General features: G+C 45.9%; 1 protein-coding gene and 2 long non-coding RNA genes across 4 annotated transcripts; 1 reads left to right on the top strand and 2 right to left on the bottom strand.

The window, feature by feature from the left end:
* Nucleotides 1-9,146: 9,146 nt before the first annotated feature.
* On the bottom strand, nucleotides 9,147-51,913 carry LOC142560857 (uncharacterized). Of its 2 annotated transcripts, none has more exons than XR_012823452.1 (3): nucleotides 51,816-51,913; nucleotides 20,650-20,868; nucleotides 9,147-10,886 (listed from the first exon to the last, which is right to left on the bottom strand). It is a non-coding gene; the product is annotated as an uncharacterized LOC142560857 (long non-coding RNA). The 2 variants fall into 2 exon arrangements; XR_012823451.1 differs by lacking the exon at nucleotides 51,816-51,913 and adding an exon at nucleotides 47,778-47,840.
* A 1,844-nt stretch (nucleotides 51,914-53,757) lies between these two features.
* On the bottom strand, nucleotides 53,758-80,094 carry LOC142560855 (uncharacterized). The gene is made up of 2 exons (XR_012823448.1): nucleotides 79,766-80,094; nucleotides 53,758-57,099 (listed from the first exon to the last, which is right to left on the bottom strand). It is a non-coding gene; the product is annotated as an uncharacterized LOC142560855 (long non-coding RNA).
* A 33,454-nt stretch (nucleotides 80,095-113,548) lies between these two features.
* On the top strand, nucleotides 113,549-113,941 carry LOC142559358 (uncharacterized). Its single transcript, XM_075670969.1, has one exon. The coding sequence runs from the start codon at nucleotides 113,549-113,551 to the stop codon at nucleotides 113,939-113,941; it is 393 nt and encodes a 130-aa protein (XP_075527084.1).
* The last annotated feature ends 10,646 nt before the right edge of the window (nucleotides 113,942-124,587 follow it).

Genomic DNA, 124,587 nt, shown 5'->3' with positions numbered 1-124,587 from the left:
ATATATGTGGCGAATGAAATACACGGTAAGTTACTGCGCGTTATATTATTCCGTAGGTAGCACTATCTAAATAAAGAAAGACAATCTCATAGCACAAAAAGTTAATCGCCGAGAGTTACTCCTAGGTCTAGAAACATGGACAGTACAAGAATAGTATTATCAATAAAGCGATCGCAAATATAAGCGCGAGAACAATGCTGCTGAACGCGATGGCCAGCAGTTTCGGCCGGCATGGACCAACCAACTTTGATCACAACACTGCGCAATTATTTTTCGTAAGCACGTTGAAGAGGCGGTGATGCTCCGGAAACTACAGATTGGCATATTCCTTCATGGCACCCTGCTGTAAGCCATGTATTCCACAAGCTAAAAGTACAATTGTGCCTTCTGCTCTTCGCCCATTACCATGTACCACGCAACACATGGTATAGAAGTGTGGGTGCCAGCCATCAAAGCCTCCAGTCACCATACCGACTGTCGAACAGTGGGAGGGCCAGCTGACAAATTCATTCTCGGAATACCGGCATCGGATGGTGAACGAGGTTTAACCATTTTAAGGTTCAACGCTACCTGAATAGGGACGCCGTCCACTTCGGATGATTGTACGGTGAGCCACCTTATATATATTGATCCTTGTCTTCTTTTCATCTCATCCGAACGAATGCGCCATCCCACTAAAGGTATAACAGAAATGAACATAGAGTTGGAATTCACTTGAAAGGAAAGAACCAGGTGAACCAGGTGTGTAGTGTAACCACGAAGCAGTTCGTGCCTATGCTCCTAATGTGAACGCCATCCAACAATACCAGTGCGAACTTGTCGATTATTCTGCCAAGTATTCTACAGGTCACACAGGAATGGCTCACACTTGCAGGTGATGCAATGCGCACGTAAATGCACATTGCCTTTTTTCCTTAACGACCGTTCATGCTATCATGCTCGCTCATTCACTCAAAGTGCAGTTTGACCTTTATAGGCCTTCCTACAAGGTAGCAATATTTCATATACAATGTCAATCGCTCATTTCACGTACTGTCTGCTCTGATTCTTTTGACATGCCATATTGTTTGGCAAGCAAGCGGCAGATGCGCGGGCACTGCTTAGCTAACTTGCGCACGCCGAGAGAACAAATGGTCTATTATACCTCTTTGCGACTTCATTAAGGCTGTGGGATAAATTGTGGACGTAATCCAGCAAAGCACATTTTCCTACATGGACCCCCGCCTGCTGTGGTTTGTATATCTGCAGGGAGGGTTACTGTGACCGCTTAAATGCCGAGCGACCCTGAAAAGAAACATGCGTTGTACGATCCAGTCCAGCCAGCTGCATATTCTTGGTAGTGGTAGACAGCCCTTTTCGTCACTTTTTTTAAGCGGCAGATAGAGTGGACGTTGAAGAACGATTTTACAGGTGATGCCCAAGAACCCTACAAAGGATGGGGTATTTTCTCGCGAAACACCTCAGCTTGTGTCTGCAAGGCTTGTCATTTTCGTTTCCTAGCTTGCTGCTAGCTTTGACGGAGAATGCAAGTCATCTGTTACTATGCAATACAGAGCAACTAAGATTTCTCGTTTTGCTAATGACTACAGAAAGCATTGTTTATAATGCCACGTTGGCATGGTGGCAAAGCAAGAGAACTTTGCTGCCAAAGCATGACATTAAGACGAAAGTTTTTGTTAGAACGGGCTACCAGAAATATCTGGTAAACTTTCGAAGATCGTCGATGGTATTAAATGTCATTTAGGGACCAAACACGTCGACATTTTCTTCATGACCTATAGTACGTCTTAGTGAAATTTCTGGTTTTAACTTAAGTTAAAGAATCAGCACTATCATTGGCCTCGCGCTCTCTATCTTCCTGGAGAAATATTCTTTCAGCATAGAATTGAAGACATCCTTCGAGAATGATCAGGTACCGAAAAGCGCATCTTGCGTCGAGGAATAACATCGTAACAGCGGTTAGCCGGTGAAAAGCCCTGAACAGAAAAACACATTTTGGGAGGTCAATTGCAACAGGTGCCTGTTTATGTGCGGGAAGACTTGGCTTAATAGGGAACTAGGTATAGACTTTAAAGCACAAGTGAAAAAGGTGTGTGGTTAGTCCTTTTAGGGGGCTAACTGCGCTGCCACAATCATTAATCCTTTTGTAGACTAACAGCACCAGATTTAGCAGTCCATGCTCATGCAGTTGTACCCCAATACACTAACGTTTAGTCTTGATTTGCACCTGACCAGACAAACAACTAGTCCAAAGAGATGCACCGAGAGGATAATCGATTTATTCCGAGCTCAGATGATCTGTTTATCTCCAAGGATGACAAGTTTATTTTTCGAAATTACGCCTTAAGGCCTGATGTCTAAATCAGGCATGCTTCAGGCATAAACAGCTTCACTGTCACATACGGGTTCAAGTACTGCCAAATACCCGTTGTCGTATGCATGGAGACTTGCATGCAATAAACCTTCAATATTTCCAGTACAACCCTCGTGTAAGCTTGGAAAGGTGGCAGCGCAAGAAAGACACGGACATATAGACGATATTACAAGGAAGAGTGTTGAACTTGCAACAACAATTTTGTGAATCATTGTCTAAGCTGGCCAGGTGTCAGTTTTTTTATGTTCAATGAGATAGCGTTCAAATGCAATTCCACTCGGCGCAAAGAAGGCACTCACATTGATGCATATACGGTCAAAAGCACGTGCATGCAGAAGCATCCGGCACTTCATTAGAAGTTTTAAATACTGGAACTTGCGCGTTCTTACTTGACCTTTTCTTCTACAAGAATAACTAGCCTATAAGCGCATACTTGAAATGTAGTGGCGTTGGGAGAGTAAGAAATTAAGGATTTCATTTTCTTGAGATGTGTTGGAGAAACAAGCAAACATATAGCGGACAGTCGTGGTTCTCCGCTCAGACAGTAAAAAGAGCGTGTGCGTTAACGACGTGACCTGATATATTACCTGATAACGGGGAACTCTTCACACGTCAGTGCGCCCTCCAGGTTAGAGGAATGTGGCGTTTTAGGAAAGAATTATCGTGTTGTGCCCCGCAGGAGTAATTTATTCGGGGCTATTAGTGCTACTGAAATACCAATTTTTGGCTCGTCGTTGGGCCAAGAGCCGCCTCGACCAAGAAAAGAGGGCAGCGGGGGAACACCGAAAGAATAATGAAAAACAAAGGTAAGTGTAGCATCAAGCTGCAAGGAATGCAGGCACAGTGCCTCGACAGCACATCAATTTTCGCAGCTCCAAGCTGGTGAGAACTCGACGTTGTTGGGAGCTTAAGGCGCCGTGAGTTACAAGAGAGGCTTGCTAAGCTACTCAAGCTCGCGTCCTTAAACAGTACAAGTATAGCGCGGAAGCCTGCAAAAAGCACCTCTCCGGCGTCTTCTAACAGGTTGCCCTCAAGAGTTATGACCCAAGACATTATTGGGAGGGTTAACAAATACAAGAATATAGTTGTTACCAAAATAAAATTGTTAACAACCACCAGTGAACACAAGCTATGTAGAAGGGCGCATAAAAGGATGAATTTCCCGCCCCCTGAACAATGCCTTCAAGGGACTGCTGTTTTATTGTGTCATAATCCAGTCAGCGAACTCATTGTTTACATCAGGGTTCTCCACATGTTCACGTGTCAAGGCAGGCATGTGAAGATCCTTGTTGGAAATATATCTACGTAATTAAGACGGACACAGGAAGGGAGACAGTGTAAAGATAAGACTCCACACCTGGAGATATAGATTATTGCGCTGCGTGGGTGTTTGCGAACGAATGCACCACACTTGACAGTATTTTGCATGCAGTCAGTCACATGTTTTTAATGTTTTCACTCGCAGCTATATCATCAATACTCGTTCGCGAACCACTTTGCGGTAAATTCCTGAGACTTCCGGCCTGCAATGAACGAATTCCACAGCAAATATCGCCTACCTGTGAGGGCATTTATGAATCCTGAAACACATTGGTCGGTGTATTATTGATATCAGAAAATAGTAATGTAATTTCATAATTCGGAAGCGGCTAGATATAATGGCAAATAGATAGCGTAGAAATCATTATTCATTTTATTTAATAAGACAGGAGACGCGTAAACGAGGTTTCGAAGGGAAATGAATGCAAACATCAACAATTTCAAGTACACTCGAGAAAATAGAGCCCCACGGCCCCACATTTCTGACTAGCTTGCATAATCAGTAGTGTGTTCCAGAAACACCCCATTCTAAATTTAGGAAACCGTACCGTAGCGAAGTCAGGAATGATATGGGGAGCATTTTCCAGTAGAATGCCTTCCACATACAGAATAAGGAAATCGATGCCCGTGGGCGACTGTGTTTACTAGTCAAACGACGCTGGATGGGGCACTGAATTTAACGTTGGAAGCTAGAGGTGCAAAAAGAACAAGAGACTCAGCATATCCAGGTAACAATACTTACCACTGCAACGGCAAAAGCGAGTGCCAGGGATTTCGCACATAAACGACATGTGCATGCAAATATAAACACCTACAGAGGTAATGTGCAGTGAATTTTGTAAATTGTTTGATTGAGGCAAGGGCGACATATGGACAAAGAGCGTCATCGATGTGCTAATGGGTTTTCAATGAATCATTTATGAAACGGAAAATTGCGATTTGAATGGTGCGTGTAGCATGGCTGTGAATAGGTCGTAAATCGGTCGTTGTAAATTGCGTAAAATATAGGAATATTAAACCAGTGACGATTACCAGAGATGCAAACTATGAATATAAATGTTTTCCTATGCAGAGATCATGTAATAAACCCTGTAGGTGAAAGTAGCACTACTGCCACATTAAAGCGCTTGAATGCAAGGCCCTGGAGACAGGTGCTAAACTTGATTTAAGGAATGCAGCAGCACCCTCTGGTAATAGACCATTATACGTAGCTTTTCCACTGATAATACGCAGTATTACAATGTCATTCGAAAATTTTAAACAGATTTGGTGTCGAATAAAGAGTTTATGCGAACTAATTGTGCTGGATGCAATGGGATGCGCTGTCGGTATGCTAAAGGAAAATTCTTTTACCTCTCAATTTCTATGTTTCGACACTCCACAAGGACGTGGGTGACGGTGAGGTTTTCGCTACATCTGCTACATGTAAGAAAAGTTCATCACCAGTCAACAAGAAGTTGTGTACTTCAGCAATACTTTTTGGGCGAGTGGGTAATCTTGAAACATCTGGGTAACAGCGCCAACAGATGACTACAGGAAGAGAGACATATACAGACAAGCACTGAATAATAACTGGTTTTATTGGCAAGAGTAGCACACCATATATATGCCACAATGAAGCAACCGAAATAAAGGGGGAACATACGTGAATGGTGATAGCGTGTCAACAACGCAGGGGCAATACAGCCAACCATGTGCAACAAAACGCAAACAATAATTTTACTTTCTGTTTGCAATCAGAACCCCCCCCCCCCCACAGCCGCATTCAGAAGATCAAATTCAGCATCAAAGAGAGCAAGGGAAGGAGTGCTAAAGTGGTACTTGCTACCTAATTTTCTAATATGGCAGGTTTCTAAACTGATGCGTGCGGTCTTGTCACTGCTCGTGCCGAGAATCCTCGTCTCTTTAAATTGGGCCACACAATCCGTACACTTGTTAACGTGTGCAACTAAATGTGCGTATTTATCATCAAGTTTTTTTCAGTATTGAGCGCATTCCCCTAAACGATCACTGACACGGCAATTTTTCGGTCTAAAATCCCGTTCTCTGAAGGACACGTTTGCTGTGGCTACAACCCACGGGCTAACATGGAGTTGCTGCCCTCTGGCTTGGCACACTCCAAGACAATCAAGAGAGGAATAGCGGTGTTGTGTATAGAAAAGCTTTCCAAAAATCATGTGAATGTCAGATTAAGCCCAGTTTTAATAATCAGGTAAGCCGTCTTTTGGCTGAACGTTTCCCTGTCTTGGTCTTGACTGCCGTTTCAGAAACCCTCTTTCAAAAATTCAAGCATGGATCATTAAGTACAACGGCTGAGGATCACCGGAATGTACCTAAGATTTGGGTGGTCCCTTACATCCATAAACCTTCCGACAATCTTAAGAAAGTGGCAAGTAGGCACAGCGTACCAAGTTATTTCGCTGCCCCAAATAGGCTGCGAAAGTTGCGTCCACGCATGTGCAACGCCGGGAAACGTGGAAGTCGAAAGAACCACTACCCGTCGGTTTGTTAAATTTTGCAATGGAGTAGTGTATTGTATTCCCATGTCATGTGGGATGCTTTACGTCGGCGAAACTTATCGCTGTGTCGATGACTGTTCAGGGGAACACGCGCAAAAATTGAAAAAAAAAACTAGATGATAAATACGCACGTTTAGTGGCGCACGTTAGCAAGTATACGGACTCTGTGGCCCGGTTTAAAGACATGGTGATTCTAGGTAAGAGCAGCGACAAGACCGCACGCATCAGCCTAGAAGCCTGCCACATAACAAAATTGGGTAGCAAGTGCCCCCCCCCCCCTTTAGCACTCCTTCCCTTGCTTTCTTTGATGCTGAATTCTATCTTCTTGATGCGGCTGTCGGGGGTTTCGGATTGCAAAGAAACAGAAAATTATTCTTTGCGTTTCGATGCGCATGCTTGGCTGTATTGCGCTTGCGTTGTTGACACGCTGTCACCCTTCACGTGTTTCCCCCTTCATTTCCATTGCTTCATTCTAGCATATATAAGGTGTGCTATCCTTGCTAATAAAAGCAGTTGTTATTCGGCGTTTGTGTGTGCGTGTCTCCCTTCTTGTGGTCGCCTGCGCTGTTACCCATACATTTCCAGAAGTTTGTTTACCGTATGTGTGCCCTATTCTTAGTCGTGAGAACAGAACATTGTTCTTTCGTGATTTTAATTTTGTTGGGGAAGTGCTTACTTGGGATTTATTAAGACGAAGTATATTCGAGGTTTGGGCACCCCACAACCATTGGCCAATACTATCTTATTTTTTCCCCAATGAAGAGAGAGCGTGATGAAGAGGAAAGGCAGGGAGGTTAACCAGATATCAGTCTCCGGTTTGCTATCCTACACTGCCCTCTATGCGCTTCCCCTCACGAACGCCAGAGCCACCAACTGGAACGCCATCGACATGGAGCACCGCACCGTAATTCGCCAACTTTACGGGCTTCCTCGCAACTCGCAAGTAGGAGCAACTCTCGCCGAAGCGGGAGACTGGCCGCCCTCACTTCGCGCACGGAAGCAAGCGATGAACCACATCGAGCGCCTTCAACGTTCGCCACAGGGACAACGCCTCGTTTGTCGCCTCCACACCCTCGAGGGCTCGGGCATGGGCCAGCGTGCCACCGAGTTCAGCGCACTCGTCGCGTCGACGCCGCAACTCCTACCACTGCCGGTATCGCCGCACGCCTCCGCGCTACTCGATGTAAACACCACGGTGCCAGGCGTCAAGTCCAAGCGTCAAACAGCTGTTTGTGCTATGCAGCAGGAAACGGCCGCACTGCTACACGAGCGCCTAGGGGGCCGGCTGCTCGTTTACACCGACGGCTCCGTGGCGAGTGATGGTTCTGGTGCTGCAGCGTGCACGGCGCCGGATATTTGCGCTACACGGCAGTGCCGCCTTCGTGCTGTGTGGTCGTCGACGGTGGCCGAGCTTGCTGCGATCGACCTAGCAGCTGATCTCCTGCTTCAACAGCGCAGTGTTGTTTCTGCCGCGATCCTTTCGGACTCGCGCGCGGCACTGTGTATGCTGGCTAAGGATTACCTTGGACCTCCATTGGTGCAGCGCGTCGGCTCAAAGCTCCGCCATCTCGTCAGCCAGGGCTGCGATTTGGCGTTGCAATGGGTTCCAGCGCACATCGGCCTGCAAGGGAACGAAGCCGCGGACGCTCTCGCAAAGCAGGCTCACTCCCTGCGCTTCCCCCTCGCTACCTCGGTCAGCGGCTTCGACGTGGCCAAAGCAACCATTCTGCGAACACTCCGTGCGCAGCACCCGGACCAGCGCGTAGCCGCGGGTGCGTCACTTCGGCTCCTCCCCCGCGTGGGCTTCTCCCGGGCGGACCGCTCTTTCCTGCTTCGCCTGCGCGTCGGCTGCTACAGGACGGCTGCTAGAACGCACAGGCTGCAGGGAATTGGCGACCCCGCGTGCAGCAACTGCGCCGATACGGAGACGCTCGACCACTTGCTACTTCGCTGCCCTGCCTTCGATGTGGAGCGCACGGACTTGTGTACAGTCTATCGGCGACTGGGACTGACTTACGATACGGCCACCGCGCTGCTATTCCCTGCAGCCCACTCGTCCATCGTTAAGCATGCTCTCTCGGCACTGCTAGAGTACTGCAATGCGACGCACTTGAGAGCGCGGCTGTGAGCCCCGCACTCACATTCTTTTTTTCCCCCCTCCCACGTTCGTCCAGTCTTTCTCTCCTTCATCCTTTTCTTCCCATTCCCCCTTCCCCGTGCAGTGCTGTTGAGGTGTCCTCCTGTGAGAGACAGTTACGGCGCTGCACTCATCTCTTCCGTTTCCTTTCCAAAAATCACTTCACACACACACACAGGATATTGGGTAGAGGGTTACAAACAGGACAGAGAAGAAAGCGTTGAAAAACCCAAAAAAGCACGCCCACACGGAGACACACACACACACACAAAAGACGTTCCAGTTAAAGACGTTCACAATGGCTGGTAGATCGCAAAAAGCGCAATAGCGCTTGCACGGCCTTCCTCTGTGACGTTAGGTCCTTTTGATGGTGTAGAATTATTTTTTCCGATAGCGGTTGGTCGACCGGCTGGTCAAGTTCGTGGCGAAGGCATTCGCTCTGTCGACTGTACTGCGAGCAGGCGCACAAAATATGGTCAATCGATTCTTCATGGCGGCAGTGGTCAACGCTTGGGGTATGGGTCGTCCGCATAGGCTGTCGTAAAGGCAACGCCCAACCACACTGGATGCAAAAGCGTGGGGTCTCCTCGGCGAAGCTGTGATCGCGCTCGAAAACATAATGTGGGGTCAAGGGAGTACAGTCGAGAATTTCTTAAATGTGGCTTATGCCATTGCGACATGGTGCACTGCCGAGCTAGCAGGCGGCGCTTCCGAGCTGCGTCAGTTCTAGAAAGTAGAATTTGTACGTGGTGCTCCTCATTATGGGCTGAAGGGGCTGCTTGAGCGGCCCCTTCATTGCTAATAATACCGCAGTGACCAGGAAGCCACTGAAAAGTTATCTGATGGCCTGCATCACTTAAATGGTGTAACGTCTCTGTAATGTGAAATATTAGCTGTTCGTGCGGTCTGCGTCGTAGAGGTGACAGTAGAGACTGCAGTGCCGTGTTTGAATCGCAGAATTTCGTCCACTAGTGTGGCATTTCATCAACAATGTAATGAAGGGCAGTAAAGAGTGCTGCGAGCTCTGCTGCCGTCGATGTTGTCACATGAGTTGTGCTAAATTTGATTGTTGAAAGTTTCACTGGTATCACGATTGCCCCCGCGAAGCTGTTTGGCAAGACAGATTCATCAGTGTAGATATGCGTAGAGTCACTGTAGTTCTCTTACGAAAATAGTAGGGTGAGCTGTTTAAGGGCTATTGATGATAGATCTGCTTTTTTAGTGATGCCAGGTATTCTGAGGTTCATTTTTGGCTGAGCAAAGCACCATGGAGGAATCCAAGGTCTCGCATCCGAAGGGAAACAAGCTGGCAAATATTCATCATGTGCGGTTATCGTTTGGCTCAATGATGCGCGTGGTCTGACCCCTGCTCGAGTGGCTAAGTGGTGACGAGGAGTCCTGCTTAGATGCCTTATATGGGTCCTGAGCACTTCAGTTTCAATGTGAGCCTTGACAAGGTGCTCTCTAGCGATTGCTATCGTAGGCATTGTTGATGCACTCTGAAGCAAGCCTAGACAGAGCCGGAGCGCTTGAGCCTGCACAATTTGTATTGTGCGTAGACTCGTTTTACCTGTGTTGGTTATTGCTCGCAAGCTGTATCACAGAAAGCCTAGAAAGAGCACCCTGTAGACATGTAACATGGCACTTGTCGACAGCGAAACACTCGAACAGAAGGCAGATGCCTGTCACCTGTTTTTTTCACGTATGATAAGTAAGGGCTCCATGACCAGTCCCTGTCGATTACGACACCTAGAAACTTGTACCATCAAACATGTGGTATTATTTGGCCATTTATCATTAAGCTGTAGTTTCCCACGAGTGTGCGCGTAAATGGCACTAGTGCGCATTTCTCGGAGGATATTTCCAGGGCTCGATTATTTCCGTATGAAAAGTTTTAAATCTATGGCAGAGACAGCTACAGAAGACTAAATATTTGCTAGCTGTGGATGTGGCGATTTCGTCAGCGAGTAAATTGCCCTCGATGCCTCTTTGTACGGGCACCCAGCATATTATGACAAGTTGATTGCATGTGTAAACAGCGTACGAGAGTGCATAACAATCAATTATTACAAGATATTTATGTTGTTCTAGCGTTACTAATGCCTTGGTAACGTTTAGAGTATCGGGAAATATATTTGTTTTGTCTAGTCGTTATTATTTGATGTGTTTCACACCTCATGATGGTGCATAGGATTCAGCCGTAAAGATGCTATTTTGCGCATGCAGAATGAAATACTCCGAAAAAAACGGGTTGACTGTTGCATAAAGCACGCTGGCTTGTGACTTTGATACATCTGTGTGAAACTGCGGGCAGCAGTACTTCAACCAAAGTTCAAGGAAGTGCATTCGAATATGCATCTCAGGAGCAAGCTTACTGACTTCAACAAACGATATGTCACATTACAACAGCCGCCATGGCCACGAAGGTGACAGCTTCGCTGGAAGCATTGGATGGTGTTCTAGATGAGGGACACAAATTTCTTCACAGAGATTCCTAACACGCACTGAGAAGGGCTCCCTGGCTGTGGGCCGATTACTGGAAAGTATGACACAAGACACAACGTTTACAATTGTGTAATGAGTGACACGTGTAATTGTTTATCTTTCATTGGGTGACCGCGTTTCACCGTCGAACAAATGTTATCGCTTAGAGCACCGCGTGTCAGTATGTATAGGAAGTTTCTGTAATGTCGTCGCTGATTCTTTCCGCTCTCTCTGGTCAACGAAATTTGTGTAGTCAGATTTGCATGTACACGTGACGCGAACTATGTAGTACTTCGTGGAAAACAAGTGGGCACCAATGATTTCTCTGGAGCCATCGATGTCTCATCTATAATAGCTGACGCTCTTCACCCGCTGATAACATACCGCCGATCGCCATCCGTGCTCCCCGCTGCCGCTATGCTTTGAGTGTAATTTGCTTTTGTAAGCACAAGCTCGCCCAATAAAAAGTTAGTTTCCCCATTCACAGATGCGCCGCTGTTTTATTCACCTTCACTGCTACGTGACACAAGGATGTTCAGGATTGGTGTTTACTTTCAGATAATATGTGAAGCTAGAATATGACCGCTGTAGGCCGAGTGACCACTCGTTTTATTCTATATAGATACTTTGTACAGCGCTTGTCCTGAAAGCACCGGTAGCTTGGCGGGTATCTAGATGGGTCTTTGATTTTGGTCTATGTTGTGCGCGACAGAATGTTTTAAGGGAATCGTTTTCAGGCAGTTTGCCCTCATTTATATGGGTTTGAGGATAAGGTGTGCTATAGTCTAGAATTATTCCCAAGAATTTATGTTCATTGCCCAAAGATAGTTCCTCACGATTGATCGTGAGATTTAGCACTGGTGTCACATCTCTTTTGTTTGAAAGGATTTACACGTACTTTACTGGACGTTGCTTGTAAACCCAGTTACAACAGCCCATTTATACAATTTGTTTAATGCAATCAGCACTTGTCGTTCGCAGATGGCAGTGTTACATGGTGTGAAACTTGCACATTATCTGTACATTATCGATATACACACAATAACACATGGGGCGTGGAATGGCTGCATACAGGAAGTTCATCTTTACAATATAGAGTGTGCAACTAAGCAAACCCCCTCGTGGCCCGCCAGTCTTAAGGGTGAATATTCTCTATAAAACAATGCTCACCCTTACACGAAACGTGTGATTGGACGGTTAGCTTTCGATCGTGCGTAACATATTTTGACTGACTCCCATCACGAAAAGATCTCGCAGCTTCCCGAACAGCCGTGCCCCCTGTCGGGTGCTTTCCCTAAATCTAGAAATATTGAAAGCAAAAATTGCCTATGTATAAACGCATCTCGGATGCTTCCCGCGATACGAACAAGGTGGTCTATTGTCAACCTACATTCTCGGAAGCGTCATTCTAAGGGGTCTAGTATTTTGCTATACTCTAGGAAACGGATTTGGCACCAGTTTACAATTTTTATGCAGTTCGCACAGACAGCTCGTTAGTGATTTTGGCATGTAGCTGCTGGCTAAGCACGGGTCTTTGCCTTCTTTAATCATCGGAATGACCATGGCTTCTTTCGTCTAGCACCGAGTAGACCCGGCCGTCCACATGACACTGAAAAAAAGCTGGAGTGTTTTCGGTGCTTCATAATGTAGCTATTTACCCATTTGATACCTAATGCGATTGCCACCTGGTGCTGAGTTGTTGAAATAAGTCAGAGATGCCTTAAGTTCAGCAAAGCCAAAATAAACGATTGGAAGCCTCACTCGATGAAACTGTTAAGGGGCTGCGTCTCTTCGCGTTCTTTGAACCTCATGAAATATTCTGTATAGTGCTATGGACTCTCTTACCACGTCGACCTGTTCTGCTACCCTGGGCATTTATTTGTTTAAAACTAATCAATTTTTCGGTAGTTGCACAGTCTCGAAGCCGTCATCAAGCTTATTTTTTTGTTTTTCCGTGCTTTTATTACGTTCTTCATTCCACCATAGGATACGACGCGTATTCGCCAGCGCATTAGTTTGACGGATGCGTTTTGTGGCAGCCTCCATTATAATGCCTTTTATATATGCCACAGCATCGTCTATATTAAAAGAGGCAATACCATCCCGCCTTAAATATGTTAGCTCTTCTAAAGATTCCCAGTTAGCTGAGTCAAACTTCTAGGCGGGAACATGTGGCGAGCATTCATCTTGTTTTGTTAAGCACAACATTATTGGGAAGTAGTCGCTTCCAAAGGGGTTCTTGAGAACAGACCACTTCAGGTACGGCATTAGTGTACTCGACACTACGCTTGAATATAGAGAGGAGTATGTGTTATAAACAGCACGTTGCCATTATCCCTAAAAGAAAGTGTATAACAGCGGTGTCCCACCAGTATTCATCTATGGGGCCGAAACCTGGAGGCTTACGAAAAGGATGATACTTAAATTGAGGACGACGCAACGAGCTCTGGAAAGAAGAATTATGGGTGTAACGTTAAGGAATAAGAATAGAGCAGATTGGGTGAGGGAAGAAACTAGAGTTAATGGCACCTTAGTTGAAATCAAGAAATTTAAATGGGCATGTGCAGGGCATGTTGTGAGGAGGGAAGATAACCGATGGTCATTAAGGGTTACGGATGGATACTAAGAGGAGGAAAGCGTAGCAGGGGGCTACAAAAAGTTAGGTAGGCGGATGAGATTAAGAAGTTTGCAGGGACAGCATGGCCACAATTCGCACATCACCGGGGTAGATTGAGAAGTATGGGAGAGGTCTTTGCCCTGCAGTGGGCGTCGCCAGGCCGATGATGATGATGTCTTATGTGCCACTCTATATTACTTTGGCTCTTTATTACTGATTACCGCCCACCAAAGCACAGAATCGTATAACTTTAACACGCGCCACGTGAGCACGACTTTCGCGAAATGCCTGGCGACCCGGAAGTAGAAAGCTGCAGTAATGACGTCAATATTGACGCTACACACAAGAAGGTGGCATGGTATTTATCCGGCTAATTACTGGAAACAGTTGCCTACCAGTTCAATTCTTGCGTAGCGTTCCGCTAAAGTTAATGCAATGAAGACCGAATATTTGGCTCGCCTGCCATTCCTTTTTGCATATTCTGGATAGCAGTATGGTTCAATGAATGATATTCTTTCACTTCGGAGAAATGTTGTCGCTTGGATTATGTCACTTGGAACAGGATGGTGTGCTGTAGTGAGATGGGGTTGGGTGTTGCGTTGCGGACATGCAGTATGCCAATCTTAATATAGCGGGCAGCAGCATCTCCAACAAATCTGCTTTGCTAGGGAGTCATTTCATGCTTATTCTTTCGATTACACGAGAGCCATATTATTTAGTGCATGCTTTGAGCTTGCTTGTGTTTTTTTGGAATTTTTGGATGTGTTTTGGATGATCGAAACACTGGCCCCGGTGTCCAGTTCCATCACTAGTGCCACGCTATTTACAAGAGCTTCGATTTTCATTGATTCCGGTCCGGCAGCAGAAAGAGACTACAATGTGTGTTCCTCACCTAGCCTAGGCTCTGTTTCGGGAAGGTTATTCATGTGTACGGCGCGGGAGCCTGTTCCATTCCTTCCGTTTACTGCAGGTGCATTGCATACCCTTGCGAGGTGGCGCTGCTGACCGCACTTGAAGCAGGTGGGGTTTCGGTGCCGGAAGCCCCACGTCTGGTGCTTCCTACTGCACCGGGTGCATCTTTGTTCCGTCTTCCCTTGTCGGTCGTTCCACGAAATTTGTCGACTATACCAAATCCGTAGACACGGGCGGGCTGTATATCATATGAGGCTCCTTTCTTGCGGCTTCTATCGCATTAACAAGTGTTCTTTTGTTTAGTTTTCAGGTGCAATTCAGCGCTTTCCAAAAGGCGGGTCTGCATTCTGGTGCCTTTATTTTTATATACAATTCGATCGTGCATTATCCGCTCACGCACTGCGCCAAAGTTGCATTCGTCTAGTAGCTTGTTAAGTGCAGCTACGTAGTTACTGACGGCCTCTCCTTCCTGCCTTTTCCTTTAGAAAAATGGAAGCTCGCGACGACTTCGGAATCTTTGGGCTCGAAGTGCGTGCCGAGGGCCACGAAGATAGCAGCGAGTGTCGCGTCAGTCGGCTTTGTAGGAGAAAGTAGATTCCGTAGCAGCGAGTACGGTGCTGCGCCGCAGCTTGTGAGAAATACCGCCTTCCTATTATCGTCGGCGACATCGTTCGCAGCGATGCTCGTGATATCACGCCCACTCACTTGTGCTTGTGTCGAAAGCTTTCAGCCTGCCCACAGACGACATCCTTGTTGAATCCAATGGCACGGGTGTTTTATGCCACGCAAAACTTGACAATTTTATCTCTCGTCGCCAGTTGTCGTGTTCTGACCAGATAGCGCACCTACGACTCTCGAAGCGAATGCTGACTGGCCTTCCCGGCAGGCAGCACGTTTAGTTAAATGGTTGTAAAAACTCGACCTCGTGGCGCTACACCAAACTGCCCAGGCCTCTGGCAAAAACATAACAGCTTGGTGGCGCAAACCACCACCCTCTTTCCAGGGGGACACTCATAGCATCAATCCATTTGTGAAAGTACGAGAGAGGAAATTGGTTGGCAGCTGGTGGGTTTCCCAGCATTGCAACGCACTTGCGCGCCCGGTATTTTAGAGGCCGCGCAGAGGCTTCGCAGTGGTGGCGCTAGATGGTGCCAAATGTTCTTATGGAAACAGGAAAGATGCGTCCTGCTGCCGCACACGCCTCATAGCTCGTTTCGACTGTGGCAAACCGTTGTGTTCCTATATTGTTTCACTGCTAACGCATTGCGGTCGACAGTCATCGCGAGATGGGGTCTGGCACAATCTTTGTTATCACTAATAAACAGATGAGTATTGAATATTTGTATAGGATTTAATGTTCGTGATAAGTATTTCGTGTAACTTCTAGAACTTATATCTTGTTACGCACTCGTGTAAGGAAAAAGGACAGTGATAAATGGTTTTTGATCTCAGTTGAAGGAGGATGAGGAAATAACTTTATTGCGCATCCTGCGAGTTGGTGGGGATGGCCAAAGGCCCGCCTAAGTGACGGCCAGGAGTTCGTGGGTCCTGGCGGCATCCTCGGCCCGCTGGACGGCCCATAGTTGATCCTCGAGGGCGGGGCTGAGCAGCGCGGCTTCCCAACGCCTGCGATGGCTGTTGTTAGAGGCCGCGTTCTCGTTATTTTTATGTATCCCTCGGCATTCACATAATATATGCTCCAGAGGGGCTCTGGATTCGCATGCGTTGTATTTGTCCGTTTGAGTTATATCCGGATATATGATGTGCAAGAGCGCAGGATTCGGATACGTCCTAGTTTGCAACTGCCTCCATGCGACAGACTGCTTTCTTGACAATTTAAGGTGAGGTCGCGGAAATATGCCCCTCTGTAACCTATAGCGTTTGGTGATGTCATTATATGTTGTCAGTCTGTCCTCCCACTCCCACTAATTTACTACACCATCACGTCCGAAGAGTGTCGTGGCGTCATTTGCGACTGCGGCTCGGTTCATAAGCCCTCGAGCCGCGTCGTGTGCCACCTCATTGTTGCCGTCCTCTGCGAGGGTGTAAGCGGGTGTCCGCGTGATGTACACCTTTCTTTTGCAATTTTGACCTCCTGCATGAAGACTGCATAGTGCCCCCGGGGAGATTCGGCCTTTGGCAATGTTTCTTATTGTCGTCTAAGAGTCGCTGACTATCACGGTTGCGTTAGCCTGAGCTACTGCGAGCGCTATGGCTACTTCTTCCGCTGTCTCATTACTTGCGGTGCGCATCGTCGCGCACGTCTTACACTGTTGCGCGCTATCGATTACGGCTGCCGTAAGCCCCCCGTCTGCGACTGTATTAAGCCGCGTCAACGAAGACTGCGTCCTTGTCGCTGCCGAATTTCTTTTGTATCTGCTTCGCTCTGTTCTCTCGTCTGTCCTTATTGTGTTCTGGATGCACGTTCTTTCGAATTGGGGGTATTACCATTGTTTCCTTCGTCTCTCTCGGGATGCCCACCTTCACACCTTGTTTTGTGAGGTAACCTATGTCTAGTCTCTCTTGTCTTAGAGAGGCGTTCATATTGTGCCGTACATGACGCTTCATAATGTTGTGGATGCCTAATTGTAGCAATGTCCGTGCTGGTACTGATCGGTAGCCCTATGGCTAGTTTGCATATTTTCCGAATGAGGCCTTCTAGTTTGATCTTTTCCGCGACCTGCCATTTCAAGTACGGCGCTACGTGTACTATTCTGCTTATTACAAAGGCCTGTATTAAACTGATCGTGTTTTTCTCTCTCATCCCGCTATGCTTGTTTGCTATCCTTCTCGTTAGCCTAATGATTTGCGCTACAGTTTCCTCCAGTCTTCTGAGGGTTTCTCCGTTGTTGCCCTTGGCTTAGATGAGGAGCCCGAATACCCTAATGCTGTTGACCTTGGGTATGGGTTTCCCGTCGGCCGTCTTTAACTGTGTCTCGTCTCTATTGGTGAGATCTTCCCTGTTGTTGCCTGGTTTGCGACCTCTGCGAGTCGGTCTGTATAGTAACAGCTCCGATTTCTCTGCCGAGCAGGTTAGCTCTGTCCTCTCTAGATATCGTTCGATTGTTTCGATCGCTGTTTCAAAGGTTTGTTCTATTTGCCCGTCACTTCCGTTTCTCACCCATAGGTTATATTGCCAGCGTATAAGGTATGATTGAGTCCCTGGATTTCTTGTAGCTAGGCTGCCAGCCAAGCTACAAGAAATCTCAGATGAACAATATTACAATTTAGCAAGTACATTACAGCCTCCCTCTGAGCGTCACACACACGTTCCTGCACCTAACCTCCGCATGGAATGGCAACGGTTCAAGCTCGTGAAGTTTCGATTTGGAAACCCTGTAGCGGGCAGTGAAACATGATACGCCCAACACGGGTGATCTTTCGCTTGGCTATCATGCATAGCAGTTCTCTGTGCTATGGTAACAGATTTCAATTAGTTTTTTAATATGCAATGTCTAATGACCATACATCCACAAAGTACTTCCCCTAGAACATAACTTACCATAGTGCTACCACGAGAACAATTTGCAGGAGTTCCCTTTGCAAATTATCCGTTTATTACCCGCGCTGCTTTCATCTCCCTGCGTTGATAGTTCTAGAGGAGCCGGCCGTGTCTCATTTACGAACTCTCGTTTAAGATCGGAAAGATCGCCAATTGACGCTTCCCACTCATGAGGGGTCACAAAGAAATCGTAAGGCGTCAAAAAAAAAAAACAGTTGGAGGTATCGCACATCGCATCGAGGGCTAGTGTTCAAGAGCCAATAAGAATCAATGACTAAAATAGATTCTGGAGTTGCGCGTGCTAACACAAAGATCTTCATACAGCCCACGCTGTAGTATGAGACTGAGATGTACTTTTAACAAGCTAAGGTTCTTAGATTTGCACCCATTGCACGGAACATGGGCGTTTTCCGCATTTCCTCTCCATAGAAATGAGTGTGCCGCGGCCAGGACTTAGTCCACTGCCCTCGAGGCTAACAAGGAGAAAGCGGAGCCGTATCTTAAAAACCACCTTATTTCTTAAGTTTAGTGGCAAATCATACTTTCAGCTTTCCGTCAAGACAACGAGTTTACTGACAAGCTGTCAAACATATGTATTTAGAGTATCGAGTTTCTTTAAACTCAACATACCACGATACCGTATATTCTTACCCTTAATTTTTGGAGCGGTCTTTCTTTGCCAGGGCCTTTTTTTCAACTCTTTTTTTACTATGGCCATCAGCAGGGCAACGCATAGAAGTGGGCCGGCAGAATTCCCTGCTTTTCAAAATAGTTTTTAATAAATTATCTCCCTTCCCTGAAGCCTTCTCCCATATAATATCCTTAAAGGTATTCCCGTCGCCCACTCGATAATACAATATTGACCTTAAATTCTTTCGCGAGTCCAATTTCTCAAATTAGCGAACGGTTGTATTATATCTAAGAATCACCGATAGATGTTATTGAACCAATTTATAGAAATTATCGACTCATTTTAACACACGGTAATTTCAAATTTTCACGCATAACGAAACACATCGTAACTTCCTTTCAATTCTTGAATAACTGGCCGTATTTTGTCATAACTATTGCACTGCGTTATCTGTAACGCATAACTTCTTTTCCTTTTCGTTTTCATGAGTGCTACACATTTTAGCCTAGTTTAAACTTAAGGTAACAACAAATTCCGTGGTGGACAGAGCTCTTTCGGCAAATAACTGTGTACAAGAATAAAAGCGCTGTTTAGGGTTTCCGTTCGATCAAACAATCGGCCCGAAAAAGGGAGGCGTTGTAAATATATAAAAGACAACAACACGAGCTAACGCAATTTTCATAAATCAGAAAGTTTTGTCACAATAATAACTCTTCAGAGCCAACGTTGTTACAGAAATTCAAATGGGGGATACCTTAAGTTACAATATCGCGCGGAAAGTGACGTTGTGTATACTGTGATTGGAGGGCAATATCCCTTCGTAGATTGGTTTGCGCGCAACAAGACCTCGGTAACGAATTGGTCACTTCGGGAATGGTTGTTCACTTTCTAATAGACGGGACCTATAGCGTTAAATATTCGCATGGTCAATGGCTAACGGATTTCTCGCCATTAAAATTTACCACTTAGTGCATAAATCTAGGAGTACAAGGCACATTATGTCTGCTGCCTTTTTTCCTAGTTGCAAGTGTATTCATTCAATTCTTTGCGGACGAAACATATCACTGGTTGATAACCATTAGTACTAAATGACTTCGTGTTTCTTGCCTTACACTTTAAGACAATGCATTTATTGCATGGGCCGTGGATATGGTGCTGGCATTTCGATCCGTATATTTTACATAATATTATGTGCTTAAGAGGAAGTTTAGCTCGGTGGCTCCTATGTAATTACTTCTAAAAGGAGCATTTGTATTTTCGGCAAACACTGCACCAAATTTGATAAGGTTATTTGAATTTACAAGAAACACTTAAAATCGAGTGACTGTTAGTTGCAAATTTCGGAGTTATGTAACTTTTTCCAAAAAAAAATGGCGAAAAGCGAAATTTTTCAGAAAAAGCAGCTACGAAGTTTTCAGCTATGTAACTAAGCAAGGAAAAATGATATCACAATTCTGTGAATTGCATTTGATGATACATCTAAAACGGACAAAATTGGTGTGTTGCACATTAATCTTTAAAAATCCGTCAATATGGAAATACAGCTTTCGGAGAAACTTTGTACACAACGTAACAAATTCACGTATGGTATAAATTCACATATCAAATTTGTCCGCTCTGAATGTTCTAATAGATTCCATTTGCATAAGCACTATATCTGTTCTTGATACAGAGCCATTATATCTTTAACTTCATGCTTCTGCTTCTTCCCAACTTTCGAATTCTTTAAAAATCTACCTAACAATATTCAGTTCCTCAATCAAATATCCGCTTCCAAACATTACTAAAATGTAGCTTTGTGTGTCAAATGCAACAAATTTTATTAAACTTAGGCGAGGCGTTATCTCAGAAAAGCGTTTTTGCTTTTTACGTCTATTGAATCGCTCGCATCAGAGTTAAGTCCGACCCCCCCCCCCCCTCTCCTGAAATGTCCTCTTACATAATCTCTATTTAGAACGAAACGAAAGTGTACCTATACTGAACTTTTTCGGTCGCATTTATTACTTGTGGTGCTGCTTGCACCTTTTTGCCCCGAGATTAAAGCAACGCGTTTGTAGCGATAATCTTGCCTGTATCAATATCTACGCCGAAGCAGTGAATACAAGTGAATTATTTTACTGGAAAAAATACGCAAAAAGTAAAGTTTTACGTACCTTGCGAATGGGCAGTATGCTTTCCATATGTGATCCTTTCTCAAAATTTCATACGTTTGCTCGGTTGATGCGGGTAAGGATTTTGGAGCCTTTTCGCAATCGAAGTTGTTGTAGATCTCGTAGTTGTTCGAGCAGTTGCATACACGCGTAAATGAGGACTCCCTCCTGGACTTGGCTCAGGAAGTGGAAATCCCAAGGAATATGTAGGACCTCCGTTTTCTATAGTGGACAGCGAGAAATCAGGTGTCACCAAAAGAGCCGAAATAATGAAGCTGCAGCCTTTCGGCATACTTGAGAAGCCGGCAGTTCTTGGTGATACTGTTCGGCTTGGCAAACTTTTATATTACTGTTAAGACAATAGATGGGCCAAGAAAAACTCTACGCTTTAGCCATTGTCTGTGGGCACAATGCTCGCGCTCGTGAAACCGTCATGGGATTATGCTTCACATAAAATTTGTTTCATTTCTGTTACATTAAAACCTGTCGGATCTAACGCAAGTTTGCATGAAAATGTCGAGTTGTAACACCGATGGCAGGAGATGGGGGTGATGGCGATTAAGCCTCGTGCTTAAAAAAGTTCTAGTAAGACTTCCCAGAAATAGAAGGAGTCTTACTGCGTGAACTGCTTTTCTTGGTGAATTACTTCACACAATTATATAACAAAAAATCATTCAAATGAAAGCAATCACGTCCAGGTGCATATGGTTGCCTTCCAAGACAGTTTAGGAGGTCTACAGAAAGCTATAGAATATGTTGCCTTCGGTTATCCTTAGTATCGTTTTTGACCTGTGTATAATCTTGGGTATTATAGGGAAACAAAGGTTCAGATGCACAATAGTCATGTTACTAGAAGCTGAACACGATCGAAGAAGTGCTACCAAAAAAGGTATATTTTAAAGGAAGACATGGGAAATGAATTCAAGAAGAAAAATTGCATGCGCGGAGGACTAGCGAAGGAGTATAAAAATTGACAAGATGAACAACACGCGGAAGGATGCATGGTGGACAGCTTCAAGTGAATTATCACTGCCCGGTGCGTCCTTTTAATAAATATCTTTCGCAAGTATGCGACACTCTATCGGCATAAATGATGTCCCCACGAAAAAGAACCCTACAGATTCGCCAGAACACCGTCTTTATTGATAGTTTTCTGTAATTATTATCTCTTTTATTTTGCAGCGGAGGTTAAAGGTCACTAACAGATTAATTACAAAATTGGAGGAAAGGAAAATAACTATGAAAAGAACTGTTTGAAGTCTTTTCATGCCCCGCACTCTTTTGAGCCGTCCTTCCCGTTATCCTAATATCAATCTTTTTTGTACCCGTTATGAATATTGTACTTTTGCGAATATGACTCACCCTAGTTTAAGTCAGCTCGCTAAGCATTAAAGAAGAGCGGCTATCTAAAACATTATTCTGATTGTGATATTACGCTATTCTGTAATCATTCCACTTGGTTTTTGCTATCTACTTGTGCTATTTTGTGGCGAGTTCTCGCTAAGGGCCCGCCATAGAAAGAGGGAAAGATAGAGGAAGGCAAATGATAGACAGGGAGGTTAACCAAAAATATATCTTGTTGGCTAAGATGTACTGGCGGTGTAAAGGTGTGAGAAAGATCAGCGAAAAGGGGGGAAAAGACAAAAAACGACAAATAGAACAATATAGTTCACCTTGAAATTTTTACTATAGGTATTCGTTAGTGCACTAGTCTATAACCTACGTTTACTGGCGACGTAACTGTGCCGGCTTTTTGTGCGTCCAACGCTACAAAACAAAATAAGTGCCGAAATCGATGCAGTTAGCGAGTTTTCTTAATTTTCGTTTACAAGACTAACTTTGTTTACGTAATGAGTTGATCACTGTGGCTACATATGTCGTGGCACGTCTATGTCGCCGTTACCTTGAGAGGCAATTTTTGTAAGCAGAAGCTAGAGCATTCTTACATGATACGTTCCTCACTGCGGTCCTCACAGCAATTAAGTGTTGGTAATTGCCTGATTTAAGCTCCGATTAACATTAAAGTAAAGCAAGTCGCAGGCACAGTAGATTAGGAAACAATATATTCAAAAGAAAGAGATGTATGGGACCAAAAATAAAGGGAAAGCGAGAAAACCACAATGCACAACAGCGCTGTAGTAGACTAGCAGGATTTCTTTTAAATAATACAAGCATCTCTATTTACTGTGTAACTCGCTGTGAGCCTGGTTGGTGTGTATTGAATATAACTCTTTCGTGCCTCTCTTGTATTTTCCTCGTAGAGTGTCTTCCGACCACTCTTTGGTTTTAACTTAATGCTGAGATTGTGCATGATCTTCCAATAAGTAAACCCAGAAATGAAGGGTTATTTTTTTGCCATTGTACACTATAAAACTGCTTTTCGGCAAGTAGTTCGCCTGGACTTTATGGGATATTGAAGAAAATAACTAAGCCATTTTCTATTGATGAAGTATTAGTGTTATTAAGCTATTTAATAAAAAGAAAAGCATAGTCGAGCTTGCATTATTTCATCTGCTCGCGCCAAAGTCCTAGTGGGCTTGTTATGTGGGCAGCCTTCACCGTGGTTAACGTAAACACGGTTATCGCTAAACGCGGTTAGCGCACATTGTTTAACTGCGCGAACAAACGAACCACAAAGACAGCGAGGGACAAGGACAGGCGCAGAATGCGCCCGTCCTTGTCCCTCGCTGTCTTTGTGGTTCGTTTGTTCGCGCAGTAAAACAATGTTCGCTAGTATCTACCAACTCGCCCAACAACAAGTTCTTCTAAACTACGCAGTTAGCGCAGTTAGGCAGGAAGCGAAATGGCGGTTAGGCCAGTAATTGCGGTTGCGTTGCGAACCGAGCTGGGTAATCTCGGTTTAGAGTAACGGACGTTTCCCAAACGGTGAAACGGCGCATGGTACGTTAATACATTACAGTATTATGATTCGCAGTTGTTTTAAAGCCGTGTGAATTGATATGACGTGGCCACGGATACCATTCTAATAATTCTGAAAGTTGATCTTGCTGCCATGGGCTGAATAATTTCTAATACCTCTAAACATAAACGTGCGCAGCGTAGCGAAAGAAAGTGCTGAGCTTGAGGCTACCTTTTTATTTTACGATCCACATGTCGTTGTCAATAACTGAGACTTGGCTGTGTGACGACATTGATAGCACGAGCGTAATTCCACGTTGTTATCAAGTATTCCGACGTGACAGGTCTTCCAAAGTGGGGGTTGTAGCTCTACTAGTCAAAGATACCATACCTGCATTTCTACTTCGGCAGATTGAAAATCACGAATGTATTGGCATAAACCTTCAATATTGGGAGCCATTTTTTTTCGTTATTTGTTGTTTATTGCGCACCTGAGTTGCCTACCCAATTGCAAAATGGACTTTATGAGCATATGTCAGCTTTTTCTCAGGATCAAAGACTTCTCATTGGCGACTTCAATCTACCTGGTGTTAACTGGGATTATGCTGCTGACCGTTATGATCAAAATGTTGCGACTTGAATGACATTATGCTAATTAATAACTTGCAATAAATTATGGCACAACATACGCGCTTACAAGGCGATGGTGAAACCATGCTCAATCTTATTTTTATTAGTCGCACTACTGAAATTTCACCACCTCTTTAGAAAAGGGTTTTTCGAATCATGAGCTTGTCTATTTATTATGTCCCATGAAACGTTGCGACACTGCCCTACATAAAACAGTGATTGTGAAGGACTTTTGTCGTGCAAGAAACGAAATTGTTTTGGACTACTTAGACTATTGTCTGAGCGATATTGATCGGGGTGACGTCACGGTGCTTTGGAATAAGCTCATGGATATGTGCCATTTCTGCCTGAATAATTTCATTCCAAACAAAGTTAAGAAGCACAGTGATCCTTGGATAACATGAGAAGTACTGAAGCTTAAACGAAAACCAAAGAGGCAAAAGTGACGTCATGCCCATCGCACTGAAATCCAGAACAGTCAAGAGGTTCTCAATCAGGCTGCATGCAAGGCTTAGCAACGGTATTTTCACTATAATCTGCTGGCTTTATGCAAAGTGCACGAGAAAAATTCTGGAACTATCTAGCCAGCAAAAAGAGAGCCATTGATTCCACTGTGCACAACGGCGTCACTGTCACAGAGAAGCGATGTATAGCGGTACATTTTAATCAGTTTTTTCACAACGTATTTTCAAATGTCCACAACCATCTACCCTTCAACCGTACCACTTGTTATTTCCACCCTGCTGTTGCATCGATGCCTGGTGTGGTTTCTATGCTGCTAAATTTAGAAAACAATATCATCACCAGGACCGCATAACATCCCATCGTCTTCTTGCGCCGCTTTACAGAGATGATTGCACGTTTTCTAGCGCGCATTTTTAGAGTGTATTCACCTTCTGCCACCCTTCCCAAAGATTGGCGATCGGCTCGGGTTGTATTGGTGCTTAAGAATGGGGAAATGACATTAATAACCAACTATCGACCGATCTCTCTTGCTTTATCTGCCTGCAAAATATTGAAAAATATTGTAGCTAACCGGATGAAATAATGTTAAAGTGACAACAGCACTCCCACACTGGTACATCATGACTTTATTAAGGGTTCTTCCGCCATCACTCAGTTGGCTTCAGTCATCCACAGGTTTGCTAGCATTCTTGATAAACCTGGTCGGATTGATGTAATATTCCAGAATTACAGAAAAGCATTTTGCAGAACATCTAATTTTAAAGCTCATCATTCAACCATGGCGCCGCCTACACCGCTCGTGCGTAGCAGACGAACTTTCGCAAACCGAATGCGCGCATAGCAAGGCTGTGTGCTTTAAGCGTTCGCTTTCTAGCTCCGAGTAACTCCACGTGCAGCATAGAATTTCTTTAAGGATGGTTCAAGAAATTCAGTGACGGCCGCTTTCTTTCCTGTTGTGATAACTATATTTAAAAAGGTATTTGAACGCGTGCTAAAGCTGTGCCGTGACGACTGCGAATGTGTCGCGCGCGCTGGAATTGGGTACGCAACATTTGTAAAGCTCGTGTCTCAAGCTCTTGTTGCGAATAGTTGCAAATAACACGTTTACGATCGAATGCCAAAACTCTGGCCTCCAGCAAGCCCTTAGTAGCCTCAATAATCCGCGCAGTCCTTACCATGTGAGTTCGCGGAGCGCATCAGCGATGACGTACAAAGGCTGACAGAGGTTTGAAAGAGCCTAATAACCCACAGTGTCGCCAACGTGCGTGCTTGCCAATCTTCTAAGCACCGGCAATGGCTCAGATGTGGGCGCTAGTGCTATTATGCTTCTTGTGCGTAAGATCGACAGAAATACCGCAGCCGATAATCGAGGCCCAGTACTAGAATAAATAAAAATAAATTTGTAGCATTCGTTTGAAGAAGCGGGAACGCGATAACAGCGCTTCACTCAGTCTCAAACAAGAGCATAATGGGCTTGAGTAAATTATTTCAGGTTAGCGACTTGTGACGAATAACGTTTCGTCGAACGGAAGAGGTAACGCTCGTCCGTTCACTAAGTGACGTACTTGTCGCGAACCGAGTTGTACCAAGGTGCATGCGTTCAGGACGGTTGCCTTCACTCCTAAAGAACCTTTACGGGATATCACTTCGTATAGTGAAGTGATCACTGCGGAAATAATTTCCGCCCTATGAAGCAGACTTGTGGTAAGTTAAATGATGTTTTAGAGAGGTTAAAATGATATGGAACAGCATTCAAGTTGCAAGTTCATTCTTTATTTTCTGCATTAATGCATTACTGGTTTGCTTTTGCAGTCACAAGTCACAGGAACTGCGGCTGAAAGATACAGAGGCCGTAGTAACCATATTCTTAGACAAATATACACCTATTGTGCTATATATTTGCCCCACAATAGTCGTCATCTATCTTGCTTGCGTTTCTTCTCTTCAAAACGCTCTGCTCAATGCTTTCCTGTCTAGAATGCTCTGACAGGCTGATAACGCGCACGCCTTTCGTGACATGGAAGTGCACGGCTTCCAGCGTTAAAGAAAGGAAATGCATACAAGACATATGACGATTATTCTTGTGTGGCAAGATGGAAAACAAAGGTTTAATTTTGTTTAGGATTGTAATACTGGAACCAATGAGCAAGCGAACAACTAAACGAGCGTTTGAATTGAACGAACGAGCAAGCGACTACATGAACGAGCGCGAAGGACGACTAGACCTGCCAGGCAATAAGCGGGCGACCGCACGTTTTCTTTGAGTGTGCTCCACTGCCACATCTTAAAAGTCGCACACTTTAAAGCTCTCGCGAATTAACAGGTACGTCTCAATGACCTTGATGCTGTCGCTCAGCGACGAATGCAACACGTAACAAGGTTTCGGGAGAACACGCATGCTTTTTAACGGTGCCTTTGTATTGCAAATCAGCCGTGCGACCGCCAGTGAGAAACGCAAATATATGAGGCAAACAAAGCTATTTAATCTAAAGAAGGCTCACAAGTAACCACAAAAGGCAGAGAGTTGCTTTCCCAATAGCAGATTTCATGATCGAGCCTGAAATTTTGTCAAAAGGAGAGTGTTCAGTTTTAAATGTTTCGTAATCGCGTCATCGCACACAGCCTCGCGTGCTTACGAATTTAAGCCGGTTGACGTACAAAACGACCAAGTACACGAAATACGACTAACACGACCACGTATTGCTTACATAAGCAAAGTATACACATCGCGTAGGAATTTCGTTAAAGCGTGCAGACAAATGACAACATCCTCAGTGAACTGCGCAATATCTACTAAGTTATAGCCCGCAACAAATCACGCAAGCCTGACACATACTACACTATGAGAGACTCACAACACGCATAGTCGTATGGCGGGTGTTGGTCCGATTTCCCTCCCGATCTGGTCAAGCAATGTATTCCTTCTTAACCCGTCGCGTTTAGGGACGATATCAAGAAGAGCATCTTGCCTTTGCTAAATCTATTCTGGCACTCGAGGGCGCAGCAAGTCATGGTCATAGAAAATAGCGTGAAGCCACGCCTCACTTTTCACAAAACTTACTTCAAGACGTTCGCAAATCAAAACAGCGCAAAAGAACAACGGTGCCAACATGCGCTCGTCGGCACTCCGTAGACGCTTTCCAAGCGAAAATTGCGCTTTAGAGCGACTGTAAACAAATGAAGCCGGTGCGAGGGCCCACGTGATGCCAATAGACCAGTAGCGACGCGGCGTCGGCCTCCGAAAGAGCGCGCGAGGAGGACGCGGCATTCTTGAAAGCGTGGCGCTACTTTACGAAGTTTTTTTTTTTTTTTAACAGAAGTAACTTAGGAGGTCCCATAGTCAAAGACTGGGGAGGGACCTCCAACAATAAATACATAGAAAGTATAGTTAATGTGGTTAACAACAGCAGTAGCAATCCTAGGAACAGAAAGTATTAACAAACAAAGTCGAGTCATAGTAATAACAACAAACTATAAACACGAAAAGCAGATCCAAGGAGTATTATTCGACACACAGAAGCGTAAAAAATATACAACACAATCACTTTCCCAAGAAGTGGTGACGAATTTTCCTCTTAAATAAATTAATGGAAGGAGATGATTTAATGGAGGGTGGAAGTGAATTCCATATTGATGTTGGCAAAAAGTTCGCAGTAAGTTTGCCGTAGTTAGTCCTTGGTTTCGGTAGGAGGTAGTTATTAATGGTGGGTTTGGTCTTTTGATATCAACCAAATTGGTAATTCTCCTCGACAATATTTATACGTCAGGGCACTAAGACAACATTTATTTAAATCCACTATGGACAAAATATTATATGTGCCGAGTAATGGCAGAGCACTACATGAAAAATGGCTGTAACTGATTATTCTCAAAGCTTGGTTTTGCGTGTGTTACAGGGGTGCCAAGTAAGTTGCGTAAGTATTAGCCCAAGAACAAATGCAGTAAGAGATGTGGCTGTGAATAAATGCGTAGTAGAGTGAAATTAATATACGTATTGGAAAATAGGGGGCGGATTTTATTAGTATTCTGATACCATATGCTGCTTTACGCGTTAATACGGATATGTGATTTGTAAACTTCAAATGATTGTCGAGTTCAACTCCAAGAAATGTTGCGTGGTCAACAGCCTGAAGCGAAGTCGGACCAATGTTAATGCATGGCTTCTCCTGTACACTTTTTTGCGGGGATGAAAAAATTACAAATTTCGATTTAGTAGCATTAATACTGAGCATATTATCTCGGCAGCAATTAACGATTTTAACCACGTCGGCATTAAGGAAAGCTATTAGCGATTCCAAGGAAGTGCTAGAAGAATAAATTGTTGTGTCGTCAGCGTATAAAATACAACTGGAATGTGTAATGTATTCTGGAAGGTCATTGATGTACACGAGGAATCAAATTGGTCGTAGTATTGAACCTTGTGGAACCCCTATGTTAGTTAGTTTGGCACGCGAATGTGTATCAGAAATAGAGATTATACGTTTTCGATCATGTAAATAACTGGGAATTAGGGAAAGTGCTGGACCACACACGCCAACAGCGTTTAGTTTAGCAAAAAGTATGTCATGTTATGAGGGGCCTTATGTTTTGATGCGCAAACACCGGATGTCTCAACGTAAACTCTAGAAGTCCTTAGGGAAACACCAGGTGTAGTGTCCCTCTATATGCTCCCAGAAGAAGCAGAGTTCCGCATACTTCCGACATTTTGTTGCAACGCTATGCGGTAAAGCCACTTACTGTGCGTGCAGGAGCTGAAGTTGTAACACTGTTGAATCTGGTTACGAGACTGGCGCTGCCGTGAGGGGCGGCGCAAAGGCATCTCTCGTGCATGTTGCAGTCAATCCAGAGCGAAAGCGCGCGCTTACGTCGCAAGTATTGAAAAGTCTAACTCGTCGTTGGATGTTCTAACAAATATTTTACATGTCCACCGGAAACCATTTTTTTCGCTTCTCGACGCGACCGTGCCTCCGTGACCAGCGAGAAGTTTCGTTAAGTAGTGTGTGCCAAATGAAGAGGGAGAGAGAGAGAATGATAAATGAAAGGAAATGAAGAGAGTGTTTGTTGACATCGTAGCGGCTACATGCGCCTGCCTCCAAAACATGCTTAGAATTTCTTTAATAGCATTAGAGCTCTACTGGAACAGAATGGAAACCAACGACTTGCCCTGAAATTTGTAGCCCGCACTTCATTGGCGATGTGACGCGAACGAACCTTGCATAACCGTCGTACGTGCCAACAATTTTCGCGCGCGCCTACCGCAAGGTCAATGCTACCGATGGAGACGGAGAGTCGCGCAATCAACGCGCGCACCATGTAAGTTCGTAGTGCGCGCGAACTTAGGTATTGCCGCGACATCGTTTGGAGCACTGCTCCAAGCGAGGTCCAGAAGAGAAAAATGCTCACAAAAGGATGAATCTTCGGGTCATATACAACGTGAACAATTCACTGAACCTGTACAATTCTTTTCATGCATGTCATGAACAGGTGTCTTGTCATGAACAAGAAAAACGTGCATGACACGTGTTCATCTCATATCATGTGACCCATCACGTTCATATCATCTGAAGCATGCATGCGATTTGTTTAATGTATGCCATCTCATTCGTCATAACTTGACATGCCATGCATGCATGTCATTCATGTTATGTATATCATACTTGTCACGTCCGCATTTCAGTTCAAGTGCATTCAGGCATGATGTCATTACGTGCATTACGTGCATGATGTCATGTCCCGTAAGTCATTCATCTCATGACATGTAGTTCATGTCACGTAGTGTAATTCATGAAATTGCATGTAATTTCACGCGTCTTACAAAAGCGGAAGACTTTGATTTGATGCATGGAAGGTAGCGGAAAGGTGGTATCGCGCCCGTGAAGTTGGCTTCTCTGCAGTGCGTCGGAACATTGGCTGCCATTGTAGACAACGTGATGACCATCGGTGAATAGCGATGAAAGGAAAAGGTAGGCTCAACACTGCTCCCTGTGGGAGCATATACAGCGACACTGGCTGGGGGTTCTAGACGTGTGTCCGGTACACTTGACATTTCATAAGCCAGGTGTAACAAAGACAAGCATATAAGGGAGACATGACTTGGCAGGCGAGACCGAGACATATATGACAAGAGGGACACTTAAGATTTCAAAAGCCAGGCATGCGAGGCATCCCAGTGGAAGACACAAGTGTGATTATGCCGCACCCTAGCAGACCCTCGTGTCAGTGACGACTAAAGGCGACCGCAGACTGAAGATATGCAAAGTCAAATTCGGGATAGAAACTCCCAACAGAGGAATTACCATATAGTTTGTAGCGTTCTTTCGAACTTGAATAACAAAATGTGTAGGATATACATGTACCACGTGTAGCGTATTCAATTTACTAAGCACAGGATTGCTTTTAAAACAACCTTACTGGGGTATTGTGTGAGACGGGGCTAGATGGTGTTCCATTACGATGTGCACAGCGCAGCCGACAAAGACGGCAATGGAAGGGCGAAGGTAAGCGCTTCTTCTCGTCATTCCTTTTTCGTCTTTGTCTGTCGGCCGCACTGTGGATATTGTAATTTTGCTGAGGGAGTTTTCATAGCGTAAGTCGTATATTTTGGAGTAGCTTAGTTCTTATTATGGCGGCCTTGGTTTCAAGGAGCAGAGTACAAGCAATTACAAAGAATGAAGAATGAAGCCCATCTGGTTGCAATGGGACATGGCGAAAGGTAGACAAATCCCGAGGTACTACGCCAACCAAAGTTACCTAACTTTGGTCGTCGTAGAGCAGCAGGTGTTGTCGGCCTTTCGCCATGTTCCATCCCGACCAGAACGGCTTCCGTCATTCCGACCATTCCGTCAAACCGTCAACTTGATTACCTTTCGTCAAGCGTAGGGCCAAACAATAAATTTACTTTGATCGGCGTAGTGCCCCGGGATTTGCGTACATTTAAACAATTAGAAAGAATGATGCCCACTATACTATTATCACCAAGTGGGTAGTTCTTGCACCAGTGTTCTCGGAATGAGGAATGATGCATTCTTTGCCTCATTCCATGATCTTTGCGATAGACAGGTAATTCCTGTCTCGTCGCACTTTGGACCTATTTTATCAGAGGAATAATTAACAGTGGTATCGATCCTCAGCCATCGCGCACACAAGCTCGAAGATCTAATCAATAGGCAAACATCGCACGGTTTCTCCTTTTGCTTCAAAGCCGATTACCCCTTAGGTGCTCTGGGACTAATGACCGTTATTCTTCTCTCTCTCTCTTATTATCCCTCTAACGCGTGCATCACGTTCCAGTTTCTCGAGTCTTTTCTTCGTGATAGCTCGTGCTTCGATAAGCTCTGCTAGACTTCACAGTCTCTAGTACATTCATCGAAGCAGCTATAGGCTACGTAGAAACTGCGCGATTTTGTACAGGTTGCGTGTAGCTCGAACAGGTTTTAACGTTTCATCGCTCGAGCGGAAATGCCATCGTCGTTTTAACATGTGTTACATGACATAGCCATAGACATGTGTGATTGTATTACATGTAGTCTTTGATGACGTCACAATCCGTGTTTCGTTCGCTTCCGGTTGTCCTGCACCTATGTAGAGCTCAGCAATCACCATGTCGTAAGCTTGAGTAGAAGGGCCGGAGGAGAAATCATCTGAGCGGCGTCACATGATCGTAGTCACCATCGTCTTACTACTGTTGTCCTATTCGCGCTAGGATCAGATATATAGCCGTTCGCCTTAAGCAAACACGTTTCTGCACCTGGTAATCCTTTGAAAGATAAAAGAAATCTGGTTAGCAATTTACCAACAAAGTGCTTCGAAGAAAATCGATTGCAACAGGTCGTGGGTCCGCCTTATTTATTTATTTATTTATTTATTTGCTGCCTTTCAGTGTCGGCACTGGAGATGAACGTATTCTATTGCATTTGTGTGTCTTGCTTTCATCTGTTTCACTGAATAATCGACATGCGATGGTCAGTGTTTCTCGCTGTTCGTGTGTCTGTAGCCCCATTGTCTGCGCTGTTGGCCTTGTTGAACCTAAAGAACCGCAGTCCAGAACTGCGAGGCAGATCTATTCGCGCCCATAGCCGTATGTGGTATACGTGTAAAAGATTCCCGCCTAATATATGGTAACGAGAACGATTATTGTTTTATGTGACCCTGCTTTCGTAAAAAAATCGCCTAATACATTTGATTATTTCGTCTCCCATTTGCTTATATGGGATGACTATCTTGAGTATAAACTATTATTCCTGCTATAATATTATTCCGCCGAAAGAAACTGCGGCTAAAGCTTCTGTATTAAATCTATCACAACAAAACTGGAATTGATGGGGAATTGTACATAAAACCGCAAAACTATATATCGGCACGCACTGACCACCAGTGCAAAATTAGAGAATGCCGGGCTCAGACGGGCCTGTATGTCAATTCCTTTTCTGTTAAAGCTATTGCTCAGTTGAATCGACTGTCATGTGGACCGGTGTGCTGTGTGAATCGAGATGTATTCTTTTAATGTTTGTAACCCGCCTGCTGTAACGCTTTCGGGCTAAGCGGGGATACGTAAATAAAGAAATAATAAAAAAAAGGTTGTAAAAGAAGTATCTCACCGGCATCTGCGTATACAAGTGGAGGGTCGTCAGCTTTCACGTCCGACGTCACGGCTCCAGCTATGAAGGCCTTTTTAACAAAAACATATTGTGTTTCGGCGCAATATCTACTTCGGATAAATGTCCATTTCGAAAGAGCAGTAACAAATAAAAAATTACCGACGATTACGTTACTTCCTAATGCGAAATTTGAGCGCAGCAAATAAGCTGTTTCACCTTTTCGATAGATTGAGGCAAAGAAATCGAGCAACCATGTATGCGCTATCACAGAATTTTTTTTTATATTTCCCGTTCTCCTGGATCATCTCGACGGCGGCGACGGTAAGCTTCTGCTTCGGCGGCACACACTTCTGGATTCTGACGGCGACGGCGCTGGGCCTCTGCTCTGGCAGCTCGTTTAGCAGCAGCAGCAGCAGCAGCAGACGGAGGACTTCCATCGGTCGTCTCGCTCATGGCTCAGAAAGAACTGGCAGATAATTTCGCAGTGGCGAACGGCAGCGGCAATTTCGGCTCGGGCGGTGCACATATACAGATCCGCCGCCACCGATCTGGCTCTCTGATTGCCACCGCACAGGGCGAACGGCAGCGGCAATTTCGGCTCGGGCGGTGCACATATACAGATCCGCCGCCACCGATCTGGCTCTCTGATTGCCATCGCACAGGGGTTGCATTGGAGGAGGAGCGAAGAAAGGAATTAAGTTCGAGCCGGCGCTTTGACAACCCGAGACTCGCAGGAAGAGGAGGGAGGGGGCGGCGTGTACACCCAGCGGCAAACGATGGGGGCAGAAGCGCGCGCAGCAAGCGGACAACACGATAAAGGGAGGAGGGAAGAGATAGCAGCGACTGACTGATGCCGCTGACGCCGATACAGGGGGGGGGGACCCTTTCCTCCTCTTTCTGCATGGCGGCGACGGTGTTCTATGCAGTCACGTTATCTTGACTCTCTAGCGGCGTCAGCGGCATCCAGCGGTATCAGTCGGTCGCTGCTAGCGCTGGGGGGATGAAAGGGGGGCGGAGCTGGTTACGAGGCCGACGACGACGCGAAACCCAGGAACGGACGCCAAAGAGCTGCGCTCTAAAAAAAAAACACGCAACCGCAGCGTGGAGGGGAGTGGAGGCGAATTGAATACAATCGCATGGTTGAACAACGTGGTTTCTTCAGCTTTCACAAGCGTAACGCAATGCCCTAAATAGGCATTGGCATTAGATTGTAGATTGTGCGATAATTTTCCTTGTTACTCCGTTTGCATGCTCTCTCTCCTGTCGTGCTCCACGCCGACGTCGCGGCAGTGAGGCACCATTGCTGCATTGTCAACCAGCAAGGACATTCAACAGTTTCCATGCATTTAGGAGCTGACGTTACATAGCAGATTTTCAAAGCTTTTATATGCTAAACGTAAAAGCAAGAGTAAGTTTAATGGCATCGTCTTTTGCTAGTTGCATAAAGGCAGATTTTGTCTTGGCGTTCTTTGGCCAAACCTCGCCCTTGCGTCATAAAACACCACACATCATCATCAGCATCATCATCATCATCATGAACGCGGATGAGGCCGCAATTGTAATGAACTGGTCAACGATGGCCAACTTGTTTTAGCTTTGACAGACGCATAGAAACGGAAAAGTGAACATGCTCACTAGAACTTGAGACACGTCGGTCTTAGCCAATTAGCCTTAGATAGGGCTCCTGAAGTTTGATGATGATAGTGATATGCAGTGCTTAATGGCGCAAGTGTCAAGTGTTGCCAAAGAGCGCCAAAGCATTGATGATGAGTACTCAATGGACTAATCGCTCATGTGACGTGGATCTATAGAGGACTAAAACTGAGAGCTGTAAATCGCTTAATATACATAAGGAATAAAAATATGGGAATGACTGAAGTGGGGTATGCTATAAGTCTAGGATGTGCAACAAGGGTATAATAGTGTTACATGCATAAAAATGGACAGGTTATTGTTGGTGATGAGTAGCACAACAGCCTCAGCGGGTCCCTTGATTACAAGGGCACGGAGGCATGCGCTATGACAAAGGTTAACACCCCAACCCTGGCCTCTCGCAAGAGGCCGTGCTACGAATTTCATGAACCGCTGAAGCTTTGCACGTAACAGCACTAATATAAGCAGACCCAGCAGATTGGAACGTTTGACTGCGCTCTCTTTTCTACTGCCATTGCACAGTTCTGGGCCGTTCGGTATAGGTCTCAGGTAATGTGCTCTTGTCTTCGAGCCTGCAGGCGGCGCAGGACTGGAAACGACTGACGCTGTTGCAGATGATGATAAGAAATGAAATAAAGTCTTGGAATAGGCAAATACCTCCCACCGTGCAATTCGGCGAGTGCCAGGTAACTTCGGCTCCAGTAAAGTGTAGTAGAATTTATTGTCATTGAAAATCTGTTTTTGAGTGTTATTAGCTTCGCTTGTGCTCATTGACCAGATGGACTGTCTGTGGTGTGATGAAAGTGGTGCATTGTCTTGGCTGTCATTTCCATGCCGAATAAAGAACTGCAGAGCAAACTTCGCGTTACTATTTTTTGTAGTAACGATGTACCAAAATCGGCAGACATTCAGAAGTCTCGATAGACGTAGCGCCCCCCTCTAGGAAATGCTAGCGTATGCCGATCACGTGCACTTCGTTTCAACTGCGTGCTGCTGAATTTCACACAAAAAGCGTATTTCACAAGTCTCGATTTAGACGCAGCCTAGGTTATGTGTATTATGATACGGTCTAAGAAATGTCAAGACAATTTCAGTGTAGAGAGATTGCTTGGCAGCGTCAAATGTAGGCACGTAGCAGAAACTTCCGGTCAAATTCAACATAGCACTGGCGCCCAGTGTCAATTCTTTGAGTGGGCCTTGTGGCGTAACCTTAACTCGGTTGGCTTCACAATTGAAAAAAAAAGCAAATCTGCATTCTGCTATTACCTTGCAGAATAAAAATGCGACTTTTTCGAATTCTATGCAGCTGTGATTTTCGGCACTGCAGCATCCATGTCGCTTGCACTGTCACTCTAAAGCTTTCCGAAAGTTCAGATCACTCTTTGTGTGGCAATATTGCTATGGTCACAAGGACCATGCAGGAGTACTATCTTGGACACTGTGAGAATTCGGGTCACTTTTGAATTTGCTATTTTATTAGTCCTGACTGACACAGGTAGGCTGCTGCAGCCTATCCGGCATATTTACAGAAAAACTGGTGCTGTTCCATAATTAAACAACGTGCCGAAATTTGGCATTCTACAGGAAAGCACCCCAGCGATAGAAAATATGGTCTCCCCTTTATGGCCAAAAATGCGGATCAGGAACGCCATTCTCCGCAGGTTCAGTGCTAGTGTGACTGAAGAAGGGGTGATCGTGAAAGTGGACGCGCTGCAATAAATGCCATTGAATGTTTTCTTTTTTTTATTTCCCTATTTACCCCAGTTCCCTATTTCGATTTACCACTGTCTGCCGAAGACATTTTTGGAGGGTGCCGGGGTGTTGCTCTAAGCGATGTGTGTCCAAGAGCTGGTTTGGATTGTGAGTCGGCTGCGCCTTTGCTGGTGCGTGTTTGTTAGTAGCTTGATTGGGCAATGTTCGCCGTAGCAGCATGTCGCGGGAACCCATGTCACTCATAGCTGCGGGGAAGAAAGGGGCCTTTGTCGCTTGGGTGTGTCCACATAGTAGTTGCTGTGCTTGTAAAACATACGTTGTAGCTGCCACATAAACAAGGGCTGACCCTTCGGTGAAGTATTATATTTCTCGAAGCATACTGAATGAATCAATACTTGATGTTTAATGGCGCAAGGGTCCGTTATAGCCAAAGAGCGCCGTGATAGTGTAAATGACCGCAGTGGACTGACTGGTTCTGTGAAGTTGATGTGACATGGCTGCAAAGGGGCCTAATAGAGTTGATGTAAATTGCATAAAATTTACGTGTAATAAAATTATGACAGTGACTAATGACGTGTGCTATAAACATTAAAATGCAATGCAAAAGAATGGTGCCATATACAAAATATGTGAGATGCTAAAATTGGCTAGAGCACTATTGCCTCACTAGAGACCTTGAAACACAAAAGCCTAGAGGCATATGCTATACACAGAAAACTATCATAGCGGCATCTTCTAGAAAGAGGGTGCGCTACGAATTTAATGGCCTTGTAACATGTACAATCGGCGTCAAATGAAAGTTGAACAGCGGAGCGCGTGGACCAAGCATAAGTGAAGATATAGTGCGCGCCGTCCAGTCATCACGATTGAAAGGCGCGCACATTCGGTTTGGCCGCACTGCGCGATCCCCCTCTAGTGACATAATGCCGCTTTTGTTCTGGTTCTTACATTTGAAAGGGAGAAAATGAAAAATAAAGCTAGAATATTGCAGTTTACGGCGAGTCTTATCGCACAGATCGCCGAAAGAACAAGCGCTGTCGGCGCGAACCGCGGTGCGCGTTGTGCAGTTTGCACCGTCATCGCAAGGTAGATTCACCCGCGCGGTTTGCAGCTTGCGCGCCACATTCGCTCTTTCGATCGGCAAACTTGCGCTGCGCGGTATCGCTGGCAGCCGCGACGGCGGCCGGCATGCCGAGCGCGTTTGGCCGTTTGACATGGTTTCACTCCCAAACCTTGCGCAGTGCGGCCAAACCGGATGTGCGCGGCTGTCAATGTTGATGACTGGACGGCGCGCACTATATCTTCACTTATGCTTGGTCCACGCGCTCCGCTGTTCAACTTTAATTTGACGCTGATAGTACCACAACATCATTCAATAATGCAACGAATGCATTGGTATAAAAACGCGGTTCTTATCCAAGAAACATAGCCGGATGCAGAGGGACGCAATGGCGGTATGCAAAAAGAAAATGTTTTCTCCTGTCTGTTTTGGCTTCCCGACACTACAGGAAGATGTGGAGGATGGTCAACCTGTCACCACATTCAACACAGGTTGGAGGCTTGTTTCCTGTCGTGAGAAAGTTCATCATCATCATCAGCCTGGTTACGCTTACTGCAGGGCAAACGCCTCTCCAGTACTTCTCCAACAACCCCGGTCATGTACTAATTATGGCCATGTTGTCCCTGCAACCTTCTTTATCTCATACGCCCACCTAACTTTCTGCCATCCCCTGCTACGCATCCCTTCCCTTGGAATCCAGTCCGTCACCCTTAATGACCATCGGTTATCTTACCTCCTCATTACATGTCCTACCCATGCCCCCCCCCCATTTCTTTTTCTTAATTTCAACTAAGATGTCATTAACTCGCGTTTGTTCTCTCACTCAATCTGCACTTTTCTTATCCCTTAACGTTACACCTATGGTTCTTCTTTCCATAGCTCGTTGCGTCGTCCTCAATTTAAGTAGAACTTTTTCGTAAGCCTTCAGGTTTCTGCCCCGTATGTGAGTACTGGTAAGACACAGCTGTTATACGCTTTTCTCCTGAGGGATAATGGCAACCTGCTCTTCATGATCTGACAATGCCTACCAAACGCACCCCAGCCGATTTTTATTCTTCTGATTATTTCAGTCTCATGATCCGGATCCGCCGTCACTACCTGCCCTAAGTAGATGTATTCCCTTACGACTTCCACTGCCTCGCTGCCTATTGTAAATTGCTGTTCCCTCCCGAGACTGTTAAGCATTACTTTAGTTTTCTGCAGATTAATTTTTAGACCCACTCTTCTGCTTTGCCTCTCCAGGTCAGTGAGCATGCATTGCAATTGGTACCCTGAGTTACTAGGGAAGGCAATATCAACAGCGAATCGCAAGTTACTGAGGTATTCTACATTAAATTTTATCCCCAATTCTTCCCAATCCAGGTCACTGAATAACTCCTGCAAACACGCTGTGAATAGCATTGGAGAGATCGTATCTCCCTGCCTGACGCCTTTCTTTATTGGGAATTTGTTGCTTTCTTTATGGAGGACTAGGGTGGCTGTGGAGTCGCTACAGAAATCTTTCAGTATTTTTACATACGGCTCGTCTACGCCCTGATTCCGTAAAGCCTCCGTGACTGCTAAGATTTCGACTGAATCAAACACTTTTTCGTAATCAATGAAAGCTATATATAAGTGTTGGTTATATTCCGCACATTTCTCTATGACCTGATTGATAGTGTGAATTTGATCTGCTGTTGAGTAGCCTTTACAGAATCCTGCCTGGTCGTTTGGTTTAAAGAAGTCTAATGTGTTGCAGATTCTATTTGCTATCACCTTAGCTAATATTTTGTAGGCAACGTACAGTAGGCTGTTCTGTCTATAATTTTTCAATTCTTTGGAGTCCCCTTCATAATGGTTTAGGATTATGTTAGCTTTCTTCCAAGGTTCCGGTACACTCGAAGTCATGAGGCATTGCGTTAAGAGGGTGGCCAGCTTTCTAGAACAAGCTGCCCACCATCCTTCAACGAATCTGTTGTTACCTGATCCTCCCAAGCTGCCTTCCTCCTTTGCATAGCTCCCAAGGCTTTCTTTACTTCTTCCGGCTCCGCGTCCACTTTCGCCTATCCAGCTAGCTGAAGAAGGTATTCATTATCTGTATATTGTTCTGTTGTGCAAACTCTACTAATAACTCTTCCCTGCTATTTCTAGAGCCCATGCCATGTCCCCCCACTGAGTTGTCTGCAGCCTGCTTCTTGCCTACCCTGGCATTGAAGTAGTCTATTAGCATAGTGTATTTCGTTTTGACTTTACCCATCGCCGATTCCATGTCTTCATAGAAGCTTTCGACTTCCTGGTCGTCATGACTGGATGTAGGGGCGTAGACCTGTATGGCCTTCAATTTCTACCTCTTGTTAAGTTACACGAGAAGGTCTGCCACCTTCTCGATAATGCTTTAGAATTCCTGTATAGTAATTAATCAGGAATCCGACTCGTAGTTCTCGTCTCTCCGCCTGCCCCGGTAGCACAGGACATACCCGCTTTTTAGCACTGTACATGCTTCTTTTGTCCTCGTAACTTTTACCAGCTATAGCCTTATAAATCAGGAATCGGATTCCTAGTTCTCGTCTTTCCGCCTGCCCAGGTAGCACACGACGTGCCCGCTTTTTAGCACTGTACATGCTTCTTTTGTCCTCGTAACTTCACTGAGCCCTATTATATCCCATTTACTGCCCTCTAATTCCTCCAATAGCACTGCTTAACTCGCCTCACTATATAACGTTCTAGCGTTAAATGTTGCCAGGTTCAGATTCCAATGGCGGCCTGCCCGAAACCAGGGATTCTTAGCACCCTCTGCTGCGTCGCAGGTCTGACCACCGCGGTGGTCAGTTACTTCGTAGCTGGGGGGGCTCAGGGTCGGGGTTTGATTGTTGTATTCATATAGGTATTATAGCCAAGTACTTCACCAGGGTAGGGTGGCCAATCCTGCTCGGGTGAGGGAGTGCGTTACCGGTTCTGGTCACCGGGATCAGGCCGCACTCCCGGCCTGTTTATGCAATTTTATCAACACGCGCAATTTTTTTAATGCGGCACTGGGATTTGCGGCACTGGGATTCCAACCACGGTCCTCTTGCACGCGAGGCAGATGCTCTACCTTGACTCCACCGCTGAACCGCTGAGAGAGAGTTATGAGTGACATATGTGTGTCCTGTTTTTAGTCTAGCGAATAAGACATCTGTTCGTGTTTTTGTAGTTGGGTGCAAGAAACCTAACTTGCGCTTGAATACGTGAAGCCCATTACTCGTTTCAGCGTCCCCCAAGCGTTGCCAGTGGCTTTGCATTTTTTTTCTAGGAAAGCCTTCATGTCTATAGCAGGGACAGCAGCAGAACTAATATCCTGCGATGCTATTGATATAGCGATCTCGTCGGCAAGCACATTACCCTCGATCCCTCTATAGCCAGGAATCCAGCATTTTACTACATGTCTGTGCGATAAATTGATATTGTATCAGAGTAAATAAAGTTCACTGAAGACAGGATTTGTATGCTTTTTAAAAGAAATGAACGCTTTTACAAGACTTAACGAGTATGTGAATATGATTGCTCTGTCACGTATAATTTTTTTTATATGTTTTAGCACAGGCAGTACTGCATAGTCTTCTGCAGTGAACGTACTTGTTAGGGGGTTCAACACGTCAGAGTCAGAAAAATAGGGACCAACAGCAGCGTAGGATACGCCAGCATGTGATTTTGACGCGTCTGTGTAGTATTCAGAGCTCCAGCATTTCGAATGAAGCTCAAGGAAATGCACAGAAATTTCAGCTCAGTAGTGTGCTTTGTGACCTCTACAAAGGATATGTCACATTCTCTCACCTGCTACTCCCAACGCGGTAATAGCTTAGCTGCAGGCATTAGGCGATTTTCGAGTATCGGGACATCTATTTCTTCGCCAAGTTATTTCACACGCAGAGAAAAGGTTGTGTCATGGAGGGTCTATTACGAAGAAATGGAGAACGCGTCAAGTCGTTAACGGTTGTGAAACACGGATTTTTCATGTTCGAGTGCACTTTCAGAAAATAGGGGAAGGTGGTGTACGTTTTCTGAAAATTGAGCGAGCACTCATCTGACTACGTATAGACTTTCGACAGGGCTTGTTCTAAATGCGCCAGTGGCCAGGCGGATACCTAAATAGCGGAGAAGATCTAACATCTTTAGCGCGCTAGGGGCGGCATAGTTCTAAACCACGGCACCGTATCCTAATTGTTATCGAACTACGCTCGTGTAAAGATTCAATAAACACTTTCTGTCGCTACCCCATGTTATGTGGGATACGATTTTAAGTAGGCTCATTGCTTTTAGCCGTTTTGCTTTAAGATATTTTATGTAGGGAATGAAAGTAAGCCTGGAGTGAAGTACAAGAGCAAGACATTTGTGTTCTTTGTTCACGTGTATTTGTTGGTCATATATTTCGACAGTGGGCTCGGCAGCAAGCCCTGTCTTATAGGTGAAAAGAACGCAAGAGCTTGTGTTGGGGTTCACTTAGTACCCGTTTTCATCTGCCCACTCAGAAACTTTGTTCAAGCACTGTTGTACTTATCTCTCACAGGCTGTTAGGTGGCAGGATTTGAAACCTACTCGTATGTCGTCTACCTAGACGGAATAAAAAATAGATGGCGGTAATGCTTTACAAAGCGCGTTCATTTAAACGACAAAAACCATGCAACTCAGTCCGCCTCCCTAGGGTACCCCAGGTACGAAGACGTCTCGAATGTTTGCTGAATGTATGCGCATTAGATGGTCGGTTGTAGATAGTCCAACTCTAAAGCGACAGTGATAGGGATCAAGAAATTTTTTTATTCAGGGAAGTGTAAAAACCGATGGTTTATCATTTGTTCAAAAAGTGTGCATATACAACTAGTGAGGACATTGGGGCGGTAACTGGTTACTAATGTAGGGTATTTGCCATGTTTCAGAATCGAAATGACAAGGGCTTCTTTCCATGGGGTAGGAAGATACCCCACATCCCATATAGCGTGAAAAAGTGCTAGCAATGTCACTTGAGTATCACTGGGGAGGTGTTTAATCATGTCGTACACGATCCTGTCCGGTCCAGGTGCAGAGCTCTGACATGCAGGCAGGGAGGCACTTAGCTCGGCAATGTTAAAGCACCCGTCAAAGGGTACGTTCTGTCTACATTTACGGTCGATAGCCTTGCTTTCTGCTACGTGTTTGTGTTTTAAGAATGCCTTGGAATAATGATGAGAACTGGAAACGCGCTGAAAGCGTGCGCCAAGAGCGTCCGCTTCATCTTCCACGCGGTTCGCTGCATCGCTCTCTACGATCAACGGATTAATTTCTTGTCCCTTTAGCCATTTCAGCCAGTCCCATACTTTAACTTTTTGAGTATACGAATTTATACCAGAGACAAACCTCTGCCAGCTTGCCCTCTTTTCCTGGCCTCGCGTCCTTCTTCCCTGTGATCTAGCATGTTTAAATTCTATTCTAGAGGCGTAACTGCTGTGAATGCATGCCCATTAACCTGGTTAGACAAAGGAGAGGAGTCGGGCTGCAGAAGGCTGTAACTGCCCTCGCGCCGCTCTCCACAGCAGCTACTGCTCTTGCGCGGCAACTATGCTTCCACCACAGAAGTTTATACATTTGTAAATGTGGATATATATATACCGCTGAAGGCCGGTTATGCGGGCGAAATGTCACTAAGTTCGCGTTATTTTTTCTGCGTGCTTGCTTCTATCATTCGATATATACATATATATATATATATATATATATATATATATGGGCAGTAAGCGATCGTGAATAGAACGATAGAGCAGCGAGAGGTAGTACAGCCGATCGAACACGGAAACAAGGTTTTTATCTCTCGTCGTCGTTCTCTATCTCATAACGGCAGCCCTATCGCTCCTTATTTTAAAGTACAGTTATCTCCCCCGCGGAAAAGGAAACCGTCTCGGCGACCTACTGGTAGGACAACATAGATGGATCATAGTACGGCTTGAGACACTGGACATGCACAATTTCGTGTCCTCGACGGTGATGATCCAAAGGTAGCTCGAGGGGTTGCACGACATATTTGAGTGGAGACGTTCGGTTGATCAAGCGGTATGAGCCCTGGTACTTCAGCGCGAGTGCCGGTGACAGTTAGGGGTAGGGGCTGGAACCAAAAGCCACAACAGCGAGCAAGGAGCATAGGATGCAGGTGCATGGGAAGTTTCTTGATGGTGCTTCTGGCGTTACTGGTCTTCTGACGTAAATATACGGGATAGATTGCGACACACTTCTGAGTGTGCAGCATATTCGGATAAGGTAGTTGTTTCCGCCGTGTCAAGGCGGTACGGAAGAATAGCATCCATTGTGGAAAAAGGTTCGCGTCCGTACAGGAGAAAGAAGGGCGAAACTCCCGTGGTAGTCTGCGTAGCGGTATTGTAGGCGTAGGCCCCATTCGTTCCATATGCATGGTCACATTTTCTTTGGTCGTATACAACGCGCATGGCCAGCATGTTACTAAGATTGTGATTAAAGCGCTCGGTCATGCCATCAGTCTGCGGATGATATGCAGTAGTGGTGCGATGAATGATGCGGCATTCTTGTAGGGGACCCTCGATTACGTCTGAGAGCAAGTCTGTCGATGAGCAACTCCCTGGGAGCTCTGTGGCGCACGGTGACGTAGCGCAGGAGAACCCAGGCGACGTCACGTGTGGAAGCGCTGGACAAAGTGGAAGTTTCCGCATAGCGCGTGAGATGGTCGACGGCCACGATTACCCAGCGATTGCCGTCTGATGTGGTTGGCATATGTCCGTAAATGTCGATGCCTGCTCGATCAAAAGCACGTGCACGGCAAGGCAAAGGCTGCAATGGGGCGGTCGAACGACGAGGGGGATCTTTGCGGCGTTAGAAAATGAGACAGGAACGCACATAAGGACGGATAAATCGATACATCCCCCGCCAGTCCTAACGAAGGCGTAGACGCGTGTATGTGTTCAGAATGCCTGCATGTGTGCACAGGGGATCGTCGTGGAACGCTGCACAAATATCCGAACGCAGATGCCGAGGGATGATAAGCAACCATTTGCGGCCGCCCGGGAGGTAGTTACGACGGTACAAGAGCCCGTAGCGAATGGAGAAGTGCTTTGCTTGTCGACGTATTGTGCGATTGGTAGTGGGTGTCGATGGGGTGGACAAGAAACCCAGCATGGACACAATCCATGGGTCTTTCTTCCGCTCGAAAAGAATTTCCGTGGCAGCAACAGAAGACTCGGACAATACGGTCTTCGGGGAGCTTACCTCGTATGATAGTGGCGACCGAGACAAGGCATCCGCACCCAAATGTTTTCGGCGAGAACGGTACTTCACTCGAATGTCGTACTCCTGCAGTCTAAGGGCCCGTCGAGGAAGACGGCCGGATGGTTCTTTTAAGGACGACAGCCAGCACAGCGAATGGTGATAAGTTATCACGTCAAATGGGCGGTCATTAAGATACGGAATGGAATTTGGTTATGGCCCAAATTATAGCGAGGCATTCTTTTTCTGTTACAGAATAGTTTTATTCAGGTTTAGTGAGTGGACGACTGGTAAAGTAACGGCGTACTCATCGAAGCCAGCCTTTCTCTGAGTGAGAACGGCACCAAGGTCGACGCCACTGGCGTCCGTGTGTATTTCAGCTGGAGCAATTGGGTCAAATTGAGCAGAATTGGAGGTGACGTCAAGATACGAGGCAGCTTCGTGAATGCGGCATCGGAATCCGGTGACCGACCAGGTCGAAAGGTTGTTGGCACCACGAAGAAGCTGCGTTAAATGTGTCAATATTTGTGGTGAAATTTGGGATGAAACGCCGGAAGTATGACGCTCAGCCACTAAAGCTGCGCAGTTCTTTGAAGGTCGTTGGTCACGGAAACTGGGCAACAGCTTGTAGTTTCGCCGGATCAGGGAGTACACCTTCTTTCTGCGCGACATGGCCAAGGATGACCAGCTGCCGGACAGTGACACGACACATCTTCAAGTTAAGCTGGAGGCCAGCAACTGCGATGCGCTTGAGGACGCGTTCAAGTCGAAGTGGGAAGGAAAGTGCGGTGAAAAGATAACGATGTCGTCAAGATAACATAGGCGTGCCTGCCGTTTGAGGCCGCGCAAGATATTGTCCATCATTCTTTCAAGTGTGGCAGGTGCGTTACACAGGCCAAATGGCATCACGGTGAATTCAAATAAACCGTCAGGTGTGAAGGCCGTTTTTGGACGGTCTGACTCAGCCACTTGTTTTTCCAATACCCAGATCGTAGTAAGTGTAAAGATGAGAAGAATTTGGCGCCTTCGAGGCAGTCTAAGCGGCCTCAATCTGGGTTGATACGATGGCAAATGTCAGTTACATCTTCAATACAGCTTGTAAAGGTTTCGTCCTCTCGTTGGGCACGACAGCGAACCTGTTCAGCCCGAAGTTTGCGCACAGCAGGGCGAACGAAGACTGCTTAAAGTGTCGTTTGAAATGCTGTCCAGGTGGAAAAGCCAGCCTCATGGTTTCGGAACCAAAGATGGGCGACACCGGAAAAGTAGAGAGGTACGTAACCAACCTTGTCAGCGTCAGTCCATTTGTTGTGGGCACTCACTTGTTTGTACGACGACAGCCAGTCCTCTACGTCATGATGGCCAGTGCCATTGAATCTAGGAGGATCCCGTTGGCGTGGTGCCCCAGGACAGATGACCGGTGGTGACTGGGGTGGATCGGTAGGCCTAGTCTCCTCCCCAGGCATGGGAGATGGGACAGGGTCGTTCGGCTTCGGAGTTCCAGGTTTGCAAAAGGCCCAGCACCTTCCACCAAATGTCGCGAAGCACTTTGGGCAGTAAGCGTTCACGACTAGAACAATAGAATAGAGAGAGGTAGTACAGCTGATCGAGCGCCGGACCGTATAATATATATATATATATATATATATATATATATATATATATATATATATATATATAAAACTGTGGTCCTGTCCTGTTGAGGCAATTTTCTCAACACACGGTTTTTTTTTCTGCTGGAGAATTCCGCGGCATCGGGATTCGAACCACGGTCCTCTTGCACGCGAGGCGGATACTCTACCGCCCCCGCAGCAGTTGTTTGCCTCATTTAACCTACAGTGGTGCCTTATTTGATCAGTCAAGGTAGACCAATGTGAGCTCGGTTATACCGCACGGATGGCACTCAACTAGAGAACCTGCTGTTTATGACCTGCACATGTGTGGCCATACATAATACAGAAGATTGCTTTTTATGAGGGTCCCATACAGTGATAAACTAAAAGAAAAGATATATTAAAAAGGACGGAAGAAAAAAGAAAAAAAGGAGGAAGAAAAAGAAAAGAACAGGTGATTTGAACTCGTGAAACTTGGATGTTGCCCGGAAAGATAGCTCAGTCGGTTGGTCCGTCAGGCCCCAGGTTACTTTGAAGCGGCACAGCTCCGGCTCCGCGCCTCATACTTACGTGGAAAGGGACTGATGTTGTCCGCGGTGGTCGATTTTGGTTGGAAGACATACTTTCTTGAAAAGTGGCCGCACGTGGTTAAGAGGAAACTCGAACGGCTTAAGAGAAGAGGAAAAGCTTGATCACGTGCCAGGCGAACGCGGCACGGTTAGCGTGGGAAGCTGGCCCGAGTAACTATCTGAAGGACTGCTGCTCACGAGGGCGAAATACCTTCGTGTAATTAGAAGCCTAATAAGACTACTTTCGAAAAGAAAACGGCCCAGAGGGCTGTACTACGAGTGCTATGACTGATAATTCTCTCTCTCTCTCTCTCTCTCTCTCTCTCTCTATATATATATATATATATATATATATATATATATATATATATATATTCATCTCATCTATGGGATCGTATGCGAGCGCTCTTGCTTTGTCTCTGCGTGTAGTAGTTAAGAAAGCGAGTTTAAGGGAGGAGAAGAAAGGGAAGTTTCTCAAGCATAATTGCAGCGCCGTGTTTTTAAAGCTCACCCGCGGCAGAGGAAGGGAAGGAGATATAAGTGTGCGTGGCCATAATACGCTTGCGACAAACTGCCTTAAAATATTTAGAGACTTGAGAGGAAGTTTCGTTACCAACCGATAACATTGCAATCAGCACTCGAATACGACGAGAGAAATTATTGAGACCTGGAAAATTCCCTTGAACTAAGTATGGTTTGCGAAGCAAATGCTTGTAAGTATTGAACTTTTTAAAAGATGAGCTGAATACGCGCTCACCGAGAGGACAGCGTCCGCCCGAGACCACACCAGGCACATTTCTGAGACATGGAGCGCTTTGTGGCCGGAACAAAGCCCCCTTCTCTGCCGGCTAAGCGCAGAAAACGAGCGTTCCGATCGCTCAAGGCTGCGCGGACATAGTATAGCTCTAGAGTCTAGGAAAATCTTAAACAGGTGCGAGCGCGGCACGCTTAGCTTGGGAAGCTAGCCCGAGTAACTATCGCAAGGACTGCTGCTCACGAGGGCGAAATGCCTTCGTGTAATTATAACAACCCTAATAAGACTACTTTCGAAAAGAGAACGGCCCAGAGGGCTGTACTGCGAGTATATGTATATATATATATATATATATATATATATATATATATATATATGTGTGTGTGTGTGTGTGTGTGTGGGTGCATATATATATATATATATATATATATATATATTCAAATTCATGGGATCGAATGCGAGCGCTGTTGCTTTGTCTCTGCGTGTAGTAGTTAAGAGAGCGAGTTTACGGGAGGAGAAGAAGAAAAGAAAGTTTCTGAAGCATAATTGCCGCACCGTGGTTTGGAATCTGACCCTGTCAACGTTTAACGTTACAACGTTATCTAGTGAGGCGAGTCTAGCAGTGTTATTGAAGAAATTAGAGGGTTGTAAATGGGATATAATAGGGCTCAGTAAGGTTAGGAGGACAAAAGAAGCTTATACAGTGCTAAAAAGCGGGCACGTACTTTGCTACCGGGGATTAGCGGAGAGAACAGAACTAGGAGTCGGATTCCGGATTAATAACAATATAGCTGGTAACATACAGGAATTCTATAGCATTAACGAGAGGGTGGCAGGTTTTGTAGCGAAACTTAATAAGAGGTACAAATTGAAGGTGGTAGAGGTCTACGCCCCTACATCCAGTCATGATGACCAGGAAGTCGAAAGCTTTTATGAAGACGTGGAATCGGCGATGGGTAAAGTCAAAACAAAATACACTATACTCATGGGCGACGTCAATGCCAGGTTAGGCAAGAAGCAAGCTGGAAACACGTCAGTGGGGGAATATGGCAAAGGCTCTAGAAATTGCAGGGGAGAGTTATAAGTAGAGTTTGCAGAACAGAATAATATCCTGAAAATGAATACTTTTTTCTGCAAGCGGGTTAGCAGGAAGTGGACGTGGAGCAGCCCGAATGGTGAGACTAGAAATGAAATCGACTTCATACTCTGCGCTAACCCTGGCATCATACAAGATGTAGACGTGTTCGGCAAGGTGCGCTGCAGTGACCATAGGATGGTAAAAGCTCGAATTAGCCTAGACTTGAGAAGGGAACGGAAGAAACTGGTACATAAGAAGCTATCAATGAGTTAGCGGTTAGAGGGAAACTAGACGAATTCCGGATCAAGCTACAGAACAAGTATTCGGCTTTAACTCAGGAAGAGGGCATCAGTGTTGAAGCAATGAACGATAATCTTATGGACATCATTAAGGAGTGCACAATAGAATTTGGTGGTAACTCCGTTAGGGAGGATACCAGTAAACTATCGCAGGAGACGAAAGATCTGATCAAGAAACGCCAATGTATGAAAGCCTCTAACCCTACAGTTAGAATAGAACTGGCAGAACTTTCCAAGTTAATCAACAAGCGTAAGACAGCTGACATTAGAAACTATAATATGGATAGAATTGAACATGCTCTCAGGAATGGAGGAAGCCTAAAAGCAGTGAAGAAGAAACTAGGAATAGGCAAGAATCAGATGTATGCGTAAAGAGACAAAGCCGGCAATAGCGTTACTAATATGGATGAGATTGTTCAATGGCTGAGGAGTTCTATAGAGATATATAGAGTACCAGTAACACCCACGACGATAATGTGAGAGAGAATAGTCTATGCGCACATGAAATCCCACAAGGAATACCGGAAGAAGTAAAGGACGCCTTGGGAGCTGTGCAAAGGGGAAAGGCAGCTGGGGAGGATCAGGTAACAGCAGATTTAAACCAAAGGACCAGGCAGGATTCCGTAACGGCTACTCAACAATAGACGATATTCACACTATCAATCAGGTGATAGAGAAATGTGCGGAATATAACCAACCCTTATATATAGCTCTCATTGATTACGAAAAAAGCGTTTGATTCAGTCGAAACCTCAGCAGTCATGGCGGCATTACGGAATCAGGGTGTAGATGAGCCATATGTAAAAATACTGGAAGACATCTATAGCGGCTCCACAGCCAGCGTAGTCCTCCATAATGAAATCAACAAAATACCAATAAAGAAAGGCGTCAGACAGGGAGATACGATTTATCCAATGCTATTCAGAGCATGCTTACAGGAGGTATTCAGGGACCTGGAGTGGGAAGAATTGGGAATAGAAGTTGATGGAGAATACCTTAGCTTCTTGCGATTCGCTGATGATATTGCCTTGCTTAGTAACTCAGGAGACCAATTGCAACGCACGCTCACTGACCCGGAGAGGCAAAGCAAAAGGGTGGGTGTGAAAATTAATCTGCACAAAACTTAAGTAATGTTTAACAGTCCCGGAGGAGAACAGCAGTTCACGATAGGTAGCGAGGCAGTGGAAGTGGTAAGGGAATACGTATACTTAGGGCAGGTAAGGACTGCGGATCAGGATCATGAGACTGAAATAACCGGAAGAATAAGAATGGGCTGGGGTGCGTTTGGCAGGCATTCTTAAATCATGAACAGGATGTTGCCACTATCCTCAAGAGAAAAGGGTGTAACAGCTGTGTCTTACCAGTACTCACGTATGGGGCAGAAACCTGGATGCTTACGAAAAGGGTTCTGCTGAAATTGAGCACGACGCAACGAGCTATGCAAAGAAGGATTATGGGTGTAACGTTAAGAGATAAGAAAACAGCAGATTGTGTGATGGAACAAACGCGGGTAAATGACATCTTAGTTAAAATCAAGAAATAGAAATGGGGGGGGGGGGGGCATGGGCCGGACATGTAATGAGGAGGGAAGATAACCGATGGTCATTAAGGGTTACGGAATGGGTTCCAAGGCAAGGGAAGCGTAGCAGGGGGCGGCAGAAAGCTAGGTGGGCGGATGACATTAAGACGTTCGCAGGAACAACATGGCCACAATTAGTACATGACCGGGGTAGCTGTAGAAGTATGGGAGACGCCTTTGCCCTGCAGTGGGCGTAACCAGGCTGATGATATATATATATATGTATATATATATATATATATATATATATATATATATATATATATATATATATATATATATATATATATATATATATATATATGTATATATATATATATATATATATATATATATATATATATATATATATATATATATATATATATATATATATATATATGTATATATATATATATATATATATATATATAGAGAGAGAGAGAGAGAGAGAGAACACGCTAGCGTACTCCACCTGAGCGGCCGCGATGTCGGCCGCGATGTCGGCCGCTCCTGAGATCCCACGACTCTGCTGTTCGCCGGCCTAAATAACCAGTGACCACGGCGGCTTCAGCAGCCATGACCTAGTCGTTGAGTGTGCGCCTCTGCTGCCCGGGGGCCTGTGTTCGAAACCACGTTGTCACCGGGTACCCAGCGGTTATCCTAATGAGCACAGACTTCTCCGGGCTTCACACTCGGCTTTCTTCAGGGGTCAATCACTCTAGGAAAGGACGCCGCGCCATGCAAATCCCATTGAACACCATATGTAGCATATGTCACAACACTGTATGCGGTTATGCGCAACACGACAAAAACTAGAGTGTACCGGTTAATATTTAAGGAATAATGGAGGCCGCAACAACAGCCCATGTCCACGCATGCCCCATGCGACCTTCTGGCGGCGCCACCCACCGCCCCGTTTCAAAGGGGATGCTCGCAGCATCCATTCGTCTATCCTGCTTTCTATTTTCAACGTGTCTGTTGGTTCTGCGCGCTGCTGCGACGTGTTTGTGTAATCGCATGTTTTTGTGTTTTTTATAATGAAATGTGACAATTCGCGCACACAGAAGTGGCAGAAGATAGATTGTGTCTTTCTGGAAACTCACCGTATATGTGGCGTGCCAGGCAAATGAGGACCAAAGATTTTCATCCCATGGACCTTTGTCTATGGTTGTCGTGGAAAGCTGGGTGGACGCAAAGAAATGCGTATTATAAGCGTGCCTCAGCTCCTCCACTACGCATCGGAATAAACATTGAAACGAGCGCTTGCTGAGCGCTGGTTGTCAAAATTTACTTACGCAATTTTATCGCCTCAACGCGAAATTGAAAATATTGATAAGCGTTTTCTTCCAGTAAGAAAGATTAAGTTCAGAAGTAATCGTCTTCGTACTGTGCGCCTGCGAACGAACTCCCGCTTTTCCCGTGAAATTTTATAACAACCGACTCATTTGCCTTTTCACCGATTATTAGTGCAGTGATGTTTTCTCGCTTATGACTGCTTCGACGTTATAAATAATCTCTGCTTACAAGGTTTTTCGTTTATGAGCAGTTTTTAGGAAAAAGTATGTAAGAAATCGCAGATTCTTTCCAGCACAGCCCACATTTTCAGACAACGTGTGTTGATCCTAACGTGAGGCAAGTAAACCTGACAGAGGAAAGTTCATTAGGCTGTCATAAAAAAGAATTGTTACGTAAACAAAGATTTCTTTGTAATGTGCTATTGCTGCGTGTCTGTCAAAGTTTTATCAGATGAAGGGTTCCTATTACCATGACACTAATCATTGATTTCTAGCGTGCTCTTTTGTGATCCTGCACTAATGTAAACATTGTTTTAGTGACTATTTTATGTACTCCTTGCATGAGTGCATAACATGACAGCTTTATGTGCCACCGCCATAAGTTTACATAGAACTTCTTTTGTAGTGGCGAGCCCGTGATCTACAGCAGTGACTGCATAACGGAGGAGTCCCCAGAAAGGCAGCAGCGTGACGCATAATCTGGATGGTCGGGTCAGCTATGTATGAAGTGTACGTGTTCCAAGAAGTAAAGTCTCGGTATCATACGTAGATAAGTCCATCGGCATATTTCTTAACACATCTTACTAAGTAGGCAAAATATATATGCAACTCTATCCAGCCTGCTGATTATTAGTGTTCTTAGATGTCATGGCCACATTATGGTGTTCTATATAAAAGTTGATAGAACATGTCCCAATGTTTACTACATTTTTTCGTCAATTGCTTGGCTGCAAGTTACATTTCATTTTCCTTTGTACACTATATATATCACCTTTTGAAAGTTTTATTGTGTTGAAGCTATTTTATATGCTGTCGCTTTTATTGCAACATTCTTTTTGTCGGTTTGTACTGCACGCTCATGTAAGAATTCAATGTGTAGGGGCCAGATATGTCACATGTCTAAGTGTACAGCGTCCTTACTATTGTTTAATAAAACAGACACCCACAATTATATCTGTGTTGTTCCCAGAATAACTGCCGCTGGCAAATAAACATTTCGTGAGCATGGATTCCTTGAAATGATACAGGAAGGCCCGTATTCGCTGTGCTGCAGTTAGTACAGTAGTGAAATGTTTTCTAGTAGGCTCGAAATTTTCTCGTTTTTTTTCTTTGCAAGCTATCTTTTTTCGTGCAAGTAGGCATTGTAGCAGTTGCGAGTCTGTCCAGTTACATAAGCGACATAGCTAATTGGTAGATCTATCATTAAAGACGCATGCAGTTTCTTCCATAGTGCTTAAATGTCTTGTCCGCTTACTATTGCTATGGCGTTTGCTGGTTATTGCATTGTTGCTCATCAAATTAATTCGATTTTAATTCGATTACCCTGCTTGGCAGTGGCACAAGTTATACAGCTGTCAAGCATTATTTCGAATGCGTTGGGTCCCTTTGCAGGTGTTTGCTCGGCACTGTGCTCAGTGTTCTATCCATTCTGCTTGGGGCTGTTCAAGTCAAAATATGTTCAGCCAGCAAGTCCAAAATATAATGCTGTCAGTGAGTCTTCGATTACTGGGCAGATGAATTGAAAGCAGCATATGATTTGATATGATTTTATTTATTGATTTACATTTACACACACACACATGTACGGACGAGTGGTAAATGGAGGTGGATGAGGGAAAAAAGCCACACAGACGCGGCTTGAGGTAACCTCACCTCCTTAGCTACAATATGGCTGCATGGGGTAGCACATCCAGCGCCATATAAATTACATTTATGTAGTGGCCATTAAACATTGCAGTTATACAATATATCAAAAAGCAGTGAAATATTTCCACAATGCCAATGCAAAACGCACTGCGGCATTGAAATAAATGATGTACACTTGGTAACATAGACAAAATAAGAAGAACATAACATACACTATTAATCATTAACAAATGCGCTCTAAAGAGGTGAAAGCAATAGAGTTTTAAACTCTGACAGCGATAAATCCCGTAAATTGTATCCTGCTCTGTCATGTGAATTCAGTAATCTTGGAAGGTTGTTACACAACATTTGACAACCGTAGTTAGTTCTAGAGCGTGGAACCTTCCATACTTCAGGTGTATCAGTTGAATAACGGTATGAGTTGACGGATAGATTTGCAAGTTCTACAAGTAAAGTTTTGCTACATTTGATATAAAAGTAATACTCGCGTAATAGTTTGGAGCTATAGATGTTATGGACTGTAGCAATGTTGTATTTCTTGAACAGGTTTTCAGTATGGGCGGCAAACGGTACATTAGCGGTGACATGTATTACTTTCTTCTGCATATGAAATAATTTACTCAAGTTACATTCAGTTGTGATGCCCCATACAAGATGCCCATAATGTATGTGACACACAAATAAGGCATTATAAATTAATAATTTTACAGACACGGGTAAAGTATATCTGTAGCGATTTGAAAACCTGTTATGCGGCTAAGTTTTGGAGTACAAAGCTTACATGGTCGTCCCATTGCATAGTACTTGTGAAGTGTACCCCTTTGCAGAAAGAGCAAGTTCTATATTTGTGGATCTATACGCTAATGCTAGATCTGGAGGAAGAACACTCATGCCTTTGGTATGAAAAATTACGGCCTTTGTTTTCGCCGTATCTACTTTTTAAACAGTTCTCAGTGGAACAATATGATAGGCTGCACAAGAAGTCATTTGCCATAGTAATTAAATTGGTGCAAGAACCGGACGAGATGAAAACACTTGTGTCATCTGCATAAATATAAATTTCGCCTTTTCGTAGATGAAAGTAATGTCGTTAGCATATAAGTTAAATAGCAACGGGCCCAAAACGCTACCCTGTGGGCCGCCACAGAATATTTCTTTGGTTACCGATGTATTGTGGCCTACAGATACAAACTGGCGTCTGTTATTAAGATAAGATTTTAATAATTAAATTGGAATGCCTCTAATTCCATATTTCTCTAGTTTGTAGAATAAAATATTGTGAATAATATGATCAAATGCTTGTGTAAACTCGACAAATATGTCTATTGTTAATAGCTTATGTTCGAAGTTGTGAAATAAAAATATTTTTGATCAAGAAGAGTTAATTCAGTCGACCTGTTTTTAAGGAAACCATATTGAGCATTTGAAATTATCTTGTATTTTTCACTGAAGACAACTGACTTAAAATAATTTTTTTCAATACCTTTTGAAGAAACAGAGAGGATCGACATCGGGCGATAATTTTTTATATCTAATTTATTACCCTTTTTAATAATACTACTACCTTAGCAACCGTCATATTTTCTGAAAGTACGCCTGCGGAAATGCACAAATTATAAATATGTGTCAAATAGGGGCTGTGTATTATATAATAAATTTTATAGGTTGAATCTGTAGACCATCGGCATCGCAGCAGCGCGTTGTTTTTAGTCTTAGGCGTACAGAACATACATCCGAAGGCATGAGTGGCTGAAAAAAGACCTGCGACGTCCGCTAGGTGAAATTGGTAGTGTCCTTTTGAGTTTGCCGGACAGTTAATATAACTTTTAGGACAAAAGTTACGCTGGGAGGGAATGGAAACCAAACAACATTACCACTGCTAACAACTGACTATTTTGAGGGAAAGATTAAAAATATCAGCTGCACTGGATGTGTGCTTATATAGTGCACAAGTTGTTTCTGTGGGGAGGTGTAAGTTCTCATACAATGGCATGAAGTCACAATAAACGGTACTTGTGTGAAAAAAAAAGTGAATAGGCACCGAGTATTTTTTGTTTCTTGTCATCTAGAAAGGATGCCTTTTTATACATTGAGAATGTGGGCTAGCTCCCTGATCTTATTAAAGTGGTACAAAATACGTGGTCACTGATTTTTCTTCTATTTCACTGCGGGCGAAAACAGATGAAAACTCTTTATCCGGCCTGAAATCTTATTGCGGCAATGCACGACCAAGTCAGCTGAGCATACGGCTCTTTTATATGAAATACAGTGATTTCTTTTGCACATGTTTTGTTATCGGCCAGCCTACCTTGCGTACATTTGACCACAGGTGAAAGTAATAACGTACACTGGCGCCTCTCACAAACCCTTGACAAATTTTCTGATACGCGCAAAAAAGGAAATCTCGCTTGCCTGATCGCCTCTTTTCAATTCACTTGTGGACTCGTTTATATACTGCCTGCATTATTTCTTTCTGGAAATATGTGTGTATAACAGTCCACAAGTGAATTGAGAGAAAGAGAGAGAGGAAAGGGGAAAGGCACGGAGGTTAACCACAAGTGAATTGAGGGAGGCATGCAGGTATGGTAGGCTTGCTTAGTTATAGATACAAACAAATTGTTTAGATACAAATGTGATAGATACAAACAAACAAGATGCAATAAACAGTTGTCATCTTGAAAATGCCTTCCAGGTGGATCCGCCTTGCGAACTCCACGGCTAGAATTTGTAAATTGCAATATGGGCCATAATGTAATTAGTTAAAAACTTAATTGGAGAATTTTTATTAAATAGTCGAATTTGTACCGCAACTTTTACTGGAAGTATTGTCCTACGCTTCCAGTAGACCATCTCATGAATTAGAATTGCCATATCTGCCACAGGCAAATTTTAAATATTTATTGAAGGTGTTCGCTGAAACACCTTGGGTAGCTGTGGAGGGCGCAAATAGTGAACACGTAAACTGCAGTAAACTAAATAGATAATTCGCGTTCTGGCAACAGGATAAGCTTGCCCTTGAAGGCTAGAATTCTAGTGGGGAAGTCCGCCAGTTGACTCTCGCCGCTAAGAAATCCCGCAAAGGATGCGTTGACACCATGACGACAGGCCCACTGCACACCAAGAAATAAAGACAACTTTTCTAAAGCGAAGCTTCCTTTGCTTCTTCCTACGAGTTTTCCACTGGTGCTGTTGCTCTCTTGCGCGCCGTCTTGGAGGGCTTCAGATCCTGCATATACATGGAAGGAGCGTGAAAATGAGAAAAGGCTGCGCAAGAAACTGATCTGAAACTTTCCATTTCGTCACATGTGCATACTGCCCCCTGGAGCTCCCTGGATGTCGTCACATTAGACCCTTGACAACTTTAAATATCCGTCACCCCGCGCAAAAAACATTGAAGGAATCGAAGTGCTTAGCCCTATCGTAACGTACAAGTCCTGAAGACAGGTAAATAGAATGGTGAGGAGGGGGCAGGGAGAAGAGGCGGAGAATGGTAGAACCGGGATATTCGGCAAACGAGTGAAACACAGCCTTGCCATAGTTGTGATACAGGAGGGAAGGACGGGACAGGGAAAAAAGCAACGGAAGAAGATAACGAAACTAGTACTGTAGACACGACAGCACCTGCGGGCTAACTGAAGGTACCGTACTGTACGTTTCTGCAATTTCTGAAAAATAAACACCTTGCAAATATGTCAAGTGGACAACTGACGCAGGGCGTGCAGACGCAAGGCCACAATTAATTACCGTTGGACACAACTGAAGTGGTGGCATGTCAAAACAACACTTCTGTGCCCGCTGGGTAGCTTGACGGCTATAGCATTGCTCGAGGTCACGGGTTCAATTCTCGCCGTGTGAGCCGGGTTTCGATGAGTGCAAAATAAAAAAACGGTCGGCACTTTGATTTAGGAGCTCCTTAAATAACACCGGGATATCAATGTTAATCCGGAGTACGCTACTAAAGCGTACCTCATAATCCTATAGTGGTTTTGCACGTAGAGCACCCTAATTCTGCCAACACGTCTGCCACGATGCGGTATGCCATGTGAAGCACTGACAATGCTCAACCCTCTAACAGGTTACAAACAATAGCGCACAACAAGGCTTCAAGCACACACGGCTCGCGGCTGTCAAAAAGCCTCTTATATAACATTGAAGGTGCCGTGCCTGCCACTGTCGCCGTCAAGGACTGCAATAGTGTAAAGCAGCCCGCTTGTTGACAAACAAGGTCAGTTGCTCTTGCAGAAGCCTCCCTCTCTTTCTTTTTGAAGTCAGGGCTACTCATAGAAGTGACATGACGTCGAGAACATCTAGCGCATCTGCGTCTTCCTCTACAATCCCTTGTCATGTGACCTTACTTTTCACATGGTGAACATGGCCGGGTGAGAATCAGTTTCTTGTATGTCAAACTCCCTTCTTTGTTGTCGCAGACTTCGACACTATGCTTTGACGAGTTCCAAAGCAGACAAACGTCAGGCTTCTCCAACACACTCCGTAAAGCAGCTGCTGATGGCGCATTGCGATGCTGAACAGATCGCCATGTCAGTATTTTTCTAGATGGCGTCTGGTCTTTCCCGAGACGCATATCTTAGCACAGCTTGTCGGCAATGAACTTGACGATCTAATTATTACAGAAGGCTGTAACTTTCTCTGCTTTCGTCACGCGGTGCTCTGAGTCAACTTCCGCTAGAATTGTTGATGCCACTGTCGACGCTGTCATGTTCTTGTTAATCTCGGGAAATTTGAGCATTAAATTTGAGGGTAAGACTATCAAGAGAATCTGCTATACCATAGGACAGTAAGTGCAGGGGCTCGTCCCAAAATCTTTGAGACTCGACACATGCACTTGTACTTTGCCATAGATGTTCGTAGAGGACGAGACAGGTGTCAGATATAAGAAGCTTCGAAACTGCTGTAGGACGATGATACCTTCATCTCCAAAGCGGTTCATGAAAATATCTATGTCGTGTTGGTAGCATTCTTGAGATGCTTAATGTCAAGATATGACCGAAGCGGCTGCTCCACTGAGTAGAGTCCTCAGCTAGTGAAACATGTCAGCAGTGCTAAGCTCTTTCTTTTTGTGCAGTGCCGTCGAACACTGTGACCAAAAAGGGCGCCATTGCTTTCTGTTACCATCGAATTTCCTTAATTCCAAGTGCAACAGTCTAGACTTGATGCTGACTGAAGCTTGGCTGCTCGTCTGGCGCGAAACTTAGGATGTATGGCTTCTTTGAAGCTTGAAAAATGTTTTGATGTCGATATAACACGCTTGTCTACATATCTACTCACGCCTAACGTATCACTTTCGAGTAGGTCGCCAGGCGTCTCGTTTAGGATGTTCTCATCTGTTCTTGTTATCTGCTGGTCGAGTGCGTCAATCCGGTTATGTAAAACGGTGACCTGTGATGTTAATAGATGTGTGTCGCGAAGGTGTGTGTGATTCTGAAAAATTGCAAGTATGATGACTTAGTATTTCGCGCCCTATCTCTGTACTGCCCATGTTCTCTAGAACTGATGGAACTGTTGTAATCATGAGACTCGTTCATTTTCTGCATAAGAGTAACGCTATTGCAGAATAACACTTTCACTTCCAGAAAGGAAAATCAACTGAAAGGGCATTAATTAGCGTAAAAGATGAAATTATAATCAAATGAACTACGAGCCTTGTCCTGCTCGTAGACTTCAAGAAGGCTTTTGCCTCAACAAACCATGAAGTACTCTTCCGCAAGTTATTTTGCTATGACATAAGAGGAACACCACTTGTAGAATTGGCTACTTAGTTAATCTCAAAATAGAAATGCACAAAATTAAATGGCTTTGCTTCGTTTCAAATCTATCGACGTTGGTGTACCGAAGGGCTCTATCTTGGAGCTTACGTGTTCCTTCTGTAAGTCAACGACAATAATTTATTCATTGAAAAGAACCTACAGGCCCTATGGCAGGGCACAAAGCAAGGGGGACATTTCAAATGGTAAAGACATAAAAAGTACAAATTTCCAACAAGAACTGTGCTTTAAGAAGATTGCCGTATTATGCGATATTCAAAGGCACAGGGAATACAAAGCAATATCTGAAAGCACACGAACACTACTTACAATTAACAGAGCCAAAACAATACTGTTTATAAATAATAATATACAACATGCATAAATGCGCGATAAAATACTCTAGACTGGGTATTCGTGAACGGTATTAAATGGGTAAAGCGTGAGTAACTGACAGTGGAACGTGTCGCGTTTGGATATGTGGGCTGTTATCAGGGAGGCCATTCCAATGACGAATGGCACGAGGTAGTGCAGATGAAATAAATGCATTTATTTTACCGTATATGTGCATGAAACTGAACAGATTATCTAATCTGCTCGAAAAAGAGTGGGGCTTTTGTAGTTGTGACCGGTTTCGTTTATTAGAGCAAATATATTTTTGGAATAAGCACGGAAGAGGGAATGTTGCGGCGGCTGTGTAATGGCGGCAGTAGAAGGTCTAGTTTAATTTCTGTAATGCTTGAGTTCATATGTTAGTTACGTGATATGAGCCGGGCTGCTCTAGTTTGTATCCTTTCTGTCATATATATCTGTCATGGCATTCAGAATACGTTCAATTTGTTATTTTACGGACACGACACCAACGTATTTTTAGCGGGCAAAGTGTGAATCTGAAAACAAAAAGAAAGCAAATGGACGGTTAAATGAATTGGCAATGTGGCTCCGTGCTAATAGGCTTCAGCTAACTGCTAAAAAGATAAACACATGTTCTTTATGCTTAAAATAAACGCAAACACGTTAGAAATGTCCACTCAAAAAGTTCTCAATCTGTAGGAATTATGCAAAAATTTAAGCGCCTCATTCCACTATACCTAAAGAAACAAGTTTATGTTCATTTACTGTTATTTGCATTACTGTTTGTTAGTCTGGACGTATAGACGCAATACAAACCTCAATTCACTTTCTATCCATGAAAAGAGGGCAATAAGAGCTGTCGGCAACATAGCATGTTCCGATCGCAGGGCCGCACATATCAGTTTACTGTGTAAAATGAATATAAACGAAGTGATAGTCTGCCGTTATGCTATAATCATTTCATGCAGCTAATAATAAAGGCAAAATAGTTTCAAACTGAAAATCACATTCACAAATCAATTATGAGTTGAGACATGTCTCTCGAAGAACACCACAAATAAGAACAATGGAGCGCAAAAGTTGGAATATTTATTTATGTATTTTCTTAATAATAAACAAATTGAACACCTCATCTATCAGAGTACTTTTTGCGGCTTACACAGAGAGCGGTATTAACAAATAGTAGCACACGTATTTAGTGCATAGCCTTATAGGTGTTACACGATGTTATTCAATGCGTCTTTCATATTGTGAAACTGACCCTGCTGTGCTTCAAACGCTACGACTGAGTGCAGGGGCTGGACATCGCCAGGGATTTTGTCATTTGTCCTTCTCCTAAATTGTGCTGTAAAGCTGGTACATTAAAAATAAAACTTCATTTTACCTCCCTATGAAGTTACGGCCCAAAAACTGGATAGAAAAGTCCGAGAATATGTAGAAGTTAGGAACTGCCCCCAGTTTTCGGCCCATCGATGGTAACCATTAAATAAGCTTCTCACGTTGCAAACGCAACGTTAACAGATTTCCATGGAAGTTTCGTGTTTGCACTTCGTAGCTGTACACGTTTCGCCTCGCAGGCGTTTTTGACACGTTCGCCGAAGACGGAAACAGTCGGCCCCTTGTATAAATAGCAGGCACTTCTACTCCGGCACTTCTTTCTTCTCACGAACATACCAACTGAAATGACAGAACGCGTTTTTAACGAGTCTGTCCCCGATCACTTGCCAACATTTGTCAGGGTAGAACGGGCGCCTATGGTCAACCATGATGGGCACAGAACATCTTAGATAGATGGATGGATGGATGGATACAACTTTCTTGTGCATCCGGCAAGGTTTAAGATCTTAGAGAACTGATTATTCAAAGCTTTGCAATTTTTTTACTTTCGATCAGTTGACACTAAGTTTGTCACGATAACGTAGACCAAGAATTTACACGTTCAATTATTGTTACTACGGACTCCGCTAAACACTCAAAAACTGTCATCAAGCGACGCACACATAGATACTAGTTCGCCCTTGGATTATCAGCATTTATTAGATGTGCTTAAGGCCAAGGACTATTGGTATCATAAGTTGAAACGCGATAAACATAATGCCCCTCTTCTAATTGACTAAGAAACTTCCCCTAACACATATGTAGCTACGTCACGTAAAGGTAAAGAAAATAAATTTCCTCTATCCTTACTAAAAAACTGCTCGTAACTCACCGAAACTTGGCTAATCAGCAAAACAACTTGACAAACTCGCAATAAAAATTTTTACGTGATAATGCCACTAAGGATACTGTCAACGGCTTGTCGTTGAACACTTCCTTTGCAAATGTTGGTCGCTATCTGGCTAAAACGCACTCTATCCGTCTCCATCACCTTTTCCTGTGGTTGTCTTTTTGGAATGCGCAACTTGGTTCTTTCAAACGTGGCCTCGTCCTAGCAAAGCATCGTCCGAACCTAGTTCCGCGACCAATAGTTTCGTTAAAGATAATACAGAGCTCTATGAAATTCTGTCTATTGTGAGTAAGCTGCTAATTGCGAAAGCGTCGGGTCTCTACAAAATTCCAGCGCGCATTAAAAAAGGGAGTATTATTTAATAGGAGACATATCATCCGATCTATTCAACCACTCATTACGTACTAGAAAATATGCATCGACATTTAAAATAGTCAAATTCACTCCTGTCTATAAAGAAGAAGGCAGGATTGACCATTCTTGTGACCACTGGATATCTGTACTGAGAGTTCCTAACTATATTTTTGAAAAGAAAACCGTAAAACACAGGCATCCTTTTTTGGACGAATATCACATGTTAGGTCCAGATCAACATGGATTCCGCTCAATGCGTTCTACAAACACAGCAGTGCTCACACTGAGTTAAACTTAAAATAGCGCCCTTCAATATAACAAATTCGCTGTAGAGGGTTTGCGTCACGTCAAAAAGCATTTGATACCGCAGACCATGAAATTTCACTTTACAAATTACGTAAATGTGCTTCCTCAACACTATATGAGATATCTTTCCTAGTTACCCTAAAAGGGGTCAAGAAATGGCAATTATTAATAACATTACTTCTTCTGAAACAGGTGTGCCACAAAGTTCCGTATTAGGACCACTGCTTTAACCACTATAAAAATATAACTTCCCACAAGTATTAACTACTCTCTAAATGCTCACGCATGCAGAGGACAGCGGCCCAATTATTACTGGTGAAAATAATTCAGATATATAAATATCAATACAGAACTAACCAAACTTGCTGATTGGCTTGCTCCAACAAGCTAACGATTAATCCTAATAAAATAAATATATGTCATTCCACCCCCGAGCTGCTACTACTGCAAAAAGTGATAAAATTCAACGTAATAATAATTACACTCTCGATCGTATTGACTGCTTCTCCTACATTGGTGTCGTTCTAGTTAGCTGCTTAAATTGGCAGTTTCAGCTAGATGCTGTCTGCTCTAAATCAGCTTCAAGTTGTTGTGCCATCGTGCAAGCTCCTAAATATTTCGACGTTTCAACGCTCCACATTCCGTAATTTAGTTAACTGCCACCTTTTGTGGTATGTAGAATCCTGGGGTTTTACATATAAATCCAGCCTGCAGCCAGTACGACGGTTGCAAAAACGTGTTATGCGACGGTTGCAAAAACGTGTTAAACGTGTTATGAACAAGCAAATGCCTGTTTTTCATGCTAAATATATTGCCTTTTGATTTCGTACGGGAAATTGGATTAGTGACATGTATTAGCATAGTTAGGACATAAAATGAGCGATTTCATATCTGATTATAATGCACCTCACAACGTCACACTAGAAATATAATTTTTGGTAACTTAAATATCCCGCCAATATGTAACGCATATGGCAAACGACTGCTACAGTATGCTGGAGCGAAATGTTGCAATGGTGTTAGGCGTTATATAGAGAACTCGCAGAAATTGGTGAGTGAAAGAAGAAAGTACTATTTAGATTATTTTTGTGTGTTTCTTGAAGTGATAGATATTTATGTTCTCTTCCTGTTATACTAAAGAAGAATGTTATTTCATCAGCTTTTTCTGGTGTTTAGTGCGAAGTGTTATAATTTGCCTGTTCCCATTGTTAACCTATCCAAAAAGACTATCCAAAAAGTAATACCAACACAATAAGTTTTTACTTGCAAATAAATGTACTATTATAACTGAGTTTTCGTGTGCTTATTGACAATTATTTTATATTCTTGTATACTGTGTCAATGCTGAATAATAAAAAAGCAACTGTACAGACGGGCCGATAGAAACGTTACTTCGGTTTGTTGGTAGCGTTACAAAGCCTGCGCTAATAAATACCAATGTTTACTTAAAACCACACGCCGCCATTTCTTTTGCCATAACCTAACATCATTGCTTAAAAATAACCCTCGAAGATACTGGCGCATCGTAAATCCGAAACAGCATCCTGATATCACTCTTCATAATAGAAACAATACTTCCCTCCCGGAATCACAATGCGCTGAACTTCTAAATGAGACATTCACGGCTGTCTTTACCTGTGAGGATATTACTACCGTGCCTATGAAGGATTGTATATCTGACATCGACATGCCAGAAATTGATGTAACCGAAGCGGGCATATTTACCATTTTAAGAACACTGAAAATTTCTTCTGCATGCGATCATTATGGTATCAATAACGCTATACTGAAAAATACACCCCACGGCATCTGTAGTTTTCTGACAGCCCTTTTTTTACAGTCCTTCGCGACAGGCACTATTCCCGATGATTGGCGAAAAGCCACGGTCTGAATAGCCCTTTTTCAAGTCAGGCAACCGTTCTTCACCACGCCACTACAGACCTCTTTCGCACAATATGCAAGGTCATGGAACCTGACCATGATCATAACCATGATCATGATCATAACATAACCTAACATTGCCTCCCAAATTCCCGAATACTTGGAAAGCCACAACATAATATACCAGTATCAGGATCGTTTCCGCAGGGGCTACTCTTCTGAAACACAACTTGCAGGATTTGTTCATGACGTACACTCATCCATTGACACTGGCTTACACGTAGATGCAGTTTTCCTTGATTTCTCTAATGCTTCCGATCGCGTTCCGCAACACAGACTAGCTCTCAAACTTGCATGCCTAAACATTCATCCTAAAGTCCTCCATGGGTTAAAGTTTTTCTTTCTTCCAGGCTCCAGTTTACTTCCGCTAACAATTACAATGCTTCTTTTGCCCACGTTACTTCCAGGGTCCCCAGCGTAGCATGCTAGGTCCTTTACTTTTCTTATTATATATTAACGATCTGCCTTCTTGCGTAACGTCCCGGGTTCGTCTCCTTGCCGATGATGTCGTAATTTACCGCGCAATTTCCTCTGATATCGATCGCTAATGCTTGCAATCTGACGTTGATGCAATTACCTTGTGGTGCTCCAAATGGCTAATGTCGCTTAATATCTCTAAAACCAAGTTAATGACATTTAGCAACCGAAAGTCTCGAATTGAAAACACTTCAATAATAACAGCACGATTCAGTCTTCCACTTCCTACAAATATCTTGCCCTTCATTTCCAGTCTGACGTAACGTGGCATCACCATAATAATTAAACCCTGGCAGCTGCTAACCGCACTCTTGGAATACTTAAACGAACCCTCAAGCAAGCGCCACCACTCGTACAAAAACAGGCTTATATCACAATCATTCGCCCGAAAATTGAATATGCTGCGGCAATTTGTGATCTCTATCAGGTATACCTAGCTTCTGACCTTCAAGCCCTGCAGAACCCTGCTGCTCAATTTCTTTTTCAGATTACTCAACATTCACCAGCGTTAGATCATTAACGAAACGTGCCGATTTGCAATCCTTGAGCCTTCTTCACAAACACTCTCGCTTATCACTATTTTATAAAATTCTCCACCACTCCTCCCTTGGTGATGATTTTTTCAAGTCACCGCCGATTATCTTTCCTCGGCGCGATCACCCTAACAAAGTGAAACGCTTTTTGTGTCGGTCATCAACTTTCACTCAATAGTTCATACCACGCACTATCATCCATAGGAACGATTTACTCGCATACATAGCCATGGAAACTGACATATTCAAATTTAAGGAACTAATTTGCAAAACTGTCACAAGTTGTTAAAAATGTGTTTACTTATTAAGTGTGTTTTGTTGATACTCTTGATGCTTTGTGAGTTGTTGCTTGCTCCTCACCTTTTTATGCACGTTGCTTTTTTGGTTCACTTTAACATATGGTAACTAAACTGCCTTGTTGAGCGGTAAAAATTTCTTGTAAATGTTTTTCTTTTTTATGTACCTGAATGTACGCTTGTGTTGCTTCTTGTCCTCCCCCCCCCCCCTATGTAATACCCTTCTTCTAGGGCATTTAGGGGTATTGTAAATAAATAAATAAATAAATAAATAAATAAATGAAAAACTAAATAAATATATAAATAAATCTGTTTGAACAAATTCACTGCTAACATTATATTGCTACACGCGTGTGGTATTTGCTTCTTGAAATGAGGCGCGGAGGCGCCATCACTCGAGAAAAGAGAAGGATGAACAAACTGGGCTCGCGCTGTGAATCTAACCGGTCAGCGCTGCAACCGCTGTTGTAAATATGACCTGTAAGCAGTTGCTCGTCTTACTGACTCGTCTTCGCGTAACATTGTGGTGGAAGTGGGATGCTCCCCGTCCTCGCCACGGACCCCCGAAGCGGCCGCACCGTCGTCTTCTCAGCCATAGCTTACCATGGAACCACCCCGTCACCACCTACACCTGCGGCGCCCACCACAACGTACGTTACGCTTCCTAGACTCCTTGATCCTCGGGCATTCTCCGCCCAAAATCACGTTGACGTCGACGACTGGCTCAGCATGTATGAACGTGTTAGCCAAAGCTATCACTGAGATCTTACCATCCTGCTTAGCAATGTGATTTTTTATCTGGACGGCACCCCCCCTGTCTGGTTTCGCACGCGTAAGACCGACATCTTCAAAGAGCGGCTTCGCGACCTATTTGGCAACTGGTCAGGTCGCCAACAGGCTGCGCGAAAAGTGCTTGCCTCCTGTGCCCAGTCGTTGACCGAATCGTATGTCTCCTACATACAGGAAGTGCTCGCGCTTTGCCGGAATGTAGACGAGCACAAGACCCAGGTTGGCAGGGTGGGCCATATCTTAAAAGGCATCGCGGACTACGCCTTCCATTTGCTCGACTATAACAATATTCCTACAGTCGACGCCATCGTCAAAGCAAGGCGCAGGTGACTGTGTCGTCGCACCTATTCGTGATGTCCTCCTGGCGCGCGACATCTCTGTGCCACACTCCATCGTAACCCTTGCCGCTAATAGGATGTGTCTCCCCGTTATCAATTTTGGCTTGACGAAGCAAGTGTTACTTGAAGCAAGAGCGGTGGCCACGTTCCGATCAGTGACAGGCGACCACATCACTGCTTTTGCAGCCGACGCGTCTCCAGAACCTCCTGATTACCCGCAGGATGCCTTGAACCAAACAGGCCGATTACGTCCCGTGGTCGCTCCAGCCCTTGCACCTGACCAAGCAGCCGCCCTGTATCGCCTTTTGCTTTCCTACCGGGACATATTTGACACTGACCATCGACCACTTGATCAGACGTCCCTTGTTAAGCATTGTATGAAGACTGGTGATGCGCTTCCCATTCACCACCGACAGTATCGCGTGTCCACGGCAGAGCGGCAAGTTATTCAGCAGGAAGTTAACAAAATGCTCGCCAAAGGCATTGTGGAGCCTTCGTTGAGTCCTTGGACGTCGCCGGTCATGCTCATCAAAAAGATGGCACGTGGCGTTTCTGCGTTGATTACCGCCACCTGTACCGAATTACTAAAAAGGATGTTTGCCCTTTACTACCAATTGACGACACTCTTAATTGTCTCGACGGTGGCAAATATTTTTCTTCCATCGACCTTCGATCTGGTTATTGGCAGATTATCATCGATGAGCAAGACCAAGAAAAGACGGCTTTCGTCACCCCAATTCGCCTCTACTAATTCAAGGTTATGCTGTTCGGTTTATGCAACGCCCCCGCCACGTTCTAATGGATGATCGACTCTCTGCTTAAAAGTTTCAAATGGTCAACTTGCCTTTGTTTCCTCCGACGACGTCCTTGTACTCTCTCCAACGTTTGAGACGCACCTTGAGAACGTCGCAGCTATCCTTTACGTCTTGCGCAAGGTTGGGCTCCAAATAAACTTATCGTAGTGCCACTTCGGGCGCCGACACATTACATTGCTAGGCCATCTCGTCGACGCTTCCGGAGTACAACCCGACGCGGAGAAGGTTCCAGCGGGAACGGCTTTGCCTGTACCTAAGTCTGTCAAAGATGTCTGCAGTATTGTGCGGCTCTGTCCTTGTTTCCGAAGGTTGGTGAAAGATTTCGCAGCAATCGTTCGACCACTCACTCAACTTCTGAAGAAAGGCGTGCCTCTTACATGCGGTTCCCCTCAGGCAGTTGCATTTTTCACGCCTTATCACGATTATCACTAATACACCGGTCTTGGCCCACTTTAACCCGTCCGTACCTACAGAGGTCTGAATCGATGGCAGTGGTTATGGGATCGGCGCAGTCTTATCGCAACGCCAACACGGAACGACCGCGTTATGGCCTACGCTAGCCGGCTCCTGACAACTGCAGAGCGCAACTATTCCATTACCGAGCGCGAATGTCTTGCTCGCGTCTGGGCTGTTTCAATGTTCCGCCCATATTTATATGGGAAGCCCTTCTGAGTGATCATGGACCATCATGCGCTCTGTTGGCTTTCGTTGCTGAAGGATCGTGCTGACCGGCTCAGTCGTTGGGCCCTCCAAATACAAGAATATCCATACACAGGGACTCACAAGTCGGGACGCCAACACCAGGACGTAGATTGCCTCTATCGCTACCCAGTCGAAGACGCGACCTCCACATCTGATACTGACACCGACGCCTGTGTTCACTCTGCTTTCCCACTGCTCCATGTTGCCGACAAGCAGCACCGTGACCCGTCCTTGCGTATCATCATTGACCACCTGGAATCGTCACTCGTCGACAGTTCCCTTCGCCTATTCACACTTCATGATGGCGTACTCTACCGCCACAACGGTCACAACGACGGCCCTGCATTACTCCTTGTGATCCCTAAACACCTACGCTCGGCTATTCTCCAAGAACTTCATGAACTCCCCAGTGCCGGTCTCCCGGTTTTGTCACGTACCTACGACCGGATCCACCGACGCTTCTGTTTGCCAGGGCTTGCTCGCTCCGTTCGAAGATACGTAGCTGCGTGTCAGAAATGCCAGCGGCGCACGACACCGTCGACGCTCCCTGCTGGGTACTTTCAACCATTCGGCATTCCCGCGCAACCATTCTTTTTGGTTGGTTTGGACTTACTTAGCCATTTTCCTCTTTCTACCTCTGAGGACAGGTGGATAGCTGTGGCCACGGATTACGCCACCCGCTACGGCGTCACCCGAGCGCTTCCTACAAGCTGTGCCACAGATGTCGCCGATTTTCTTCTACACGACATGATTTTCTTACCTGAAGCTCCGTGACAGCTTCTCACAGACCGTGGCCGGCCAGTCCTATCAAAAGTTATCATGGATATTCTGCAGTCCTGTGCCATGAGGCACAAGCTATCCACGTCATGCCATCCACAAACGTCCTCACAGAGCGTCTCAATCGCATCTCTCAGAGACGTGCTCGCGAAATTTGTGTCTTCAGACCCCACTGAGTGGGACCTCGCTCTACCATTTGTCACATTTGCTTATAATTCCTCTTGCCACGACACAGCCGGTTCTTCCCCATTTTTCCTTCTGTTCAGCCGAGAACCAGCGCTGCCCCTCGACACAACCCTCCCTGTTCACGTGGAACCGAGCAGTGAATATGCACTTGACGCCATCGCCCACTTTGCCCACGCAAGGCGAATTGCCCGTTACCGCCTTCTGAAATCCGAAGACAATCAAAGGCGTTTGTACGACCAGCAACACTGAGACGTACACTTCCTGTCTTGTTCTTTGGTGCTTCTATGATCTCCATCGCGTCAGGTCGGCATGTAAGAAAAACTGCTGTCTCGTTACACCGGCCCATACCGAGTGCTTCGTGCCGTGACTCCAGTCACCTTCGAGAACGCCCCTGGGGACCCATCTGCTTCCCAGTCCAGTGATATCGTGCACGTTACACGACTGAAGCAGTATCACCCTCCCAGTGATGATATTTAGACGCTCCTGTACGTAGCTTCTGCTGCCAGGGGATTATGCTACGCGCATGCGGTATTTGCTTGTTTCAACGAGGCGCGTGGGCGCCATCACTCTAGAAAAGAGGAGGAAGAACAACTGGGCTCGCGCTGTGAATCTAACTGGTTTGCGCTGCAACCGCTGTTGTAAATTTAACCTGTGAATAGTTGCTCGTCTTACTGACTTGTCCGTCGCGTAACAATATTATGGCAGATTCTTTCATGTATATTTCTAAATGTGCCTCGTACTAGACAACCGCTATGCTACCATACAGATCGTGCGTATCTTGTACAATGAAATCTGTGTGTAAGAAAGAAAGAAAGAAAGAAAGAAAGAAAGAAAGAAAGAAGGGAAGTAAATCGGAAAGGAATGAAGGGAGAATTGGAATACTCATACATAGGGGAGCCAAATAGGAGATAATTTAAAGTTCCAAGGGCATCGCTGGTTATCGGGCACAACGAGTGGCAAGAAAACGTGGCAGGGCGTAACGTACTTATTGATGGAACAAAAATTTTGAGAAGAACCAAGGGTTAGTAGAGTGCCTAAGTGCTGATGTTATGGATTTCGCGAGTGATGCGGAAATTATCCTGTCAGATTACATGAACGGCCTCATACAGATTCTGGGCACTTATACCAACAACAACGGGAAGTTAATGCTAGAGCTCAGCGTTCAACGTAAACTCGTTATCTTTAATACGCGGCCTAAACTTGATGACCAGGTCCCATTGGAAGTTGGAAACAGGCAATCGGCCATGCATTACTGTGTGATGGAAGAATGTTTTATGATAAGTAGAATGAAATAGTCATTGACGAGGAAGCATATTGTTATGTAGGGAGGGACTATAAACGTATCATTTTGAAAATCGGATGTGTAGTTTCGAAACGGAGCAAGGAGCGAATAAATCACAGTCCAAATTCGAACGCTGAATAAATAACAAGTATAGACACAGGAGTATATAAAAAACCGGGCCTAGAACTTGGCATAAAGAAATTGGCACGGCCAAGCAAAGAGTGAAAATATAGTTAGCTTCTATGTGTAATGACGAGAGAAATAGGTACAAAGAAGCAACACGCTTTTCGAGAGGAAAAAAGGAAACATAAAAACTAGTGGTACATAAAGATACGGGAAATTATTGACGAACGACAGAACGTATATTGAGAACAAATATAGGCAAAGAAATAAAAGTTGCCACAGTTGAAGTAGACAGAAAACGGGAAGTATACCGCGTGACGAAATCTAGTGTTCAAGTACTGTTTCAAGCAGATACAAGGTGAGAGTTAGTTAGTTGTTAGAAATACAAGAAGCCTGCACCTAGAAAATTTTGAAACCAGGCCAACTTAATGGGTAGAAAAGCCGGAACACTACAACAGCAAATACAAGCAAAGATGTAACAAAGTAGAAGGGCATGCGGCAATAACCTGTGTACTAACAATAACAGCCGAATCATTCCAAGCCAATGACGAGGTGGTTTTGCAGAACAAGAAGAGCGCGAACGAGAACAAGATGGAAAAAGAGCTGGTGCTAAGAAAGTTCAACTGAAAGAAAGCAGAAAATTCGTAAGCACACAGCCGCAGAGTCAGACAAGCTACTCGTTAGGCCGAATAACGAATTACGACCAAAATGTAAGGAAGCTCGTCGAAAGCAATAGAAGTAAGGCTTATCAAAAAAGCTTAAATGTGGTTTTCTTAGACATTGCTGGAGCTGATGACAACGTAGACCGCAACATCATGTGCTTTATTCTGGAAGGGAAAGGATTCGGCAACGACTGTGTGCAGGTTTCGAGGGATATTTAGCTAAAAAATGAAGTTTGTGTCAAATAGCAAGAGATCAGGAACCAGAAAAATGCTTATATAACAAGGGACTCAGACATGGTCGCAGTTAGTCTCCGCTGCTGCTCATGATGTGCACGGCAAAGATGGAAAGATGAAAAGGGTGCTATAGGAAAGCAATATCGGGTTTGATCCTTCATACTTCAGGGGGCCACGACACTGCTGCTATGCATCCGTACTCACGCAGAACATTTGTACAGGTGCTGTTGCTGGTTATCCTGGACAATCTACCGAGTCGACCCCGCCGTCTGGGTGGGCCCATGATGAACGTTTAGATGAACGATACGGGAGCCTTCATAACGGAACCGTTTGCGAGTTGCTGCCCGCCTTTGGGATGCCTGCATCCCATTGCATCGCCAACGCTGGAGGCCACATCCGTGTTCGTTGACAACAAGGGGCCACGTCACTTATCTGGCCGCTTGAAAAAGGAGTGATTCCTGCGGACACCGTGCGCCACGACACTGCTGTTATGCATCCGTACTCACGCAGAACACTTGTACAGATTAGTTATTTGGAAAGTAAATGTTACCGGGACAATAATGTTGGTCTCTTTGCGGTGTCATGGCTACCTGGTGTAATTGATTATGTGAAGTTTGTGCGCGCGGCTCTGTTGTACTTTTGGCGCCTTTTGGCTCTCGCGAGTGACGTGGAGGTAAACCCGGGCCCTATGACTAAAGCGCAAGAAGATAAGCTTGATGCCGCGGCAGCAACAGTTCAGCGTCTTGAAGCGAACACCATAAGCCTTTCCGAGTCTATTAATAGGGTCCTGCACATCCACGTCACCCTCGAAAACGATCTTAAACTGTTAACTAAGAGGGTTACGGAATTGGAATCCAAACTTTAAACTGTACCTTCTAATCAGCCCATTTCAAATGAAAATACTGACATCTCTAAAATTCAGGACAAGGTGGACGACCTAAAAAATCGCTCAAGGCGGTCAAACGTGTTGTTTTTAGGCATTAATGACAGCGATGCAGCTGAGCCTTAGGAAATCTCAGAGCGGCATGTGAGGGAATTTTGCTCTCAAAAGCTTGGCATTGCTGTTACCTCCGTTGCCAGATCTCACCGCTTAGGACGTTTTTCGACAGAAAAGAAGCGACTCATCATTGCAAAATTCTATAATGAAAAAGAAGCCGAATCTGTCCTTAGTGTTGGCTACAAACTAAAGAACACCAATTTAAGTATATCACGCGATTACTCTGAGGCAGTTCGTCTGAAACGCCGTGGACTGTGGCAGTTTTCTAAAACGATAAAGAAGGAGGGGGACCGCATTCATCTGTCGTTCTATCAACTCCGTGTGAACAATGATGTTTATCTCTAGGATACCGCTGGCAATCGGGCTGCGCGTGTGCCCGAGTCTTCTACCGAATGACACTATCAAAGTCATCATGATGCTTCCGATCGTGCACCACCATCATTGTCGGGACCGAAGTGTGTTTCCTATACACTAACATCAGAAGCGTTACGGCGAAATGTGTTGCCCTCTCCTCCCTTATTGACTCCACTGGAGCCTCGATATTAGCATTGACTGAAACGTGGCTTAACAATTATATTGCCGACGATAACATCCTTTCATGCGAATCAGGTTTCAATTTTTTTCGATGTGACAGAAAGGACAGGAGAGGAGGTGGCCTCCTTATTGTGGTGAAGCAACAACTGATTACCGTACGAGTTGTTGTTTCCTCTTTTCTGGAATTTATATTAATCTCGATAAAGTGCATTACTACAAATATTACTGTCGGTGTGTTGTACCGTCCACCCGACCTGTACTATGGGTTTGCTGACGAATGTTATCGCCTACTGACTGATGTGTGTACGCGTTTTCCAAATTCTGTGCTAATTATCTTTGGTGATTTTAATTTCCCCTGTATCAATAGGGACACTCCATCTGTCACAGCAAGTGATAGGGATGCGCACGCTTTTCTGCAGTCTTGTCAGAATTTTCACCTAACTCAACTCATTACAATGCCCACGCGATCCGCAGATACCACTGCCAACATTCTCGACCTGATTCTAACCAATAATCCCGATGCTTTTTCTAAAATATTTCACCTTAGTGGTCTTTCTGACCATGACATCATTACCGGGTGCATCAATCACCGTATGCTTGACAGGAAAACTACCTCAAAGCTGATCAGGTGTTATAACAGGGCTAATTTTGACCAGATGAATCTCGAATTAACCACTTTTTTTGGACGGTTCTTAGCTGAATGTACTTTCCGTTCCATTGAACAGAACTGGACGCTGTTCAAAACAACCCTACTTAACCTCATTACAAGGTTCTTACTGGTTATCTCAATTAGGTGAAGTAAAAGAGCGCCTTGGTTCAATGAGCGGCTGCGAAGAGCCAATAAAAAGAAAAAAACGTTTGTATAGGCAGGCAGTTGCTAACAACCTATTAACTACGTTGGAAACCTACAGTAAAAGGGACAAGGATTACCAAAGAATGCTGAAAGCCACCCGGCGCCAGTTTTACAGTGACGTCTTACCCACTAGGCTATGTAATTATCCCAAAAGATTTTGGAGCGTAATTAACCTACATTCTCGTCCCGATTCATCCTTAACAAATTCTAATGGTGATCAGCAGGACAATGACCATTCAGCTCAACTCTTTAACAACGCTTTTTCGTCTGTTTTCACACATGAAGTCATTACCCCATCTCTAGCACTCAGTTCACTTCACGACTATTACATGCCCTCTATAGTCATAAGTGATGATGGTATTCTTTCTTTATTAAATAACCTTAAAGATACTACAACCATGGACCCGCTCGGCTTTAACTAAAGAATACTTAGAAATATATCTCAGAGTAGCTTTAAGTCCTATCAGCACTTTTTTCTCAGTCTTTATCATCTGGCTGCATCCCGCATGACTGGCGAGTAGCTAAAGTATTGCCAATTTTCAAATCTGGCAGCCGCTCTGATCCCCTAAATTATACACCCATTTCATTGACTTGCACCTTCTCAAAGCTCCTTGAACATGCCATACACACCCATATCATTAATTATCTTGAAGATCACAACATCATATTTAAATATCACCACGGTTTTCGCAAGGGATTTTCTTGCGACACTCAGCTTGATGGATTTACTAACGACTTATTTACTTTAGTAGATGCCGGCTTTCAAGTAGACGCTTTGTTTCTCGATTTTTCTAAAGCATTTGATGGCGTCCCCCACCATAGACTACTACTCAAGTTATCCCATCTCAATGTTCACCCTCAGGTTTTAGCATGGATTAAAGACTTCCTCTCATCTCGCGTTCAGTTCACCGCCGTTAATTGCTCTAACTCTTCAATGGCTCAAGTCACATCCGGTGTACCCCAGGGGGGCGTGCTTGGTCCCCTGCTCTTTCTAAGATTTATTATTATTTACTCAATTGTGTATCTTCCCTAATTAGACTGTTCGCTGACGACTGTGTTGTGTACTGAGCCATTAAATGTGAAACTGACCACCAATCCTTACAAACTGACCTCGATACAATTAACGCTTGGTGTTCATCGTAGCTAATGATCCTAAACCACTCTAAGACAAAGCTGGTCTCCTTTACAAGAAACTCTTCCCGCATCCCAACCGCATACACCATTAATCGCGTAACAGTTGAGATAGCTTCTACTTACAAACATTTAGGAGTTCACCTTCAGTCCGACTTAACCTGGAACAATGACACTGATCTGATTCTAGCAGCTGCTAACCGTTATCTTGGTCTCTTAAAATGTAACCTTCGACATGCTCCGGCGCCTGTGCGTAAACTTGCTTATAGCACCCTAATCCGACCTAAAATCGAGTATGCTTCAGCCATATGGGACCCGGATCAAACCTACCTCATAGATAACATCGAATCCCTGCACAACCGTGCTGCTCGTTTCATTTTTTCAGGTTACTCATGTTTCACTTGCGTCACAGTGTTAAAGGCTCGTGCTGGTCTTGATAACGTTTCCCATCGTCGCAAACTTGCTCGCTTAACACTTTTTTACAAAATTTACCATCATCCGTTGCTTCATGACGATTTTTTTCAATCACCATCGGCGGTCTTTCCACGCCGTGACCATCCTTTCAAGATCAAACTCATCATTTGCCGCACTTCATCTTTTGCGAAATCATTCATACCCAAAACAATTATTGAGTGGAACCAGCTGCCTGCTTCAATCGCAACTGAAATGAATTCGTCTAAATTTCATGAACTTCTAAAAAATGAATGCGATGCGTAGCTTTTCTTCTAGGTTTGTTCCGTTACCGCACTGTGTTTTATTTTTAATATTTTTTTGTGTTCTGTTTATTATGTTGCGTTTTTTCATTATGTCTCATCGAGTGTTGCTGTTCGGCTATTTTATTCTTGTTGCCTATTCCTCTAATACGCTTTTCTAGATGTTTATAGAATTTCCGTCACAGCCCTATGCGATACCCCGTTGCGAGGGCCTTTAGGGGTTTCTTGAAGTAAATAAAAATAAAAATACAAACAGGTGGGTAGAATACTGGACCATCAGATTCAAGATTTGTTTTATGCCGACGGCATTGTGTTGCTAGCTAACAAGCAAAGTGATGCGCTACGTCTGGCTAATGTCTGTTGACAAGAAGGTTTCAATCTATTGTTGAAATTCAGCGTGAAAATGAGGTGTTATGGTATTTAATGAAAACAGTGAACAGACAGTGCCAATACAGGGCCAGGAAACAATCGGATACAACAATAGAAATGCCTGATTATATGAATAAACGACGGCCCCATATATATATATATATATATATATATATATATATATATATATATAATATATATACGGAAGCACAGCAAGGCAACCCTAACACCAAAGGACAAGAAAAATGCGGCTATATTGCAGCGCAGAGCACTGTGGTGATACAATAGATATGAGGTGTTCCAGTGCATGTGGATAGGCGTAATGCTTCCAGGCGTTACATTTGAAAAAACGGCTGTTTCTTTGAAATCAGGGGTAAACTCAGGACTAGTTGACAAGTAAACGTCAGTGGGACGCCTCGCATCGGGCGCTCACGGGAAAACTACACATGAAGCGAGAGAAGCTCAGAGTAAAACTGATTTTGAACAACGAGTGAGGAATATGGAATAAAGTAAATGGGTGGCTTCTGTTCAAGATGTTAGTACAGAAAATACGCTAATTAACATTGTAGGAAAATAACTAGGAGGCTCGCCAACAAGTATGCCACCGATATAGTAAGTAACATGGCAAAAAAGAATGTGAAACGCAAAGTCAGAGACTGAGACAACCTCATGAGTGGCGCCAACGTCAAGGAAACATGATATGAGTAACTAACTAAGAATAAGAACGAAATAAGGGAAAAATCATTTTATGATAACTCAAGGGGAAGTTATTTAGTTTTTAATGCAAGACCAGGATCCCTTATAAGGCGTATATTTAAAATGAGGTACAACAAGGAACAAGAAGCACTTGCTTTCTGCGGTAAAGCTATGGAAACAATGGAGCTTGTTTTATTGCAACGGGTAGATATCTGTCCACTGGTCAGTTTAGGCACCTGTGGCCTCCTTGAAGCCCTTGAGTTGGCGATAGCAGAGAGAAAGTAAACCTTTACGCAAGAGAGATTAGTAAGAGGCAATTGGAAGTTTGGCTGCAGAAGATTATGGAGATCACGAACAACGGAGGTGCGCAAAACAAGATTTCTTATAGTGTTTAAGAAAATTCGATGCTCAGAATTTTGTGTTTTTTTAGAAAAGAAAGCTGGGACGTTAAGCAAAATAATGAGGGCTTGGTGGCGCTACCCAACATACTGTTTCAAGAAGGACGCTTCTTGCATCCATCCTTCCATGGAAGTACGAGAGAACTCGGTTGGCGCATTATGCGTTTCTCAGCCTTCCAACACAATCAACAAAACAGAAAAAAGCAATTGGAGGTATTTAATATCACACGGATGGCTTGTATTGAAGAGCCAGTAAGGAGTAATTGAGAAAGAAATAGATTCTTGGGTTGTACGTGCCAAAACCACGATCCTAATAGGGACCATGCGGTAGTGGGAGACTGAGAATTCCTTATAACCAGCTACGGTTGTTCAACCTGCACGAAATGGACGGTACACGGGCGTTTTCAGCTTTTCACCTGCATCGAAATGCGAGTGCCGTAGCTAGAGTTTCATCCTGCGCCCTCGAGCCTAACAAGGACAACGCGAGAGCCGCATCATAAAAACTAGTTTATTTCATAAGTATAGCGACACATCATACTTTCAGGTTTCCCTGAAGATAAGGGGTTAAATGACAAGCTGTCAAATAACTCCACTCAGAGTATCCCGTTTCTTTGTCCTGAACACACCCCAATAATATATACTGTCGCCCTTATTACTTTCTTTTTATTGGTCTTTCTTCTCCTGGTAGTTTTTATTCAACTATGTTTTACTACGGTCATTAGCATGGCAGCGGTTACAACTGCGCCGGCAGAATTAACTGCTTTTCAAAAAGTTTTTAATAACTTATCCTATTTCCCTGAAGCCTTCTCCTAAATGATGTCCTAAAATGTATCCCCATCGCCCACTTGATGATAAACTAGTTAAGGTAAATTCTTCCATGTTTCCGATTTCTCAAACGACTGTGCTGCTTTATTGTATTTAAGAACCAGCAATAGATAATATTCAACCAATTTATAGAAATAATCGACTCATTCTAAGACAGTTATTTAAAATTTTCACGCATAACGAAAAACACCGTAAGTTGCTTTCAACGCTTAAATAACTGACAAAATTTGGTCATGACTATTTTGCAAGGTTACGTATAAGGGCATAAGTTGCTTTCCTGTTTTTTGGTTTTCGTGAGTGCTACAAATTTTAACCTGTTTAAACTTCAGAAAAACACAAATTTCGCGTTGAAAAGAACTCGTTAGGCAAATAACTTTGTATAAGAATAGCATTGTTGTTTTAAATTCCTGTTAGCTCAAACAAGCGTCCCGAAAAAGGAAAACGCTGTAAATATATAAAAGAAAACGACGCGTGCTAGCCAAAACTTTAATAAATGAGAAAATTTTGTCACAATAGTGTTAACTGGGCAGACGAACGTCGTCGCACAAATTCACAATTGTGGAGACATCATCCTACAATATCGCGCGGAATGCAATATTGTGGGTATTGCGAACATAGGGCAATACCCCTTCGTAGATTTTGTTTGCGTGCAACAAGAACTCGGTAGCAACTTTGTCACTTGGGAAATAGTTGTTCCCTTACCAATCGCTGTCGAGCAATAACATTAACGATAGGTGTAGCCATGGCTCACCGGTTTCACGCAATCGTAATTTACGCAGCAGTGCATAAGTACACCAGTGCAACAGCGCATTATATCTCCTGCCATTTTTCTCAGTCGCAAATGTATTTATTCAATTCCTTACTGACAAACATATCACTGGCTATTAACCATAATTAATAATTTCCCCTTCTTGCCGTACACTTTAAGGCAATCGCGTAGGCCGTGGCTGCGGTCTATTGGGTATTTAATCCGTATACCTGAGATATAATTACGTGTTCAAATAATATTTCTTCAGATCCAAACCAAATTCTACCTATACTCTAGATTTTGGGTGGCATTTATTACCTGTGGCGCTCTTTGCACCTTATTGCTTCGAGCTTAATACAACGCGTTTTTGGCGATAATTTTGCCTGCCTCAATGTTTAGGCTGGCGCAGTGATTGCGCCAAGTGAGTTTCATTACTGGAGCAAAATACACAAAAGTAATGTTTCACGTACCTTGTGAATGAACAGCATGCATTCCACGTGTTCTCTTTTCTCAAAATTTTCTAAGTTTGCTCGCTTGATGCCGCTGGGGATTTGCGAGATTACGCGCATATGGAGCCCAATACCTTGGTGTAGATCTCGTAGTTGTTCGAGGAGTTGTATGTCGGTAGGCAGAACGACTCCCTCCAGGACTTGGCTCAGGATGTGGAAATCCTAAGGCACGTGCAGGACCTCCATTTTCTATAGTGGAAAACAAGATACCAGATGTCACCAATACAGCCGCAATAGTAAAGCTGCAAGCTTTCATCATACTTGGGAAGCCGGCACTTCTTAGTGATACTCCTCACCTTGGCAAACTTTTATATTACTGTTACGACAATAGATGCGCCGAAAGAAATCCAGTGCTCTAGCTATTGTCTGTGGCCACAATGCTCACGCTTGTGAAACCGTCGTGGGATTATACTTCGCATGCAATTTCATTTCATTTCTTTTACATTAAAAAGTCTCAGATCTAACGTAAGCTTGCATTACAATGTGGAATTGCAGCACCGATGGTAGACCTGAAGTAGAAATATCTTTGTACTTTAGGCCTCGTGCTCAAAGAAAGTTCTAGTGAGACTTTCCAGCAATAGAGGGAGTCTTACTGCGGGATCTGCTTTGCTGGGTGAATTACTTCGTACAAGTTAAATAACCAAATATCATACAAATGAAAGCAAGCACGTTAATCTGTATATGGCTGCCTTCTAAGACAGTTTTGAATTTCTACACAAAGTTGTTCGAGACGGTTTCTTTGGTATTCTTTAGCAGCATTTTCCACCTGCACATAACCTAGGGTATTATGGGGATACAGAGGTGCTGTGTGCAATGGACATATAACTAGAAGGCGAACCCAAACAAGGAAGCGCTTCTACTAAATGGTTTAATTAAGACAAACACAGGGGAAATGAAATCAAACAGAACAATCACATGCAAAAATCGACAAAACGATAAACGCGCCGAACAATGCATGATGAACGGTGTTACGTGAGCTATAATTGCCACGTCTGTCCTCTTGAGTAAATATATTCCGCAAGCATCGGCCCTTGACAGAATACGACACTCTAGTGGCATAATTTTTCCACGGAAAAGAACCTTAGAAGTTCGCCTCGACACTGTCTTTATTTGTAGTTTTCTGTAAGTACGATGTCTTTTTATTTTCCTGCACGCGTTAAATATCACTAATCTACTAAATATAAAGATGAAGGGAAAAAATGATTATGAAAGACACTGTTGCAAGTCTTTATATGCCCAGCTCTCTTTGAAGTAGTATTTCCCGTTATTCCCATATTAATCTTTTTATAACCATTATTTAGATTGTACTTTTACGAATATTACTCACCTCTTTGAGGTAACCTGGCTTCGCATTAAAAAAATGATTATCCCAAGCATTATTTTGATTTTAACATTAAACTATTCTGTATTCATTCCACATGGCTTTTGCTAGCTACCTGTGCTGTTTTCTTTCAAGTTCCTGCTAAGGGCCCGCCATAAAAAGAGGGAGAGATACAGAAAGGCAAACGATAGATAGGAACGTTAATCATAGAATATCTCTGTTGGCGAATCTGTACGGGAGAAGGTCTAAAAGTGTGCGAAATGTTAAAGTTAGAAGAAGAAAAAACTACCAATTGAAGGTATTGGTGAGAGTGCTAGGCTACAATCTTCGTTGATTGACCCCCAAACTGTACCAAACTTTTGTGCGTCCAAAAACACAAAAGAATATAAAGGCAGAAATCGGTGCAGTTAGCGAATTTTCGGCATTGTCGTTTTATAACACTAACTTTCTTAAGGTAATGAGTTCAACACTGTAACTAAGTATATTGTTGCATGCTTATATTGCTGTTACAGTGAGACTCAATTTTTATAATCAGAAGCACGACCATTCTTCTGATGCGTTTCTCAGTGCGGCATTCGCAGCAATTACGAATTCCTAATTGCCTGATTTAAGCTTAACTTCACATTAAAAGAAAGAACGCCGCAGCCACCGTAAATTAAGAACCTACAGATGCAAAGGGAAAGATCTATGGGAGCAAAAATAAAGGGAAAGCGAAGAAAAGCACAATATACAACAGTGGTGAAGTAGACTACCAGCAAATGTTTTTCGAAAATGCAATTCTCTTTGCTATTTTTGTAACTCGCTCTGCGCCTTGCTGGTGCGTATTTAATACAGAACTCTTTCATGCCTCTATTGTCTCTTACTCTGACATTGTATTCTGGCTCTTGTTTAGTTTTAGCGGTATTCCGAGATTTGTGCTTGATCTTCTAATGAATAAACCCAAAAGCGAAGGGTTATTTTCTGTTAATGTACGCTTTAAAACACTTTTAGGAAAGTATTTCGCCTGAGCTTTATAGGATATTAAAGGAAATAGCTAAATCATTTTCTGCTGATGAAGTATTGCTGTTATTCAGGTAATTACTGAAAGGCAAAAGGTATCTCGAGTTTTCACTAATATGCTCGCGCCGAATTCCTAGTGGCCTTGTGGTGCGGGCGGCCTTCACCGTGGTTTATGTAACCAAAGTTATCGCTAAAAGCGATTAGTGCAGCTATAGAGCAAGCGAAATGGCGCTTAGGCTCCTAACCGCAGTTGTATGCAAATGCGAACTGCGCCACCTCGGTTTAGAGCAACCGACATTTCCAAAACGGTCAAATGGTGGACGGTGAGTCAATAGAATGCAGTATGTGTCCTTCGCAGATCTTTTAAAACCGTGTGAATTGAGATGAGGCTACCACGCAGGTCATTTTATTCATTTAGAAAGATGATTTCGCTGTCATGAACTGAACTGCTTGTAATGCGCGTCTCTAAGCTTAGATGAACGAACGCTCGACGGCAACCTTCCCGATGGTGAAGGGCCATACAAAATAATTGGGGCAGAAAATGCGTAGCGTATAACCTACACCGAAGCTCCAGACATGAGGTCTTGGGATCGTAACAGCAATATACTAGAAAACCTAATTATGTTACGCGTAAACTGAAAAGCTCATTTTCAAGTGCCGTTCGAGGTCCATCCTCATTCATCCTCCAGCTGGTAGGCCCTCCACCTGGTGCGAGTGCGTTATTGAATTAATTGCATTTGTCGTAGTAAATTGTGTCAGAGAATTCGTAAACTACGTCTTATGAACAACCTACAAGCAGTAGTATCTGATTGTAATTCGAATCACACTCTTACCATTTCACACTCGAACCACACACTTACCATTTCATTGTCATCCTATTGTAGGCATGACGTCGTCGTCATGCTGTCGTTGTATTATCCTAATCATTTCACAAACGACATCCCCGACATCCCCATCAACGACAGCCCTATCATCACCACGACGCGTGGTCGTGATAGGGCCTTCGTCATTTTATCAACGTTGTTCCTTCGTCATTTCATTTCAGCTCTGCTGTTGTGGTGAAATCGTCATTCTGGTACCATTCTCATGCCTCGTCGTCCGCATTCGGAATTCGTATTTTCATCGGCTGCATTTTGTCTTCGTCAGTCCATCATATTTATGTAGTCAACAAATCGTGATTTTGCTGCCATTATCGTACTGTGGTCGTAATACTATCGTCGTCATGTAACACTTTTCATACCATTGTTGTAATGCCGTGATGGCTATTTCGTCGTCTTCACTCCAGATTCGTCGCTCGATTGTCGTCGTACCGTCGCTGTTATGTCCTAGTCATGAACTCATCGTTATTTTTTTTCGTCATGCCGTCATGCCCGCGTCATCATTTCAGAATCGTCATACGATTCTCGTCACAAGACTTTCGATTTCTATTAATCACTCGTCCTTTGTCATTCTACCGTCGTCACTGCGTCAACATACAGTTGAGATCATGCGATTTGCTCATTGGCGACCTTGAAACGTGAGTGCCATAGCAAAGTGCGACAATGCAGGAGACAGCATGTGTCGCATGTAGCTGATGCAATAAATAAGTGTGCAGAAACTACCAATGATCACGCAGGAAGTCTGCGTTAACGGACAAACTAGCGAGCAAGCGACAGTCTCCCTCCTTCGTGCCCATCCCCGTAACTCTGTTCCGCGAGAACTCACGCACAACAGCCTCTCCACTCCTCCTCCGTTCTTGCGAAGTCGCCATTTTAAAAGCGTTTTTTTCCATCATGAACCTGCCCCACTCTATAAGAGAACTTGGTTGCCCGAAAGTTAGCACTCTTTCACTGGGCGCCTTATACCGATGACACACGGGAAAAACAAAAGTCATTTGCAGTAAGCCCCTTTTGCTACTCTGAAGGACCCTTTGTAAAAAGGAGTAGCGCCGATGACACATGGCACCGCACTAACTTCCTTAGGTGGTTCTTCAGATAAACGCCCCAAGAAAAATAGTGCTGCTTGTTAAAGTAGCAAGAGAGAAAACTTTTTTTAAAAATATGCGTATTTGGAATATATTTGGCTACTGTAGAACCTAAAAGCATTTTGTTTTCGTTGTTGATGGTGTATAATGCGCATATGAGTTTAGTTTATTCGCGTTTTTGCGCTCTTAGCAGCAATTGAAATTGGACCAGCAACTATGTAAAGCCGGTGTTTTGCTATGCTACATTGTACTAGAATAGCTGTGCATGCTGTTTCTTCTGCTGCTCGCCACGTTTCTGTGGTCTCTTTTCACGTCTGTGTTGTCCCTTCCTTCGGCGGTGCACGCGTAATGCGTTTTAATGAATGTGTTATTCGCACAATTGCGATCGTGTGACAGAACTGCACATGTGCCTCATGGCTCAGCGAAACACTAGTGATGAAGCTAGAGTTGAAATCGCTATGACGCTTGTCGCCCTCGGATCGCTTGAAGATGAGAGAAACACAGCCAGGGCGAAAGTGGAAAACATCAAACGTCCACTCATCATGAGCATGCTTCATGTTGACTGATTCGGCAGTGTCCCCTCGAGCCGCCAACCGGGGAAGGTGGCCCTACGTGCGCAACGATCGATGGTTTGACGCTTCTAACACACCAATGGTGACGCAGGAAACGACACTGCCGGAATTCAACATGGCGGCTCTAGCGACGTGATGCAAGCGTTTAAGACTATGGTTAGAGTAAATCTTCACTGTTCGATATGTAGGATTACCGCTAACATTACCATAACATGAAAACATTTTCGCAGGGGAAAAAATGCTTATGGGTCACCGTAGTTGTGTGGCAGGTTTCCTTCTATTGACGAGTTGTGCACGCTGTGTGCGAGAGTAACTCCTTTTTCGCTCGACAAGTAGATAGGCGATCTGCTTTCCAGGAAATGAACTTTGCCTTAAGGGAGATACTCCTTTATCGTGTGTCACTGCGCTTGAACACCTTCCCGGTAGGTGTCCCCTTACCTTAACGATTTGAGAGTGCCCGTGTGTCAGGGGTATTACCTTGCCTTACCGCGACGACCAACTCAGGGAACCAGCAATCTACGAACCCCATTCCTACTCCCAGCTTCTTTCCGTACGTCCTAGCAAAACGGTCGGCGCAAGATTTAACGTGCGATAGTGAGAGAGAGAAAGGGTTCTTCATTAGAAAAACAGAGAATTTTGCCGGCGCGTATATAACCGCTGGAATGCTACTCTGTATAGGGATGGGGAATGGGATTAAGAGATTCCAGAAAGGAGTGGCAGAAAAAAGGATAAAAGTAACGTACCGTCTGGCTCCTCTCCTCAACTCCATTGCATGTGGGCACGCACTCTTTCTCTCAGCGCCTTCCCTCATCTTCTTGCGTTGAATAAGAAAGCGGGCGATATTCCCCGTCCTCCTCCTTTCTACGCGCAATTCGGTTGCGCGAGGGTTAACGCGCGTCTGTAACGGGATGGAGAGGAGTTCTTTTTTACACCTTTTTGCAGCTTTGTTGCCTGAGAGTACGCGCCCTTTTCCTAAAACTCTTCACTCACCTACTCACGATAAACGAGTGCGTAAAGGCGAGGCCGTTCTCCTTTTCGCCTTCCCACACTCGCCACAGCCCTGTGGCGAGAGAGACCGCGCATGACAGTGCCCTCCACCCTACACTAAAGGGGTAACAGTGGAGAAATCCCGACTGTGGGTGCGGGCCGTGCGCATAACGTGACAAAGACTCCAAAGTTCTGCGAGATTGCGTGCCGTCGCCGCGTATTCGCGGGGTGAGGGGGCCTCCTGTCCGGACGCAAGAAACGATATCCGCTTGGCAGGGGAGGCAGCGTAGTTTCGTTCTAGTGCCTGGGAACCTTGATCAAGTTGTCGTACTGGAGGGGGCAACAATATCGCAATCGCTTTGTTTTTGTGGTTGCGACGGCGCGCTGCACGTGAGCAACTACGATGGCCAAACTGCACTACGCGGAAGTTTCTTTTTTTTTCGCTACAATTCGCGTGCGCATAGGACCTTGCATCTGAAACATACAACAAGGCTAATTTGAAGAAATAGTGATGTCGAGAGTAGAAGCCAGCAGAGTACCCTGCTAACACTGTTCTCCTTCCCCGATTGCCTCACCTGTGTGAGCGGAGGCATCTACGTGAGGGCTTGCTTTGCTTGCGGGGCTGTTGACCCCAAGGAAGACCCACTTGCAGATTGTGCGGAGGCCTACATCTGACCGGTGACAAGATTTGCAAGAATAGGTTCAAGGTGCCATAGGTAGTTACAAGGAGACAATGGGAGCGCAAGATGGCCGAACAACAAGCGCAACAGCAACAACGAGCATCTCTCAGAGCTGAGAAATTTCCATCGCTGATGTCAGCAACCGCAACACCTGCCGGCCCAGTTGGTCGCCGAGCGTCACGTTCCGTGCCGAAGCGCAGGGCCAGCGAGAGTAGACAGCGTAGCCTTAGCCCTAAGGGATCGCAGTCACCTGACCACATGAGCTGGGCCTGCAGCAAGGCACGGTGCCAAGAAAGCACAGGGGGGTGCCACCACCACCACCACCTCCAATACCGCAACGACCACCGCAACGACGAAGACCATTAGCACCAGCAAGACCGTCGATGCCAACAACAACAGCAAGACGAGAGAAGACGAGGCGATGAGGACGTTGAAGGAAACCATCGAGGTACTCAGGCGCAAAAACAACGGGCTCGAGAGGAAAGTCAGTACGCAAGAGGTCACTATTAGCAAGATGCCAAACGAGATCGTGGAAATCAAGGAGCTCCTGACGACCCGTTCCACCAATAACGAAACGCCCCAAGCGGTATCATGTGAACCCACACCCAGCATCAGCAGCGCTGTACCATCAACATCCGCTGAGAACGAACCGGTAGCCAAGAGACGAGTGATCGAGAACCTGATGGAGCGAAAGCTCAACGACCGGGTGGACAACCTGAAAGACAAGGTCGACCAAATCGAGGAACACCTCGACGGGCTCGAAGATTATATTAAGACAACGTTCACCAAGATGATTAACGACAGGTTCGCCTCCATCGAGCGGACGTGTCAGCAGTTAACGAACGCAATACAGCAAATAACGCAGCAGTAGAATCAGCAACAATCATGGCCTCTCCAGCAACAGCAACAACTACAGCAGTGAAGGGTCTCGTGACCTGGCACTGGAACTGTAACGGTTTCGCTAGCAAGAAGGCAGTCTTGCACCAACACATAACACAAGTAGCAGGCAAGCCCGATATAACCATGATACAAGAGACTCGCACTGATGCAGTGTCGCTACCCGGTTATCGGGTGTACGCCAAGTCTCCGAAGGTCAGCGGCGGTAGACGGATATGCACATTGGTTCGCAAGGGACTCACCTTCATTGAGCACGAGTTGCACAATATTAAAATTGAATACACTTTCATCGAGGTCATTACGGGCAAGAAATAAAAGAACAGCACCTTTCTGCTTAACGTCTACAGTAGCCCTTGACACTGGAAGCAAAATTTCAAGACGCTCCTTCACAGAGCCAACACCGTGGCGGGGACTCACAGGCTCGTCGCATGCGGGGACTTCAACGCGGCACACCCGGCATGGGGATATAACAAGCAATTAGCCAAGGGGCGAGACCTGCTCCAAGACACATTAGACCTCGGCTTCACGCTCATCACAGACCCGACTGATCCTACAAGAATTGGGAACTCTGTGTCCAGGGATACGACGCCGGACCTCACGTTCGTGAAGAACGACGAGAAGGGGAATATCTCCTGGCGCAACACGGGGTCAGAGCTCGCCAGCGACCACTACATCATAGAGGTCATCATACCAGAAGAGGTAAAGGCCTCGGAGGACACCAGAAAACATAATTTTACGGATTGGAATGCCTTCCGTAGCCTGTTACCAAAGGAGATGGAGGAAATCGAGAACATAGAAGAATGGTCTGCCCACATCGCGGGGAAGGTCAAGGACGCGACCAAAGTCATAGAAACGGATGAGCAGGTCGACAAGGTTGACAGCCGCCTCGCACACTTATTCGAAGCAAAGCAATCTATCTTAAACAGGTGGAAGAAGCAACGACTAAATCGGTGCCTAAGGAAGAAGGTGGCGAAGCTGAATCGCGCCGTCGAAGTTCATTGTCAGCTGCTCTGCACGCAACAGTGGAACGAAATCCGTAATGCTGCGGACGGGCAGATGCATTGCGGCAAAACCTGGAACTTGATGCGGCATCTGCTGCGACCTTGACCTGCGACCTGCGACCTGGAGCTTGATGCGACCGCCTCGCAAAGATCATTCACAGAGCAGTCAAGGAAAACGGGGAAACCGAAGTAATCAGACGCATAAACAGCAAGTACCTTCCGGTTACACCCACGGAAAGGCATCCCGAGTACGGCGGTCAAGCCAACGTGAAGCTTGACCGCGACATCAGCGTCGAGGAGGTGCGAGCGGCCCTGCACGAACTAAACAGCAAGTCGGCGGCCGGCCTGGATCCCATCTTGGACAGAGAGCTCAAGAACCTCAGCGATGCGGCCATCGAAAACCTCACCGGTTATTAGAGCAAGTGCTGGAGTGCGGGGTCACTGCCCCAGCAGTGGAAGACTGCCAAGACCATCCTCATCCCCAAACCAGGCAAGCCGCCGAACACGGACAATCTCCGGCCCATCTCGCTCACGTACTGCGTGGACAAGGTGTTGGAGCACGTCCTCATGTGTAGGTGGCCGGATTACCTGGAGGAGTCGAGACTGTACCCCACCACGATCATCGGGTTTCGGCGTTCCCTCGGCACCTAAGACGCGATGATTCTGTTGAAGAAAGATATCATTGACGATGACACCCTAACGAAAGACAACAAGGCCATTCTGGGGCTTGACCTGCAGAGCGCCTTCGACAAGGTGAAGCACTTTGCGATCCTAGCCCAGGTGTCCAGACTCAACATGGGCGCAAGAACGTATAATTACAGCAAGGACATTCTGACGGGGCGGACTACTGAGCTCTGCGCCGGCGAACTACGGCTCCAAGAGAAGAGGCTCAGCACTGTCGGGACCTCCCAGGGCTCGGTCATCTCGCCGTTGTTAATCAACCTCGTTATAATCGGGGTGGCCAAGCGACTCTCTCGCGTCGAGAACGTCCGGCACACCATCTACGCCGATAACATCACGCTGTGGGTTCCGGGAGGCAGCGATGGTCACATTGAGAGCACGCTGCAAGAAGCCGTCGACGCGATCGAAGACCAGCTGAACGGTTCCGGTTTCATCTGCTCACCGAGCAAGTCAGAACTGCTGGTGTTACCACCGAAGTACGTCAGACGTGAAAAGAGCGAAGCGAGGGATTACGAGGCCATCAAAGTTGTGACGAGGAACGGCCACGTGATCCCAGAGGTCGACAAAATCCGGGTGCTCGGCATAATTATAGACAAGCGACGGGGCAACGGTGAGACTATTTCCCGCCTTACAGCCAGGATTACGAACGCAATACGTCTCATCAGACGGGTCGCCAACCGCAACGCTGGGACGAAGGAGGAAAGCTTGATTCGGCTTCTGTACTCCTTCGTAATCAGCCACGTCACCTACGTTGCAGCCTTCAACAACTGGATGCAATCTGAAAAGAATAAGATCAACGCCCTGATACACCGAGCTTACAAGGCGGCGCTCGGACTATTCGAGTGTACGAACACCAACAAGCTCCTGATCCTGGGGGTACACAATACCCTCGAGGAAATCGCGGAAGCGCGACGGATCGCCCAGATGGAGCGGCTCTCTATGACCGAAGCCGGCAGGCGCAGACTTCAATACTTGGGCTTCACGCCCGGAGCGAAAACGGCGAGTAGCGATGTTTCTGTCCGAGACGGAACCCGGCGCCGGATTGGGGTGGACCTCATCCCGAAAAACATGAGCCCGGAGTATAACAAGGAGAGAAGAGCTGCGAGGGCCAAGGCCCTCATCGACTTTCGCGCCAAGGACGGGCACGCAAGGTTCGTGGATGCGGCAGAATACTAGGGAGACTGCGCGGCGTAGACTGCGCGGAGACTTCGTAGCTACCGCCATCGAGGCGTCGTGCGGCGCAACGACGGACGGCTCCGCGAGGCGTGTAGGGCAGAGGAGGTGGCCATTGCCCTGGCCATTGCCGACCCCGGGTGCCAGACGGTGTTGTGCGATTCGCGAAGTGCAGTGCGGAATTATGCAAAGGGCAAAGTATGTGGTGAGGCTGTGCGCATTCTGTGCTCGGCTGACCTGCAACTAGAGAATTGGTATGTTAGAATCAAGTGGTTCCCGCCGCACGCGGGCAACGATGCGTCGGAGAAGCATGATAACCACAACGAGACGGCACACGCAGTGGCGCGAGCGCTAACCAACCGCGCCGCTGCAACCGACCGTCTAACGTGGTGTAGTGCCAAGGACCGCATGACGACGTTCAACGAACTTACACAGTTCCAACGCCTGGCTCGAAGGACTTTCCCATCCCCGCACCCGGAGCTGAGCCGAGCGGAGGCGGTGCTGTTCAGACAATTGCAAACTGTTTTTTTTTACCAACCCCAGTGTTAATGACTCATCTATACCCGAAATTATATGTGAGTGATGTGTGCCGCGTGTGCCAGCGGGAGAGGGCCACACTGACGCACATCCTATGGGATTGCACCAAGTTCCCCGATGAAGCTTCGACAAGTACAACGATTCCGCCGCTACTCGCGGCTGCGGCGGAATGCTACGACCACGAAAGCCAAACCTGGGCCGTCCAGAAGGTCTCGGCGGCTCTTGAAAGACAAAGGTCGAGCGAAACCGACGGAACGTTGCCCCTCAGGGCGACCGACCGCGGGAGTAACACGCGCTGGAGTTGAGTAGAGACCACCCGCTGAGACGACGTCAGGGCCCGCATCACGGCACCATTTAGTCATGGTGTCGTTCTGCAGGCGACTACATGAAGTTCTCTCTCTATCACGGTGGCTAACGCCACTCGCCTCCAAACGTGTACCCCGCCAAATTTATCTCGTGTGAGTACACCTTACCACCACCCCTTCCCCGCAACTTCCCCGCAACTCGGTCGCCTTAAAACGTATTCTCTTCCACCAAGTAATTTCCTCACCTTCCAACAACCCTATGTCCCACCACATACCATACCATAACCCAATGACGTCACTGATCGGTCGAAAGAGCAAAAAGAGCGCCAGGCGCACTTCAGGTTCTCAATAAAGAAGCTCTTACATATACGATGTCGCTGTAATGTTTGAATGTAGTGATGTACAAATAGTATTTTTTCAAACCAAATAAAACACGTAACAAATAGTAACACAAGGGAATCAATTAGGAATCTGATATGGTGAAAGTGAATGGAATTGAATATGGAATATTCTTCGCAAAGTTTATAAATTACCTGCAGGTTTTTTGCCACTAATATTGTTGAAGGACAAGGAAATTGTTTAGTTTTTAAACCAGTCTAAGTTCAAGTACTCTTCTGAGCTTCACCCGCCGTGGTTGCTCAGTGGCTATGGTGTTAGGCTGCTGAGCACGAGGTCGCGGGATCGAATCCCGGCCACGGCGGCCGCATTTTGATGGGGGCGAAATGCGAAAACACCCGTGTACTTAGATTTAGGTGCACGTTAAAGAACCCCAGGTGGTCAAAATTTCCGGAGTCCTCCACTACGGCGTGCCTCATAATCAGAAAGTGGTTTTGGCACGTAAAACCCCATATATTATTCTGAGCTTCCGCGTCATTATAATGGCAGAAAATGGTGTGGGCAGTTCTGCTGGGTGGGCATTCATTCCGCAGTAATCTCCACAGATGTAAGCTCAGAATTTAATGGTCTAAATGGTCCTTATCTCCCGGCAAACATTTAGCTGGTCGTTTTTTTAAAACACAGATGCCTACACATTACATATGTTTCTAGGAGCGCTAGCAAACCGTATTATGCTTGTTGCCATAACAAATGTGAAGTCTGGTAACATTAAGTGAAAGAAACAAACAACATCCCTCAATACTGATTCAAGTCATCCAAAAAAGTTGCTAAAATTATTTTACACCCCCAACCATACACACAATAATTATACACAGCACTGATTCTCATGGTGTCGATCATGCTATTATAACACTACGCATCAAGTGAACAGAATTAGAGGATCAGAGGTCACAATTCTTTTCAGAGCGTCAAATGTGCTTTAAAATAATGCTACATTCTAACTAACAAAGGAGCAGCCAGTTTGTGAGATGGTGAGCCTTACATACGAAAGCTTACGACATTCTGTGTAGCAGAGCTTTGCCGATGCGCACAAATGCAGTCTTACATGCAAAAAAGATCCTGCAGCCAAATCTTGTGCAGACGTGCCAACCTTAGAGATTGAAAAACACCCCAGTGGAAAGCAAAGAGGGCTAAATTTGTAGAAAATAAGGAAAAAGGTATTGAATTATTCATTATGTTTACCGTTCGTTAAAGACTCACAGACTATTCTCTACGGGTGCTGTAAACGGGCACCCTGTTTTAGAGTCCTAGAAACAATGATCTTTGGACGAAACAAGGAGAAATGCTTATGAAGTGTACGCATGAGTTTACTCTACAAATTATACCCCACTTCACATTTCAACCTGGTAGAGGAGGATCACGAAAAAACTTTGTTTTCTCGTGGATCTATTCTGGAGGACACCAGAATAGAAGAAACTAGTGCACTCTAACCACCGTTGTTGCCGATGCCTGTGCACTAGCAGTTACACATAATGTTGAAGTTGCAATTGTACTTCCGCAAGCTATAGTTACTGCAAGCCGCTGGCAGTTTAACGGTGCACAGCTGTAATACATTTAGGGCAAGTTAAAACTCTAATGAATTTATCTCATATGACAAGCTTGGAATAAAATATTCCGCAAATAAGTGAAGTGCTATGTCCCGTCCCGTAAAATCAAATACCTTTGAAGAACCTGAATCTCCACCTGGGCTGCGAACAGTCGAAAAGTGGGTTCTGTGAAAACTAGTGTGCCTGTATAGCCTAACGCTGTGGAGAGTGCATTTAGTATCACTGGTGTAGGTTGCACAAAGTAAAACACACACAGTCACACACACACACACAGTTTTTACGGCACAGAGTAAAAACCCCTATGCAGTATTGCGAAATGAAAAACCCCACTTTTTGTTGCTTATAGGTAATGACAGGCAGGACCATAACATACAGATTATGATGTTCATTTCTAAACAATCAAAGCGAATAGCACCACTCTAAGTGTTATGTCTCTTCTGTGTCACATTTTCTGTCAAAAATTGGTTGTGTTGGATGGTGCGGTCGGCAGAGAAAGTGAATTCTAGAGCAATATAATGTATTAGGTACTGTGATCTCAGTGCTCTTACTGCTGTTTAAGCATCACATGGTCGAAGCGTAAAAAAGGGGAATAAATACATGTATATTTCACATCGCAACCCTCATGAAGTATTTCGTAGTCTGAATTTTAAGAGAGCCCATATTTAGATCGGAAGACAGATTTTATTCCACTGAAAGAATGTCACCATGCCAATGTTTTTGCATTGGGTGCTATATTTTTACTTATTTCAGTTGGAGTGTGTATGCTTCGTCAGTGATGTCGCTTGGCATGTTTTAGATTGATTGCTTTCCCAATTTAGGCAAATTCGTATTCGCAAATGTTATGGATGATACCAAGAACTTGCTTAGCAGGTGCATATCTTAAACATTTGCAAGATACCAGGCTCTTGAATGCATATCTAACCTTGGGGTGCATACCACCCTCTGATCTCATCAGCTAGTTTCCGGAAATCATTTACAAGTTTTCTTAAGAATGTAAATTTGTTTCTACGGGAGAAACAGAGAATTTAAACAGGGGAAGTATGCAGCCTAAGAATGATGTCAGCAAGAAGCAAGCATCAAGTAGCACTGATTCAAGAAGCACTGTCGCTTGACACGCATAGACTATCAAACACAAGAATTATTGGGATGATTTAAAATTCTGGCAGCGCGATGCAATCTGCGTTCTCATGTGTGTCTATATTCTATGATTATTCAGTCTACTACCACTACATTCAGCAGAAACGTTCATAATCATTATCTTATCTACGCGAAGTCAACCTCGCCGATTTGCTCAGACGTAGTTTTTTTTTTACTAGAATCTTGTCCTTAGGCATAATACAAAGGATGTATTACACAACAAATTCGACTCGTGCAAAAGATCTAGAAGTGAACGATGTTGTGGTCCATCAACGCAAGGTTCGATGTAGGGTGGGTGGCCAGGCCGAAGGCCTGTTGCCCGGAGTGGCGGAGACGCCTTAGATAAAGTCCTGGGCACATCCAGTAAAGGTGTGTCACTGTCACATTTTGGATTTCCGAGTTACAAAATGGACACGATGAGTCATAAGGACCATGGTACTGTTGTGGCCAGAGAACGGTCACAGACGGGGTGAGCGCGACCCCGACACGTGGCCTCCTTAACGTAACCCCCTCTCGGCCGGTTAACCCACCAGTGAGGTCTGACGAACACGGAGGTATAAGAACTCGTGGGGTACGTCGGAGGTTTCTTTTTTCCCGGATCAGACGTCCACAGGCGTCTTCGGGAAATGTCGAAGTGGGTATGTTGTAATCTGTGGGTGGGTTGCCATATCTGCTTCAAGGAGACCCGGCAGGGCTGCTCGAGGCACCCACTGAACGCGTATGAGGATATTTGCAGTGGCAGCAAGACGGTTAATGCTGTATGAGAATAGAGTAGACCGAGATACCCTACGTATGTTGTGGAAAGCTTGAGTAGAGTGTGCGAATGATGAGTTCGGAGTATCGAGGAGTTCGAAGAGTAGGTAGCAACGCGGCCAAGCCGTCTCGTATGGTAGAAAGCTCGGCAAGGTAGGCCACTGGCCCAGGATCGGCAACATGCGAGCACGTGTGGCCTGCCTCTGGTATCAATGGACACACGACAGCTGTAGTGAATCATGGTGTAATTAACACTGGCATCAGTGTATCCTACAAGAGTCGCATAGTCTCGATTATCATGGCCCCGACGAAGGCGGGAAACTTGTGCATTCCCCTGGCGAGGAACCAGGCCATACAGACGACCAAGAGGCTAATTGTCGAATAATTTTACCCTCTTCCACGGATCTACATCGGGTCTCGTAGATGCTGGATTGTCTATCTGGTATCACATGTACCGGGCCAGTTATGTAGCCCAGCAGAAATTTGATGGCTTTAGGGCACGCACGCATAGACGTTGGTGCACGCGTTCGTCGATAGTGTTGAGTTGATACTCGCCTGTAGGGTTGGAAATGGAGTGAGACATGGTAGTCCCGTTATGGTCCGCATGGCTTCGTTATTGGTGGCCTCAAGCCGAGCCCATTGTGCCTTCGTGAGATGATGAAACTGGGCTCGGTAGACGAGTCCTGGTTGACATAGAGAACGGACAAGAAGGCGAGCCATGTTGGTGCTCACTCCGGCAAATTTCTTCGCAATCCGACGTATCAACTCTATTGTTTCTGCGGCCTGTTGCTTTGAATTCTTTACCCATGGTCCCCCCAGATCCGGAGGAATCCATTTCAAGACCGAGTACACGGAGAGTTGAGGCCTTGTGTAGTGGTTGCTGATCCAGAGTTATCTGAAGAAGCCGGAGTGCCAGTGGACGGCGCCCATACTTGTTCGCTACTCACATGTACGTCCTCTTGCCCTCGGAAATTTCAAGCCCTATCTGAGCACACCAGTTGTGCGTCACGTTTAGGGCCTCTTGGAGCGTTTGTTCTTGGCGGAAGATTGCAGGATCAACTGACCAGACAGTGATATCACCTGCGTACATTGTGTACTGTCCGTTATGTATCATCGCTAGCTTCTAAGCTAACGGAATGAGAGCAATGTTGAAAAGACTGGTACGAGCACAGATCCTTGTGGGACACCCCTATGTTCGACGAATTGAGCTGCTGCTTGGCCAGCCAGGCGAATTGAGAAGGTGCGAGCGCGCCGGAAGGCTTCGACGAATGTGCAGATATGGCTAGGGAATTGAAGCAAATGGAGAATTCCGACAATTGCTTCGCGACTCACATGGTCATACACTCTACGAATATCCATTGCGAGAATGGTGCGAACTCTTCGGGAGCGTACTCCGTTGAGAACCATAAAAGATAGGTACGCAAGGCCATCCTCTGCGCCTAGATGAACACGGAACCTGATTTGACCTGGATGATACCATGGGTATCGCTCGAGCCACCATGTAATAGGTGTCGCAAGCATACGCTTCATCAGCTTCCCTAGTGGTAAGATTAGTGCTATTGGGCACATAGGAGCCATATTTATTTATTTATTTATTTTTTTCGCGTACTTTCAAGGCCCGAAGGCGTTACTGAAAGAAGTGGATTCAAAACAAGAAGTAGTGCAGTAAAAAAATACAAACAAAAAGTATTAACAAAAAATACTAAGAAAAGGCATTCTGAACGGCGGTCTTGAAGTTAGTAGGGTCGGTGATGAGTGCGATTGAGGCGGGAAGGCGATTCCAGTCCGTGCTTGTCCTGGGGATGAATGAGTCACTGTACCGGTTAGTACGGCACAATGGCACCCCAATTTTAAGGCTGTGGTCAGTGCGGGCAGAAATATAAGACGGAGGGGCAAGAAGGGTCTCTTTTAAAAGGGGGTTCAAGTGAAAAACTTTGTGAAAAAGGGAGAGACGGGAAGATTTGCGGCGTGACGAAAGATCAAGTAAGTTAAGAGTTCGTTTCATTGAAGAAATACTTGCATAGCGAGAATAATTAGATAATACAAAGCGTGCACTGCGGTTTTGAATACTTTCAAGAGTAGAAACTAATGAAGACTGAGTCGGATCCCAAATGGCTGAAGCATACTCCAGTTTGGAGCGAACTAAAGTTTTATAAAGAGTTAGCTTCAGGGAAGAAGGGGCAGAGCTAAAATTACGGCGTAAGGAACCAAGCATGCTATTAGCGTTTTTAGTAACATAGTCAATATGCGAGTGCCAAGAAAGGTTATTTGATATGTGAAGGCCGAGATACTTATAAGAGCTAACTGACGTCACAGGTGCACCATTAATGAAGTAGGTGTGTGTGGCAGTGTTACGAGATATACGCATGGCCTTGCATTTATTTGAATTTAGTTGCATGCACCAATTAGAACACCACTCAATTACGCGGTTAAGGTCGTCCTGCAGCTCTTGGGAATCTGAAGGATTAGTAATTTTACGGTAAAGAACACAGTCATCCGCGAAAAGTTTTATGGAAGAGGAAAGAACGCAGTTCGGAAGATCGTTAATATAGATTAGAAAGAGAAGTGGACCCAGGACTGACCCTTGAGGAACACCTGCTGGTACGTTAGAAAACCGAGAATTACAGTTATTAGTGTTTACAAACTGCGTCCTGTTAGAAAGAAAGTTTTTTATCCACTCGAGTACATTAGCGTCCAAGTTAAGTTGAGACAGCTTAAGCAGAAGTAAATCATGTGTCACAGTGTCAAAGCCTTTGGCAAAATCAAGAAATACGCAGTCAATGTCGGTACCTAGATCAGAAATTGCAAAGTGATCGTTAGTAAATGTTAAGAGCTGTGTTTCACACGAAAAGAACTTACGGAAATTATGTTGACAGGGGTTGAAAAAGGAGTTTGATCCTAAAAACTCAGCCAAATGTGAATATAATATATGCTCAAGAATTTTACATGAAATTCTTGTTAGTGAGATAGGCCTGTAATTGCTGGGTAAGTATGTGTTACCTGATTTATGAACTGGAATAACCTTTCCCACGCACCAGTCGTGTGGAAGAACAGACTGCTGTAATGACTGAGTGAAAATGTGCGACAAAATAACAGCAGAAAATACATTAGTACACTTCAAAATTTTTGAGTTCAGGCAGTCTGGGCCGGCAGAGGAGGACGTTTTTTGATTGTTAATTAGGCAGCTAACACCAACCCAGTCAATAGAGATCGGATCCATGGGCGAAAAACCAGAATACAAGCGGTAATCCACGTGGCATTGTGGTAACATGTGAAGAGAACGCATCATTAAATACATTAGAGCATTCTTCAGGAGCAACATGTTGATCATTTGGGTATGTTAATTGGATTATTTTGCTTGGAGTACCGTTAACTATGGTCCAGAATTTACGAGGATTAGTTTGCAGGATGGACGGAAGGGTAACAGAATAAAAATGCTGTTTCGCACTAGCGGCGGCTGTGTTGTAGTCACTTTCCGTGAGGTAGTAAGCGGACCAAGCAACGCCACTGCATGAAGCTTTTGCGCGACGAAACAACCGCTTTTTTCGTTACGTAGCCGCTTCAAAACGGGGTTGAACCAAGGGGACCGTGGCTTGCAAGCGACTGTTCTTTGCGGTACGAAACGTTCGATTAATTACAACAATTTATTTTTGAAAATGCACCAGTTTTCTTCAACACAGCGCTGATCGCAATTAGCGATGTAAGAAGCTGCGAAATTTTCCATTTCAGCGGTAATGGAAGCCAAGTCGGCTTTGCTGTAATCGCGGAACACCTTCGTAGTTTTCTTAACAGGAGCCCGTGTGTTGATATGAAAAGTGATTGCAAGGTGATCACTTAAGCCTTTTATGTAAATAATTGGGGAAACTGTGTCAGGGTTCGTAGTGAGAATGAGATCTAGTATGTTAGATTCATATTATCTGGGGGTTTTCCGGGTTTGGGAATGGAGACCATTACGGCATGCCGCCAAGAATTGGGGATGACTCCTGTACCCCAAGGTTCGTTTTGGCCCCCAACAGCACTTCGAGAACCTTGCCTTCCGCGTTTTTATAAAGTTCATACGATATGCCATCCGGTCCTTGTGCCTTGCATGGCTTCGACAGGCCTATTGCCGCTATAAATTCCGCCATAGTGAAGACAGCTTGTATACCCTCGATCTCGGAGAGCGTACGCGGCGTGCCTACGTCCGAGGGAAGGCAGTTTTGAACAACTGAAGGAAGCGGTGATGTGTCCAAAGCCGGAAAAAAATGTGTGGACGACAGTTTCTGCGAATACTGCTGGTGTCTGGCGCGATGCTAATAGGGTGCAAGCTGGGGGTTCTGGAGGGCGCCTACCACGTTCCATTACTCGGAAGGTGCGCCGAATCGAGGCATTGGACGACGAAGGTCCGATAGAAGAGCACCAGTCCATCCAGCGGCCACGTTCATTAGCAGTGTTCATGGCGCCAAGCTACTGAAGTAAGGCAGTGGGCCTCTAACCGAAGGTTATTTGATGCAGCGTCACGTTCTCATGCAAGTTCTGCTTACCGACGCGACGCACAGAGGCGCAGAAGTAGCAAATCAGAAGCGGTTCGTGATTCATCAAACCACGACGTACGTGTGGCCTCAACTAATGTCGCCATAAGATGATGGGACGGGTCCCGCATGGAGTTGGATACAGTGCTTTCTGATACCGCCCTGTATCAATCCCAGTCCACCACTCGACATAGTCGGCGGAGGCGGCCTGTTCCGAGCGAAGATAAGCCACGGTCAATCGGATGATGGTCGCTACCCTAGCAGTCGGGTTCATATGACCACGAGACGGTCGTCCTTCCTAGCCACCAAGATAAGTCCGGCGAGGGTGGCGGCGCGCGAGGGTGGTCACGCCAACGAGTAGGCACTGACACATTATTAGGCAGAGTGAATTGGGCGTCCATAAATGTGTCCAGCACACACGTACCGCACGCACTGGAAATAGCGTATTTCCATGTGATGTGAGGCGCTTTGGTTCACGTAGTGCCCCGGGTGTTGTCTGCCTTTCACCGTGTTTCATGCCGACCAGATCAGCCCCCGTCAGGACTTCAAATTTATTTCCCCTTCATGAGCCGTATGGCCAAACGATAAATTTACTTTGGTCGGCATAGTGTCCCGGGATTTGTCTACTCTTCAACAATTAGAAGGACTGATGCTCATTATACGACAATTACCCAGTGGGGAGTTCTTGCCCCAGTGTTCTCGCAATGAGGAATGATGCATTCTTTGACTGATTCCAGGCGATTCGCGGTGGACAGGTAATTCCTGTCTTGTCGTACTTTGGACCTCTTTTATCAGAGCAGTTACCGACAGTGGAATCGATCCTCAGCCATCACGCACAGCAATTCGAAGATCTAATGACTCGGCAAAATCACACAATTTCTCTTTTTGCTCCAAAGCCGATTACCGTTTAGTTTCTGTGGGACTAATATCTGTTATTCTCCTCTCCCTCTCTTGTTATCCATGTGGCGCGTGGATCACATGCCAGTTTCTCGAGTCCATTCTTTGTGATCACTCGTGCTTTGAGCAGTTGTGCTAAACTTCACAGTCCCTGGTACTTTCCTAGAAGCAGCTATAAGCTATGCAGAAAATGCGCAATGTTGTACAGGTTGCGTGATTGGTGTAGGTCGAACAGGTTTTAACGTTTCATCGCTCCAGCGGCAATGCCATCGTTGTTCGAACATGTGTCACTTTACATAGCCATAGAAATGTGGCATTGTGTAACACATGGTCCTTGATGGCGTCACAATCCGTGTTTCCCTCGCTTCCGGTTGTCCTGCACCTACGTAGATCTCAGCAAGCTCCATGTCGTAAGCTTGAGTAGAAGGGCCGGAGGAGAACTCATGTCAGCGGCGTCACATAAGCGTCGTCACCGTCGTCTTGCTACTGTCGTCGTACACATGCTTCGGTCGCATATACAGCATTCCGCCTTAAACAAACGCGTTTCTGCACTTGGTAATCCTTTGCGCAATAAAAAATATTCTGGGTAGGAAGGTAACAGCAAAATGCTTCGAATAACATCGATTGCAACAGTTTGTGGGGTCCACTTTATTTTTCATTTTTTTGCTGCCTTTTTGTGTTGGCACTGGAGAGGAACGTAGTCTAGTACTCTTTTGTTTCTTGCTTTCATCTCTATCGCTGAATAATGGACATTCGATGGTTAGCACTTCTCGTTCGTGTCTCTAGCCCCTTTGTCTGTGTTGTTTGCTCTGTTGAAAACAAAGTACCGCAGTTTAGAATTGCGAGGCACATCTATGTGCGCCTGTAAGCATATGTATCACACATGTAAAAGTGTCCCGCCTAATATATGGGAACGAGAACAGTGATTATTGCCTTATGTGACCATGATTTTCTAAAAGAAATCGTCCAATACTTTTGACTATTTGCTCTCGTAAAATGCGCTTACTCCGGCTGACTATTGTGACTATAAAATATCATTCCTGCTGCAGAAAGATAGTGAAAGAAGTCTTTCACCGGCATCTGCATTTACAGTTGGTGGGTGGTCAGCTCTCACTTCCGACGTCATGGCTCCAAGTATGAAGGCCTTTTTAACATGAAGCTATTGTGTTCTGACGCAACATCTATTCCTGAAAATATTCATTTCGAAAGAGCAGTAACAAATAAAAAACACGCAACCGCAGCGTGGAAGGGAGTGGAGGCGAATTGAACACAATCGCATGGTTGAACAACGTGGTTTCTTCAGCTTTCACGAGCGTAACGCAATGCCCTAAATAGGCATTGGCATCAGATTGTAGATTGTGCGATAACTTTCCTTGTTACTCCATTTGCATGCTATCTCACCTGTCGAGCTCCACGCCGAAGTCGCGGCATTGAGGCACAATTGCAGCATTACGAACCAGCACGGGCATTAAACAGTTTCCACGCAGGTAGGAGCTGATGTTGAGTAGATTTTTAAAGCTTTTATATGCTAAACGCAAAAACGAGAATAAGTTTAATAGCGACGTCTTTTTCTACGTACGTGAAGGCAGATGAGGCAGCCATTTCAATGATTTAGTGAACTATGAGCAACTTGTTTGAGCGTTGACAGGCACATAGAAACGGAAAAGTGAACTTGTTCACTAGATCGTGAGACACGTCGGTCATAGCCAATTAGCCTTAGATAGGGAAGAGCTCCGGAAACTTGATGATGATGATGATGATGATGATGATGATGATGATGGTATGTAGTGCTTAACGGTGCAAGGGCGAAGTGTTGCAAAAGAGGGCCAAGGCAGTGATGATGAGTACTCAGTGGACTAATGGTTCATGTGACGCGGCTGTACAGAGTACTAAAACTGAGAGCTATAAATCGCTTAAAACATATAAGGAATAAAAGTATGAGAATGACTGAAATGGGGTATGGCATAAGTACAAGATGTTCAACAAGGCTGTAATAGTGTTATATGCGTAAAAATGGACAGTTTATTGTGGATTATGAGTAGCACAACAGCCTCAGCGGGTCCCTCGAATACAAGGGCACGGAGGCTTGGGCTGTAAGAAAAGTTGAGATCGCAACCGTGGCCTGAGACAAGAGGCCGGGCTATGAATTTCATTGACTGCTGTAGCTTTGCACGTAACAGCACTAATACGAGCAGACCAAGATGATTAAAACATCAGACAGCGCAGTTTTTTTTTTACTGCCATTGCTCAGTTCTGGGTCGTTCGCTATAGGTCTGAGTTCATGTGCACTTGTCTTCGAGCCTGCGGAGGGCGCAGGACTGGAAGCGAATGAAGCTGCTGTAGGTGATGACAAGAAAAGAAAGAAAGTCTTAGTACAGGCAAATGCTGTTTTAGCGGGTGATGGAGTGATGGAGACGACCCAAGAGCAACGCACAGCAACGTTTATTTCCATGGCAGCAAACTATTTCCGTGACAACACAACACTTCGTATCACTTCTCCCTTTCTTTTAAAACTGGAGTATTTGCACGGGTTTTCGTTGGCGGGTAGACCTCCGTAAGACCGGCGGACTTGTGGGACAGAGAGCCTGTTCGGCCGGAAGAGGCGTTGGAGGTGTTGTCGAAGCAACAGGCGCGGTGCCAGTTGGTTCTGGAGTGGCCAGGCTGCACCAGCCTTCTGGCGTTGACGTCGGCCGATTCTTGTTGTCCGGGCTTGGTAGAAGCTAGTCGGGAGCCTCCACTTTTGGAGTCACGGGTGACACAGGCACGCGACGGAAAATTTGGTTGAAGTGACGCCTGGCTAGGCCATCTGGAGTGTCGACCGTTACCAGCCGTGAACCCTCTCTGCTTTTGACGATGCCTGGACGCCAACGCCTCCCTTGGCCAAAGTTGCGCACCCACACCTCGTCGCCGGACTGGAATCAGGGAGGCTGTGAGTAACTTCGAGGTAGAGAAGGGACGCAAGTATCCAAGTGCGAACGAATTTGGTAGTTCAGCAGCATCTCTGAAAGAGACTTGCCGCATGGTAGTGGGGTACGTCGATAGCCTAGCAGCATTCGCGCTAGTTTTGTTTCGAGATCGCTCACCATCGAGTGCTTAAGGAGGCAATGCTTTATTGTGCGGACCGCGAGCTCTGCCAGACCATTAGATTGTGGGTCGTACGGCGCACTACGTACATGAGTGCCGCTGAAAAATAGCGAGAGCCGAGGCAGCTGTAAACAGAAGACGGTTATAGCAGAACAACCCCTTATGAGTGTTTATCACGGCCAACTTCCTCGCCTCGTCTTCCAAAGGGAGTTGGTTATATGCATCTTTAAGGTCCAGTGTTGTGAAAAATTAACCCCCACGTAGCGACGCGAAAATGTCGTCAACGTTTGGTAAAGGGTACTGCTCAGTTATGCAGGCAGCATTGATTGTGGCTTTGAAATCGCCGCAGATGCGAAGGGAACCGTCTTTCTTCAGTACTGGTACGATTGGCGCCGGCACTCAGAATGTGCTATGGGCGATAATATGGCTTGCTCAACTGAATGGTCCAGCTCAGTTTCCACTTTTTGACGAAGAGCATAAGGGATTGACCGCGCCTGTGGAACTTTAGTTGGGCGCCTTCTCGAATGTGGAATTTCTTAAGTGACCCCTGAATATTTCCAAGTCCTGGCTCAAAAAGGGCAGAAAACTCCGTCCTGAGGCTGTCGGGATCTGCTGATGTCGACAGAACCGTAGCGAGAAAAGCGGACGGCAAAATCGAGAACGCTTGGATTAAGTCCCTTCCGCTAAGGATGGGACCCGAACAGCCTGTAACTATCAGTGTGGCAGGTAGTCTTACCCGCAAAATGGGCTTCAAGTTGCAGTTCACCGACAATGGGTAGCTTGCCCAAGTAACAGCTAAGCATGTGTTTGGCCAACTCAGACGGTGCTTTAGATTCACCTCCTGCGGAATGATAGAAAACGGTGATCCCGTGCCACTAATCATGTTCAAGGGCACGCCATCCCAGCGGATAACTCTACGGAACTCCTGGAGCAAAGATTTCTTTTCCCGTGATTCCTGCAATGTTAAGACTGATGAAATATCGCCTTCCTTCGTTTCGTATACAGTGCTCTCATAATGAACTGCGTTAGCAACGCCATCGCGCCTAGGACCAGCCCGGAGCCCCGATTGGTCTTCCGACAGCGAAAACACTGCTCCTTTTTGTGCGGACAGTCGCTTGCTTCGTGATCGTAGTTTCCGCAGCGTGAGCACTCAGTATGGCTTTGCTTATCTTTTGTGAAGGTCTGATATCGGTGCGATTTACTCGCTACAGTGCACACCGCTGCCTCATTATCAGGTCTAGTCATGGCGCTTACTTCCAGTGCGGCTGTCTCTGCCACTGTGGCAATACTTTCAGCTTGAGCTAGTGTGAGCTCAGTTTTTTCAACTAGCGTCTGCTGCACCACCCACTTTCGGATGCCACAAACAATGCGGTCCCGTAACATGCGTTCCAAACTGATGCCGAAGTGACACTTATCCGCAAGCTTGCCTGGCTCAACAACATAGTCCCGGACAGATTCGTTTGCAGTCTGGTCCCTTGTAAAGAACTTGCAACTTGCGGCAACCTCATTAGTATTCGGCGCACAGTGGTTATTTAAGAAGGTAACTGCTTCCTCGTAACTCAAGCCATTTGCTTTCTGGGGGGCGCAGTGTTCTGCAAGAACGCCTACCGTCTTCGTTCACAGTGTCGAAACCAAGAGGGTCCTTTTCTTATCATCTGTCTTAATATCATTTGGTTCCAAAATGCCTCCAGTCGAGTCAAGTAAATATCCCACTTATCTTGATTTTCGTCGAAACATGGTGTACCCAGGTTTGTAGCCAGGGCCATGACCGCCGATGCTCCGTAGACTCGATTATTTTCAGCACCCAGCAGGACTCCCAAAAGCTACCGAGACGTCACTGTTCGTGGCGGGGGCTCCGCGAGGTGGTTGCCCTCGTCGCCACTGTTGTAGCGGGTGAGAGAGTGACGGAGACCACCCAAGAGCAACGCACAACAACGTTTATTTCAGTGATGGCAAACTATATATGTAGGCTGCTTGCCTATGGCGTAACATAAAAGAACGAACCATGTTTGACACGTGTTAGCACAGCACTTCAAATACCTCCCACAGTGCTATTCAGTGAGTGCCTGTGAACTTTCGCTCCAGTAATAGCTAGTTGAATTTATTGTCACTGAAAATCTGGTTTTGCGCGTTATTAGCTTTGCGTGTGTTCGTTGAACAGATGTATTCAATGTGGTCTGATAATTGAGATGCATGGCCTTGCGTGAATTCTTAATGCCTAATAAACAACTGCAGAGCAAACACCTCATTACCATTTTTCGCAGTAATGCCCTACCAAAATCAGCACACATTCGAAGTCTCCATAGATGTGGCACCCCTCTCTCTAGGAAATGCAAGCACATGCCAATTACGCACACTTCTTCTCAACTGCGTGCTGCTGAATTTCACGCAAGAAAGCGCATTTCACAGGACGTGATTTAGACGCAGCCAATGTTAGGTGTATTATGATAGGTTCTAAGAAAGATCAAGATATTTTTAGTGTAGACAGATTGTTTTGCAGCGTCAAATGTAGGCACGTAGCAGAAACCTCTGGTCAAATTCAACTTAGCACTGACACTCAGTGTCAATTGTCTGAGTGGGCCTGGTGGCGTAAGTTTAACTTAGTTGGTGTCACGATTGAAGAAAAAAAAGCAAATCTGCATTCTGCTTTTGCCTTGCAGAATAACAATCCGACTTTGTCGAATTCTATGCAGCTGTGATTTTCGGAATCGCAACATGTTTGTCGCTAGCACTGTCACTCTAATGCTTTCGGAAAGTTGAGACCCCTCTGTGTGGCAATATTGCAATGGTTACGAAGACCATGCAGGAGTACTATTTTGGACACTGTCAGAGATTGGGTCACTTTTCGATTTGCTCTTCTGTTAGCCTTGACTGACACAGAAGGCTGCTGCAACCTATCCGGCTCGTTTACAGAAAAACTGGCACTGTTCCAGAATAAAACAATGTGTCAAAATTTGGCATTCTATAGAATAGCACCCCAGCGATAGAAAATATGGTCTTCCCTTTATGGCAAAAAAAAAAATGCGGGTCAGGAACGTCATTCTCCGTATGATCATTGCTAGTGTTACTCCAGCGGGAGTGACCATGAAAGTGGACGCGCTGAAATAAATGACATTGAATGTGTTCTTTTTTTTCAATTTCCCTATGCGGCCGCCTACCACTTGCTGTCGAAAACATTTTTGGAGTGTTCCGGGGGGTTCCTCCAGCGATGTGTGTCCGTGAGCTGGTTTGGATTGTTAATCAGCTGCGCGTTAGCGGGTGTGTGTTTGTTAGTAGCTTGCTTGGACAATGTGCGCCTTAGCAGCATGTCGCGGGAACCTATGTCACTCATAGCTGCGGTGAAGGAACGGGCCTTGGTTGTTTGGTTGCGTCAACATAGTAGTTGATTTACTTGTCAAACATGCGTTGTAGCTGCCACATAAACAAAGGCTGACCCTTCAGTGAAGTGCGATATTGTGCACAGCATACTGTTTAATAGGCAACACGTCAGAGTCACGCACACCGATGAAGTCTGGAAGCATGCAGGAGCCATCGATGAGGTGAAGTGATATCGTTCTCCGGGGTGAGTATAATTTTTTTCTCAACGAGTGGCCCTCTATATAAAGAGCACCACTGATGTGCGGTTACGTTGTGTTTAGGACACGTCGCCGACTCTGATGACCGATAGCCATAATACTACATGCTTAATACACGGAAATCACGTTAGAGAGCGGTGAAATACAATAGTACATGAGCGCACTCACGTGTCTACCATCTTTTGCTGTTATTTTGCGACCTATATGTCAGTGTCGCAAAAAAGCACCATGCAGCTGGAAAGCTTCCACAAAAATCTCGGTCTGATGTTTCTGCCCCCCCCCTCCCCTGTGGAACATAACAAAAGGCAGTTGCATTTTACTCGGACAATGCTTTTTCTAATAGTTAACACTTAAATACTAAATAAGCGGAACATAACAATAATAGGCTCATGACGGCAGATAATAGGTCTTTGGTTTCCCCCAGCTTTAGTTTACCGCTTTCTGTAAATAATTGGCTAATCTAATGCGAGAAATTCTTGACACGCAAATATTTATATTGATTGACTATAAATATGGTTTGCTGTTGAACTGATACCTCGTGATAACGATGTTGATTTATTGGCATCACCTTTGAAGCGGGGCGGTGCCAACCACTCACCTAACGAGCTTGAGCTGGTCATGTAATGTATTCTTCATTAGTTTAGTATTTTGCCTGTCAATACTTTATATTATATCTTTTTCTTAAGACCTTCTGCAGTTACCTATATCCTCAGCACATCTAGTCTCGTCAAACTATTCTCCACTTGTTTTTTCAACCAATGACACAAAATGTTTCTTGCTTATCTTGACGGCTGGGCATTAAATTCTTCCATCCGCTTTGAATCCAGCGCTTTTGGAAAGTGGACATTGCCTACTGGTCTCGCTGAGGGAATACATCTGTATCCCACTAGGATGGGGTGAGTTCTTTCCATATTCTTGCTGCGGCAAATTTATACCTCATCCTGTTGCAAAAATTGGCTTAGGTGCGTTTTTGTCCTTAAGCGACCAGCTTTGACCTCAAATAGCAAGGCACTGACTGCGTTTTTTGATACCGCGCAGATTTCCCATTTTTCTTTCTTTTATGGCATGCTTGCAAATATCGATGGTCTTTTTTGTTTCTATCCGTTGGATTCAATTTACTGTCTCTGGTTTTCTCGCTTTCTTATTGGTGACTACTTGTTGTCCATTTACACTTACATTTACTCTGTACCTGCTATGCAACTTTTACGACTTCTTCGTCCATTCTGTCTTCTTGGTTTTCAGTTAAAATATTTGCGCAAAATTTACGTTCAATTTTTATTTGTTCTTCGAAACTAATATTGCTCTGAAATTTACAGCCATCAAAAGAAGCCACACCATGTCAACCTGCAATGTCTTCTGGTTTCACTATCTATACGTAATACACTGGTAAAAATGATAATCATATTCTAGCTGATACTATTGCATTATCGCTAATGAGATTTACTGCAGGTCTAAGTGACCAAAAAGTAGTCCTCTAATTTTTTTCAAGTTTGGTCAGCACTCATCGGCCCCATCACAGCATGCTTATATGCACCTTTGTCAAAAGTTGAGCATCTGATTACGCGTTTAGTTGTGCACAGTTACCTGAACGCCAGCGCCAACTTTCGAAAAGGAAAGTCGTTACCGTTAGCTTCTTTCACCAGTGCGTCCACTTTTGTTTGAAGCGGCGGTCTTTTAAGGCTGGTCAATTCAATCTTGTTAAAAGAAGTCTTACATTAGGGAGGACAGATAAAGCCGCAGACGTGAATGTAGAGAATGATGTACACAATTACCGCCATCCGGAAGAAGGCCAGGCTCGGATTTCGCACGCAAGTATGTAAGTTTTAACAATCTAGTAAAAAATTTGTCTGCAATTGTAGTTTTTGCACTGCACTGTTGCAACTACCTTGCAGATAATTTAAGGCCACGCGCTCGTATTTCATGAAAGGCGACGAAATCTGAACAAATAAATTCAGCTTACGTGCAACAAAAAAGAACACTCTAAAACTTAAGCAGAAACATTGAGATTGCGTTGCTTACTTCGGATCATTGTCTTACGTTTCCTGTCCACTTAGTATTTTCAGTCGCTTCACGTCAGTTTACATAATGAGCTGGAAAGAACGCTGCTTTCTGTGCCCCCCATAATAGCGGTAAATATGAAGCTGTGCTTAGTGCAAGAGCCGGCTCGTCTGACAGGGACTGTTATGCATGCTCACTTGAATTCACACAGCTCCAAGTGAAATCCCTGTTTTGGCCAAAACACAACAAAGTAGACCAAACCCCACACTTTCCTCTCCCAATGCTTCACACAAAAATCGAACTTAAAGCCCGGCTGCCAAAGAATGAAGGGGACGCTGCACAGCAATTAGTGAGCGCATTGGTCTTACTATGCACGGACTGCCAGTCATTAGCAGTGTTTCCTTATCAACGCAATGGCACCGTGCTCTTATGGGAAGGGTGCACCACATAATGTGCTATATCTGCCAACACCTCCTGCGAAGCTTCTTTCATGGCGCTCTTTTTTGATGAGGGCGGACAATTAGTGACATAACATTTTTGTTTTCGCGTATTTTCTTTATCGGCCGGAAAAAATACACTTCAAAATTTACATCGCAGAAAACATGCGAGCTCTAGGTTTCTTTCAGTTTCTTTCAACTTCATTGACGACAGTGCATTGAATAAGTAATGAAAAAGAGACTAATTGCCATTTATTATAAATTGAACGGCATCAACAAACAAACAGAAGACTACTGGCAGTTTCTCTACTGGACGGTGAACAATATGCACTTGGTTATCTTTGCGTAGAATCGCCCGTTCATGTAAAGAGAGTGGTTTATCGTAGGTGGGACGCCCTGTATATGGAAAAGGTGGAATAAGAAGTCGCGAGTGGTAGCGGAAGCTTCTCGGATGCATCCATTTATGAGTGTTTCCGCAGTGTTTTTGAGTCCTACACCCAAAAGCGGCATATCATATGAAAGATAAAGTCATTGCGAACCCAGGGAACCCAGGCATTGGGGGAGCGTGAATTTTGCAAGTTCTTACGGCACGAAAATTGCCCGACTCCCGTGTGAGCGCGGCCAGGCCTAACGACGGTTGGGCCTGGCGCATCCTTCGTTGGACTCGGGGATTGAACGAAATACCACCAATATGGAGATAGGCGAGGCAGGAACTTGGGAGACCCTGGACAACGGACCCAACGACGCAAAACGCGTTTCCTTGGGAGAAGACGCTGAAGGCGTTGCGGACTGCTGGATTGAAGTTACACACAGAAGAAGGCGCCGCACAAACGCTACCGAGATCGCAGGAAACGACGACACCCACTCTCGAAGCCCGATGTTGCGAGGTGGCCGAAGCATAGTGAACAAAGTTCTACGAGCACGTAGGATTCCCAGACTACCCAGGGATGATATCAAGATAATTGTTTGACCGAAAAACGGGCGGAATATAAAGAACACGTGTGGAGCAAGTCTCGACGAGGCGATACGCAAAGAAGCGGCAGTGGGCGATGACGAGATGATCACGATCTGTCCCAATCTCACGCAAAACATCTTGGTGATAAGCAGACCGGACTAGACAACTGCGACGAAAATCGTTAAGATCAAGGTTTTGACTATCAACGGAAAGAGGCACGAGACCAACGCGTATGTTTCGACGCCGGAGCAAATGGCAAAAGGGATTCTCCACAACATTCCCCTGAAGTATATGCAAGACCAGCTCATGCATGCTCTGGTGAATTCGAGAAATCCCGCCAAGCGAAGCGGCTCGGCAGTACGACCACCGTGATATTGAAGGATGCCCACATGCACATCCTTTAATAGCATCATGATAAGAGTATCCTTGTATCGGAAACAGATTGACTTTTGCAAAGAGTGCGGCAGGCTGGGCCGGCGACCCGACATATGCCCAAGACCGGAGATCAAACTATGCCTGACCTGCGGATCAAAAAACCCGAGCATCGAACACGAGTGCACGCCCAAGCGCCGGATCTGTGGCATGGCGCACCCCATGGCCGACCGAATGTGCAAGGCAAAATATAAGTTGCCGCACATAGTGAAGTAGAGAAGGTGCGGGGGGGGGAAGCAGAGAAGAAAGAGAACACACATTGGAAGAAAAAAAGACGGCCCCTTAGCGGACCCCGTCACCATCGGGGTACAGTGTGGCGCAGGGAAAAGGCGAAAGTCGCTCGAGATCCGGATCCCTCTCACCGATAAGAAGACGTAGCCGAAGTTGTAATAGACCTAACAGGAGAAGTCGGAGTGGAAGCCGCAACCGGAACCAAAATCGCCCCTCGCCAGACGCTGTGCGGGACACACATGGCGAGATACAGACAGGGCGCTCAAGGTCACCTGGTCCGACATGGTCGCGGGAAGAAATGGATACTCTGTAGAGAGCACTCCTCTTTCTGGCAGCACGAGGGGAGCCTCCGACTCCCTCCTGGCTCCGGGGATGGAGAAAATGGAGCGAGAGAATAAGGAACTACGAGAAAAGCTGCGCAGAGCCAGAAAGCAGAACGAACAATCAGCGAGGAAAATCGACGAGCTACAACAGACGCTCAACGAAATCTTGAAGGGCATGAGAGGATCTTCCACCTCCCGCGAGGCCGCCGAGCGAGGCGATGCGACCGCGACAGGAGGCGAATTAGGGCTGATGGACATGTGTTGCGGCGAAGAAGAAGCACCGGCGACGGCGGGCTCCATGCGCAAGGGCACAAGCGATGTGCCACCTACGGAAGACGTTGTGGACCACACACAAGCACTCAAGAGACCCAGGTCAGGAGCCGGAAAGATAGACGCGATCGAAGAGATGGTGAGGAAACTGACGGGCAAGACGGAGCGAATGTTTGACACTGCTGACAAGGCTGAACGAATCCGACACGGGACGGAACGCGCAGTACGCAGCGTTTTACACCCAACTCGCGGCCATGAATAAGCGAATCGAAGATCTGGAATACGGGACAATGCAGCTGAAGCAACAGCAACATCACCACCACCTGTCAGGAAGGGCCGGGGTACCGTCGTCACAAGCGGTAAACGCACCGGCCATCCTCGCCAGCGACACAACGCCAACACCACCCGCATTGGGGCAGGAGGGACGCACGGACAGTTATGTCCTCCCAACACGTCTGCATAACAATCATGGCTGTGTCCCTCAAATCCAATAACAGACGCATAGTGTGGTAGTGAAATTGCAGGGGCTTCAAAAACAGGAAAGCAATGATGGTGCATTACATGAAAACGCTTTCTAATCCCAAACTTCCTGTCGTGCTTGCCTTGCAACAACCTTTCGACAGGGCCCAGCTCCCGGGTTATGACACGCGGTCCCCCCTACGAATGCATGGGGAGGGACGTCAGGGTGTGCACCCTGGTTAATCGCTGGACGGCCTTCATCGAACACGAACTCGTGCTCCTCGAAGAGTCGGACATAGATCACGCACTGATCGAAGTCGTGCCGTGTAGTGGAAGTAGGAAGACTGGCCTTTTCGTACTCAACGTATATAGCTCCCCCTCGCAAAGATACCGCACTCACACTTTTCACGCCCTCTTTTGCGAAGCGATGGCCAAAGCCGCCTCCAGTCCCTTGCTGATATATGGAGACTTCAATGCCCCGCACACGCAATGGGGATACGGAGCCGACTCACCGAAAGGGAACAGCTAGCCGGACTGATGGACTAGCTCAGCGTGACTGTACTCAACGAAGCGGCGTCGCACACCAGGATCGGACAGGGAGTGTGCCACGACACATCCCCCGACCTCTCCGTCTGGTCAGGTGCGGGCGGGATCACTTGGTCGAACTCCTTCGAGGAGCTGGGGAGTCCCCACAGGATTCGGTGCGTGACTGTGGGAGAGGATGGAAGCGAGGAGGACGTCTGCCGAAAGGCCAGAATCGTAGGCTGGGAAAGATTCCTGAAAAATATAGAACAACACAAGGAGGGCCCGATCGAAGACATCAGCGAATCGTGCAGAGAACTTCTCGCGGAAGCAGAGAAAGCCACTGATGAGATCAAGTGGACGGACTGGCGACAAGAACCCCACAAAGAAAAGGCAGAGAGATCCCGCCGAGCCGGAGACGACGGCGCTCCCCAACCGTCCAGAGTGGGCCGCCAGCAGGCACCTCTCGTAGCGGCCAAGAAATCCATTCGACGGAGAGCGAGTAGGCAAAAACCCAACAAGAAGATACGCTAGAAGATCGCCGAAATCAACTGGGAGACCGAGAAGCATTGCGCCCGCCTGCGTGAGCAAGAATGGCAGGAGCTTTGCGACATGATGAACATGAGCGCTGGTCGCACTTGAAAGAATCTCAGGCACCTGCTCGGCCCGACAAGCACCAGAACGGCGACCCGTACAGAGATGGCCAAGCTGTGACACAAGTAAAAGGACGAACCCGAGGCCTTCGCGGAATAGATCGCGCAGACGCATCTCGCTCGCCCGGAAGGACAGAGTCACCCTGAGTAATGCGGGGCTCCGAACGAGGAGCTCGACGCGGACTTTGCCGTGCAGGAAATTAGAACGGTCTTCCAGCTAGTGAATACCAGCTCGGCGCCCGGTCTTGAGAGGATCACTAACAAAATCCCGAGGAACCTTCACGACGACACCATCGAGAAGCTCTGCGAGTACATCAACGCGTGCTAGAAGGGCAGAATTCCGCAACAGTGGAAGACCGCGGATATTATACTGGTACCAAAGCCGGGCAAACCGCTGGAGGTCCGAAACATGAGCCCGATCTCTCTCACGTCCTGCGTCGGGAAAGTGATGGAGCATGCCTGCCTCAACAGGGTGAGGACACTGCTCGAGAAGCAGGACGCCTTCGGCACCCACATCATCAGTTTCCAGAAGGGACATTCCACGCAGGACGTCATGCTCCAGATCAAGGAACAGGCCGCAAAAGCTCCAAGCACGCACGTACGCGCCCTGCTCGGGCTACACCGCAAGAGCGCCTTCCACACTTTGAAGCACATGGCCATATTGGACAAGATCAGCCGACTCGATCTAGGGGCGAGGTTCCACCGATATGTCAGCAGCTTCCTGAACGGACGCGAGGCGACGGTCAAGATTGACAGGGCCCGGCCACGAACGGTCCGAATGGGTGGTACGGGAACGCTGCAGGGCTCCGTACTCCCCCCATGCTTTTCAACATCGTCATGATCGGCCTGTTGGAGCGTTTTGACGCAATAGAGGGCATCAATCATACGATATACACAGATGACGTGACGGTGTGGACCGTGGAGAACACGAGCGTCGGCGAAATGCAAGACCGACTGCAGCGGGCCGTCTGGGAGGTGGAGCGGCACCTCGAAGACACGGAACTCGTCTGCTCACCTGACAAGTCGGAGATCCTGCTCCACAGGTCGCGCAAGAAAGGACCCCTTCCGCCGGGCATGCTAGAGCGCGCCCTGCGGAAGAGGTCACAACAAGCGCGCCCACCTCATCGCGAGGAAGCTTATCCGCCGCGACGCTGTCACCCAATGTGCAGCCGCTGCCGTTGTTGGGCGGGACCGCAGCGGAGAAGTGACGGGGTGGCCGCCGCCGTCGTTACAAACAGAACCCAAATCATGGCGGAAGGAGCTGGGGATCACGAGGAGGCCGACTGCGATGTCAAAGAGTTTACGGCAACGTAAAGAGAGGTGCTTGGTCGCTATAAGAAAGAACGAAGAAAATATCCACAAACTCACGGGCGGCTAGACAGGTCCCAGACAGTCGACCTCAGGCGGTTGCAGACGGGCATGTTCAACAACCCCTACCATCTGCACCACCTGTGGCCCGCGCTGCAACCATCGCCCAGCTGCCCGTGGTGCGAGCACTAACGGGCCGATATAGCCCATGTGCTTTGCGAATGACAACGCCATAAGAAAGAATGACCAGGAGGAAGGGGGAAGACAACAGCAGGACCCTCTGAAGCGGGGCGCCTCGCTGAGGGATGGCAAGCCACCTTCCTCAGCGAGGCACCCGAAGACCAGGAGTGGGCCGTCCAGCGGACCCGGGACGTTGCCAAGGATCTCGGAAGATTTTCCTCGGGCGATGGACCCCTGGCAGCCTAGCCCCAGGCACCAACATCAATAACTATTGGACAAATAAATTTTATTCCTATCGTATCCTATCCCTGTATATGTCATGAACAGAACGGGAAACTGCGCCTGGAGGCAACCAGGAACACAAGGAGTGGCAAGATGGAAGATGGCCACATGTATACTTGTTATATATATATATATATATATATATATATATATATATATATATATATATATATATATTGTAACGATGTTAGTAAAACAAGGATATTTATTAAAGGCGAACTTGTGCCCACAAGTAAAAGTCACTGCGGTCGGGCAGGAATCCGCGGCAGTCGCGTTCTCAAACTGGCTCGAACCGTCTTCCTCTTCTTCTCGCGTGACACCTCGGGCGCGTGCCGCATGCGAGCCGGGTCCAAATGGCTGCCCGTGCCACGAAGATCGCTTCCTGTTGTTGCTGAACAACACCACTGTACGGCGTGCACAGTGCCCAATGCAAAGGACGCGCAACTTGAATGTCACCAAGTTTGTCGTGGCATTATCCCCCTCCCTGCCGCATCGGCCCGATGCGTGAGAGGAAGTAGGGGTTCCTGTGGGCTCTCACTTTTTTTGTTGTTGTTGTTCACGACCTCTCCTGGTAGGGTTTCATGCGGACAACATGCTCAACTTCCGTGGAGTTGCGCCATCTTGGGCTCTCGTGTCCAGCGGATTTCACTTCGTAAGTGACGTCGCTTATACGACGAAGTATGTCGTAAGGGCCGAAGTATCGGCACAGAAGCTTTTCAGATAGTCCACGGCGTCGCACTGGGGTCCATACCCACACCTTGTCACCGGGCTGGGAATGAGCTTCACTACGGCGCTGGTTGTACCGGCTGGAGTTGATGCGTTGTTGGCGGCGTATTCGGTACCTTGCCATCTGTCGTGCCTCCTCGGCTCGTTGCAAGAAATCATCTAGGTCAGATGAGTTATGGTTTTCTTCATCTAACGGCAACATAGCATCCAAAGTTGTGGTTACTGCTCGGCCGAATACAAGTTCAAACGGGGTGACTCGTGTTGTTTCCTGAACGGCCGTATTATATGCGAAGGTGATGTATGGCAAAATTTCGTCCCACAGCCTATGTTCAACGTCGACATACATCGAAAGCATGTCGGTCAGTGCTCGGTTAAGGCGTTCAGTTAAACCGTTTGTCTGAGGGTGGTACGCCGTAGTTTTCCTATGATCAGTATGTGTCATTTGCAACAAGCATTTCATTAGGTCCGCAGTAAAGGCCGTTCCACGATCGGTAATAACAACTGCGGGAGCGCCATGCCTGAGCACGATATTGTGGACAAAGAATTTTGCAACTTCGACAGCCGTTGCATTGTACAGGGAATCAGTTTCTGCGTAACGGGTCAGATAGTCCGTGGCCACAACTATCCACTTTTTGCCTAAAGACGATGTTGGGAAGGGTCCAAGGAGGTCCATACCGACTTGTTGGAATGGGGCTTTTGGTGGCTCTATTGGCTGGAGGAGGCCGGCCGGTTTTACGGATGGAGTCTTACGCCTTTGACACTCGCGACAAGTCTTGACGTAGTGCTGCACTGAGGCTAATAACTTGGGCCAGTAGTATTTCAGACGAATCCTAGCGACTGTACGGCTCACGCCCATGTGTCCAGACATCGACTCATCGTGACATGCATGCAAAACTTCTTCTCGCATAGATGTGGGTACGACAAGTAAAAACTTCGTCTCGCTGTTCTCGAAGTTTCTCTTGTAGAGGACACTTCCTCGCAGACAGAACGAGGATAGCCCCCTAGAGAAAATACGCGGCAGTTGAACGTCCAGTCCCTCCAGGCGCTGTATAAGTGGAAGCAATTCCGGGTCATCTCGTTGTTGTTGAGCAATTTGTGACGCGTCAACAATGCCAAGGAACGGGAAATCCTCTTCTTCTGACACAGTTGTCTCGACGGGTGCGCGTGACAAGCAGTCGGCATCGCTGTGTTTCCTCCCGGATCGGTATACGACAGTAATGTCATACTCTTGAAGCCTAAGGCTCCATCTTGCTAGTCGTCCAGATGGATCCTTGAGATTCGCCAGCCAGCAAAGCGAATGGTGATCGCTGACTGCTCTGAATGGTCTACCATAGAGGTAGGGCCGAAATTTACATATTTCCCAAATGACTGCAAGGCACTCTTTCTCGGTTGCGGAGTAGTTTGCCTCTGCTTTCGAGAGCTTACGGCTGGCATAAGCAATTACTTTCTCCTGGCCGTTATTCCACTGCACTAGTATGGCACCGAGGCCGACGTTACTCGCATCGGTATGAACTTCAGTGTCGGCTGTCTCATCAAAATGGGCAAGGATTGGAGAAGCTTGCAGGCGTTTCCTTAACTCGTCAAAGGCGTCTTGTTGTTCGCTTTTCCACATGAAAGGTTGATCATCTCTTGTCAGTATTGTAAGGGGCTCAGCAATGTCTGAAAAGTTTTCCACAAATCTTCTGTAGTATGCGCATAAACCCAAGAAACGTCGCACTGACTTTTTGTCTGTGGGTGTCGGGAACCTCGCAACAGCTGCTGTCTTTTCGGGATCTGGTCGGACGCCTTCCGCACTGATGACGTGTCCGAGAAACCGAAGTTCATCGAAGCCGAATTGACATTTTTCCGGCTTCATTGTCAAGTCTGCTGCGCGAATAGCTTCTAATACTAGTCGTAGGCGCTCTAGATGTTGGTCAAATGTGGTGGAAAATACGACCACATCATCCAAATACACTAAGCATGACTGCCATTTCAATCCTGCAAGCACAGAGTCCATCATTCGCTGGAACGTTGCGGGTGCGGAACAGAGGCCGAATGGAAGTGCTTTAAATTCGTAGAGGCCATCAGGGGTCACGAATGCTGTCTTTTCACGGTCCCGTTCATCCACCTCTATTTGCCAATATCCACTCTTGAGATCCAGGGACGAGAAAAACTTTGCACATCGGAGCCGATCTAAGGTATCGTCGATACGCGGAAGGGGGTACACATCTCGCTTGGTTACGCTGTTCAGTTTACGGTAGTCGACGCAGAATCGAAGTGTGTTGTCTTTTTTCTTAACCAGCACTACCGGAGACGCCCATGGACTGCTGGAAGGCTGAATAACGTCATCTGAAAGCATCTCCTCTACTTGCTTCTTGATGATCTCCCTTTCTTTTGGTGACACTCGATACGGGTGCTGGCATACCGGTCTTGTGGCGTCCTCTGTTATGATTCTGTGCTTCGCAACAGACGTGCGCCGTACCTTCGAGGACGTGGAGAAGCAGTCAGAAAAATCCTTTATCAGGGCATATATCTGTTTCTTTTGGGCTTCAGGGAGTCTCGGGTTGACGGTAATTGATCTGTCGACACTTCAGGTTCCTGGCAGCGCAGTTGACGTAGTTAGGCTGCATAATTCGGTCGCTTCACAGAACTCGTGGAAATAGGCAATAGCTGTTCCTTGTGCGATGTGTTGGAATTCATTACCGAAATTTGTAAGTGCGACATGTGCACGGCCATCGCTTAAGTGAACAAGGCCCCGAGCCACGCAAATACCTTTGTTGAAAAGGAGCTCTATGTTTCCATCCGCTATGCCTTCGCGGTCGGAAAATCTTTCATTCTCCACAAGAACCATTATACTGCAGCGTGGCGGCACAGTTACGTCATCGTCAACGACGCGCAGTGCAGCGAGACGTCGCTCCTCCGATTCTTCCACAGGTATAGCTTGTTTTGTCGAGAAAGATACACTGGACCTACGTAGGTTAATTATGGCGCCGTTAGCTAGTAGAAAATTCATTCCCAATATAAGTTCCCGTGAACATTCTGGCAGTACAATAAAGTCAGAAACGTAAGTAAAGCCTTTTATCGTAAGTCTTGCGGTGCATCGGCCAAGGGGCGTAATAAGATGGCCGCCTGCCGTGCGTATCTGCGGACCAGTCCACTTCGTCACAACTTTTTTAAGGTGCTTCGCCATCTTGAAGCTTACTACCGAATAATCAGCGCCGGTGTCGAATAAGGCATTCAGCTCGCATCCGTCTATTATCAACCGCAAATCTGACGTAATCGTTTCGTTCCTGCACCTGTAGACTGGAATTATCTCATCACCGCACTGGAATCGCGTTGGAGGATCTTCGTCACTCTGGTTATCAGCGGCCTCACCTCCACAGGTCGCTTGCTTTAGTTTTCCTGGTGTGGGCTTGGTGAACGACGCCTAGGCAATCTTGGAGACGCGCGTGGGCTAGGCGATCGGTAGCGCATGGGCGACGGTGATCGTGGTTGACGTTGGCGAGGAGTAACGGGGCTTTGGCGCGTCGACAGGTATTCTTCGATCTCCGCTGGCCGTTCACCGTTTCGGGGGCATGGTGCGCTTAAGGGAAAACCCCTTAACCCAACTTGACGGTACGGGCAGAACCTATACAGGTGGCCCGTTTCTCCGCAGTGGAAACACAGAGGCCTGCGCTCGTGGTCACGCCAGACGTCACTTTTCCGGGGCCTTTGTTCCACAAAACGAGGTGCACTACGTGCTGAAGGCTGATAGGCAGCCGGTGGTTCCAGTAGACGAGGTGCACTGCGTACTGTCGACGGGTAGGGAACAGTCGTCGCAACTGCTCCACTACTGTGTACCGCGGGTTGCCTGAGTACGTCGGCGTACGTTGGCGTGCGCCGCGTCGGCTGTGGCTCACACTCTGGATGCCGTATGACGTTCCTGAGTTCGTCCCGGACATCGTCGACGATAGATAGTGCAGCTGGAGCCTGAGGTATCTGCAACTTGTTGAGCTCTTCCCTGATCACTGACCGGACAAGCTCCCGCAGGGCTTCCAGGTCGTTTGGCAGGCCTCCAGGGAAGACATGGACAGGTGCGCAGCTTGCCTCACGGTTGTATTGCCGAGCCCGCTGTTCCAGCGTCTTTTCGATGGTCGTTGCTTCACATCTGAACTCGGCAACCGTGCGCGGTGGGTTGCGGACGAGAACTGCGAAGAGTTTCTGCTTTACCCCACGCATGAGATGGCGCAGCTTCTTATTTTCACTCATGGTGGGATCAGCACGCTTGAACAGGCGGGACATGTCCTCCATGTACATCGCCACGTTCTCGTTTGTGAGCTGGTTCCTGGCTTGAAGTGCGATTTCAGCCTTTTCTTTACGATCCGTGCTGGCGTACGTTGCTAGCAGTTGTCGTCGAAATTCCTCCCAAGAGGTCAAAGAGGGTTCGTGGTTTTCATACCACGTTTTTGCGAAGTCTTCCAACGCGAAATATACGTTACGGAGCTTCTGTCTCTCATTCCATTCATTAAAGCTCGCCACTCTCTCGAACAGTTCCAACCAATCTTCCACGTCTTCGAACGAGTCACCATGGAATGTTGGCGGCTTGCGAGGTTGGCTTACGACTAGCTGTGCCGGTGTTACCTGGGTAGTCATTGTGGCGGCGTCCGTTGTGGGAGTTTCTCTTGGCAAGAAGAGAAGAGGGCCGAATTCGGGCGAGTCACCTCGAAGACGGCGGCTCGTCCGCTGGTGTACAGGTGTCAGTTCCACGGGATGGACTCGCGGGTTGTCGGGGCTACGCTGACTTTCGTTCGTGGGGCTTCGACTCATACCCCGCACCTCCACCAGAAATGTAACGATGTTAGTAAAACAAGGATATTTATTAAAGGCGAACTTGTGCCCACAAGTAAAAGTCACTGCGGTCGTGCAGGAATCCGCGGCAGTCGCGTTCTCAAACTGGCTCGAACCGTCTTCCTCTTCTTCTCGCGTGACACCTCGGGCGCATGCCGCATGCGAGCCGGGTCCAACTGGCTGCCCGTGCCACGAAGATCGCTTCCTGTTGTTGCTGAACAACACCACTGTACGGCGTGCACAGTGCCCAATGCAAAGGACGCGCAACTTGAATGTCACCAAGTTTGTCGTGGCAATATATATATATATATATATAGATATATATATATATATATTGCAACTGACTAGTCTGCTCTGCACCACCATTGCACAGGGAGAACACGGGCTGAGTGAACTCCTGAACTACTCCTTGCAATGTGGTGAACGCCGTTACAATTGTGAATCCTGGGTCTCGAAGAAGTGAGCCTTACTGCTAACGTATTAATCTCGCATTTACCACTCAATCGCCAGTATTTTGTTAAATCAATCGCTCCGGGGCAGGGGCCAATAACGCTTGTGTACGTGGTTGGGTTCACGTTAGATGATACTAGTGTCCAAAATATTCTGTATCCAAGACGCCACTAAAAATTAAGTCAAGTATTGGGCCGGAGAATCTTCGCCCTCCTAATGCGTAGCGTTCTGTGCTCTTTGGCTAGCTGTGTAGGCTTATTTACTGCTCCGTTCCCTTCGTCGTTCCGTTTCGTGTCTCGAGAAAAGCCGTACCATCGTCTAGGTGAATTTCCGTTACACACCAACTTCTGTACGAGAATAAATAAATAAATACATACCAATAAAGTTAGGAGGACGCTCAAGCTTCGCCTTTTAGAGTGCAACGCGATAGCATTCGAAGATCCCTGACAGCTCCTCGCACTTCCCGGCAACGGTACCTTATGTAACCGCAATGCTTAGCGGGAAACGCTGGCGTCCAATTGTAAGCACGAAGGTGAGCAGTCTCATAGAAACGAGGCCTCTTGCGTGGTCCGATCTCGTTTTATTGTTTCTCACTTGAATTATTTGAATCTAACAAGATTCAGTAAAAATAAATCACGCGCGCCCTAGCATTCCGCACAGATGGTTAAGCAGAGAAGGTGAAACATGCGACCCCAATGTTTATCGCTGGGTTAGTCCCGACGGTTCATTAAACGACGGCTAGGTAAGCTGCGTGATCCTCGGTGCGCAGTTGCTGTTTGCGCCCGGCTGCTCGAGCCCGCTCTTGTGCCCGGCCTGCAGCATCGGCACGGCGTGGACGAGTTCGTTCGCGGTTCAGCTCGTGGCGTGGCGTGGCTGTACGAAAGCTGGCTGCTCCTCAGGAGTACGTATGAAGCATGGCCTACCGATTTCTGTGTCTGAAAAGAACTACTGCGCGTGCGCTCGGCTGCGACAAAGAGTAACGACGTCACCACTGGCGCAGCTAATCCACTACCACCTGGAAAGCACAAGGCCTTTTCACTCCGATGCATCACGTCATGCTACCTGGCCCCGCGGCCATTGAATCTCATGGGGATGCTTATAGAGAAATATTCGCGTACAGGCGCCGGACGCCGACGCCGGATTTCCTGTGACACATGGCCCTTACCGCTATCGCGTTGAAATTATCCGACTGCAGGTTCAGAATTAGGGACGCTATTACAGAAGCCCAATATTGAAACCATTAGAAGTGGTTCTTGTGGGAAAGCAGGAAAGGCTGGCGCTATCTTCTTCAACCCATGCAGGAGCACGGCGCAGCGCCAGAAGGAGGGGGGTGATGGGAATAAAAGAAAGAGAGGGTAGGAGGGAGAAAGGTAGAGGGTCGTCCCAGCAACATCAGAGAAAGCCGGCCCGGAGGGCCCAGCGGGTTCGACCGGAGGAGTAGGCTGGAAGTAGACCGTATCGGTGGTGGCCCAGTAGAAGTGAAGTAGTGGCGGATTAGGAAGCCCGAGGTGGTGGGAGGGCCGTTAGGCTATCCGTCTTTCTAGAAATTTCCTATAGCCTCGCCGAGAGCCCGGACGAGTCGAGGTACTCGACGACACTTAGGAAGGCTGGTAGCTGGTTACGACAGGGGAAAAGAATATCTTCCTGTCATGAACATGGGAGCCCCAAGCTGTGGAACTCTTGCAGAAGTCGGCCGCGGTGCTGCAGGTGAGCAGGGCAGGCCACCAGGAGGTGCTCCAGAGTCTCTGGTTCACCACAAGAGGCACAGGCTGGCGAGGTGGCTTTCCCAAGGCGGTGTCGGAGAGCTGCCGTCCAGTAGCAGCCAATACGCAGTCGGAGCAGCAACTAGGCATCCCTTCGTAGGAGGCCGTGCTGTGGAAGAGGCCGTGGAGACCGCCCCTGGGATACCCGTTTGTCCGGGTGGCAGGCGATGAGGTACCGGCGCAGCCTGTGTCCCGAGAAGTCTGCGGCCGTTACAGCAGGGCTGAGGGAGACGTTTGAGTTGTGGGCATTTTTGCAAGAGTGTCCGCCTCTTCATTGCCTGGGATCCCCACGTGTGCCGGTAGCCCATTCAGGGATAGTGAGCATTCTGCGTCCTGAAGGGCCATTCAGTCTTGAAGAGAGCAGCGCAACTCCAAGGCTAGCCCTGTCACGGTTCTGCAGGCAGAGCAGCGCCGCCTTGGAGCCGCAGAAGATGGCTGCCGGGGTCGCTGGTAGCTCCTCTGCAAGTACGTCCACAGCAAGGTGGAGTCCTGCTAGCTTTGCTGCGGTAGAGCTTGCATGTCCTGGGAGACGGCACAGCTTGGTCTTTTGTAGGGTCGGTGCAACGCAGGCTGCTGTGGATGAGCCCGTATCCGGTATCACGGATCCATCGACGAAGATGTGAAGGTGGTCCCTAAGACTCTTGGAGGAAAGAGTCTGCCGTCTGCTGTAGGGCACGTGAAACCATTAGGCTATGGACACATGCATCGACAAGTGGTATAGAATGAACCTATTAATTATTTTTTTTTCTTGCGGGCAAGCGCGTGCTCTGAAACGCTTGGAGCATTTCGATTTAGTTTACTGAGGCGCCGTAAGCATTCAGGTGAGAGCTTGCGCGGAGAACGAATGCGCGGATAACGCAAGCTACCAGGGAATTTCGTCTGCTACAGAGAGCTTCTGAAGAGGACGCCTTGGAATGAAGGCAAATGTCCGCCGGGCAAATTAAGGGAGCGAAATTATTGCAGTGACGTTTCACTTCACCAACGCGAGATCTGTGCAATCGTATGGGCGTTATTGCCTTTTCCGCATTGCTTGTACAATGTTTAAAAAATATTTGATGGTGTGCATGCGCGACAGTTTATTCAAAGTTTACTTTTAATATTGTATGTTCTATGTTGATTTTTCGATATATATAAGTTGTAAAGAGTCGTTGGGAAAATGATAAGGCGCTCTAAGGAAATGAACGGTGTTAATTAGTTCAAGCAATGTGGTAATGTACCATTCACTATTCACATTCTCTTTCTTCCCCTTCTGGAGGCCCCAGGGCACGCCAAGTCCGCAGCTTTTGCGGTACTTGTTCAACTTCCCCGACGACTTCGGGGTCAGTTGACTTGCGCTCAGTCTGCCACCGCTTGCGTCGCTGCTTTGTTATTCCTGCTCGGCGCGAGAGGAAACTAGAGGAAACCAGTACATCCTTAGGTACTAATTTTCCGCAGAACCCGTATCTACTGCCAGAAGAAGCCAACCCAGCATGCCTCCACCTGTCTTCCTCCTCCGCGACACTTCGCCTCCTTTCGCCTTCCCTTCTTCGCTCAAGGCCACCTAGACTTTCGTCTAGATTGCACTTTTAGCGGCGCGCCATTTTCTTCGCCACCTACGCGCGCCTTCCTCCTCTGTCACTCGTTTGCCTGGCCGTGCTATGCATAACCTCGCCCCTTTCACAGACGGGGCATGTACGAGGCGCGTGAATATACTAAAGTAGCATTTATTTCATTTATGAAGCGCAACAGTGTTAGTAAAAATTTGCTTAATGGGAGATAGTCGTCGTGTGCGAGGTATTTCTTGCAGTTGCTTATCTCTCAAAATACCGCAGTCTTGGTCTCAAGGGCACATTGTATACTTCCTAAGCAATGATCGCAAAGAATGCAGAGTACTATTTGACAATTCCCCGCTGGAGAGTTTCTGCCCTATAAAATGCGTGTGTTCCTTTGAGAACCTGACATCGACTTTGTGACTGTGGGTGCTGCGTGCCTT

This window comes from Dermacentor variabilis, chromosome 10, assembly GCF_050947875.1.
Source record: "Dermacentor variabilis isolate Ectoservices chromosome 10, ASM5094787v1, whole genome shotgun sequence".
In the NCBI taxonomy this organism is placed as follows: Eukaryota; Metazoa; Arthropoda; class Arachnida; order Ixodida; family Ixodidae; genus Dermacentor; species Dermacentor variabilis.
Note: the sequence above shows the minus strand (reverse complement) of the source record. Positions and strands in the feature narration are given on the sequence as shown.

What these genes read in the sequence shown, in the direction of transcription:
- LOC142559358 (XM_075670969.1), top strand. Translation starts at nt 113,549, where the DNA reads ATGGAGCATGCCTGCCTCAACAGGGTGAGGACACTGCTCGAGAAGCAG.